The sequence below is a fragment of the Neoarius graeffei genome, chromosome 14, assembly GCF_027579695.1.
Source record: "Neoarius graeffei isolate fNeoGra1 chromosome 14, fNeoGra1.pri, whole genome shotgun sequence".
Lineage (NCBI taxonomy): Eukaryota > Metazoa > Chordata > Actinopteri > Siluriformes > Ariidae > Neoarius > Neoarius graeffei.
In genome coordinates, this window is record NC_083582.1 from 47,209,315 (window position 1) to 47,310,919 (window position 101,605).

The window sequence follows — 101,605 nt, forward strand, 5'->3', positions numbered from 1 at the left end:
AGAACACTGAACAACAATGGTGTGCATGGCAGGGCTACAAGGAGAAAGCCACTGCTCTCCAAAAAGGACATTGCTGCTCATTTGCAGTTTGCTAAAGATCACGTGGAGAAGCCAGAAGGCTATTTGAAAAATGTTTTGTGGACGGATGAGACCAAAATAGAACTTTTTCGTTTAAATGAGAAGCGTTATGTTTGCATACATGTCAACCTTTAGTTACCCATGCCCTTACAAAATCTGTACTTTTCCCTTACATACACCCATGAGCCCTTATACACAAGAAAAAAAATCCAATATCCAAAGCAATGATTGTTTTATTCCACATTATACACTCCTATTGTAATAGGCATATTTATCACACTGCATCAAGTTAAAGGGATCAAATAAGCATGTACTGAATAAAAAGAAATTTTAGAACCCAGAGAAAACTGAATTAAAAGGACTATATGTACAGTCAAGTAAACAATTATCTACTAAAGAGAATGACTGAACGATAAACTTAATTATTTAATATACATTGTATCAGTAATACCAGAATTATTTATGTAAATTTTGCAAATGGGCGGCACGGTGGTGTAGTGGTTAGCGCTGTCGCCTCACAGCAAGAAGGTCCGGGTTTGAGCCCCGTGGCTGGCGAGGGCCTTTCTGTGCGGAGTTTGCATGTTGTCCGCGTGGGTTTCCTCCGGGTGCTCCGGTTTCCCCCACAGTCCAAAGACATGCAGGTCAGGTTAACTGGTGACTCTAAATTGACCGTAGCTGTGAGTGTGAATGGTTGTCTATGTGTCAGCCCTGTGATGACCTGGCGACTTGTCCAGGGTGTACCCCGCCTTTCGCCCGTAGTCAGCTGGGATAGGCTCCAGCTTGCCTGTGACCCTGTAGAACAGGATAAAGCGGCTAGAGATAATGAGATGAAAATGTATTAATATTAAATCAATATTAAGTCAACTAAAGATGACTGAACCACAGCAAGTATATTATCTAAACAAGGATAAGTGAAAATATTAATAAGTAATGAAGTTAAATTGAAAATCTTTCCAGTAATTTATAACAAGAATTTAAATCTTATTCCTTTTTGGAGTGTTCTTTGTTGTACAAAGATGTTGCAGATTTGGCACTAGCTACCGTATAAAATCACTGCTTGGGTAGCTCCTCATCACAGTTCATTTTAATTTGCAGATATGCAGTTAATGTGTCTGCAGCCATATTTTTTCTGTACTCCATATGAATTTTCCTAACCAATGAAAAAGCCCTCTCACTATCTGCAGTGCTATGTGGGAGGCACAGCAAAGCAGTAAAAAGTTGTTTCAGCACTGGAAACCTGGCAACACCCAGAGCAGTTTTTACATCGAAGACCTTTCCTCAATATACATCTATTGGTACTTTTTTGCCATCATTTGCCCTGCATGGCACAACATCATCTGGCATAAGCTGAAAGTTCTCCCACTCCTCCTTCAACTGCTCCAGGTCCAGGTAAAAGCCAAAAGAGGAAGTTAAATTGACAACACCACTATAGTCCAGGTCATCCTTTTTAGATGGATGTAACACTGCAAGATTGACCAACACTTCACTGTCAAATGGAAATTTATCCATCATCTTCCTGACAGCAGCCTCATGAAATCCTCTGACAGAGGAAAAGAAGACCTGGACGTTTTTTGCGTCCAGGTCTTCCTCTAGCTCCACCAGGCGAGATCTGACTGCAGGCCCCACTGCCAGCTTGTCATTGGACTGCTGCAGCTCCTGGTTGCCCACATCAAATTCCCTAAGGTTCCTGCAGGGCTTGACATGCTTCAGCTCCAAGAACTTCACAGCAAACTTCCGTAGAAGCCTGTCCATCTCAGGAAGGAGACTGCCAACCATGCAATCCTCCCCTTGAAAAAGGATGTTAAACTGATTGAGCACTGGCATAATGTCCTGCAGGAACAACAGTCTCAGCTCAGTCAGGGGTCCCTGTAGCCTGTCATTTATCGACTTGACTTTGCCCGGTTTCTCAACATCTTTATGACTGGCAAAGTAGCTTCGCAAGGCCGGCAGTTGGCTCAGCAGGCGGTTGCAGACTTTCTCTAGGGACAGCCAACGGGTAGGACAGTGCTTCAAGATCTGCTGCTCCTCTACCTAGAATTTAATGTAGAACAATTAATTGAAGAACAGCTGGAAGACTACCAGAAGAGAATCTCAAAGACTCCTTATGTTTTAGTGATATGATAGGTCTGTTAGCTAACCTCCGTAAACTGCTGAAATTCTTTGAATCCTGAATGCGCTTTGAGCTGTGGTGGAAAAAGTAGAACACATCCACCAGAAGGTCATCTACTTTAAATGGCAGCGCCTTCACACCGGCCTTCACACAAAGATTTGCCAAGTGGCAAATGCAGCCAATGCTGAAACAGAAATAACAGTAGAATAAGTACAGTACTGGAGTACTATTCTGATAAAATTTTGGTGCATATTATTATATATACATATATATACAACCCTGATTCCAAAAAAGTTGGGACAAAGTACAAATTGTAAATAAAAACGGAATGCAATGATGTGGAAGTTTCAAAATTCCATATTTTATTCAGAATAGAACATAGATGACATATCAAATGTTTAAACTGAGAAAATGTATCATTTAAAGAGAAAAATTAGGTGATTTTAAATTTCATGACAACAACACATCTCAAAAAAGTTGGGACAAGGCCATGTTTACCACTGTGAGATATCCCCTTTTCTCTTTACAACAGTCTGTAAACGTCTGGGGACTGAGGAGACAAGTTGCTCAAGTTTAGGGATAGGAATGTTAACCCATTCTTGTCTAATGTAGGATTCTAATTGCTCAACTGTCTTAGGTCTTTTTTGTCATATCTTCCGTTTTATGATGCGCCAAATGTTTTCTATGGGTGAAAGATCTGGACTGCAGGCTGGCCAGTTCAGTACCCGGACCCTTCTTCTACACAGCCACGATGCTGTAATTGATGCAGTATGTGGTTTGGCATTGTCATGTTGGAAAATGCAAGGTCTTCCCTGAAAGAGATGTCGTCTGGATGGGAGCATATGTTGCTCTAGAACCTGGATATACCTTTCAGCATTGATGGTGTCTTTCCAGATGTGTAAGCTGCCCATGCCACACGCACTAATGCAACCCCATACCATCAGAGATGCAGGCTTCTGAACTGAGCGCCGATAACAACTTGGGTCGTCCTTCTCCTCCTTAGTCCGAATGACAGTTCTTTGATTTCCATAAAGAACTTCAAATTTTGATTCGTCTGACCACAGAACAGTTTTCCACTTTGCCACAGTCCATTTTAAATGAGCCTTGGCCCAGAGAAGATGTCTGCGCTTCTGGATCATGTTTAGATACGGCTTCTTTCAACTATAGAGTTTTAGCTGGCAACGGCGGATGGCACAGTGAATTGTGTTCACAGATAATGTTCTCTGGAAATATTCCTGAGCCCATTTTGTGATTTCCAATACAGAAGCATGCCTGTATGTGATGCAGTGCCATCTAAGGGCCCGAAGATCACGGGCACCCAGTGTGGTTTTCCGGCCTTGACCCTTACGCATAGAGATTCTTCCAGATTCTCTGAATCTTTTGATGATATTATGGACTGTAGATGATGATACCGTATGTTCAAACTCTTTGCAATTTTACACTGTCGAACTCCTTTCTGATATTGCTCCACTATTTGTCGGTGCAGAATTAGGGGGATTGGTGATCCTCTTCCCATCTTTACTTCTGAGAGCCACTGCCACTCCAAGATGCTCTTTTTATACCCAGTCATGTTAATGACCTATTGCCAGTTGACCTAATGAGTTGCACTTTGGTCCTCCAGCTGTTCCTTTTTTGTACCTTTAACTTTTCCAGCCTCTTATTGCCCCTGTCCCAACTTTTTTGAGATGTGTTGCTGTCATGAAATTTCAAATGAGCCAATATTTGGCATGAAATTTCAAAATGTCTCACTTTCGACATTTGATATGTTGTCTATGTTCTGTTGTGAATACAATATCAGTTTTTGAGATTTGTAAATTATTGCATTCCGTTTTTATTTACAATTTGTTCTTTGTCCCAACTTTTTTGGAATCGGGGTTGTATAAAATATATCAACTTATGACACATGAAACATACCTAAAAATCTTGGGACTTTTTGCTTGGAGCCTGGTCAAAACAGAATCTTTCCTTTCCTTTCCTTTCCTTTCCTTTCCTTTCCTTTCATGGTGTTGCAACTGTCACTTGCAAACCCAACCATGTTGGCCCAGCGGATGTCATTTTCACTGAAAATATGGTATGCGTTATGCATTAGTGCTCATTTTGTAATTATAAAAGTTACAAAGGTATTTATAATATTATACATATTACTACACACTTCCAGTCTAGATTGTTAAACAGGTATACAGATTCAGCAAACTGGCACACTGTTTTACAATTTAAAGAATAAATTCTTACCTCATGAAGCTGTCAACAGCTTCAAATATCACTGAAGCTTAAATCCAGCATTCTGGTTTTTACACAGACATCTTCAAAAATGCATGCCAGAATGACCAAGCGCTTGGTGCTGTTTCTGTCCTTGCTCTCGTCTATCATAAGGCTAAACGGCTGCTGGCGCATTTTTTTTTTGAGGACAGGATTTGTATATCCCAGCTGACTACGGGCAAAAGGTGGAGTACACCCTGGACAAGTCGCCAGGTCATCACAGGGCTGACACATAGACACAGACAACCATTCACACCTACGGTCAATTTAGAGTCACCAGTTAACCTAACCTGCATGTCTTTGGACTGTGGGGGAAACCGGAGCACCCGGAGGAAACCCACGCGGACACAGGGAGAACATGCAAACTCCACACAGAAAGGCCCTCGCCGGCCACGGGGCTCGAACCCAGACCTTCTTGCTGTGAGGCGACAACACTAACCACTACACCACCGTGCCGCCCCAACTAGAAAACTATAAATCGAAAATAGTTATGTTTCATTTGGCATGCATGTTTGAAAAAATAAATGGGGGATGCTAAGAAAATTTTCTCGGCGTAACGGAAAAAATCTTGGATGATACAAAACGGAATTTTCCGGTATGAAAATCAGTGTACGCCATATTAGCCAAAAAATTGCATTTTCCCGTACAAAATACGGGGAAACCGTATAAGTTGTCCTGTAGGTGTTTGGAGAAAGGAAAACACTGCATTCCAGCATAAGAACCTTATCCCATCTGTGAAACATAGGTATCACGGTTTGGGTCTGTTTTATTGCATCTGGGCCAGGACAGCTTGCCATCATTGATGGAACAATGAATTCTGAATTATATCAGTGAATTTTAAAGGAAAATGTCAGGACATGAACTGAATCTCAAGAGAAGGTGGATCATGCAGCAAGACGACCTTAAGCACACAAGTCATTCTACCAAAGAATGGTTAAAGAAGAATAAAGTTAATGTTTTGGAATGGCCAAGTCAAAGTCCTGACCTTAATCCAATTGAAATGTTGTGGAAGGATCTGAAGCGAGCAGTTCATGTGAGGAAACCCACCAACATCCCAGAGTTGAAGCTGTTCTGTACGGAGGACTTGGGTAAAATTCTTCCAAGCTGGTGTGCAGGACTGATCAACAGTTACCGGAAATGTTTAGTTGCATTTATTGCTGCACAAGGGGGTCACACCAGATACTGAAAGCAAAGGTTCACATACTTTTGCCCCTCACAGATATGTAATATTGGATCATTTTCCTCAATAAATAAATGGCCAAGTATAATATTTTTGTCTCATTTGTTTAACTGGGTTCTCTTTATTTACTTTTAGGACTTGTGTGAAAATCTGATGTTGTTTTAGGTCAAATTTATGCAGAAATATAGAAAATTCTAAATGGTTCACAAACTTTCAAGCACCACTGTAAATGGATACTTAGCAGATTTCCAGTGCAACAGTAGACAACATCTAGCTAGTAAGGATGTACAAAGCGATAATATCATTTTGTACAGAGTTTAAAGCAACAGAGGTATCAGGAATCCCAAATATAGCAATCAATGGACAAGATTGCAAATTTACACCAAGAACAGTGGACATAATAGTAAAGAAACCAGTCCAAAAATCATACAGATTGGGACAAAGAAAAAACATATGACTGAGGTGACACGAAGAGCCATGGCATTTATCACATTTGTCCTCCCCCTCTGGATACATTTCAGAGAGCCTCGATTTAGAAAAATGAACTCTATGTAAAACTTTGAACTGAAGGAGTCCAAGACGAGCACAAGAAGTGGTAGATCATATCCAATCTGTACCGTGTCCCCAGAGTTCATCACCTAATTGTATTCCCAGTTCATTCTCCCATGTGTTTTTAATTTTGGTACTTAATTGATTGCTCAGTGTCAAAATAGAGTCATATATTTTCGAAATCATACCTCTCTGACTAGGAATATTTGAAAACAAACATTCCCAAGGCTGTTCTGGGGACTTTTGTTTTAAGACACTTTTTTTTTTTTGGTAATTTTAAGGGTATCTCACTGATCCTTGATTTGCGAAGTTTGAAAAGGGTTGTTGCTTTCCTGGATTAAAAAAATATTTACAAAGCTGAATTAAGTGTACTGATGGATCATTTGTGCGCTTTGAGAACAGAATATGCGGCACGGTGGTGTAGTGGTTAGCACTGTCGCCTCACAGCAAGAAGGTTCTGGGTTCGAGCCCAGCAGCTGGCAAGGGTCTTTCTGTGTGGAGTTTGAATGTTCTCCCTGTGTCTGTGTGGGTTTCCTCCGGGTGCTCCGGTTTCCCCCACAGTCCAAAGACATGCAGGTTAGGTTAACTGGTGACTCTAAATTGACCGTAGGTGTGAATGTGAGTGTGAATGGTTGTTTGTCTCTGTGTCAGCCCTGTGATAACCTGGCGACTTGTCCAGGGTGTACCCTGCCTTTCGCCCGTAGTCAGCTGGAATAGGCTCCAGCTTGCCTGCGACCCTGTAGAACAGGATAAAGCGGCTAGAGATAATGGATGGATGGAGAACAGAATATGAGGCATGGTGGTGTAGTGGTTAGCACTGTCGCCTCACAGCAAGAAGGTCCCTGTCCCTGGGTTTGGGCCTAGCGGCGGGCGAGGGCCTTTCTGTGTGGAGTCATTTGCTTAACGTGTGAAGAGTCTTGAAAATAAATACAGATATATCTGTAGATGTGTTTTTAACCGATAAGAAGCAGATTAAAAAAACCTCTCTTTTACGACCAATGATTAGCTTTAACTTACTACAGAAGTTAAAACCACAAACTTTTTCCAAGTACACACGAAAATTTGGGTTTGAAAAATAGCTTCTTGCTTTGAGGTGACAGCGCTAACCACTACACCACCGTGCCGCCCAGTTGTCGATGTTTTTATAAAAAAAAAAAGATCTAACACTGGAACATTTTTAATTGCAGCTACACGCCTGGAGTATTTCTCTTTTTTAAATTTTCTCTTCGCACAACCACTCAATTGATTTCTGTCCATTTTTCATTTCTACCGCGGTTTTAAAAAAATTGATACATTTCACTGTAGGTGGACTGGCTCAACTGACAGGTTGAGGAAAGGGGGGTTAATGGTCACATAGGCCACTCTTGCTCAGAATTATGATTATTGTTGTTCTTATGAAAGTGTTCATAATGAATTATATATGACTATTTAACAATGGGGCGGCACGGTGGTGTAGTGGTTAGCGCTGTTGCCTCACAGCAAGAAGGTCCTGGGTTCGAGCCCCGGGGCCGGCGAGGGCCTTTCTGTGTGGAGTTTGCATGTTCTCCCCGTGTCCGCGTGGGTTTCCTCCGGGTGCTCCGGTTTCCCCCACAGTCCAAAGACATGCAGGTTAGGTTAACTGGTGACTCTAAATTGACCATAGGTGTGAGTGGTTGTCTGTGTCTATGTGTCAGCCCTGTGATGACCTGGCGACTTGTCCAGGGTGTACCCCGCCTTTCGCCCGTAGTCAGCTGGGATAGGCTCCAGCTTGCCTGCGACCCTGTAGAAGGATAAAGCGGCTAGAGATAATGAGATGAGATGAGATATTTAACAATGTCAAGTGTATAACCATTTTAAGTGTACAAACATTCACGAAAAATATTTTTAAAGTTTCTGTCATGTGGTGCCCCCCCACTGGCTGTGAGTGGTTGGTGCCCCTGGGCACTGTGCCGCAGGCCCATATAGTTAATCCGGCCTTGCTTCGCATCGCCGGTCAAACTCTTATGGTTGTCAAGGAATGTCAAGTTAGCTTGCCCACCACGGGCTTGTTGCTATGGGGAAAATTGACACGTGACCAATTCCTGCAAATGGCTCTAAATTGAGCGTAGGTGTGAATGTGAGTGTGAATGGTTGTCTGTGTCTATGTGTCAGCCCTGTGATGACCTGGCGACTTGTCCAGGGTGTACCCCGCCTTTCGCCTGTAGTCAGCTGGGATAGGCTCCAGCTTGCCTGCGACCCTGTAGAACAGGATAAAGCGGCTACAGATAATGAGATGGACGGAGAACAGAATATGTTGCTTAAGAACTTTTATTTTGAAAATGGTTTCTAACCCGGAAGACCTCTCGCAAAATGTACACCAGCTAGAACACGTGACTTTCATGATACTGACGTCAAAACCCTACTGTTTATGTTGGTGTGGGGTTTTGGCGACTTTCATAACAGTTTGAATGTTGAATATTTGATTCGAAGGAATTCTGAGCGAATCTGATTTTGACAGGTCTGTCCATTGGAATGACGAGTCATTAATTTATTGGCCATTGAAAAGGATTTTCCGAAAATCCAATAGATTCACATGACTCTGCATTTTTTTGTGCATCCTGTTTTGATTGGCTGTTGTTGTTGTGTAGGTCGCTATCTACACTTGAACTAAAAGCGGTAGAGAGCAGTTCACACTTGAACAACATGTGACGTTAAAGATGATTATCAGAACTGTGGTAAGACCTTTTTTGTGTTAGCACGAATGAACGGAAATGTTTCCGGAAGTCGTAAAATGTTTCTCAGAACCAAGAAGCTGAGGAACGGGTGGAAAACGAGAGAAGTTTGTGAATGACTTACAGTACTGTATATTAGCCTACAGGTTTCTCCAGTCCACTCCTGGGGGTCCACCGACCTGCACATTTGCGAGTTTTCCTTGTTCACATCACACATAACCCAATTCATGACTAATATGATATGATGATTAACTGATGAGTTGAATCTCGTGTCTTTAGGACTTAAGTAGGGGTAAACTATATAGAGCTGGGGCAGAGAACCCATGAGTTAGACCTCAGATGATATGTGTATGGAAGTGCTACTTCATGAATTTGTAACCAGTGTCTTGCTGCATTTGCAGACGTTTCACCCATAGATCTTGAAGGTCTTCAGCTCACTAGTATAGAACCATAACTACTAAGATAACACACTTCAGATGCAGTGCCTGGAGCATCCTGTGGAGAAACTGCACTCGGTTCTCCTCTCCAGACGTAAGGATCTAGTAGAGGCCTATGAGAAGTACAGCAGAGAGGAAAAGCAGTTTCTTGAGGATGGTCTCCTCCCTGGCAGTTCACTTTTCACTGCCATTACCATTCACTCTGATTCTGACTGGATTCCTGCCCACCCTGAAGCTCCTCAGGACTTCCAGAGCTTCTATAGCAACCCACACCGAAGCTCACCCAACAGTGGCCATAAGACCATTTATATTCAAACTATCGGTTAGTCAAAGACCCCATATGATGCAATGCTGTATCCAGAACAAGTTGCCTTGTAATGTGTTTCAATGGTCCACAGGATCCTTTGGGGATGGAGCTGGGATCACTGAGCAGTATGTGGAGTGGCTAAGGGAATACTGTGAGGCATTTTATTTCGGCCTGGCCGTCAAGCTCTTACCAGCAGTGAGTGTTGCAGCCACCAGCTGCACATTTCGTATCAACAGCAACACAAATAACCTGCAGCTTCATGCTGGTGAGTATTAGTATATGTGCAATACAGTATGTTTATTGTGGCTGCTTGGGAAATGTTGAGATGACCTAAGGCCACTTAATCCCAGTGTCCTGCAGAGGGCACTCAGTGTTCAGAAGAGTGTATAGTGATATTTAACTCCTTGGTGATCACCTATACATATTATTTCACTTTCTATGTCTTTTGTTATTTTCGGTCTTTAGGTTCTAAACATTTTCTTTCCTTTTTCATAGGAGACCTGTTGATGTTTTTGAAAAAGAGGAAGCCAAAAGATGCATTTTGCATTGTTGGGATAACCATGATTGATTTGTACCCAAAAGACTCCTGGAATTTTGTATTTGGTCAAGCATCTCTCACTGAAGGTGATATCGAACTGAGGTGTTATTTGCCTTTCTTCATGCTAACTGAGGTGTTATTTGCCTTTCTTCATGCTAACATTTCTAATGTTTACAGTTCCCCGTTATTGAAACATAACCAAATTAGAGTTTGCACATTCAGCATTTTTTTTTACATAGTGTTAATTTTGTTGAGGAAATTTTGACAACACGTTTTTGTTTTGCTCACCCCACATTAAAAACTGAACAACTAATAAAAAAAACACTCTTCTGCTTAAAATACAACTCCAATTACAAAAAAATGTTAGAATGCTGTGTAAAACGTAAATTAAAAAAAGTATGCAATGATTTGTTAGTCATGGAAACCCTATATTTCATTGAAAATAGTACAAAGGCAATGTTATCAAATGTTGAAACTGAGAAGTCTTATTGTTTTCTGAAAAATATATACTCATTTTGAATTTAGTGCCAGCAGCATGTTTCAAAAAAAGTTGGGACAGGGGCATGTTTACTGTTCTGTTGCATCACCTCTACTTTTAACAACGCTCTGTAAATATTTAGGAACTGAGGAGAAATTTCTCAGTTTCAACTTTTGATCCGTTGTCTTTGTACTATTTTTGAATGAAATTTTGGGTTTTCATTGTTTGCAAATCCTCACATTCTGTTTTTATTTACATTTTACACAGCTTCCCAGCTTTTTTGTTGAATAAATTCAAATTAACTATTAAACTGCACACATTTGAGCTTTTAGTGATTGCATGTGATGAGACAGTAGAGTTTAATCTAACATTAATTTCATTGCTGTATCCTTTTGTGCACAAACTGCTGTGAACAGTTGTTCTAAATACAAAAAATACAAACACATTGTGTTGCAGGAATGGGGGTTTTCAGCTTTGCTAGATATGATGATGACTTCTACAAAAGGAGTTATGCCGGGCGGCTGAAGAAGGCAATAAAATTGAAGCCAGGTGACTACAGTGTATTCCAGGGCTACTACACACCTCCCATTAGCAGCACTCTGCTCCTCCGCTCGTGTAAGGTGTGACAGCCATAACTGGACTCCAAAATAGTAGCCTATTTAGCCCTATTTAAACCATGATTGTGCAACATTTAAGAAGATTGGATTGCTGCAATATTATTATTGCAACCAGAATCACACCACTTTTTTTTTGGCCTTAATTATTACTCACAGTTTATGTTAACGATTTTAGAAGATCAGTGTTTAAAAAGTTGTCCATTTTAGGATGATTCTTTAGTTTCATTTCTGCTACTTTGGCAGACCCTGACTCATGAGATTGGGCACATATTTGGTATCAAGCACTGCCAGTGGCTCCAGTGTGTTATGCAAGGCTCCAACCATTTAGAGGAATCGGATCGTCGTCCACTAGACCTTTGCCCCATCTGCCTCAGAAAACTACAGTGTGCCACTGGCTTTAAGATTGCAGACAGGTACAAGGTATGAGGGATTCTTGGATGTGGTATATGCCAAAATGTTACCGTTCTCAAATCTCAGGAAGGAAATGGCATCTTCAGATATAGATCAAAGCCAGTACACTTAATAAACTGTGTTGTCTGACACATTTCGAGCAGCTACTCTTTGAGTTGTGTGTTAATGCGAAGCGTCTCTTGCAGGCTTTGCTACAGTGGATAGAGAGTGGAACTGGAAGTTCTGACCATCAGTCAGGCAAACCCACACAAGCTTTCCAACACTTCAGAGAGTGGTTATGTAAGTGTTTGAGCGTACTGACAGATGAAACTTTTTAACTCTCTTACATGTTAGTAAGGACGATGAGCAGAAAGGATATTTAATATATGTTGTGTTTAGATCAGACAAGATTCCATTATTTTTCTGTGTAGAAACTTTAATGTAAATAAATGTTGAATTTAAATTTTACTACAGAAATAGGACTTTTAAATGTGTAACAATTTGCTTAGATTTGCCTGAAATATATTACTTTATTACTGTATTCAACAAATTAAAAAAAAGTATCATTGTGTGAAAAACATATTGCTATTCCAGACACACAAAATCATACTTTGTGAATGTACACTATAAGCACTTCCTTTCCAAACATAAAAGATCAATGTTTAGTAACAGTAGTGTAATACTTGTATAAGTTATAGTATTTCAAGTTCAGTTGGAATGATGGGTTTTTTTTTCTTCTTCTTCTTTTAATTAAACTGTATGTGTAGTTTTCACATTTCCTGGCACAGTCATTGTAAAAGCATTGCATTAGATTCACATGAAGTGACACTCACATTCTCATCACACACATATTGAGTGTTACTGTCACACGCCGTCATTCTACACTTGAAGACATTCATAGTTAAATTCATATTACTGACCATGAAAGAACAATCATACACTGTGCTTTAACTGCAGATTATCATGATCACAAATATCTAGCATTTACAGTAATTCAGCAGTAGTGTGTGTTGACCTAAAATTACCTAAAGGTAGACATAAAAGCAGCTAATCATGTCATTGGAAGAAAAAGAAAGCTCATTGGTCCAAAACCATGAGGCTCATGCAGCTGCAGCTGTTCAAGATTCTGTACAAAATCCTTCAGGAATAAAATACAAATGATGCAAGTGTACAGCATGTACTATAAGCTATGTAGTGAGGCATTGTTTAAGGTAAATTGGCATAATACTGCAATAAACACCCAATAAATTACATGCAGTTTGTCTATATTCTAGTGAAGCTGTCCGCTTCTAAAGTTCTCCATCACTTGCATGTTTCTGATTGTAAATCTGTAATTGAACAATTGTTTATTTTTTTCTACTTGTGTTGTAATAATCCGTTTATATTTTAGTGCACTGTAACTCCAGCACGGTCAAAGGTACACAGGTCTGCCAAGTGTCGCATAATATATTTAACTAAAGAAGAGCATGTCACAGTCCGGTCCAATCCAGTCCATCCATGCCTTAGATTGTGGGACTTCCATGCCGGATCCAGGACAGGAATTCAGTCCTGCCTTGCTGAAGGCCATTTCCTGAAGTGGCACTCCCACACCCGCTACCACTCCTCTCCCATCAGCCAGGGCTTTTTAAGAACGGAGTTACTCCATTTGCCAGGCTGTCTCTTGTAGACTTTCCTCGCCTCGCTACAGCTCATTGGTATTGTGTCTTCTTGATTCCCCCTGCCTGAATTTTTCCTTGGTTTTTGTCAAGTTTTTCTGTCCAGTTTTTTGTCCCTGTTTTTGCCTGCCTGTTCTTTTGAATTGTGTCCTTTGCTACCTCTGCCTGGATTTCCCTTGTCCCTGTGTTCATCAATTTTTGTGAAGATTTTTCTGTCCTGTTTTTTGTCCCTGATTGTGTCTACCTGCTCCTGTGTTTTTGGCCTCCTGGCCTGTTTTTTGACTACTGATTTTTGCCTGAGCCCTACTGTACCTTTTGCCTTTCTGCCATCTACTTCATTAAAGTGCATAGTATGGACCAATTTTGTTTTTTTTATATGAAAGTATGTCCCTTTACACACTCATCCAGAAGGGTAATTTTGCACAAGGCCATCTGTCTACAGCAGAAAAAATAAAATAACAAAACGCGTCTGGAAAAATCCCAAGGGAGTCTGGAGCCAGATTCGTGACGTTACCTGCGGAAGCGCCAGCAGGCTGCGCGAGCTTGCACGGTTTCAGTGCACAGCCTGTGTAGACCAAGCGCTCCCATTTCTCTCTCATTGTCCGGTCTTTTGGAAAACGATGAGTACTAATCCCATCATGACTGGTGTTGCTACACCCTTCTACGATACATCTGTTAACCATTTTAATAATTACATGATAATGTTGAAGAAATTTGCAGAAAACCACCAGGTCGTTTTCTCATAAACAAACCAACGCTGATGTAGGATTCAGAGGGAGGGAGTCCTGCACGTGACGTCACGAAAATCAATGTTTCCCGGGAAATCCAAATGCCAAGTTTTTTCAGAGGCGGACCAATTCGCCTCAAATGGCTTGATTTCAACTGAATTTCTCTGGTATTGTGCAAGGTAAAAAAAATTGCACAAAATGCAAAATGTGACAGATATTTGACCAAAGCTTAATATAAAATAGGAGAATTACATTGATCTTGGTCCTGAATTTACCCGTGATATGCACTTTAAAGAAGTTTTCTCTTTACACTGCCTGTTTTCTGAGTCTGCTCTTGGGTTCTCACTTCACCTCAGCTCGCCATTCCTGACAGCGCAGGCCATATTGTCTTTTTAAAAAGTATATCTTCATATCTAATTTAAGTACGGAACTATAGACAGTTAAATAGTTAAGTGACAATTTGTGTGTGTGTGTGTGTGTGTGTGTGTGTGTGTGTGCTTGGAGCTGTATGCGGCCTCACACACTCAAGTGTGAATCTAACACGTTAGTAGAAACGGACATGCGCACACATCATTACTAAAAATATATCAGGTAAATAATATATTGTGTATCATGTATAATTATATAATAATCAATTTCTAACTACATTTAATACTATCATGAGTAATGCAGTAACCAATTACCCAATGTCATAATGCTTTTTGAGCAAATTTATCAACCTCTATATACCAGGACAATGCCTCAAGCTAATATGTGATAATGGTGGCTATACATTAAGGCTAAATTTACCTAGGGCCACTTTATTTTCTTCTTTACTCACTGTAAAAATAAGTGTGAACATTCATACTTTAAAAATGTTTTATGACACAGACAGGGTTATTTTGTACTTTTGAAGGTCGGAATTTCTTTTAAAAATGTATTTACCTCCAATTAGTGATTTTGACCACATGTCAACCTCAGAACATGAAGTCACACAAGTATGTTTTTCATTTGTGAATTAGCACCTTTAGTGTTGTATTGTTATATTAAAAACATATTATTGAACACTGCAAGTTATTAACTAACTGAAAAAAGTGGTGAGTTGGTTTTTAGCATAATTTCCATTATAATGAAGAACTAAATAAAATTGTTCATATGTTAATTTGTTCATGTAAAGAAGGTGTACTAACATGGAAGGTGCAGATTATTTGGGATTTTGTTTTATCACAGTTCAATGTTCCATTAAAAGAAATATTTTTTGAGTAGTACTTAGATTGGGTATATTTTGCATTTAAACTAACAATCTACATCAAGATTTCATTTCCATTGTCTAATTTTAAACCAAATCAATGTCTTAACAGTCTATTATCCAGTGTGCTTTCCCTCACAGGAAAAAAAAAAGTTTTAATTTGTCTTTAGGCTCATTCCATTATAAAGAATTTTTCAGCTGGATTTAACACAAATGATTCAATTCATTGTCAGCTTTATGACCAATTAAAGATCTGGTGTGTGTAGTTTAAAAGAATTGTTCTATATGATGGGACATATAGGGTGGATCTCCTGGCCAATCTGAAATCTGACCTGTAACTGATATGGCTCAATATAGACATGAACGTGATCTGCCTCACACTATCTGGAGAGAAGCAGAGAATAATAGCCTTGTACTTAAGCTACTACTGTCATAAATATTCCAAATTTATGCCTCATTTTTAAGGCACATTATGATTGTGTGATTGGTGTATGGGTAGGTAACCTTGTTTTTTTTTTTTAATCTATTCCTTAATGCTGCTCCATGGTCAGACATCCCTACTTTTGCTGGTTTCTGAAATTTTGCCAACTAAGTTCAAAGAGGAGACTTGGTCCAAGATTGACTTTGTGGGGTAGGTACGGTGTCCACCTCTAGAAATTCCTCAGGCATGACTTTATCCTGGTCCTTGTGCTCGGCAGCAAGGCTGTTTTGGCAAGTGCTGAGAGCTTTCTTTTTGCACAGAAAACCTGTCTTTGCTGGACGTACCAACCCTAGAAAGAGTGCACCTATCCCTGTACCAGCAGCACAGGAATAAAAGGCAGAACTGTAGTTCTGTGTGATGTCCACCAAAATGCCTGCAGCACATTTGAAACAAACAATGAACATGGGGTCAAATATCATAATTCTTGCTCAAAAAGAAATAGATTTAATACTAAAACAGCTGAACTTCAATATGTATACCTCCTAAAGGTGGTCCAGCAAGTCCTGCAAAGCTCTGGATGAAAACGTAGACACCTGCAGCTAGGGGCATTTTGTTGATGCCCACTACATCATCCTCAGCCAGCATGGGGATATGTGTGGCTGCAATATTACCTAATAGGAAGCCATACAAGACACAGCAGACGACCAGGCCCCAGAAGCCATCTGCCACTGTAAAGAGCACCAACACCAAACTTATCAGCGACACACATCCAAGTAGGACAAATATCTTCCTAATGCATCCACAGCTCAGGATCCAGCCAATGGAGAGTCGTCCAAAGATCTCAGCCACTGCCATTATTGACAGCATATAGGCTGCCTTGTCCCTTTCAGTCCCCATACTCACACTGAGCTCCACCACATACAGCTGTGGAGCAAAGAAGCCCAGTGTTGCAAAAAGACCAAATCCAGCATAACATAAGAAGCTTCCTTCCTTTAACAAAGAAAGATCCAGGAGTTTGTTTTTGCATGGGCTTTTTGTATCCTGATGAGTCTGAAAAGCGTCTCCATCTTTTTGCTGTCCCCCCATTTGGAGGCCCTGTTCCAACTCTTTGAATGACTGCACATCCAAGTCTCTGGAGCTCCGTGAACCACCAAGTTCACTATCAGGGAGAGAGTTTTTGATCTTGTGCTTTCTCAATGGTTTGGTAAAACTTTCTGTTGTCTTTGGCTTGATTATCATGGGGCGAAGCAGAAGTCCACAGACAATAATGGTACCCTGTAACAGTCCAAGCACCACCATTGTGTATCTCCAGCCAATATGTGTCTTAAGTGCTGTAAACCCTGCAAAAATTGCAAAAGGCAATAAAACTTAGTTTATATTTGATATTAACTAGAAATGCACTGATTAGTGTTGTTGTCAAGACCACCTAAATTGAAACCAAGTCATGACAAAAACCACAGTGTACCAAGATCAAGACTTTGAGGGGTTGAGACCAAGTCAAAACCAGGACCAGACCAGTCTGTGTGAAGGGGGGCGGAGAGGGGTGACCATAACTGTAAGAAAAATTTCGAATTCACAAAGAGTCATCATATTGGTTGCATTTAAAGCAGGAAGTTTTACATCCAATCACAGTAATGATGTGAACAAATAAGACAATGCACAGGCAGTTTAGTGATATCCCCACAGTTGTGGTCTTGACTGGTCTTGAAATAAATCCCAAGTCTCTGTGTCCGAGACTGAGACAAGACCAAATAAAAATGAGGTCAATTCTGAGACGAGACCGAGATCTTTAAAAAGTGGCCTTGAGACAGAGACTGGTCTCAAGTACTACAACACTAGCACTAATATCAAAATTACAGCCTGGAATTGTTGTATGAATAAATTTTATATATATTTGTGTGCACGCGTAACAATGAAATTCATATTGTTGTCACATGTATATGTAGGTGAAATGACATGCCACTAGTGAAATAGTTGAGTATGACTCTTCTCACCTGGTGCAAAGACAAATATGGCAAAAGGTTCTCCTATGGAGGCCATGGCAGTGACCAGGGACCGACGTCTACTGAAGTATTGGGACAAGATGGTGACAGTCGGGAGAAATGTCAAACAGTAACCAAGTCCTGCAAGGATACACGTTCAGAAAGTAATGACAAATTTGTTAACACTTCGTGCTCTTTGCTTTTACCTTGACCTGTTACCTTTAGCCTAACAGACTAATGCCTATTTCTAACAAGATTATGACCTAATTGGTTTTTATTACTGATCTTTCTATTTCTTGTGGACAATTTGCATAATCTTGTACCATCTTGTACAGTGTATCTGCTTCATTGAGGTGCAGCTCAATTTGTCATAAGGCCATAATCGTTAGGGGTTAGAGATACCACCCAAAGTGGCACCCTAATCTCCATAGGGAACAATGGCTTTGCTGGCACAAAATAGTTTTGCTTCTGATCATCAAAATGGCTCCTATGGCAACTACTTTTACCAGTTTGTTAATCAGACTAGCCAGTGTAAGCCTTCAATTCTGATGTCAACATTAGTTGTTTTGAATAGAGAGAGAAATGTAGTAGCAGTAGATGAGGAATGTTTCCTTTTGTCCAACAGTGTATTTATCTAGGCTGGTTTCCAGTTTATCTAGTTAGCCTAAGGGTACAATAAGATGCAGTATTTTATTCCACAGTAAATAGAAATGCTTATCTTAAGTGTAGTCATTAGCCTGAAAGTAACAATACATAGTGTCAACAGATATGCATGTTCATATTTGTGAATCACCAACTGCAGAGAAAAGTCACAAAGGTTTGCAGAAATTCAGCACAGCATTCACAAATATACAGACAGACTTGAACACAAAAATAGCAATGTAAACTTTTAGGTGTGGTATTTATTTTGCATATTTAGTTTGGGCTTGTAGTCTGTAGATACAGCTTTGTACAGACACACTATATTGCCAAAAGTATTTGCTCACCCATCCAAATTATCGGAATCAGGTGTTCCAATCACTTCCATGGCCACAGGTGTATAAAATCAAGCACCTAGGCATGCAGACTGTTTTTACAGTTTGGAGCTGGCCCCTTCCTCTTCCAACATGACTGTGCACCAGTGCACAAAGCAAGGTCCATAAAGACGTGGATGACAGAGTCTGGTGTGGATGAACTTGACTGGCCTGCACAGAGTCCTGACCTCAACCCGATAGAACACCTTTGGGATGAATTAGAGTGGAGACTGAGAGCCAGGCCTTCTCGTCCAACATCAGTGTGTGACCTCACAAATGCGCTTCTGGAAGAATGGTCAAAAATTCCCATAAACACACTCCTAAACCTTGTGGACAGCCTTCCCAGAAGAGTTGAAGCTGTTCTAGCTGCAAAGGGTGGACCGACGTCATATTGAACCCTATGGATTAGGAATGGGATGTCACTTAAGCTCATATGTGAGTCAAGGCAGGTAAGCGAATACTTTTGGCAATATAGTGTATTTGTGGACAAAAATATTTGTGAATTATGTTAAGTTTGTCAAATGAGTGGACATAAGTAATTTTATGTTGGTTTCATTAATGCGTTTTTAAGTGTTATCCTACAAATACAACTTGCTTTGCATTTATTAGTAGACTATTTAAGACTGTGTATTTATGCATATTGCATTGTATTTATTTGTTGAATGTGTTGTGACTGTGTGTGTGGGTGTGTATACAGTTGTGGTCAGAAGTTTACATACAGTGACATGAATAGCATCTTGGATATGAATGTCATGGCAATATTGGGCTTTCAATGATTTCTCTGAACTGTTTGTTTTCTGTGGCAAAATGACTCGACAACATATTTCTTTAATAGAAAAAAAACATGAATTTGGTGCAGAAGTTTTAATTTATTTTGGGTTTTCTGAAATCAACACAGGGTCAAAATTATACATACAAGGTCAAAAATGTACATACACTCACTTAGATTATTAATTCAGAGGTGCTGAGACTTCCAAAATGTCTCTTATCTTGCCAAGGCCTCTTAATTTCCTGTTAGTGATTGATTATGATTGACTACAGCTGGTAGCTCCTCTGTGCCTTCATAAAAAGGGTTTGTTTCCAGCACTCATTGGATTGACCAACACACAGTAAAATGGGAAAGTCCGAGGAGCTCAGTGCAGATCTGAGAAGAGGATTGCAGATGTACACAACTCAGGAATGTATCTTGGGGCCATTTCTAAACAACTGCAGATCCCAAGAACAGTTCAAACAATTGTATGTAAGTTACTGGGAGGTGTAGTCACTTTGCCAAGCCACTTTGCTTCAAGAAAACCCAAATGGTCATCCTCCACTGAAAGGAAATTGGTTTGGATGGTCAGGAACAACCCAGGAACCACCATGGCACAGCCCTGCCATGAACTGGAGGCTGATGGATCGCTGTCTACAGTTCAGTGAGTTTTATATCACTATGAACCAAGAGACTGCTCTCTAAGAAATAACCCCCTGCTCCAAAATCGACACCTTCAAGCTTAACTAAACTTTGCAACTGACCACATGGACAAAGAAAAAGCCTTCTGGAGGAAAGCTGTATGGTCACATGAGACAAAGATTGAGTTGTTTGGCTACAATGACCATGATGTACAGAAGAACACTACCAGCTGGTGGTGGTGGTAGCAGCATCATGCTCTGGGGCTGTTTTACTGCCAGTGGAACTGAAAGTGGATGGAATAATGAAGAACCTCAGAATTCTTCAGCATAACCTCAAACCATTGGAAACTTGAACATGATTGGGAGTCACAACAGGACAATGAACCCAAACACATATCAGAGCTGGTTGTGGAGGTTAAAGTAGGCTAATATTAAGCTTAAAACAAGCCCTGACTTCAACCCTGTTGGAAAATATATGGACCATGCTAAAAAGTCGAGTCCATACCAAGACAAAAAAACCCAAATTTAATTGAACTCTACCAGCTCTACCATGAAGAGTCATGAAATATCCAACCAGAATTCTGACAGAAGCTTGTTCATGGTAAACAAAAAATGTTTGGTCAAGGTGAATCTTGTGAAGAGACATTTTACCCAAATATTAGGTATGCTGGATGTAAATTTTTGACCCTGAATGTACACTTTTGACCCTGTATTGATTTCAGAAAACCCAAAGAAAAAATTCTAGTAGTTTCTTTTTTTTTAAAGGAGATACACAGAACCATGGCCTCACTTTTTGTTTATAAATGTCTTGAGACCCCAAGAATGACACAGGAATAGTTTTAAGCGTTAACAATAAATCTAATATAGTAATTTTTACAATTAAAATGATTCATATAGGTAACGATCTGAGTGAATGACCTTGACATCTGTGATGTCACAGCAGGAAGGCTATCGGTCTCATCGCCATTTTCACTATACTAAAACACAGAACTAACTGCAACTTCGATCTTCTATTTTGAACTAATTTATCGCCATGCCATGTACAACCCCGATTCCAAAAAAGTTGGGACAAAGTACAAATTGTAAATAAAAACGGAATGCAATGATGTGGAAGTTTCAAAATTCCATATTTTATTCAGAATAGATCATAGATGACATATCAAATGTTTAAACTGAGAAAATGTATCATTTAAAGAGAAAAATTAGGTGATTTTAAATTTCATGACAACAACGCATCTCAAAGTTGGGACAAGGCCATGTTTACCACTGTGAGACATCCCCTTTTCTCTTTACAACAGTCTTTAAACATCTGGGGACTGAGGAGACAAGTTGCTCAAGTTTAGGGATAGGAATGTTAACCCATTCTTGTCTAATGTAGGATTCTAGTTGCTCAACTGTCTTAGGTCTTTTTTGTCGTATCTTCCGTTTTATGATGCGCCAAATGTTTTCTATGGGTGAAAGATCTGGACTGCAGGCTGGCCAGTTCAGTACCCGGACCCTTCTTCTACGCAGCCAAGATGCTGTAATTGATGCAGTATGTGGTTTGGCATTGTCATGTTGGAAAATGCAAGGTCTTCCCTGAAAGAGACGTCGTCTGGATGGGAGCATATGTTGCTCTAGAACCTGGATATACCTTTCAGCATTGATGGTGTCTTTCCAGATGTGTAAGCTGCCCATGCCACACACACTAATGCAACCCCATACCATCAGAGATGCAGGCTTCTGAACTGAGCACTGATGACAACTTGGGTCATCCTTCTCCTCTTTAGTCCAAATGACACGGCGTCCCTGATTTCCAAAAAGAATTTCAAATTTTGATTCGTCTGACCACAGAACAGTTTTCCACTTTGCCACAGTCCATTTTAAATGAGCCTTGGCCCAGAGAAGACGTCTACGCTTCTGGATCATGTTTAGATACGGCTTCTTCTTTGAACTATAGAGTTTTAGCTGGCAACGGCGGATGGCACAGTGAATTATGTTCACAGATAATGTTCTCTGGAAATATTCCTGAGCCCATTTTGTGATTTCCAATACAGAAGCATGCCTGTATGTGATGCAGTGCCGTCTAAGGGCCCGAAGATCACGGGCACCCAGTATGGTCTTCTGGCCTTGACCCTTACGCACAGAGATTCTTCCAGATTCTCTGAATCTTTTGATGATATTATGCACTGTAGATGATGATATGTTCAAACTCTTTTTGCAATTTTACACTGTCAAACTCCTTTCTGATATTGCTCCACTATTTGTCGGCGCAGAATTAGGGGGATTGGTGATCCTCTTCCCATCTTTACTTCTGAGAGCCGCTGCCACTCCAGGATGCTCTTTTTATACCCAGTCATGTTAATGACCTATTGCCAATTGACCTAATGAGTTGCAATTTGGTCCTCCAGCTGTTCCCTTTTTGTACCTTTAATTTTTCCAGCCTCTTATTGCCCCTGTCCCAACTTTTTTGAGATGTGTTGCTGTCATGAAATTTCAAATGAGCCAATATTTGGCATGAAATTTCAAAATGTCTCACTTTCGACATTTGATATGTTGTCTATGTTCTATTGTGAATACAATATCAGTTTTTGAGATTTGTAAATTATTGCATTCCGTTTTTGTTTACAATTTGTACTTTGTCCCAACTTTTTTGGAATCAGGGTTGTAGATGTGTTGCTGGTGGGTGCAGCAACACAACAGAAGGTGGATTTATGTTGTATTCATGGCCCAAGAATGTTCAAACTGCAAAGATTTGGATGTGTTTTGCGAGAAATTCACGGGCACATTTTACTGATGACTCGTACAAAACCTCTGATCTGTTGAGGAGTGTTGGCTATAAGCCCGCATTGAAAGAGGGTACAGTACCAACAATTAAAGGAAAAGAAAACTACAAGAAAAGGAAAGTAATTTCAGTTGCACCAGTTCTCCCAGAATGTGAGCCGAGCAGTAATGGCGGCGTGCTCAGTATGGAGAAAATGGAGAATGAGTGGACCAATCGTCATATTTCTCCTCTGGATATGCTTGCCTCAGCAGCAATATTTCGCCCTTACGTGGAAGAAGCAAATGAATGAAGAACTGAAAGTCAGATTGTTTCAAAAACAATCGGCCACAAAATCGGCCTTCAAGAAGCGAGAACACAGACGGGCAAGATGCGACTCTCATTTGGTTACATAACAACACTCGTTGTTTACCTGCATTTAGATTAATGCATGTAACTTGTATTGTGTATTTAAGTTACCGGTATAAGATTATTTAATTTGCTTCAGAATGTGATTGTCTCAGTTCATCTGATTATTTAATTAGCCTTTTACGTTTTATCAGTGAAAATTAATGCATGTACATGTATGTTGCCTAAGTTATAACGCCTATCCTGTTTTAATGAGAGTCACATAAGACTGTCAGTTCAGTTCCATCCAATTCTCTAGACGGCTTTGTTGTGTGGCTTTATTTCGTAAGGTGGGGGCCTCCATGGCCAACGTGTTACTATCGGATTCACTTTCCAATGGTTTGAATTGATACAGTTCTATGTGTATAGCAGTAGCATGTACACACACACCAATTTCAGGATTATCACAATGTATTCCTATCTGAGGAATCCGAAGAATCTCCAATAAATCCGAACGAAGAGGCCATTGCAACCACTCTCGCCTGCCGAGTCTGGCTTTGGTCTATACAGTGGCATGCAAAAGTTTGGGCACCCTTACGGAAAATGTCTGTTACTGTGAATAGTTAAGTGAGCAGAAGATGAACTGATCACCAAAAGGCATAAAGGTAAAGACGACACATTTCTTCTCAGCGTTTTCTGCAAGATTTGTGTATTATTTTTGTTTTGTACAACTGGAGAGTGAAAAAAGAAAAGGAACATCATGCGAAAGTTTGGGCACCCCAATACATTTGAGTTCTCAGGTACCTTTTACCAAGGTTCCAGACCTTAATTAGCTTATTGAGCTGTGGCTTGTTCAAATTCTTCGTTAGGAAAGGTCAGATGATGCAGATTTCAAAGCTGTATAAATTCTCTGACTCCTCAAACTTGTCCCTAAAATCAACAGCCATGGGCTCCTCTAAGCAACTCCCTCGCATTCTGAATAATAAAATAATTGATGCTCACAAAGCAGGAGAAGGCTACAAGAATGTAGCAAAGTGTTTTCAGGTAGCTGTTTCCTCAGATCATAATGTTATTAAGAAATGGCAGTTAACAGAAACAGTGGCGATCAAGGTGAGGTCTGGAAGATGAAGAAAACTTTCTGAAAGAACTGCTCGTTGGATTGCAAGAAAGGCAAATAAAACCCCCTGTTTGACTGCAAAAGACCTTCAGAAAGATTTAGCAGACCCTGGAGTGGTGGTGCACCGTTCTTCTATGCAGCGACACCTGAACAAATATGACCTTCATGGGAGAGTCATCAGAAGAAAACCTTTCCTGCATCCTAGCCACAAAATTCAGTGTCTGAAGTTTGCAAATGAACATCTAAATAAGCCTGATGCATTTTGAAACAAGTCCTGTGGACTGATGAAATCAAAATAGAACTTTTTGGCCACAATGTGCAAAGGTATGTTTGGAGAAAAAAGGGTGCCAAATTCCAGGAAAAGAACACCTCTCCAACTCTGAAGCATGGGTGTGGATCGATCATGCTTTGGGGTTGTGTTGCAGCCAGTGGCACAGGGCACATTTCATTGGTCAAGGGAAGCATGGATTCGAATAAATACCAGCAAATTCTGGAAGCAAACATCACACCATCTGTAAAAAAGTTGAAGTTAAAAAGAGGATGGGTCCTACAATAAGACAATGATCCAAAACACACCTCAGAATCTACAATGGAATACCTCAAGAGGCACAAGCTGAAGGTTTTGCCCTGGCCCTCACTGTCCCCTGACCTAAACATCATTGAAAATCTGTGGATAGAGCTCAAAAGAGCAGTGCATGCAAGACAGCCCAAGAAACTTGTAGAACTGGAAGCCTTTTGCAAGGACGAATGTGTGAAAATCCCCCAGGTAAGAACTGAAAGATTATTAGCTGGCTACAAAAAGTGTTTACAAGCTGTGATACTTGCCAAAGGGGGTGTTACTAGGTACGAACCATGCAGGGTGCCCAAACTTTTGCTTTGGGCCCTCTTCCTTTTTTGTCATTTTGAAAATGTAAAAGAAGAAAATAAAAAATTGTTTTTGCTTAAAATATAAAGGGAATGAGTCATTTTTAAAGGGCATATCATGGGTAAATTCAGGAGCAAGATCAATGTAATTCTCCTATTTTATATTAAACTTTGGTCAAATATCTGTCACATTCTGCATTCTCTGCAATTTTTTTACCTTGTGCAATACCAGAAAAATTCAGTTGAAATCAAGCCATTTGAGGCGAATTGGTCTGCCTCTGAAAAAACTTGCCATTTGAATTTCCCAGGAAATGTTGATTTTCGTGACGTCATCTGCGGGACGCCTCCCTCTGAATCCTACGTCAGCGTTGGTTTGTTTATGAGAATACGACCTGGTAGTTTTCTGCAAATTTCTTCAACGTTATCACGTAATTATTAAAATGGTTAACAGATGTATCGTAGGAGGGTGTAGCAACACCAATCTTGATGGGATTAGTACTCATCGTTTTCCAAAAGACCGGACAATGAGAGAGAAATGGGAGCGCTTGGTCTACACAGGCTGTGCACTGAAAACGTGCAAAGCTCTCGCTGTCTGCTGGCGCTTCCGCAGACAACGTCATGAATCTGGATCCAGACTCCCTTGGGATTTTTCCAGACGGGTTTTGTTATTCTATTTTTTTTCTGCTGTAGACAGATGGCCTTGTGCAAAATCACCCTTCTGAATGAATGTGTAAAGGGACATACAGTGCTCAGCGTAAATGAGTACACCCTCTTTGAAAAGTAACATTTTAAACAATATCTCAATGAACACAAACAATTTCCAAAATATTGAAAAGACAAAGTTTAATATAACATCTGTTTAACTTATAACGTGAAAGTAAGGTTAATAATATAAACTTAGATTACACATTTTTCAGTTTTACTCAAATTAGGGTGGTGCAAAAATGAGTACACCCCACAACAAAAACTACTACATCTAGTACTTTGTATGGCCTCCATGATTTTTAATGACAGCACCAAGTCTTCTTGGCATGGAATGAACAAGTTGGTGACATTTTGCAACATCACTCTTTTTCCATTCTTCAACAATGGCCTCTTTTAGTGACTGGATGCTGGATGGAGAGTGATGCTCAACTTGTCTCTTCAGAATTCCCCAAAGAAAATAATTTCTTTACAACACAAAGGTGAAGGCTACAAGAAGATCAGCAAAGCTTTACTTATCAGTCAGAATACTGTAGCAAAAGTGGTACAAAAATTTAAGAAAGATGGAACTGCAGCCATCTCACAGAGACGTCCAGGTCATCCATGGAAGTTAACACCTCGACAGGAGCGTCTTCTGATGAGAAGGGTTGAAGAAAATTGGCATACAAGTTCACTGCAGTTATCTAAAGAAGTAGAAAGCCAAACTGGGGCGACTATTTCCCATGACACAATACGGCGTACACTGCAGAGGAATGGCATGCATGGATGCCATCCACGAAAGAAGCCTCTCCTAAAGCCCAGGCACAAAAAAACCCACCTAGAGTTTGCCAGGGCCCATGCTGACAAAGATGAAGACTACTGGGACTCTATACTCTGGAGTGATGAGACCAAGATAAATGTTTTTGGAACTGATGGCTTCAAAACTGTATGGCGTCGCAAAGGTGAGGAATACAAAGAAAAATGCATGGTGCCTACAGTGAAACATGGTGGTGGCAGTGTCCTTATGTGGGGCTGCATGAGTGCTGCTGATGTCGGGGAGCTGCATTTCATTGATGACATCATGAATTCACAGACGTATTGCTCTATACTGAAAGGGAAGATGCTACCATCACTCCGTGCCCTTGGTCGTCGTGCACTTTTCCAACATGACAATGATCCTAAACACACATCTAAGGCCACTGTTGGATTTCTGAAGAAGAACAGGGTGAAAGTGATTCAGTAGCCAAGTATGTCTCCTGATCTGAACCCAATCGAACACCTACAGGGAATTCTGAAGAGACAAGTTGAGCATCACTCTCCATCCAGCATCCAGTCACTAAAAGAGGCCATTGTTGAAGAATGGAAAAAGATTGATGTTGCAAAATGTTGCCAACTTGTTCATTCCATGCCGAGAAGACTTGGTGCTGTCATTAAAAATCATGGAGGCCATACAAAGTACTAGCAGCTCAAATGCCAACTTTGCGGTTAATTTTAAGTCTCAAAAATATATATTTTTCTTCCCATTCATGCAGCATACAAGAGTCAAGGATGGAGATACTATCCACCCAGAAATGTATTTAAAAATAAAGGTTCTGCGTATCTCCTTTAAGATGTAAGCTGTATAATCATTCTGCCACAGAAAAAGAACAGTTCAGAGAAATCATTGAAAGGCCAAATATTGCCATGACATTCATGTCACTGTATGTAAATTTCTGACCACAGATATATAATATATATAAAATACATGCATACATACAAGTATTTATGCAATTTACACATAGGCTTCTAAATTATTTAATCTTCATAGTTTCACTACATGCTTCCAGATAACCACTAATATTGCACCACCATTTCTGCGCTATCTTAGGCTACATCCACACGACAACGGCAACGAGATGTTATTTAAAAATATATCGCGTCCAAATGGGCAACAATCAGTAAAATATCTGGTCCATATGGCAACGCAACGCTTGCTGAAAACGATGCAATACACATGCCACACCTCTAGGGGCGCTGTAAGACGGTCCCTTCGGAGACACCAGAACAATAGAAGTAAGGACGCATGCGCATAATGCGCGAGACTTCATATTAGCTACAAAGTCAGGAAAATCTGTTTGTAAAATTACATTATAATGACCAAATACAATGAAAAGTATTTTTCCAGTCTCACCTGTGAAAGGTAATCCCATGTGATCTCGTTTGGACGGTAAACCTGTTGTAAGGCTTTTTCCTGGTGATATTCGTTACACTTCTACCCGGCGTGAAGCACTCACAGTCATGTGGTTGTGACGTCATCGTAAACAAATCCGTTCTACTCATCCAGACGACTTCACAACGGCAACGTTGCCAGATCTTTCCACTCAGGAACCCGTTCTCAAAAAGATTGCGTTTTGGGCACCCAAAATGCCGGTGCCGTGTGGACGCCAGGCCTAAACGATAAGCAATTGTATCGGACTCACCTGAATCCGTTGCCGTGTGGACAGGGCCTTAGATCCTTACTTACTTCACATCTTTATTAGAGCAAATTATGCTGATTACCTGCAACTATCCCAATTGTGATGTAAATCTGATTCATGCAGCTGGTGAATGCAGTGCATATTGTTCCCAGGCAAATTAGAAATCCTCCAAGTGTCACGACAGGCTGGTAGCCAAATCGGTTGCTCAGCCCAGTCGACAGTGGTGCTGAGCCAACAAGCAATATGTAGATTGATGAGAAAGTTATGTAAATGGATACACAGACATTAAGTATGATTACATTTAAAGATAGATTTGAAAAAGGCCCACACATATCTTACCTGTAAAAGTCATTACAAACACACTTATTGAGATCATCCATGAAACCCGACTGTTGGTTTCATTAAACTCACAAATCAGATCGTTGAGGAATATACCAAAACATTTAATGACTCCATATGTGAAGACTTCAACAATAAAAAAGGCCACAGCCACAATCCAACCCCAGCCACCATCTGGTACCTCAGAATATACTTTAGGTCCCAGGCAACCTCCTGATGTGAAGAGCCACAGTACCATGGTCACTAATGTCAAAGCTGTGTAGAAAAAAAAAAGACTTAAAATTTTACATTGGGTAAATTACATATTTAGCAGTGTCAGTGGTAATCTTTGTTAAAATGTCATTTAAGATGCTGAGTGTATTTAAGGAATGTTTTTAATAATTAAAGGGTTAAAAGTGCTGCGTATCCTAGTTTATGGAACAGTGAGATAAAATGTATCTTTATTTTTATTTTGCTGTTGACCAAAGCTTCAGTACAGTAGATCTCTGGAAATGTGTCCCTATGTCAAGATCTTGTGATCTCCTTGAAGAACTCTTGGATCATGCGACCTGACAACGCACTGAACCTTGGGGTAGTTCTGGACACCAACAGAGGTGGACAGTAACGAAGTACATTTACTTGAGTACTGTACTTAAATACACTTTTTGAGTATCTGTACTTTACTTGAGTATTTTTTTTGGCAACTTATGACTTTAACTTCAGTACATTTGAAAGGCAAATATTGTACTTTTCACTCCACTACATTTCTATCAAGCTCCTCGTTACTTGTTACTATGAAGCAGCTTTGAAAGTGGATGTTTTTTCTTTTTTTTTTTTCTAAAACGTGATTGGTTTTTTTGCAGGTGACACTGAGACAGTCTATCAGTAATCACTAGGGTTACGTCCATAGACTATAAAATCAAGTTCAATGATTTCTCCGCAGTATTATTTGAACATGATCAATTGATGGCAGAATGGAAGGAGGCGGTTCTTCTGGAGAATGCACACACCCATGGCTATACCTCGAACCCATGTTTCAGTTTTCTGAAAGGATTAAAGATTTGTTTCATTTTAAATGTTTGCTTTGTTTGCCGAAAACAAACCACATCAAGGCCTACAAAAACTCGCCTATTGAGGGATCTCATCTCATTATCTCTAGCCACTTTATCCTGTTCTACAGGGTCGCAGGCAAGCTGGAGCCTATCCCAGCTGACTACGGGTGAAAGGCGGGGTATACCCTGGACAAGTCGCCAGGTTATCACAGGATATTGAGGGATATAAATGTTTTATTCCAAGAGAAAGCTTGTAATGAAGTTGTCTGTGCTGTTAGAGCGAGTGATAACATTGCAATAACTATGGAGTCTGGTTAGTTAAATGACTTTCTATGGATTTGCCCGCCAAGTTACCATAGCCTTGTCCACGGGTAACGCTAACGCATAGCTAGTTAACTTGGACACTGTTAGTTAGCATGCAAAAACAGAGTTACACTAATGTGAATAACGTTAACTTAAGTCCTTTCAGAAATATGTTTTAGCATAATCTTGCCAAATAACCAGAATGTAAAACTCTTTTCAAACTCGAAATCATATTGGGTAACGTTAGCTACCCAATATGATTTTGAGTTTGAAAAGAGTTTGCTAGCATGTCAGATGGAGTTTCACTGACTAGCTAGCTTAACGTTAAACCACCATGATGGCACAGCATATTTTCATTTTGTGAATTCACATTTCTGTCTTTGGTAACAGTGTTAGGTTTTGTAAGCGTTGTGGCAATAATACAATGATGTGTTGACAGAAAATGTACTTTTAATACTTAAGTATTTTTAAAAGCAAGTACTTCAGTACTTTAACTTGAGCAAAAAATTGACTGTACAACTTTCACTTGTATCAGAGTAACATTTGACCAGTGGGATCTGTACTTTGACTTAATTAATGAAGTTGGGTACTTTGTCCACCTCTGGACACCAACTATCTTACTTTCTTCACACTTGATGGCTTGACTCAGTCTTTTACAACATCAGGAGGATCCTCCCATTTACATTCAGATTTACATTGTGGCATTTGGCAGATGCTCTTATCCAGCATGACTTACATAAATAAGTGCTTTGAAGCCTCTATCAATAAATACATCTCGATACTGGTTCACTAGAGCACGGACTAAGAACACCATCAGTCTGAAACCTCTGTGGGGGAGGTAATATAGCGAGAAAAGCACAAAGACAACACAAGGGGTTTTTGTGTGTGCGTGAAAGTGCTAATTTAAAGCATATACGCAGAACCATGGCCTCACTTTCGTTTATAAATGCCTTGAGACCTCAAGAATGGCATAGGAATAGTTTTAAGTGTTAACAATAAATCTACTATAGTAATTTTTATGATTAAAGTGATTTCATATAGGTAGTGGTCCGAGTGAATGACCTTGATGTCCGTAACGTCACAGCAGGAAGTCTATTGGTCTCATCGCCATTTCCGCTACACTAAAACACAGAGCTGACGGCAACTCCGATCCTCCACTTTGAGCTAATTTATCGCCATGCCATGTAGATGTGTTTCTGGTGGGTGCAGCAACACAACAGAAGGTGGATTAACGTTGCATTCATGGCCCAAGAATGTTCAAACTGCAAAGATTTGGACGCCTTTTGCGAGAAGTTCACGGGCACATTGGGCGGCTACGAAGTGGTCTCTCCTCTGCTCTGCACATTTTACTGAAGTCTCGTACGAGGCCTCTGATCTGTTGAGGAGCGTTGGCTATAAGCCTGTATTGAAAGAGGGTGCAGTATCAACAATTAAAGAAAAAGAAAACAAGAAAACCCAAGTATTTATTTTATTTTTTTAAAGGAAAGTGAGTTTGGTTGCACCAGTTCTCCTGGAGTGAGCTGAGGGTTGTTGGTAAAACCCGGGACGGGACATATCGCTCGGGCAGTGACCTCCCCGTGGTTGTTGCTAAAACCAGTGACATCTTGTTCTGTCCCGGGTTTTAGTAATTGCCTGAGCCAAGCAGTAATGGCAGAGCACTCAGTAATAGGGCTGTGCGATGTCCCCTTAATTGGCATCGACGATGTTTACAGTGCAAACATCGTGATGGACGATCATATCGTGGGGGGGGGGGGGGATTTTAATACCACATTATTAAATATATTATTATTATTAAAAGTATTAGATACTCATCCGAGGCTTTGTCACGTAAAGAAAAAAAAGCGCTAGGTGATATGGAATATTTGGCCTTGATAACGGATATGTGGTCCAGCTGCAACATGATGCCCTATATGTCAGCTACCGTACATTATGTGGACCGAGAGTGGGCAATGCAGTCCAAATGCCTGCAGACGAGTTTCATGCCAGAGACACATTCAGCGGACAATTTAGAAGACGCATTGCGCGAGACACTTGCCGAATGGAAAATAGAGGAGAAAAAGATCGCCTGTATAACAACGGGGCGAATATTGTCGCAGCCATCAGGCAATTGAAATGGCCGTGGTTAAGTTGTTTTGGGCACAATTTGAACCTGGCCATAACCAACTCGCTTGCGCAACAGAGGGCCAGTACAGACCGAGCGTTTGGAGTTTGCCGAGCAGTCAACACTGCGTTTGCGCACAGCTGGCTCCGGAGAGATGAGCTGCGCAAAGCGCAGGTGGAAACGAACCTCCCCGAGCACTCACTGATCACGGCAAGATATTAATCGGCTCTAACAATGAAAGACTAGTATTCAAACTATGAGAAGAAACTACACTTAAGCTATTACTCATTGTTTATTTACACCATATCAATTGAAGATGCGTTTCGGCCTTTAGTGCGCACTTGAACGCGCTAATTTTTCCAATTTATTAGTGTTTGAATTATTGCACCAGCTTTTAAAATCATGATTTAATATTGTTTTTTTTTTACTGTCTTTACATTTGTCAGAATCACCTTCATTCTTCCATTTGGTTTGACATTATGGCTTAGAGTGGACCATTTTGTGTCTGAAAGTGGGCCTATTTACCAGATTAAAGTTATTTGACTTCTGCCGAAGTCTGCGCTTCACTGCCGTTTGATAAGGTGCAATATTTCCCGACTGAAGTCGTTAATAGTGGCTATTTGTTTGAACAACATGACAAATTTTACATTAAAAGTATAGTGTAGGCTAAAAAATGAAGTCAAAATTTATTATTAGTAGCATACTGTATTTGTGTAACCACATGTTATGTTCACTAGCACGTCCCTGCACCACAGCCTACGTGAACAAGCGGTAATAGGATATTACTTTATAATGATTTATATAATTATGTATTTATATATGTTATATAATATATTTATATATTAAACAAAACTAACTAACTAAACTAACAAAAAACTAACTTTTTAGGTTAAATAGGCCCAGATGATACCGTATATGCATGATTATGACAGGAGGGGGCGTGGTATCACGATGATGGCTCTCCATCGTGATGGATGACTACCATCGTCGATGGACGATGGCATCGTCTATCGGCACAGCCCTACTCAGTAATGGAGAAAATGGAGAATGAGTGGACCAGCCATCTTATTTCTGCGCTGGATATTGCTGCCATCTCACCCTTACGTGGAAGAAGCAAATGAACGGAGAACTGAATGAGCAACTAAAAGTCAGATTGTTTCAAAACAATCGGCCACAAGATCAGCCTTCAAGAAGCGAGAACACAGACGGGTAAGCTCCGACTCTTATTTGGATACAAAACAACAAAAACGACACACGTTGTTTACCTGCATTTAGATTAATCCATGTAACTTGTATTGTGTATTTAAGTTACCGGTATAAGATTATTTAATTTGCTTCAGAATGTGATTGTCTCAGATCATCTGATTATTTAATTAGCCTTTTACGTTTTATCAGTGAAAATGCATGCATGTACATGTATGTTGCATAAGTTATAACACCTATCCTGTTTTAATGATAGTCAACCCACAATCAATGAAGCCAAATCAGTCTTAGTTGAGCAAGTCGGTAACGGGATTTCTTACTTTCACTATACATTTTTATTTATATGACTTTGGTCTATAGCTGTCAAAGGCCTCGGCCTTAAAACCGGTTACCGCTGTGTCGTCACGCACTCAGGGCTGGCTGACTTAGCGGGGCAGCTCAAATGCCAACTTTGCAGTCAATTTTAACTCTCAGAAATATATTTTTTTAAATTCCCATTTATGCAGCATACAAGAGTCAAGAATGGCGATACTATCCACTCAGAAATTTATTAAAAAATAAAGGCTCTGCGTATCTCCTTCAAGTACTTTAGGACGAGGTAGATCTTTAGATGTCGTTTGAAGACAGCCAGGGGAAGTTCATTCCACCACCTTGGAGTCTTGATACATGCCTTCCTTGTACCTTGAGGGAGCATGGGACAGTGCAGGGTGTGATAAATGCTTTGAGGTAAGTGAGTGCTGGTCCATTTTTGGTTTTGTAGGCAAGTATCAGTGTTTTAAGTTTGATGTGGGCAGCTATAAGAAACCAGTGGAGGGAGTGCAGAAATGGGGACGTGTGGGAGGATTTAGGAAGGTTGAAAACGAGTTGTGCAGCTGCATTCTGGATCAGCTGAAGAGGTCAAATGGCACTTAGAGGCAGACCTGTCAGGAGTAAGTTGCCATGGTCAAATCTCAAAATGACAAGGGACTGAACAAGCACCTGAGTGGCCTATATGGATAGAAATGGACAAATCCTTCTGATTTTGTAAAGGAGAAATCAACATGAGCATGACTCATTAGCAGTGCAAGAGGAAAAGGATAGTTGTTTGATTGTCCGTGGTTACCCCAAGGTTTCCTGCACTGACCGAAGTTGAGATCTCTCTACTGAAGCCACTTAAGTGTTTGTTCAGTCACGTCATCTCAAGATTGGATTACTGCAACATGCTCGTGACAGGTCTTCCCCTGAGTGCCCCCTGCTTCTGTAACAGCTTTAACACTTATTTAATCTCCCCAAGTTCTCCCACATCACCCCGTTACTGCATTCCCTTCACTGGCTTCCTGCTTGAAAACATTGTTGCTTGTCTACAAAGCTAAAAATGGGCCAATCCCCACTTACCTGAAGACACTTATCACACGCCACTCTGCATCACGTTCCCTTTGAGATTCCTCCATCAATTAAAATACAAATATGATATTCATCAAGACTCTTCCCTGTACTGGCACTCAGGTGGTGGAATGAACATCCTCTAGCTGTCTGAACAGCCAAGTCACCTGCTGTCTTCAAACAAAGACTAAAAATGTACCTCTTCACTGAGAGGCTTTAATGATCACTAACTTGGAAAAAAAAGTACTTGTACTTTTGTACACTGTGATAACTATTTTCCAACAGGGTTTTATTCATCTTCAGTAAACAGTTGCTATCCTGGCCAGGGTAATGGTGGACCTGGAGCCTATCTTGGGAATACTAAGCACAGGATGAAAGAATTCACCCTCAATAGGACACCAGTTTATCTTTGGCACTCCGTTCACACACACAATGCTGGCATCCACTAAATGCTAGAAATGTAAATGTACTAAGGGGTTAAAGATTGAACTGAAAGTACAGAACATCTGGTTATAGAGATATAGCACTTTTGAAGTAATGTATAAGGAAATGATATCAAACACTTTAAATCTTAAGTTCTATATTTTAAGTTATAGTCAAACTTAATTTTTTGTCTTTGGGGCAAAGTTACGCTTTTAAAGCAAGACGGCCTTTCAATTTCATAAAATCGGTGAAATGTAGTTCGCTCTAAAATTTGGTCATTGTGATATGTTTATTTCTGTAATATCTCACAAAATATCAGGCCTTTCTGTGCCTGGGAAGTTATTTAATTTGAGGGGATTCCCTAGCAAATAATGTGCATGAAATCGCTCGCTTTGCGCAGTCAAGCAGACAGAGGACGTTTGTGTGCGCATGCACAGGTTTACTTTCTTTTTCTTCTTCTTTTGGGTTTTATGGCAGCTGGCAACCAGTGTTGCATTACTGCCATCTACAGGTTTACCTTGACCGTGCACTGACAGTTACATCATTCTGTCGCTAAATGAACAGCTGATCACACCAAGGTGCTCGCTGATCGCCGATATTTATTAGTTTGGTTTCCTTTCCTTCACAACATAACGTCTTTACTTCTCGCTTTCCGTTACTGTCGTCAGTTTTTCATGTTTCATTCGCGTTCTCCAGTTTCCTCTCCCGTTTCAAGTTTGCATCCCACAATGCCTTGCACAAACGGGGAAAGCCCACCATGTGATGCATGACATGGTATCTTGAATTGGGTCATAGTGAAGCAGGAAAAAATAGCAGAGAATTTAGGGCCACGTGGCCCTAAATTCATTAATTGTTCTATTTTTAAAAAATGGAAGTCTGTGATTCAAATTCAGTAGCTTTTGGTCCATTAAACAAAAATAATTGGGTGTCAGGGAAAATTATTTTTATGACCTAAACTTGGAAAATCTGAAAGGCAGTCTACCTTTAAGGAGCATTATGTCCTTCGACATTAAATCTATAACATTTCAAATCTGTGCTACAACACAGGTCTGGCCTTATGTATACCTGATCAAAATGTTCATGTACCTGCCTCTAGAGAGATGTTAGTGACAAATCTTATGGTGGATGTAGTATTGTTTCAATTTGTTTTTGTTTTTCAGTCCAAACTGAATGCTGTTTGTTTTACTGTTGTTGGCTTCCAGAGCCAAAATTCACACCTAAAATGGGAGTTTGGACACACAAAGTGCCGTAAACCTTCGGCGTGAAATACAGTTAGGTCCATATATATTTGGACACTGACACAAATTTTGGTTTTTTACCTGTTTACTGAAACATATTCAAGTTATAGTTATATAATGGACATGGACATAAAGTCCACACTTTCAGCTTTCATTTGAGGGTATCCACATTAAAATTGGATGAAGGGTTTAGGAGTTTCAGCTCCTTAACATGTGCCACCCTGTTTTTAAAGGGACCAAAAGTAATTGGACAATTGACTCAAAGGCTATTTCGTGGGCAGGTGTGGGCAATTCCTTTGTTATGTCATTCTCAATTAAGCAGATAAAAGGCCTGGAGTTGATTTGAGGTGTGGTGCTTGCATTTGGAAGATTTTGCTGTGAAGAAAACATGCGGTCAAAGGAGCTCTCCATGCAGGTGAAACAAGCCATCCTTAAGCTGCGAAAACAGAAAAAACCCATCCGAGAAATTGCTACAATATTAGGAGTGGCAAAATCTACAGTTTGGTACATCCTGAGAAAGAAAGCACTGGTGAAATCAATGCAAAAAGACCTGGATGCCAACAGAAGACAACAGTGGTGGATGATCACAGAATCATTTCCATGGTGAAGCGAAACCCCTTCACAACAGCCAACCAAGTGAACAACACTCTCCGGGAGGTAGGCGTATCAATATCCAAATCTACCATAAAGAGAAGACTGCATGAAAGTAAATACAGAGGGTTCACTGCACGGTGCAAGCCACTCATAAGCCTCAAGAATAAAAAGGCTAGATTGGACTTTGCTAAAAAACATCTAAAAAAGCCAGCACAGTTCTGGAAGAACATTCTTTGGACAGATGAAACCAAGATCAACCTCTACCAAAATGATGGAAAGAAAAAAGTATGGCGAAGGTGTGGTACAGCTCATGATCCAGTGGATACCACATCATCTGTAAAACACGGTGGAGGCAGTGTGATGGCTTGGGCATGCATGGCTGCCAGTGGCACTGGGTCACTAGTGTTTATTGATGATGTGACACAGGACAGAAGCAGCCGGATGAATTCTGAGGTATTCAGAGACATACTGTGTGCTCAAATCCAGCCAAACTGATTGGTCGGCGTTTCATGATACAGATGGACAATGACCCAAAACATAAAGCCAAAGCAACCCAGGAGTTTATTCAAGCAAAGAAGTGGAATATTCTTGAATAGCCAAGTCAGTCACCTGATCACAACCCAACTGAGCATGCGTTTCACTTGTTAAAGACTAAACTTCAGACAGAAAGGCCCACAAACAAACAAACAGCAACTGAAAACCGCTGCAGTAGAGGCCTGGCAGAGCATTAAAAAGGAGGAAACACCGCATCTGGTGATGTCCATGAGTTCAAGACTTCAGGCAGTCATTGCCAACAAAGGGTTTTCAACCAAGTATTAGAAATGAACATTTTATTTACAATTATTTAATTTGTCCAATTACTTTTGAGCCCGGGCGGCACGGTGGTGTAGTGGTTAGCGCTGTCGCCTCACAGCAAGAAGGTCCTGGGTTCAAGCCCCGGGGCCGGCGAGGGCCTTTCTGTGTGGAGTTTGCATGTTCTCCCCGTGTCCGCGTGGGTTTCCTCCGGGTGCTCCGGTTTCCCCCACAGTCCAAAGACATGCAGGTTAGGTTAACTGGTGACTCTAAATTGACCGTAGGTGTGAATGTGAGTGTGAATGGTTGTCTGTGTCTATGTGTCAGCCCTGTGATGACCTGGCGACTTGTCCAGGGTGTACCCCGCCTTTCGCCCGTAGTCAGCTGGGATAGGCTCCAGCTTGCCTGCGACCCTGTAGAAGGATAAAGCGGCTACAGATAATGAGATGAGATGAGACTTTTGAGCCCCTGAAATGAAGGGATTGTGTTTTTAAAAAATGCTTTAGTTCCTCACATTTTTATGCAATCATTTTGTTCAACCCACTGAATTAAAGCTGAAAGTCTGAACTTCAACTGCATCTGAATTGTTTTGTTCAAAATTCATTGTGGTAATGTACAGAACCAAAATTAGAAAAATGTTGCCTCTGTCCAAATATTTATGGACCCAACTGTAAGTCATTTGTTTATGCTGAATATGAAGTTTCCTGTTTGTTGACACGTTATCACGTGACTACTGTGATTCCTTTCCTAAAACGTAAGCTACGTCGATTCAGATGTGGCAGCGGCTTGCAGAAGTAAACAGCTGCGGCGTTCTGCAGGAAAGTGTTTTAATTTTAGGTGAGAAGTATTTCAATCGGTTTTAATGTACATTATCGTCGTATAGTGCTAGGTCAAAGATACAGCTGTTCGTTCTTTCTTTCTTTCTAGTAGGAACTTGCTAAGAAATAGCTGCAGTTCTCCAGACTATAGAAACATGGGATGTCGTTAGTCACCCGGGTTTGCGCATGCGCACTAATTGCTCTGACCCTTTCCTTCGTGTGTAGTGTAGTGCAGCATGTAGACCACATAAACTGCCCAAGTCTGAACTAACTCCAGCATGTGTGCAGGTAATGCTGTAATTAACCGTGAACCCAGAAATGGTCGAATATAGAGTGGACAATAATATTTTTAAAAATGTATTTGGGAAAACAATTTCTTATAAGTCACTGGTTTAGTAAATGTAGCCTTTTTGTAAAACCACAGCAGTGGCCAAGTTGAATTGATTTGGAAAAGTAATTCAAAATTGATTGTTCATCAGCTTATAAGAAAATTATTATATTTTTATCTAGATGCAGTATTCTCAGAAAATAGGAGACTAAATACTTTCGTACCTTTAGTATGTATCTTAATTAGAAAGCTGTATAGTGTACATGACAACAATTTTGAATCTGAAAAGTAATTATGGACTTTAAATCTTTTCTGAAAGTACCCAAAACATATATTTACAAGTGAACGATACATATTAAGGATACAGAAGATAAATATACAGTTTAGCACACTTTTTTTTTTTTTTTGAGAGAGTGTAATTCTCACAGCTGAATAATTCTATAATTTTTGGGTACACTCCATGTCCATTGATAATTATCTTTTTTTCTAACTGCTTTCTTCAAAAATAACATATTTTACCTGTTAATGTTGACTGGTGTCTGACCGTAGAGTATTAAAGTCGTTTATTGATTTATGTTGCACTACATGGAGGTAACAGGTATTTGTCCAATCACAGCTGCTGATTAAATCTTCTGTGTGTATTACCCTTTACCCCTATCAGGGTAAAATAAATTTTGACAAAGTTGTTACAGTTGTTCTAAAACAAAATCATCTTACCTGTTTTCCAGGTTGAGGATAATAAACACTTTGTTGGTGGTCTGCCAATGCTGTGTTCCCTCAGCAAGAGTCTACATCAGTGGCGAGTGTACCACTGTAACCCAATCCTCACAGTCCACACAGCTGTAACCTCCTACCAGGCGAGCAGCGTTTTTTTTAAAATAGCAACTCTCAAACTATTATGTACTCTGTGTATGATATGCCAAGCTGGTAGCAAGGTACTGAATTTAATTCTACTCTTCTGCCTGTTTTGGAGGTTGACTGGTGCAGATGTTTCTTAACCTGTTATATAATAACGATTTTTTTTGCTAGGTTAGGAGGTCGCCTTAGGACTCAAGGAGAGAACAGGCTTCAACTGGCTTCATTACACAGGCTTGAGGTCTTTATTAATGAAATAGAGTAAATTTTACTAGTAGCTGGAGGGTTTCATAAACATCCTCATTTTGCATATTGTTTAAATTAGTAAATATTTGTAAATATAAATATTTTTCCCATTATGCTTTATTCATATAGTTTCAGTGGGAGTAGAGGATTAGAATAAAAAGATAAGATTATAAGCAATTTTATTTTTTTTTCAAAATATTTTCCCCAAATTGAATATATCTATGTACAATTACTGAACCATTTCTCTTTCTGATAGATTTTGCATTCCAAATGGCAGAAGGTGGCGTCTCTGTGCTGCTCTTATTTTGCTCCCTGTTCTCAGGACTGGTGTGTTACAAAAACTTTTTTTTTGAAAATCGAGACAAGATCAAGATGAAAGAAAGGCCAAATTTTATTATTATCCTGGCTGATGATATTGGTTGGGGAGACCTCTGGACAAATGAGTCTGACAATACTACCCCCTGGCTGAATATGTTAAAGCTGGAAGGCAAAAGGTATAGTGCAGTGTGGATAAAATTACTAAGATTATTTTTGCAGTTATATTTTAGAGGTATTTCCAATAATGAAACAAATTGGAAATATTACATGAGGGCTGTTCATTAGTTACTGCATATCTAAGTGGAATCCTGATTGTGTTGCAGGTTTACAGACTTCCACTCTCCTGCTTCCACGTGTTCGCCCTCGCGTGCTGCATTACTGACTGGTAGACACGGCTTACGCAATGGAGTAACTCACAATTTTGCAAAGGGGTCTATTGGAGGATTACCACTTAATGAGACAACATTTCCCCAGCTCCTACGTGATGCTGGCTATTACACTGCCATGATTGGTAAACACAGCACACTTAAGAGAATATCATCTCGTTATCTCTAGCCGCTTTATCCTTCTACAGGGTCGCAGGCAAGCTGGAGCCTATCCCAGCTGACTACGGGCGAAAGGCGGGGTACACCCTGGACAAGTCGCCAGGTCATCACAGGACTACTTAAGAGAATTATTCAGGGAAACTTTGATTAACATTCTGGTGTTTTGCAGTGAGGGAGCTCGGAGAGGCCTGATGATGTGATTAGCTCCTGATTAATGCATGCAACACTGACACTACAGCAATAAGTGTACTGAATAGCAAATTAACAGTCGCTATTAACAGAATACTCTGTATTTTATCGTGGTGATCTACATAATTCAGAAGTTTTTAGAAGGATTGTAATGCTGTCCTTATTTCTGGCTATAGGAAAATGGCATCTTGGACACAGTGGTCCATACCATCCAGTCCACAGAGTTAAGTACATTAAAGTCACATTTGGCATACATACGTGCATACATTGAGGCACACAGATGTTAAGTTCAGAATTTTGTGGCATCAGCATGACCCCATGGACCCAATCTGTCCTGTGTCAACAGTCCAGGGTGGTGGAATGGTGTGGGTAATGTTTTCTTGGCCCGCTTTGGTCTTGTTAATACCAGTCAATCATTGCTTGAATACCACAGCCTCTTTGAGCATTATTGCTGATCATGTACATTCTGTCACGGCCACAATTTATCATCTTCTAATGGCTAGTGTTGTTGTCATGACCAAGACTTTGAGGGTTTGAGATCAAGTCGAGACCAAATCAGGACCAGACCAGTGTGTATGGAGGGGGGCAGAGATGGGTGACGGGGATGACAACCGGATGAAAAATTTCAAATTAGCAATGAATCACATTATTGGTTGCATTTGAAGCAGGAGGTTTTACATCCAATCACAGTAACGATGTTAACAAATAAATCAGACAATGCATAGGCAACTTAGTGATATTCCTGCAGTTGTGGTCTTGACTGGTCTTGAAATAAAATCCCGAGTCCTGTATGTCTGAGACTGAGACAAGACCGAGTAAAAATGCGGTCGATTCCGAGGCGAGACCGAGATCTTCAAAAAGTGGTCTTGAGGCCGGTCTCAAGTACCACAACACTATTAATGGCTACTTCCAGCATGATAATGCACCGTGTCACAAAGCAAAGGTCATCTCAAACTGGTCTTATGAACATGACAATGAGTTCAATGCTCTTCCGTGACCTTCCCAGTCACGGGATCTGAATCCAAAAGTGTACCTGTGGAATGTGGTAGAACGGGAGATTCACAATATGAAAGTGTATATTTAAAATCTGCAGGAATTGCATGATACAATTATATCAGCTTGGATAAGAATCTCAAGTTGTTTCCAACATCTTGTGGAATCCATGCTCTGAAGAATTGAGGCCGTTTTCAGAGCAAAAGGAGGCCGTACCCAGTATAAACAGTGTTCCTAATAAAATGTTCAGTGTGTGCAAAAGATGGTGTAAACTCAGGACATAAAATTATAGGCCATTAAATGTCACTATAAGGGACAGTTCAGTATGATTTGACCTTCAACTGCATTTGCTTGTTTTTATAAACAGGTTTTGAATATTATCTTGGCATTCCATATAGTAACGACATGGGCTGCACTGATGAGCCTGGCTTTGACCTGCCCACCTGTTTCCCATGTGAACAAAGTAAACACAGTAGGTGAGAGGACATGTCACATGTGTTAGCTTGTGCATCTGAGGCATAAAATAAACATAATCCATATTGATAGATAATTTACTTTAAAAGTGTTCAATTTCTACACAGCAGAAAAGGTGGAGGGTGTGACACAAAAATAGCATTACCTCTATTCGAAAATCAGAGCATAGTTGAACAACCACTGGATCTTTGGGATCTCACAGAAAAATATGCTAAAGCAGCAGCCACACAGATTTTGACTGCAAGGTATGTAACTTATGAATATTTTTTTCAGTCTGCCACTGTTTGTCAGCACAGCCCCAGATACGGACATTGTTTGAGTATTTTATGCAGTTTAAGTATTTCTTTATAATATTTTATAATCTTGCATGCTCCACTTGTGAGTAATCAGTGAAGAAAAATAGCCCAGTCTCAAGTCAAGTCAACTTTGTCAAATATGCTATACATGCTCGACATGCAGCACAGATGAAATTTCAGTCCTCTCTGACCCACGGTGCAAACAGGCAATGCAATAATTAAAAATAGAATAACTGAAATAAACAATATAAACAGTCTAGCTAATACATGCAATTTCATAATCTGATCATCTATAAACTAATACCTGAATGTTGGATTCATTAAATGAATTACAGATCTTCACTGGAAGGATAGGGAAGGTTATACATATGTTTAAAGGTTCAATCAAAAATCTAGACACAGCTGGAATTATTCACTGACCAAGAAAAAATTTAAAACAAATCAACACTTTTTTTATATTGTAAATTCCTGATAAAGCATGGCACCCTTCTTGCCAACTAGCTTGGCTGTTTTTAGCTAGCTTTTTTCTAAAAGATCTAAATGAAAGCTACTGTTTCTTAAAATACATTTTGATTCGATATATTCATAAGTGGGCATTAACTTCACTATTTATAATTGTATTAGAAACAGACTTCAACTGTAAGCTGCTTCTTCTCTTGTTGTTGTTATTATTATTATTATTAGTAGTAGTAGTGGCTGTGTAGTGGTTAGCACTATCATCTCACAGCAAAAAAGGTTCTGGGTTCAAGCGCAGTGGCCACCAGAGGCCTTTCTGGTTGGAGTTTGCATGTTCTCCCCGTGTCTGTGTGGGTTTCCTCCGGGTGCTCCGGTTTCCCCCACAGTCCAAAGACATGCAGGTTAGGCTAATTGGTGGCTCTAAATTGACCGTAGGTCTGAATGTGTCGGCCCTGCAATGACCTGGCGACTTGTCCAGGGTGTACCCCGCCTCTCGCCCATAGTCAGCTGGGATAGGCTCCAGCTTGCCTGTGACCCTGCACAGAATAAGCAGTTACTGGATGGATATTATTATTATTATTATTAGTAACAGTAGTAGTCATCATGTTCCCACAGTGGTTTCTGGGAAGGGAAAATGGTAAACGTGCAGTTTCTCTGTTAAAAAAAAAATCAAGGTGTTAATGCAAAATTACCTCCCCCCAAAGTTATCTGGATATTTGACGTAATTTCTGAATGGTATATAAAAGCAGTTGTTGGAGTCCAAAGCAGCCAGGAGACTTTGATCCATCAGTGTGACATGCAGAGTCTGCAAACAGGCTTGTTTAGTTTAACCGACCAAGCACTGAGCTGTGACGTTGACCTTTGAAATGGATAGATCATGAATGGCCAGGATATCTGTGGTCAAACTTCTCCTCTTTCACATTACTGCTACATACTGTAAGCTAAACCTCAAGACAACTTCAGAGCCATTTCACATCTCGTATCATACATGCACAACCATTTGAACTGATATATATAAAATATACATATCTTTTAACAACATAAAACGTTAGTGTTTATCTTGTCATAAGACAAATTAGAAAAAGACACTGAAATAAGGGGCATTATTGATGAAAGCCAGGATAAATAATATTGCATCCTCGTGTGACACAATATTTTCTTTTGAAAATGCTTACTAAGTACTACATTGAAAATGATTGATCTTTTTTAACTTTATCTTTAAAATGCTCACTGTTATGGTGAAAGACTTAACAATGGTTTCTCTGTGCTGTTAATCTTTTTTTTTTTTTAAATCAATACTTATGCAGTCTCACAGTATACTGCTATATAGATAGTATATGTTTTTGTCTTTGTAGGAATAGGGGGCAGCCTTTCCTGCTGTATGTGGCTTTGGCCCATATGCATGTTCCTCTGTTCCATAATCGCTTCCTGAACGTAACCGCAAAGGAAGCTTATTCAGCCAGTCTTCATGATATGGACAGTTTAGTGGGGAGTATAAAAGTTGCAGTTGAGGCCTTTCAGATGAAGAACACACTTATATGGTTTACTGGTAAGTCTCAAATATCATCTGTAACTATAAGGTGTACATTGTCATTCAGTGATAGTGGTGACACTTCTACAGGTTATTCTGACCTGTGAATGTATTTTTTAAAGCTGCTAATAATTTATGGAGTAAAACCATTTCAGGATTTTGAGAGAGCTGTGGATCTTAAGGTCTCCGTGTGAACCTTTTAGGTGATAACGGCCCATGGGAGCAGAAATGCGAGTTTGCAGGGAGTACTGGGCCTTTTCTAGGGAAGTGGCAGACCAGCAGAGGTAATGAACAAAAACCACCAATATACCATGTTCATACACTCTTAGAAAAGGTCCAGAACCATTAAGGGTTCTTTGGTTTATCCTTTGGAGAAACCCTTAAAGGTTCACTCTGAACCTCAGGAATAGTGTGTTTTCTTTTCAGAGGGGATTCCAAATTAAAAAAAAAAAAACCTTGAGGAAGATAAGAACTTTTGAAACAAAGCCTTTAGAACCCTTTTTTCACAGAATGCATGTTGTAAAGTTTTAAAAAAAAATCATGCCTTTATCATGTCATCTGAGCAATATTTTTATAATGCAACCCCAATTCCAAAGAACTTGGGACGCTGTGTAAACTGTAAATAAAACACAATGTGATAATTTGCAAATCATGGAAACCCTATATTTCATTGAAAATAGTACAAAGACAAACATATCAAATGTTGAAACGGAGAACTTTTATTGTGTTTTGAAAAATATATGCCCATTTTGGATTTGATGTCAGCAACACCTTTCAAAAAACGTGGAACGGGTGTGTTGCATCACCTCTACTTTTAACAACGCTCTGTAAATGTTTGGGAACTGAGATCAATTGCTGTAGTTTTAAAAGAGAAATGCTGTCCTATTCTTACCTGATTTACAATTTCAGTTGCTCAACAGTTCGGGGTCTCCGTTGTCATATTTTCTGCTTCATAATGTGCCAAATGTTTTAAATGGGAGACAGGTCTGGACTGCAGACAGGCCAGTTTAGCACCAGGAGACTCTTATTACGGAGCTGTGCAAAAAGCGGTCTGGAATTGTCTTGCTGAAAGAAGGAAGGCCTTCCCTGGAAACTATTTTGTCTGGATAGCAGCATATTGCTCTGAAATGTGTGTGTGTGTGTGTGTGAGATATACATCATTCAGGATTAATGATGCCTTCCTAGATGCACAAGCTACCCATGTCATATGCGCTAATGCAGGGGTTCTCAACCTTGTCTAATTTAAGGCCCACCTGTTCATACTTGTCACGAGTTGGGGTCCCTTAGAAAAGATCCCCAATTATTTTGGCTCATCTTTTCTATTAGAATCTAATAATTTATTGTAAAGTGTATTAATGAGATGCAACATCACTCCCTGTTACAGATGGGAGCCCAGGAATTAAATAAATGCAATAAAAACAAACCGTATTTAATTGTAGGTATTGTATTTAAAACGGTATGGATGTACCAGAAGCCAACATAAAGCCATGCATGCAGGGCATTCTCCCTCAAAAGGGATTAATGATCCAAAAGTGGGTTCTAGTCCATTAATACAAGAACTTGGTGCCATGTTTGTGTACAGCAAATTATTAAAACCAAGAAGTACACTCGAAGTGGATATAGAAACCACTCAATGGGATAGATCCTTACACACTAACAAAAGATTTTTTCCTACGAGTTGGAAAATTATCCATCTGAGTTCCCTGGCATCTCAAACTACCTGGTGCTGTAGACATTCTATGCAGATAAACATGAAAATCTGGAAGATCATGGAGGTGTACAACTTTTTATATGTGGCTGGGTTAAAAATCTGGGGCTTAGGACACAAGATAGACAGCGGTGGACGGATCTAAGTGCAGGAAGAGTGTTTTAGTAGGTGTGATATTTACAAAAATGAAAGCAGAGTATTTAAACAGCATTATAAACGTAAGTGGTCATGATGATACTTAAAGCCTCTGTGAAAACAGCGTCCGTATCTGCACGTGTTGATTGTGCTCAAATCAGTATCAGGTGTTTCCCATAACGACTGGGTCCTGTGAGCGCACAACATGCTCTATGAGTGCGCCCGGCCACTCGAACTGCGCCAGACTTAAGCGTGCAAAGGCATGACAGTCAAGTGTTCACCTGCTGTGTGACCACAACTTTTAGCTCACATGTACATCACCATGCATCGCTGCCAAAATGCCTCATTTTCATCGATAACCCATCGCAAAGCATCATGTGCTGAAGTGTGACTGTAGCTTAATGAGGTGGATGTGATGTTGGATGCAACCCAGCAATTGTACCCTACAGCGAGTAAAAATTAGCTTCAACTTGGGGGAGAGAAAGAAAGAAAAATTCACAGCCCACTAGATGGCACTTTGCGGCCCAGTGGTTGAGAAACACTGCACTAATGCACTCTCATACCATCACAGACGCTGGCTTTTGAACTGTGCACTGATCACAAGCTGGATGGTCCCTCTCCTTTTTAGTCTGGAGGACATGGTGTCCATGATTTCTAAAAAGAATTTTTACTTATTAGTCAGACCTCGGGACAATTTTCCACTTCACCGTAGTCCATTGTAAAAAGAACTCGGGCCCGGAGAAGGTGGCGGTGTTTCTGGATATTGTTTATATCTGGTTTTAACTTGCATTTGTGGATGCAGTAATGAGCCGTTTTCACAGATGATGGTTTTCTGAAGTGTTCCTGAGTCCATACAGTGATTTACACTACAGATGCATGTCTGCTTTTAATGCAGTGTCAGCCGAGGGCCTGAAGATCACAGGCATCCAATGTCAGTTTTCAGCCTTGTCTCTTGCAGACAGAGATTCCTCCAGATTCTCTGAATCTTTTAATTATATGTACCATAGATGATGCGATCCCCAAATTCTTTGTACTTTTACAGCAAGGAACGTTATTCTTAAGTTGTTGCACTGTTTGCTCATGCAGTCTTTCACAGAGCAGTGAACCCATCCCCATCTTTACTTCTGAGAGACTCTGCCTCTCGGGGATGCCCTTTTTATACCCGATCATGTTACTGATATGTTGCCAATTAACCAACTTAGTTTTTTCCTTTAGCATCACACAACTTTTTCAGTCTTTTGTTGCCCCTGTCCCAACTTTTCTGAAACATGTTTCAGAATGAGCCTATATTTTTTAAAACATTTAATTTCAACATTTGATATGTTGTCTGTACTATTTTCAATGAAATATAGGGTCTATTATTTGCAAATCTTCACATTCTGTTTTACAGTGTCCCAACTGTTTTGGAATTGGGGTTGTATTCTTGCCCTAGGCTTTATACTTTTATAGTAATACGTCAGGGTGCATTTCTGTAGAAGCCACAATATGTTAAAACCACTGAGAGTCCCTACGTGTAAAGATGTTTTAATCATAAAGGGTGCTGCTTTCTTACAGTGACATTATTGAATTTCCTGGTGATCAGGTGGAGGCTCAGCCAAGAGGACCACGTGGGAAGGGGGCCATCGAGTTCCATCAGTGGTCGTCTGGCCAGGGAAAATATCACCCAACAGCACTAGTAATGCCCTGCTGAGGTAGAAGAACTTCTAAGTTTCTAAAAGGGGAAAACTTTTTACTGCCTTTGCAAATACTTTTTTCAATTTTTAGTGGTATGGATATCTTTTCCACAATCCTCTCCTTAGCCAGTGTGGATCCTCCTTCAGACCGACATTACGACGGGATTGACGTAACAGACATCCTACTCCATGGGTCGGATACAGGACATAAGGCAGGACCACTTTTAGAAATTATAGAACAGTACGAGTGTATATAAAGGGGAATTTGGGATACAGAAAAGTACAGAGAGTAACGTGCTGTTTTCCATCATCAGAGCCTCATGCATCCGAACAGCGGGGCAGCAGGGCAGTTTGGAGACCTGCAGACTGTCAGACTGGGACATTACAAAGCTTTTTACATTACAGGTCTGGTATAATTCATGACTGACTTTGGATAATCAGTGCCATGTTTTTAATATAAAGCATGACTATTATTGAACACTCGTGGAAGTGAAAGCTCCTCGACTCGTCATGCATAAACTGCATTCAGCAGTCTGCATTCTGTTAAATATTGTGCCATTTGCAAACAAAATCAGAATGCTATTACCTTCAATGCCATATTATTGAGCTTCTTACCTGGATTATATTAGCATGGTTTTAAAAGACACGTTTTATGTACTGCTGTTAAAAGCATGAAGTTCTGTTTCACTTTGCTAGGTGGTGCAGAAGCCTGTGGTGGAGGAACTGGAAAGCAGAAGCTTCATGATCCTCCTTTGATTTTTAATCTGGACAAAGATGAGGGAGAAGGGTCACCTCTAGACCCAGCCAGTAAGGAGTATCAACTCCTCTTCAAGGAAATTGAGCGAGAGCGTGAGGTGCTGTTATGGGATATTGCCACAGACAATGTGTCTACCGCAGATTACACTGTATCTCAGAGCGCAGTTCCCTGCTGTCAACCCCAGAACCCTGCCTGTCGATGCCATAGGCCAAACTAAATGCTGTGACTTCATACACAGCTGTTTGAAACACAAACTATATAGAAGAAAGAGCACAAAGTCATCCATGCTCCAAGAAGGCGGCAAGCATGGCAGTGTAGTGTTAGCATTCTCAGCCTCATAACTCCAGGGTTCCTGGTTCAATCCTGACCTTAGGTTAGTCTGTGCATGTTCTCTCCCCAAGTTCTGTCTTCCCACTGTTCAAAACATGCCGGTAGTAAAATAGGCTACACTAAATTGTTACTAGGTGTGAGGGGCCCTGCAGTGTGCCTCATGTTGACAGGATGTGCTCTTAAATCCACCACAACTCTGACAAGATAAAACCCAAGATTATTTTAGAAGTAATTTTTTTTTTTATGCTGCATTGCAAAATAGTAACCCCTCAGTGACTCTCTGAAATCATCTGTTTGTATATAGCTCTCACATATTTTTGAATAAATAAACCAATGAAAAATATTGACTGATGTTAAATAGGTTTTTACTCACAGAAGAGTTTTATAAACTCCAGATGGGACAAAGCTGTCAAAACACCACTGTCTGTACATAGTTTTATAACTTGTTTGTCCCGTTACACCTGTGGCCCTGTAGGCATGCTGCGTACGACTTTGTTTTCTCAAGTTCTCTGTACAAACAGCAACTGCTCATGATTTGTTAATGGTGCAATTCTATATTTTGTATCACAGGCTGGGAAAATCATTTGTTATGTCTAAATATCAGTCTCCTCTACCCTGGTGTGGTTAGATTGAAAGATCCCCCCAATGGTATATAGATAAAACAGCTATTTAGTTTAAATTAATCTGTGAAGTAGATATGTGAACCAAGTACAGAATGTCAGACTCATTCGTCTAGATGTACTAATGTCACTTTGAGAACCTTGAACAAAGTGTGCAGATAAGTTTTTTTTTTTTTAAAAAGGCAAACACATACACAAGAGGAAAAGGGGTTGTCTCTAGAATAATTTAATTTGCTCTACTCCAGGTGCACAACTTTTATAATTCAGTTAAACAATAACAAATGCAGCATGAAATTAAACAAGGGTAGGTCACAGTTATGCTCAGAAATAATTAGTTCAAAGAAAAAAAAACATTCCCTTTGCCGTTAATCTGTTATCTATTACAGTGTGTTCCCTAGGACAGTGTAAACAGCCTGTTGTAAACTACAACCCACACATTCCCATAACTTTAGTGCAATAATATGGAGAAATAAGGGGGGGGGGGGGGACGGGATTAAGCACTGAATCCTGATGTACATGATCCCTGCACAGCAGTAGTTTAACTATTGCTTTGTCTGTGTTAGACTGGGCATGTAGCATCCCCTGTCTGTGAACATGTCCATGTATTCTCCACCCAATAACTGATGTGGCTCTGCTTTGTGCAACATTCAAATCAGCCACAGATCATCTGTAGTATATTGCTCTTCTGGTCTCAATATTATACAATCTTTAGTATGTTAAAAAAAAAAAAAGTGTACAAGAGAAAAGCTTTTCTATATCCCAAGACAACAGAATCCTATACAAAGGGCTGAGTGTACAAAACACTAGGGGCACATTACTGTACTGCATCCACAAGACAGCTTCAATTAATCCAGATTCACTATTCATTCCAAGTGTCCTTTAATACTGGGATAAAGTATAAAAGGCACCTGGACTTGTGCTTTACTCTACCACACTGAAATCCCAGCAGCAGCAACTGAGATTTATCACAAGAGACAATAGCTCCCCCCCCAAGCCTCTACTTGTCTAATGCTGGTCTTCCTAATGTCTGCCTCCTAGAGCATTTACAGCGTTGTATTTTGCTGAAAGTTGTAGAATTCTAGAAAGGTCTGCCACGCAGAACCTCCAAAATGCAATTAAATAATTTCATACTAGCCTAATAACTAAATTTTGCATTTGTGCAATTCGTTTCCCTTTTTAACCAATGATCGGACAGTCTGTTGGATGGAGGTTTATAAATGGAATGGCAGACCGTTCAACTCAGGACACACTGCTTCGAACAGCATATGAAACACTAGACTTATATGCACTGAAATCATTTTCCCCACTACACCTTAACATATTGCACCATTTTGAACAGTTGCCACTTAAGCCATGTCTAAAAGCACTGAAGAAATATTCAACGCAGTCAAGAAATCCAATAAGTGACATATTGAATACCCATAATGCACTGTGCCAGGAACATGACTTATGTCTAGCCTTTTGCTCTGGTATTCATACCAGGATGAATAAGAGCAAAAGCATGCAGTATACAAAATATTTTACTTCACACATTTTATTCCCTGTAAATGGGCAACATACAGTCAACACAGGAAGTACTGGCACGCTTCAGTTTAAAAAAAAAAAAAAAACCCCACACCCAAACAAAAACCACACTTCTCTTCCCCCCCCTTTGCACTGGCTTACATTGCCACTTACATAGTCTAAAGACTTTCACAACAGTAAAGTCTGTTAGTAAAAAGCAAAGAATTTCATGTCCTAACCTCTAGGGTCTGTACTGCTTTTTATACAACGTACCGTTGGAGTGCACTGCACTTTTTTCACCTGCCTGGAAAACCAAACAGCTTTCCGCAGAAATGAGACTGACCTACACCAAATCAAGTAACAGGTACAAAACCACAAACAGAAGTAACCAATTACAACTGGAACATTTGCACATGTACCTAAAAGGAGAAAGCATGCGCTTATTGCACCCATGCACAGTGTAAAAGAGCAAAGTGACGTAAACAAAGTAGGAACCAAGGATTCCAGTTTAAGGGTTATCAAGTTTCAATGTTAGAGGATAGATCACCATTAAGTTTAGAAAAAGACTGCACAATAGAGCACATGTACTCACTGCAAAAACTGAATAAATCAAAGTCATCATTGGGGTGTCCAGCAATAAGAGGGGACTTTATACAAGAAAACACCCCCACAGGCACTATGAAATGGTTGTACACCAATCATTACTTGCAGCTGTTCTCATGATCATTTTTGAGGGATGTTTTAGCCCAACCAATTTGGTTGCCTCTGCCATGCTGAAACTAGGCTATGAACATTAGAACATTATCTTCACCAAGGTGTCACCAAGCATGAGACAGGAAAACAACCTGGGCACCATGCATGGACATCTGTATAGCTATTCATATCTGGGGGTGATTTATAGGTCACCCTTCCACATACCAACATGTTTGAGAAGAGGGAAGAAGACACTTTGTCAGGGTGCCAACAACTTTGAAATGCAAAACTACAAGGGGTGCCAGTAGTTACTGTGTTGGCTGCACTCCACCCAGATCCCCCATATAGGCAACACTGAGGAGTGTGCTGTTCTTTTAAAAAAAAAAAAAATTGCACAAGTCCTAATCCCTAGAAATCATTCTCTTCCGTCATCTGCGTTAGAGAGCTCAGATATCAGAAACCCTGGTCTCTCAACGATCAACTCCATGCACATTAAGTCTATGTCAAGGAGTCACCCATGCTGTTTTGTACACTCCGTGAGAGAGTGAAGCATCTTAAGACTAGATTCCAAATTCCAGTCTACAGCAGAGCAGGAAAGAGAAAAAAAAAAAAACCTACACCACTTAAGTCTTTGGAAGCCTGGACCCTATGAAACAAGTTTTACCTTTGCCCCTTGATGTTTAATAACGTCATGATTTCCCAGGCAGCATGACCACCTGGTTCTCTCTTTTTACGGTCATTTATTTCAGGGCGTCCAAAGATTGAGCCACTAGAATAGGACGTCAGCTTGAAAATCTCTTCAGAACTTTGATTTACTGATATACATAAACAGGTTCAAACACTGCACCCTTCACTCGAAACTGTGTCTTATTGTATTTTTTTTTTTAGTACATCATGTTCATGTACACTTTCAGCACTGCCAGAAAGCCTTGATGGCCCCTAATCAACATCTCAGCTATACACTTAGGTTGTATTCTACCCTTTTTGTAAAAAGTAACCATCAAATGTGAACATTTACTACTAAAAAAAAAAAAAAAAAAAGACCCAACCGAAAAAAAAAAAAAAAAACCGGGGAAAAGAAAAAAAAAAAAAATCCCCACATTGTGTCTATTCAGCTAAGCAGAATCTTTATCAGACAACTTTAATTCACCACTGGTGTCTCAATGACTTCCAGTGGTCAGGTTATTCATCTCGATTTGATTTTGGCTCTCTTTACTAGATACTAACAGTAGAGTTGAAACTGTTCAGCTTTACCCACAAACAGTTCTCAAAGAGCTCGGGTCTGCAGGTTAACATGGATCCAAAGTGACAATTATAATGTAGTGTCTTCACATAAGCTGCGTTTGGTTTAACTCACTATATACATTCTCTAAACTATAACATGCCTCTCAGAATGGGGAATATGAGGACTAAAAACAGTTGACCAATTTATTACTAGCTACATGGTTCGACTGAGACTTATCTGCTGCAATGGGTGCCTGCAAGACCACACATCCAATTCCATTAGCATTGGTGTCCATGGTGGTGTCGTGTATGTGTGTTTGCTCATCTAGTATACCGAGATCACTTCCTTCTTTAGTGTTTTGGGTGTTCAAAACAGGAACGTGCTGATGGATTTCCACCTCCAGGTGTTCACAATTCTCCCAGTCCTGTGCGCTTCCTTCTCGGCCATCTCGAGGAGCTGCAGTATCTACAGTTGTATTGTCTTCTTGCAATTTTGAGTCAACAGGGTTTAGGTCAGGCTTGTCGACAGCTCCTCCTTCATGTCGTACAGGGGGAACGTTCGGAGAGGGACTATGGATTAGAACAAAGGTCAGTTTAGATATCCTTCATTATTTGACAGTTCCATGAACTCAAAAGTTCATCCGTACCTTTCAACTGATTCATAAGAAATTGGTGTTGGGCATGGCTCCAGTGACCCGTCCACTTCCTCCTGAGCCCAGCCACGATTGGATGAGGCATATGTTAGAATGGCATCAGTCACACTGTAAGGAGTGTGACCATTCACACAGTCTTGAATGTGACCAACAGGAAGCTGAGTCTGCAGAAACAGATGGAGCTGGCTGTCGGACAGGCACACAGTCATGTGAACTACCCTGTGGATACAAAACTTCTCCTTAACACATGCTGAAACTCAGCATATCTGCAGAAGTGACAGATTCTGATGTTTACTTTTAAAATAGCAATTAAGTCATGATTTTCAGGACATGGTTTGTGTTGACGTCAGTTAGTCACATGGTTAAGGCAAGACAACTGACTCATTTGAGGTTAATGCTACGAACAAAGTACAATTTGGCATTATTCATCATTGCTCATGTCCTTTTATAATCTCTAGGAGGAAAAAAAGTCAAATTGATTGACAATTATCCATATTCTCTTAATTCTGTCACATTTTATATTTAAAAAAACAAACAAACAAAACTGACTTGTCCAGGAAGCTCTGTAAGCCCTTTCTCCTCTTTTCAATGAAGTCTATGTTGTTAAAGTGGAAGAAAGACTTTCCAGGCAGGTCAGGAACAGGTCTGTAAGAAAAGTTGAGAATGATAAATTATTGGAAAGAAAGCCAGTCATTCATATTAACATACAAATTATTTTATTCCAGTTGTGTGAAATCTCAAATTTGAGAAGTCAACTGAAATGTATTCGTTGGCATTATTGTAAATCATTAATTTATTTTTTTTTAAACTTACACCAGACCAGCATTCTTCTGCAGTTTCCTTTGCAGCCACACAAACTCACTATATCGCCGACGCACACAGGAGGTTTTAGCTGTGAATGCCTTGCTGTTGGTCTTAGGACCCCCCCCCCAAAAAAAAAAAAAAAAAAGCAGAAAATTATGTCCACTGATATAACTGAGCCTCTTAATTACAGACAATTATGATTTAGGTTTATTCAGCTCACAAATTATTGGCACCTTTAGTAAAGATGGGGGGGGGGGGGATGATTTGACTTATTTGTCATTAACTTAATCTCACATTGAATACATGACAGAAGTTATTCTCAGAAAATGCAAACTTTTTTTTTTTTTTTTTAAAAAACCCACAACTTCTGCATTTAGCACTTTATGCAAGAATACAGAATCCTCGCCACATCCTGCAGGGTCCTCACTTGTGGACTTTCCTCTTTAGCTCACCACACAGGCTTTAAATGAGGCTTAGGTACAAGGCCTGGGGTGGCCAGGTCAAAAATTTCACTGAACCATTTTTTGTCGATTTGGATGTACATTTTGAATTGTAACGGCTGAAAGATCCAACTATGACCCAGCTTTAGCATCTTAGCAGATATTTTCATAGGAGGATTAGATTCTTTTCTACATAACCATCCTTCTTTTTATGCCAAACCCACCTTGAGTATTGTCAAGAAGCTCCATTTTTGTCTGACCATAAAATCCAGTCCCATCTAGTGAACTGTTGGGGCTAACATACATGGAGATTTAGTGACTCAAAAATGCTTCTTCTGCATGTCTCCAATCATGACCACTGGAGAGATTTTTGTCTCCCTCATCATCCTCCTGAGGGTGTGGAGACAAAATACAGTATTCTGTATTTTGTTCTCTTCCAGCCAGATTTATTATAGCTCCAATTCTTCTAAAATGTGATTTACTTGTTTCCCCAGCAGTGGATATGGGCAATCTCAGGCATGTAACTATTTTTATAGCTACTGTACTTCCCGATTTATGAAAAAGTGAGATTTCTGTCTCATTTCTGTGAAATGAAAAGCCACAGACAACCACTCAATTATATGAACTTAACAAGAGTGCTCCGAGAGCAAAATATCCCCTGCTGGCAACTCTGCCATAATGCTGGCAAAATGTGACCGAAGTGAACGAACTTGCAATATGCATATTACCAACATAAAGAATCCGGTCAAGTTTCATGAAATTCCTCCAAAAACTGAGAGAAGTTGATTTCAGAAGGCGAGTACCCTTCCCAGGACAGATATCGCCACGACAATCCCCCTTCGGGCCTTTTGGCCAGTAGGGGATAAAAAGGATAAATATAAACTGGAAGATACTTCAGTCACATTCTGTTCAAAAGAGTTTTAGTCACCTGCCTGTTGGATACAAACAGCACCTCCTACTGCCAATATATTAACACCCTTGCTTCCTGGTTCGACAGCAGCTTTTTGGATCTTAAATTTCCCCAAGACCAAGGAGCTGTGTCTGGGAGGCAGTAGGAGAGAAGGCAGCACAGGCCCCATGCTCACTTTTACACCAATCAGCATGAAGGGCCAGGAAGATGAGCAGGTCACTCACTTTAAATACAAAACAATAGATAATCAGCTCACCTTTCAGGACAAATGTCAATTACATCTTTAAAAAAAAAAACAAAAAAACCTGACAGCACATCACTCTTCTCAGGAAACTGAAGAGCTTCAGTACCAGCCAGCACACCCTGTCCATGGTCTACAAATCACTGACAGCATCCTTACGTACAACATTATGTCATGGTATGGAAAACCCCTCAGTGAAAAAACAAACTGGCACAAATCGTCAACCAGGCCAACAAAATAATTGGACATAACTTCAATTCCAGGACTTACATTCTCAGGCATTAATTAAAAAGGCAATCCAGATCTACCAGGAGCCCACCCATCCTCTCCACTACGCATTTCAGCTGCTACCATCAGGCCACAGACTTCGTCCCAATGGCCAAGAAGAATGGCTACAAATTTTTTTTAAATCCCATCAGCTGTGGCCATTCTTAATAAGGGACTGCTCAAATAAGCCCCACAGGATCTACCCACTCAGCACACACAGTTTTATCCCTTTTATTCCTTATTTGCATTCATTGATTAGCTCGTCTGGCCAACAGGTGAGGAGTTTATGCCGTCATGCATTGCCTGTTGTCCATCTGTTATTGTCCACATTTCACAAAAAAAGTCACTTCTTCCTTTTCTCTCTCTCACACCAATTTTTTTTAAATTCTTTTTGGCAGGTACATATAGCTTCTACCCAGATTTGCATAGCTACAATTAATAATGAAGATATGAAGTAGTTAAGCCCCAACAAGCAGTTTTCACAAAAAAAAAAAAAAAAAAAAAAAAGCTTCTTCGCAGTCAATTCCTCACCATTGTGGATTCTTTCTGGCAAATAGGTAGGTATTCCTAGGGTGTACATAGCTTACAACATTTATTGTGCAAGGTGGCCCACTTCAGATCATTCCTTCTGGAATGGATGGGGCCAGAGTGAGCTACACTGTCACTGACAGTCTCATTATCATCATAGACCAAATTGGAACTGACTATACCATTTACTTTTTACAGTATTTTATTGTGAGCCCCAGGGCCGGCGAGGGCCTTTCTGTGCGGAGTTTGCATGTTCTCCCCGTGTCCGCGTGGGTTTCCTCCGGGTGCTCCGGTTTCCCTCACAGTCCAAAGACATGCAGGTTAGGTTAACTTGTGACTCTAAATTGACTGTAGGTGTGAATGTGAGTGTGAATGGTTGTCTGTGTCTATGTGTCAGCCCTGTGATGACCTGGCGACTTGTCCAGGGTGTACCCCGCCTTTTGCCCGTAGTCAGCTGGGATAGGCTCCAGCTTGCCTGCGACCCTGTAGAAGGATAAAGCGGCTAGAGATAATGAGATGAGAATTTTATTGTAATGTATTGTTCTTAATGTCTATTGTTTTGTATGATGCATTTGTTTTTTGACTTCCATGCCAGTGCCAAAGACAATTTTCCATTTTATGCAAGTTTAATGGACAATAAAGTAGCCTGATTCTAGTGTGCTCATAACTGTTTAAGCTGTTTTTCATAAGGGTTCTTGTTTCTTAAAAAAAAAAGGAAGAAGTTTGACTTCCCTCACATGTGCAATGCAAGGCTGATTTAACTGTTAACCATTACATTTTTAATAACCTTTTAAAAACTTCTCTTTCCCCAAGGGTGCCAATAACTCTGGAGCTAACTATTCTTCTGTGAATCAAACAAGACAACGATAGTAATTACAAGAGATACAGTAGTCTTTACAGATAACTTCACTTACTGCCTTCCATTTTGATGTGCAAAAACAAAAACTAATTACTATACAGGAAGTAGGAAGTATTTAATATTTAGAAAGACCCTTATGAAAAGTACTTACATGAAGAAAAATCTTGTAGTCCACATACGATTTCCATGATCCCTCGTTCATCACGCGAGGATCCTGAACTCTCACAGTAATGAATTCCTGTTAAAAGCAAAACAAGAAGGTTTTCTAACTTGTACCGAGATAGTGCTGTTGCATGCCTGTGACCAGATCTGACAATCTACTGATTGATGATGGAACTAATTTTGGGTTAACTTTCAGAACACAGACACATCTTGATGAGCATGGCACACATCTACTGTTATCATCTACCTTTATTGACAAATCAACTTATCCTGCTATAAGTTACTATAGACCAGATCCTGTTTTCATACAGATGGTATAATGCAACAGTTAATATAAAAACTCAAATCCAATACATCAACAATACACTGACATAGCAGAATAAAAATTAAGCTAACTTAGTTTATTATAAAACTGAAGAATTAAGAGGTTTTGGATAGCAACCTTAAAGAATCAATATAACAACCTACTAAATTCTGAACTCCCTAATCTCTAAAAAAATTAACAAAATATAAAATTTAAAAATAAAAGTTGACATTTTTGGGTTTGAATCTAATCTACAAGGTAAACTCCAGATAATATTAAAACAAACAGACTCTGAAGATGTACTCCACTACTTTAACATTGTACTACATTTCAGAACACATTTGCTTACAGATATTCAAGAGCTGAAATAACTAAAGCAATTTGCTTTTATTTGCAACTTGATTAGTATCATTATAAATCCAGACTCATTCATGTCAGCAACCAATTAACACAAATGTGGAAATCAGGCAAACAATGAGAAACAGAGACAAACCGAAAGAGGTCTTACATCTCCTTGACTTTTGAGCATCCTGCCAATTGTGAGTGAACACATAACATCTGTGGAATGAGAAAAGAACACAGGAAATTAAACATTTGCTGAAAAGCAGTTTAAAGCACAGACATCAGAAATGACATTTGTGTCTAACAGCAATACTGTGTAAACATTTCCTACTCACAAGCAATTATTTTATCCTGTGGTCGCAAAAATAATTTCACATCAAAGACTTTAGCAATAGAGCCAATAAAGTAAACAGCCGCTCTTTAAAGCTCCACCAGAAAACATTATAATCACTGGCTGATTTCTGCGGACTGATATTAAACTCTACAGGATTATTTGCACTTTTGAACCTTTACATCAAACCTCCAGTTTCTCCTCTCCCAAATATGAAGCAGGGAGCCATCAGGGATTTATCTAGTGGCTAGATGATCACATGCTTATTAGGGGTGTCAACATATGACGACAATAACCACGACATTTCAATAGTTCCCTCACCAAATAATTGACTGCTTTCACTACCATATACAGTTCTACCTCACTGAATGTTCTCTACTGTGAAAACCTTGTAAGTAGTTACTGTGATATTGGGCTGTAGGGTTATGATACAGTATTCCACTTACAATAACCAGTCCTGACAAATGTTAATTGATTAAACCTTTCCCCACCCCAAGAGGCACACATTACTTTTTCTACCAAGATGGCAGTATTTCAGACACACTACCACTTCATTCAAACAAAAATGTTCTCACTGTCTCAGCCACGATTAAAGGAAACATTTTTTTAAATTTTAACAAATGTGTCTCCAAGTGACCATTTTGACACCTTCAGTTATTAGCAAATCAAGCAATATCTACTCACATGCAACCTTTTGTGTCATGAGTTTGCCAAAAGTCAAGGCGTTTAACCAATCTCCTACTAAATCCATCAAGGGAAAAAACGCCTCTCTAGGTCTACTTCAGGAAGCATCCCAAATATTTGCTGATGTCTGAACCTGGAGTGAAGATGAGGACTTGCACGAATCCCTAGGCCTGAACTTTACCCTTTATCTCTGAGCATCAGCCCTCCTTTCCTTTCAGCAGGAGACTGCAGACACCAGCATTGGTCAGTAATCAGGTTTGGGAACCGTGATTAGGAACAGCACATGGTTGGTTGAAAAAGGGGGAACTTATCTCCTTGAGCAAAACACACACACTTCAAGCAAAATACACGCTTTTCACATATTGATTAATCGACTTAATGTCGTTTATGGGTCGCGTTAGAAAAGCAGTGTGATACTTAACAAGGAAGAGAGCCAGTTGAATACTTTGTTTTATCTGATGACTACAACACAGGATAAATACATGAAGAGAAAATCATTGGCAAACAGACTCCGAGCTTGTCAATAAACAACTTCCAGCTGATCAACCATAACAACTCTAACTTAAGCTGAATGTCAGAAATCAACACCAAAATATCATTACCTTTAACAAAAATACCGGTAACAACCATATATCTTCACCATCCCACCTCCATAGATCAAGCTGCTGCCATAATTTGAGGATGAATGTACAGGAAATGACTAAAAACAAAGCTTAAATGTGTTCAGACGACTAATTTGTCAGGAAACAATCCACTTCCGCTTTACTCCTTCACCCGCAAAGCAAGCACAAGCCGCAGTGTGGAGTTTTTCGCCACCTACTGGACCGGAGGAGAGCAAGACAACCCGCGCTCCACATCTACACACTGAATTGTTTACTGTAGCCAAGGACGGAGTTTCACTCACCTCATGTTTGGACGTCTTGTCTTTCTTTCTTTTTTTTTTCTTCCAGATTGTGTATCAGACTATTTAAATTAGTCCACACCAGTACCTTTTGCTCTTCTGTGTTAGGCCTACAATATTTAATTGGATAACAGCTGTATTCTTTAAGCTTTTCCAGTACAGGCTTGAAGTAAGTGAATTAAATACTGTTAAAACTATTATATCGAAAGTGACAGCGTGAACATTAACTATAACAACATTAACTGTCACTACAAAGTGTTGATTAAATGAAAGTAATTATAATTGTCTGGACATTTCATGATGAAGTGCCTTGTTTTCTGCTCTCTGCTCCAGCAGATTCACTCTGAACTGTTGAGGTGCTGCTCATACCTGTTTTCTTAATAATGGTCTTTAATTTAACAAAGATAAAGGAATAATAAAGACAGATCATACATGAGAACATGATGCATCCTTAATAAACAAGTAATAAAGTCAGATTACAGTAGAATATACCACAACACTGCTGATGTCTCGACTGTAATCTGTAAAAAAAAAAGAAAAGAAAAGATAATAATAAAGCTTAATATTTGTTAATGTGGCGGCACGGTGGTGTAGTGGTTAGCGCTGTCGCCTCACAGCAAGAAGGTCCTGGGTTCGAGCCCTGGGGCCAGCGAGGGCCTTTCTGTGCGGAGTTTGCATGTTCTGCCCGTGTCCGCGTGGGTTTCCTCCGGGTGCTCCGGTTTCCCCCACAGTCCAAAGACATGCAGGTTAGGTTAACTGGTGACTCTAAATTGACCGTAGGTGTGAACGTGAGTGTGAATGGTTGTCTGTGTCTATGTGTCAGCCCTGTGATGACCTGGCGACTTGTCCAGGGTGTACCCCGCCTTTCGCCTGTAGTCAGCTGGGATAGGCTCCAGCTTGCCTGCGACCCTGTAGAAGGATAAAGCGGCTAGAGATAATGAGATGAGATTTGTTAATGTTTAATTTTCTACAACAGCATGACTTTGACAATAGCATCAGCTGCAATTAAGGATATATATATATATATATATATATTGATGTCTGCAGTCTCCTGCTGAAAGGAAAGAAGGGCTGTTGCTCAGAGATAAAGGGTAAAGTTCAGGCCTAGGGATTCGTGCAAGTCATCATCTTCACTCCAGGTTCAGACATTGGCAAATATTTGGGATGCTTCTTGAAGTAGACCTAGAGAGGCGTTTTTCCCTTGATGGATTTAGTAGGAGATTGGTTAAACACCTTGACTTTTGGCAAACTCATGATACAAAAGGTTGCATGTGAGTAGATATTGCTTGATTTGCTTATAGACATTGCAGCATTGCTTATAACTGAAGGTGTCAAAATGGTCGCTTGGAGTAAAACAAATTGTTAAAATATTTTTACTTTTTTTATTTTTATTTTTTTTAATCGTGGCTGAGACAGTGAGAACATTGTCTTTGAATGAAGTGGTAGTGTGTCTGAAATACTGCCATCTTGGTAGAAAAAGTAATGTTTTCCTCTTGGGGGGGCGTCATGGTTCAGGTGGATAAGGCGCCATACCATAAATCCGGGGACCCGGGTTCAATTCCGACCCAAGGTCATTTCCTGATCCCTCCCCGTCTCTCTCTCTCCTGCTCATTTCCTGTCTCTACACTGTCCTATCCAATAAAGGTGAAAAAAGCCCCCAAAAAATATATTTCCTCTTGGGGTGGGGAAAGGTTTAATCAATTAACATTTGTTAGGACTGGTTATTGTAAGCGGAATACTGTATCATAACCCTACAGCCCAGTATCACAGTAACTACTTACAAGGTTTTCACAGTAGAGAACATTCAGTGAGGTAGAACTGTATATGGCAGTGAAAGCAGTCAATTATTTGGTGAGGGAACTATTGAAATGTCGTGGTATTGTCGTCATATGTTGACACCCCTAATAATAAGCATGTGATCATCTAGCCACTAGATGAATCCCTGATGATGCCCTGCTTCGTATTTGGGAGAGGAGAAGCTGGAGGCTTGACATAGAGGTTCAAAAGTGCAAATAATCCTGTAGAGTTTAATATCAGTCTGCATACAGACTGGTATTAAATATATCCACCATGCCGCCCATATATACAGTGGGGCAAAAAAGTATTTAGTCACCAATTGTGCAAGTTCTCCCACTTAAAAAGATGAGAGATACCTGTAATTTTCATCATAGGTATGGTATACCTCAACTATGAGAGACAAAATGAGAAAAAAAAATCCAGAAAATCACATTGTCTGATTTTTAAAGAATTTATTTGCAAATTATGGTGAAAAATAAGTATTTGGTCAATAACAAAAGTTCATCTCAATACTTTGTTATATACCCTTTGTTGGCAATGACAGAGGTCAAACGTTTTCTGTAAGTCTTCACAAGGTTTTCACATACTGTTGATGGTATTTTGGCCCATTCCTCCATGCAGATCTCCTCTAGAGCAGTGATGTTTTGGGGCTGTCGCTGGGCAGCACGCACTTTCAACTCCCTCCAAAGATTTTCTATGGGGTTGAGATCTGGAGACTGGCTAGGCCATTCCAGAACCTTGAAATGCTTCTTATGAAGCGACTCCTTCATTGCCCGGGCAGTCTGTTTGGGATCATTGTCATGCTGAAAGACCCAGCCATGTTTCATCTTCAATGCCCTTGCTGATGGAAGGAGGTTTTCACTCAAAATCTCACGATACATGGCCCCATTCATTCTTTCCTTTACACGGATCAGTCGTCCTGGTCCCTTTGCAGAAAAACAGCCCCAAAGCATGATGTTTCCACCCCCATGCTTCACAGTAGGTATGGTGTTCTGTGGATGCAACTCAGCATTCTTTCTCCTCCAAACACGACAAGTTGAGTTTTTACCAAAAAGTTCTACTTTGGTTTCATCTGACCATATGACATTCTCCCAATCCTCTTCTGGATCATCCAAATGCTCTCTAGCAAACTTCAGATGGGCCTGGACATGTACTGGCTTAAGCAGGGGGACACGTCTGGCACTGCAGGATTTGAGTCCCTGGCGGCGTAGTGTGTTACTGATGGTAGCCTTTGTTACTTTGGTCCCAGCTCTCTGCAGGTCATTCACTAGGTCCCCCCGTGTGGTTCTGGGATTTTGGCTCACCGTTCTTGTGATCATTTTGACCCCACGGGGTGAGATCTTGCATGGAGCCCCAGATCGAGGGAGATTATCAGTGGTCTTGTATGTCTTCCTTTTTCTAATAATTGCTCCCACAGTTGATTTCTTCACACCAAGCTGCTTACCTATTGCAGATTCAGTCTTCCCAGCCTGGTGCAGGTCTACAATTTTGTTTCTGGTGTCCTTTGACAGCTCTTTGGTCTTGGCCATAGTGGAGTTTGGAGTGTGACTGTTTGAGGTTGTGGACAGGTGTCTTTTATACTGATAACGAGTTCAAACAGGTGCCATTAATACAGGTAACGAGTGGAGGACAGAGGAGCCTCTTAAAGAAGAAGTTACAGGTCTGTGAGAGCCAGAAATCTTGCTTGTTTGTAGGTGACCAAATGCTTATTTTACTGAGGAATTTACCAATTAATTCATTAAAAATCCTACAATGTGATTTCCTGGATTCTTTCCCCCCATTCTGTCTCTCATAGTTGAAGTGTACCTATGATGAAAATTACAGGCCTCTCTCATCTTTTTAAGTGGGAGAACTTGCACAATTGGTGGCTGACTAAATACTTTTTGGCATGGTGGTGTAGTCATTAGCACTATCATCTCACAGCAAGAAGGTCCTGGGTTCGAGCCCAGAGGCTGGCGAGAGCCTTTCTGGGTGGAGTTTGCATGTTCTCCCCGTGTCCATGTGGGTTTCCCCCACAGTCCAAAGACATGCAGGTTAGGTTAATTGGTGGCTCTAAATTGACCGTAGGCATGAATGTGAGTGTGAATGGTTGTCTGTGTCTATGTGTCAGCCCTGCGATAACCTGGCGACTTGTCCAGGGTGTATCCCGCCTCTCACCCATAGTCAGCTGGGATAGGCTCCAGCTTGCCTGCGACCCTGTAGAACAGGATAAGCGGCTACAGATGATGGATGGATGCATGTGTATATAATAAATAAATAAGTTCTTGTACATTATCGTTTCTATAGTAAGAAATCATTCACAGGTACTTCTATAATCGACACTCATGCAATTTAAGCCGAAGAATAAAAGGATTGAAAGACGTGTTTAAAAACAAAAATCATCCAAACATTTCTCTGGAAAAGGTTTGGGTAAGGATTTGTTCATTTTACATTTATGCATGAAGTCTTTAGTCAGTGCTAGCACTTTGAGGTGAAGGTTTCTGCCAGGGTAACAGCCTTCTGCTTTGCGTTGGACCACATCACACCACCCTGTTGTTGATTTATTTTCCTCTATGTGAAACAAGATGAAAAAATCAAATTGTACTACAAGTATGTAAATTTAATGTACATTTGTACCAAGAACAAGATAACAGTTACGCCTTTGGACAAAGTAACTGAAGAGTATGCGAAGTTATTACCTGGAAGTGCACTCTCCGAGCTGTGTGGGATGTAAGAACATTATCTCTCCTAATCTTCTTACCCTTCTGTTCTATACAGGTGGAGGAGTAAGATGGAGCTGGAGGGAGAGAATCAAACATGCGTTGGATTTGATTTGATTTGATGCATGTTGTGTCTCAGGAATGTGTACGAATCTTCCATTGCATGTTTAACCTTGTGGATAAAACGAAACAGCAACTTTTCAACAAATAAAAATGGAGGACCATGAGATGTGGCAACAAAAGCTTGACAAACAGGTAAGTGTGAATTGCACAATTCTCTTGTATTTTGACCTCTTTATTCTAACTTCACTGCAGAAAAATATATTTTTTCTTCTGATCTTAATATCCAATTTGTTGAAATATCAGTATCAAATGAATAACTGACACTAGTTTATATAAACAGCGAACACTTTTGATGAAGAAGCAACAAAAAAGAAGAGCGAATGCTCAGATGATTATGGCAAATCATGAAGCTCGACCAATGAGTCGTAGGCAGAAACCTGCAGCTGAAGACACAGCTCTGTTAATCAGTCAGTCTCAAAGCAACACTTCCTTAAATGGTAAGCACACATACACATATGCATACATACTTTCTCACTTTTTTCTCTTTTTCACATTTATTCACAGTACATTTGGTACATTTTATGTATAGCACAAAAAATATTTTTCATGAGGTGATAAATAACATTAACATTTCGAGCTAGTGTTTAATGAACTCACGTGATGTTTTATTATTTCTGCATTTTACTTTTTAACTCAATTTGATATTCATTTATAAGTCTGACCTTTATACTCCTGTTCATGGCCCTATTGATCTTCTCCAACCTTCTCCTGCCAGACACTCAGCTGGAGCAGGGCTATGACAACATGCTTGAAGAGATTAATCTTGATGAAATGACCATATCATCTCAAGTGATACCAGAGGACACGATGCTACCAGTTCCACCTATGATTAAGACAATTGACCTGGATACAGATAATCAAACAACTCCCAAACACATACCAAACACACCCAATCAATCAGAGGATAAGAAAATGAAGAAAAAAGTTGTGAAGAAGACTCAAGCTAAATGTAAGCCTTTGACATGTAAAGTGATCATACAGTATAATTTTTCACTGCAGTTTTTCGAATTTTGTTCCAACCATTTTATATAATATTTAAGTGCTTGAGCATTATGATGTTGGAGAAGGACATAATCAAGAGAAGAAAACAAAGAAGAAAAAGGAAATGAAGAAGACAGAGGACACACAAAGTACCAACAGCACACTTATTACTTTATTATGCATTTTGTAAAAGATACATTAAAATCCACAGCAAATGTCATCTGTACTTTTTTAGCTGTTGAGACTGATTCAGTGGTGGAGTTTAACACCACAGAGGAAAACAAAACTGAAATAGAGAGTGAAGATGAACAAAAAGGCTGGTCAGAGAGTCCAGTGCCTCCCACACCGAAGAAAAAGCAACTTTTATCTAGCTGTGAGTTCAAATTAAAATTTTAATTTTTACTCTGTGTCCACAACCTACTAGTCCAGAGGCAACTTTTACATTTACAAACATTTTCCTTACTGCTACACTACAGAAGCCAAATTTCCTTTTATATAAAATGTAGAATACTGTATGAAACTGTATTTTTGCAGCACATCTAAATGACTCTGAAGATGAAACAGAAGTCAAGGAGAATAAGAAGGAAAATCCAAAAACACAGAAAAAGTCCCGAAAAACTATGAAAAATGATTATGATCTTGCTTCACTAAACTCTAACTATCGGCCTTTCTCTTCAGAGAGTGATTCTTCAGACATGGGAAAGGTAAGAAAATGTCAAACATTGTACATTAGTGTGATGTTATTTTCTATATTTTTATAATGCCGAAGTATTTTCTTCCCAAAACTTCTGTCGTTGCCAGTCATCACCGGTGTCTTTAGAAGATCTTGATAAGTTTTCTCTTCGCCCTGCACCAAGAGATGTGACTATTCAGTGTAGAATCACCAGAGACAGGAGAGGAATGGAAAGAGGACTCTATCCTACATATTACCTCCACATGGAGAAAGAGGATGGGAAGAAAGTAAGAGAAAAACTTTGTTTTTTGAAAATCAGGTTGTCATTTTACTTTGTGGGTGGCACAATGGAGTAGAGGATAGTGTTGCTGTGTCATGGCTGCGGGGTCTGAAACTGAATGCTGAGCTCAGGATGTTGAAGTCCACTTGATCTCTTAATGTCCACGTAGGTTTCTTCCATTTCACAAAATCATCCCAGTAGTTGAATTGGCAACTCTAAATTGCCCCAAGTGTGTAGGTGTGTGGGATACCCTAGAATGGACTTGTGTCCCATCCATTGTGCATTCCTGCCTTGCCCCTAAAGTTCCTGGGACAGGCTCTGGATCCACCACAAACCAGATAATGCTTTCACTTAACAATTATCCTTTTATTTTCATTCCCTCTATATTGTTCTCTCATCAACTTTCCCTGTTCTTTTGTTTCATTCATAAGGTCTTTCTCATGGCTGGAAGAAAACGTAAGAAGAGTACAACTTCAAATTATCTGATCTCCACTGATCCTACTGATTTATCCCGAGACACCAGCAGTTATATAGGCAAACTAAGGTCATTATTATTAAAAAAAAATCATTTCTCACTTAGCCTACAATATTTTTAAAGTGATTCATTTTCTCTCTTTTTAGGTCAAATGTTTTAGGAACAAAATTTACTGTATACGATAATGGAGAGAATCCAGACAGGAAGCCATTTGTAAAGGAGACTGAATCACTTCGAGAAGAGCTTGCAGCAATATGTTATGTATGTTAAAATTATCATAAGGATCTTGACAAATATCTTTTTAAAAAACATAGAGGTTGAATAATCATGCATTGCATATTATACAGTGGTGCTTGAAAGTTTGTGAACCCTTTAGAATTTTCTATATTTCTGCATAAATATGACCTAAAACATCATCAAATTTTCACACAAGTCATAAAAATAGATAAAGAGAACCCAGTTAAACAAATGAGACAGAAATATTATACTTGGTCATTTATTTATTGAGGAAAATGATCTAATATTACATATCTGTGAGTGGCAAAAGTATGTGAACCTCTAGGATTAGCAGTTAATTTGAAGGTGGAATTAGAGTCAGGTGTTTTCAATCAATGGGATGACAATCAGGTGTGAGTGGGCACCCTGTTTTATTTAAAGAACAGAGATCTATCAAAGTCTGATCTTCACAACACATGTTTGTGGAAGTGTATCATGGCACGAACAAAGGAGATTTCTGAGGACCTCAGAAAAAGCATTGTTGATGCTCATCAGGCTGGAAAAGGTTACAAAACCATCTCTAAAGAGTTTGGACTCCACCAATCCACAGTCAGACAGATTGTGTACAAATGAAGGAAATTCAAGACCATGGTTACCCTCCCCAGGAGTGGTCAACCAACAAAGATCACTCCAAGAGCAAGGCGTGTAATAGTCAATGAGGTTACAAAGAACCCCAGGGTAACTTCTAAGCAACTGAAGGCCTCCCTCACATTGGCTAATGTTCATGAGTCCACCATCAGGAGAGCACTGAACAGCAATGGTGTGCATGGCAGGGTTGCAAGGAGAAAGCCACTGCTCTCCGAAAAGAACATTGCTGCTCGTCTGCAGTTTGCTAAAAATCATGTGGACAAGCCAGAAGGCTACTGGAAAAATGTTTTGTGGACGGATGAGACCAAAATAGAACTTATTGGTTGAAATGAGAAGCGTTATGTTTGGAGAAAGGAAAACACTGCATTCCAGCATAAGAACCTTATCCCATCTGTGAAACATGGTGGTGGTAGTATCATGGTTTGGGCCTGTTTTGCTGCACCTGGGCCAGGACAGCTTGCCATCATTGATGGAACAATGAATTCTGAATTATACCAGCGAATTCTAAAGGAAAACATCAGGACATCTGTCCATGAACTGAATCTCAAGAGAAGGTGGGTCATGCAGCAAGACAACGACCCTAAGCACACAAGTCGTTCTACCAAAGAATGGTTAAAGAAGAATAAAGTTAATGTTTTGGAATGGCCAAGTCAAAGTCCTGACCTTAATCCAATTGAAATGTTGTGGAAGGACCTGAAGCGAACAGTTCATGTGAGGAAACCCACCAATATCCCAGAGTTGAAGCTGTTCTGTACGGAGGAATGGGCTAAAATTCCTCCAAGCCGGTGTGCAGGACTGATCAACAGTTACCGGAAACATTTAGTTGCAGTTACTGCTGCACAAGGGAGTCACACCAGATACTGAAAGCAAAGGTTCACATACTTTTGCCACTCACAGATATGTAATATTGGATCATTTTCCTCAATAAATAAATGACCAAGTATAATATTTTTGTCTCATTTGTTTAACTGGGTTCTCTTTATCTACTTTGAGAACTTGTGTGAAAATCTGATGTTTTAAGTCACATTTCTGCAGAAATATAGAAAATTCTAAAAGGTTCACAAACTGTCAAGCACCACTGTAGCAAAATACTGTTTTGTTTACTGATGCTGCCTTTGCCTCAATTATCATTTCATATTCACTGTCACTCAGGAAAAGAATGTGCTGGGTTTTAAAGGCCCAAGAAAAATGACAGTAATAATTCCTGGCATGCATGAGAATGATGAAAGAGTCTGTATTCGTCCAAAAAGTGTGAGTATAGAAATTATTTCATCTGTTTATAGTGTCAAATATGTTACTGTAGATACACTCTATAGCTAAAAGTTTGTGGACACCTGGCCATCACACCTATATGTTGTTACAAAGTTGGAAGCATACAATTGTAGAGAATGTCTTTGTATGCTGAAGAATTACAGTTTCCTTTCACTATAACGAAGAGGCCCAAATGTGTTCCAGTATGACAATGCCCGTCTGCACAAAGAGAGGTCCATAAAGACATGATTTGCTAAGCTTGGTGTGGAAGAACTTGAGTGACCTGCACAGAGCCCTGACCTCAACCCCACTGAACACCTTTGGGATGTTGCCGACTGCATCAGGCCTCCTCACCTAACATCAGTGCCTGATCTTACTAATGCTCTTGTGACTGAATGGGCAAATCCCCACAGCCATGCACCAAAATTTAGTGGAAAACCTTCCCAGAAGAGTGGAGGCTGTTATAACCTCAAAGGGGGATTAAGTTTGGAATGTTCTGATGTTCAAAAAGTACACTTGGGTGTGATGATTGTGTCCACCAACCTTTGGCCACATAGTGTAATAGTGTAGGCTATGTATAGGATTATATTGCATATACAGATAATCAAATCAATTTTATCATTTATAATATTAAAATATTTATACTGTACCAAAGTGCAGAAGATAGCTGATTTCATATTTTGAATAAATGCAAAAAATCATTTGTACTTCTTTTAACATCACCAATATCAGTCACTTTTTCACCATTAAGTTCAAAAGATTATTTTACACAACCTGCATCCCTGTCCTCAGGAGCTTGAATCTCTTCTCACTCGTTATGAAAACGGTAACAAAGAGAATTTAGTTTGCCTTGTGAACAAATCACCAACCTGGAATGAGCAGACACAGTCTTATGTGCTTAACTTCCATGGACGAGTAACACAGGCATCTGTCAAGAACTTTCAGATTGTTCATCCTGACAATGGTGAGTTGGGTAAAGTACAAATGACATTTCTTTGCAAATGGGAGAAGGATGGAAAGACACTCAGGTTTTTCTGTGCACAGTTAAAGGGACACAAATAAACAATGACTTTTTTTTTAAATCTTTTATGGCATCCAGAGGACTACATTGTTATGCAGTTTGGGAGAGTGGCAGAAGATGTGTTCTCCATGGACTACAGCTTCCCCTTGTGTGCACTACAAGCTTTTGCCATCACTTTGTCCTCATTTGATGGCAAACTTGCTTGTGAATAAATACAGTTTTAAATTAGCAGAGTTCTTTTTTAATTTCTAGTACCTATTCTGTTGACCTATAGTCAAAGATCTTTATTTACTGATGTAAAAGATTAGTTATTTATATATTCTTTGCAATATAATATAATATCTCATCTCATTATCTCTAGCCGCTTTATCCTGTTCTACAGGGTCGCAGGCAAGCTGGAGCCTATCCCAGCTGACTACGGGTGAAAGGCAGGGTACACCCTGGGCAAGTCGCCAGGTCATCACAGGGCATAATATAATATAATATAATATAATATAATATAATATAATATAATATAATATAATATAATATAATATATGCACCTTTTATTCATTTGTATTTTTTATTTTGTGCTGAGTAATTTGCAAATTTGTCATACTGCATTAAAATGAAAAATATTAACCTTTATTTTAAGGTGTGTGTGTGTGTGATTAATGGCTCCCTTGTAAAGATTAGTAATGGCCTCTTCACCTTTTGACTTTCTCATTCATGCAGTTCAAATCATGTGGCAGCAGCACAAAATGCATCAAATGCATAAGTCCATTTCGATAAAGGAGAAGAGTTTCTGTTAATGTTCACATCAAACATCAGCATGATCTTAGTTACTCTGACTATGGCATGGTTGTTCATGCCAGATGGGCTAGTTTGATATCAGGAACTGTTGACCTGGTATTTTCATGTACAATAGAAGAAGAAGAAACCTTTATTTGTCACATGCACACTTCAAGCACAGTGAAATTCATCCTCTTTTAACCCATCTGAAGCAGTGAACACATGCACACACACTCAGAGCAGCCACACCAGAGCGCCCAGGGAGCAGTCAGGGGTCAGGTACCTTGCTCAAGGGCACCTCAGCCCAAGGCCGCCCCACGTCAACCTAACTGCATGTCTTTGGATTGTGGGGGAAACCGGAGCGCCTGGAGGAAACCCACGCAGACACGGGGAGAACATGCAAACTCCACACAGAAAGGCCCTTGCCCACCGCTGGGTTCAAACCCGGAACCTGTACAATAGTCTAGAGTTCACAATAAATAAATAAACAAATTCAATAAAACTATCTATCATCAAGTCCATCCTCACCTCCTCCATCACCGTCTGGTATGCTGCTGCCACTGCCAGGGACAAGGGCAGACTGCAGCACATCATTCGCTCTGTTGAGAGGACAATTGGCTGCAACCTTCCATCTCTTCAGGACCTGTAAGAGTCCAGGACTTTGAGGAGAGCAGAAAGGATTATGGCTGACCCCTCTCCCCCCAGACAAACTTTTTGAATCACTCCCCTCTGACAGGAGGTTGCGGCCCATTAGAACCAAAACCTCATGCCATAAAGCCAGCTTTTTCCTCACTGCAGCTGGCCTCATTAATAAAGTCAGAGACCCCCACTGACTCTAAACTCACACTTTTAATCTGTAACTTTAATGCACGTCATCTCTGAACTGTGATTTTGCACATTTCATGCTCATGTCATACATCTTCATTCTGTGAACTTTTACTGCACATTCCAGCACACACTATACAGCTTGGTTATTTATTGAACCCTTTGCACATATTTTCTTCTCAATATTCATGTCACAACTCTTCATCTTCATCCTGTGACATATTTTTGCATATTCCAGGACATACTGTACAGCTTGGAATTCAAAACAACCCATGCACATACCCCTTAAATGTGTCCACTTTACAAATTTGTATATTTTAGATTCTTCATCTCATCTCATTATCTCTAGCCGCTTTATCCTTCTACAGGGTCGCAGGCAAGCTGGAGCCTATCCCAGCTGACTATGGGCGAAAGGCGGGGTACACCCTGGACAAGTCGCCAGGTCATCACAGGGCTGACACATAGACACAGACAACCATTCACACTCACATTCACACCTACGGTCAATTTAGAGTCACCAGTTAACCTAACCTGCATGTCTTTGGACTGTGGGGGAAACCGGAGCACCCGGAGGAAACCCACGCGGACACGGGGAGAACATGCAAACTCCACACAGAAAGGCCCTCGCCGGCCCCGGGGCTCGAACCCAGGACCTTCTTGCTGTGAGGCGACAGCGCTAACCACTACACCACCGTGCCGCCTATTTTAGATTCTTCTTTTTTTTATTCTATTTATTTATATAACTAGTCTTTTTTAAATTCTTCTATCTTAACTGTTCAAACGCCAATCACCAAAGCAAATTCCTTGTATGTGAGAATGGACTTGGCAAGAAACTTGATTCCGATTCTGTGAGAATGAGAGTGACAGTTCTATGGGTGGAATCATGTTGTTGCTGAGAGAAGTCAGAGGAGAATGGGCAGACTGGCACAAGCTGATAGGAAGGCTAAAAAAACATCTCAGAATGTACAGCACATTAAACCTTGAGATAAACGGGCAACAACAGCAAAAGATTTGCATATATGCACACTATGCTTTAAAAATACAACACACACCTCTCAAACAAACAGTGTGCTATACAAATACAATGTTTTTTGTAAATACAGATATTCCAAAGGTTTGAACTCGCAAAGTTCTTTCATGCAGAATTACAACCACCATGGGCATCCAGTCAAGGATGAAGGAGACAGTAGAAGTTTGTTTGCAAACTTTAATCTCCTTTCCAGTTCTGAACCTTCTTCTGTTGGTGGTTTCCAAATTTTTGTGAATGTGTACTGTGCAGCACTCAATTATAGCTTTCCTCTCTGCTTCTGCTTCCGCTTCTTGTAGCCATTCTTCACTGAATACAGCTCCAAATTATCCCTCTAGGTACTGATCTCTTTGTTAGGGCATTTTCAGCAACAGATGTTACTTACAAAACAAATGCAGGGTAGGTTCCATAAAGGTAAAGAAAGAATGCAAAGAAAATAAACATCATTTTGTATGTCTGTGTCATTAGTTCTACAAATGCAACTAGTCCTGGGTATGACTTTAAACTGCAACCGGTGGTGAGTCTCAGGTCCTGGAGGACTTGAGTATTGAGGAAAGTGGAGTTACCCCTTAATCACCATTGCTCCCAGGTCCGCTCTGACCCGGAGTGGTAGCACCTGCATGGGTTCCAGCTATGGGTTAAACAATACATCACCAATAAGGTGCTGGCAGCAGGGCGCTTTTCGGTGCAATGTGGCAGATGAACCCAACAGGGTCAATGGCGCACCACGTGATAGCATGCGGAAGAGCCACTCAAATGGCTAACGGATGGCATCACTCAGCAAGTCAGTTGTCACTGTGGGGCAACTTCCATACCCGTCAGGTCTGTGGCACTTTTGTGCACCACTTGGCATCAGGTCTGGAGGTCCAGAAAGCAAGGGAGTAACTTTGATTGTGACATTGGTGGGGACACAAAAGTGATCCAAGGCAGAGCTTCCGAAAGGTGTTTTTTTTTCCATTACCAATCATAATTTCATGTCATGCAGATCTTATAGGTTAACTAGGGTAGCCGTGGCCTAATGGTTAGGGAGTTGGTCTTTGGTTCCCAGGGTTGCAGGTTCAAATCCCACCCTTATATCTCCATCCATGGCTGGGTGAGATACAGGGGATTGATGGGTGGGTAGTCATGGCTGCCGTGGGAAGTGTGCTGCTTTTATAGTAGATGGAGTGACAGCTGGGATAGCCAACCATGTAAGTTAGCGAGAAACAGGTAGCTAATCAGAGAATGATATCTACGTTAGAGGGGGGATTATTAGCAGTGTCATACATTTAACCCTTTGTGTGCCATATAATCATTGCTCAGGTTAGGACATCGGTTTTATTGATCGTGATTCCACAGTAGCGGCTGAATATTGGTAGGGACACGTCCCTAGCATCCCTACCCAAAATTACGCCCTAGCCAGAAAGACAACACGATGGGGACACAACATCATTTGTCTTACCTTACTTTGCAAGGTGCTTCATTCGTAGATTAGATTAGATTAGATTGAACTTTATTGATCCCTTTGGGAGGGTTCCCTCAGGGAAATTAAAATTACAGCAGCATCATTACAGGATAAACAGAGAATAGAAAATAGAGAAAACTTCTAGATAAATTAAATTAAGTATTTACATATACAAATATAAAAAAGAATAAGATATGGGAAAAGAAAGGAAAAGAAAAAAGCGCATCCTTATGAAACAGTCATCATCGCTAGCGATGGACAGACGACAAATGCAACACACCTTTTAATGCAACATTTTTTTTCGACACAGCATTTGTAGATCACGTGACGTTTGGCAACTTTATTCCGCTTGTACAGTCGCAAATACAAATTCCATAATTCTCTCACAAACAGGCTGAGCACCAAAACAGCAGGTGGCGCCAAAGGGACTTCACCGGTCAAAGTTTAGCTAATTTCTTGTGATCCAGTAAATGGAGCTTTAGTAGGTTTGAGTTTTAAAAACATTAGGATTTTTTTAAAAGTTAAAGTTAGTTATGGGGAAGAGAACAATACATTATCTGTTTTATTAACGTTGGTAAACATAGTTTTTTTTTAAGTTAAAGTTAGTTATGGGGAAGAGAACCTGTTTTATTAACGTTGCTAAACATAGTCACGGATAATGTAATGTCTAATTTTGAGCTTTGCAGGCAGAAGTACACTGTAGTAGGCAGTACTTTTGAACAATCCTGCTCACACACACACTGCAGCAGGCTGTAGAGGATGTGCCCTCTCTGTAGGGGGGGTTGTGCTCTACATGCTGCTCCCGCAGAAGAAGCACAGAGACTCGGAACTATTTTGAATGGAAATACCCTCCTTCTTCTTTTTTTTTTGTCTCCTGCTACTGTCACACGGTTTGGTAACATAGATGCAGTAACTCGGACTGCAGTGAGCGGTTATAAACGGAACAAAAATGCGCGACCGAACCAAAGAACTGGGAAATGTAAGTGAATTAATGGACAGAGATCTCATTTCACTCACATCGAGGAATTGAACTGGTTAGCAAGCTACATGAAGCTAGTCAGTGAATGTAGCAGCTTAGCTGGGTGTGTTTGTGTAAATACTTGTAAGTAAAAAACAAACGCAATACATTACTCTTATTTCTCTAAAGTAGCTTATGTATCAAGTTAAGTACTTCTGGGTAATTAACCTGGTTTGCAGAATAATTAATTTAGTGTGACAAACAGAGGCTCAGTGTAATCACCGCAAGCTGCCTTGTTTATGTAGCCATTAGCACACAGAGAGCCGCGTGTTAGTTTACAGATGAAACGCACAGTGACTGACCTCCAAGTTTATTTCTGCTCACTTTTTAACAGGTTGTCATTCACCCAAAGAGATTTAACATCTGTCATACCTAAAACAGTGCTTTTAAAATTTAGATAATTGTAAAATTTACAATTATCGACACCTTAACGATCTTTTGGCCGTTGCAAAAGTAGAAAAGGCTTTCAGTAGGTGAATTGCGCGTGAATAATTACTCAAACTTCCACTGGGAAAAATGAGTTGATTCCGGATTACTTAGCATAACAGATCACGTGACACCGTTTCACAAATATTGACATCTTTGTCCACAGTTATCGACATCCAGATGATTGATTATAAATAAATAAATAAAAATCGGTATATGGTATTAAGTTAACAAAACATAGTTTTTATTTTGCATCAGTAGATGTTTCCACAGCGCATATTTAGTACAAAATGTATTTTATATAAATATATAGATGTCTGTGTTTATGTAAATGAAGAAGTAATTCTAATGTTTGTAAACAAATGAGTTGATAATGTTTAACCTGTGTCAGAAAATCTTTTTGTTCCACTTTCTAAAGCCCACCGCACGCCTTCCCGATTCGCTTACGATTTTGTCGGGACGATTAAATCGCTTGCGAATCGTAAATGTGTGCGGGGGCACCTCATAGCCGATTTCATCGGTTCTCGGTTCAGATCAAACTGGTCTTGATATTTTTGGACACGATCTCCTTGTACGCAACACAATCGGTAGTGTGTGCGTCGTTACTACGATCACGTCGGTTACGATCATTTTAAACAGCCAGTTGGAGTGCCAGGATTGATCACACGTGGACTGCAGACCGGAAAGCACAACTTGTGTCACTATTGCCGCTTTTCCACTACAAACGCGGCTGAGTCGGGCTGAGCCGAGTCGAGCTGAGTGAGGCTATTGGAGTTGCATTTCGACTACAACCGCGCTGAACCGTGCTGGCTGGAAGTGGGTGGACACATTGGGTGGAGTTAGCGAAAGTGGGTGGACGTCACGTGATGTCGTTAGGCGGCGCAAACAGTGACATCAGTGATCTTTTAAGCGGTAGTCTCACAACCCGAATAGTAAACAATAAACATGGAGGACATGGAGTCGTTAGTGTTGCTGGTCTTGGTGCTGTGGCTTGTTGTCACCGACAACGCTAACAGATACTGGCAAGAGCGTATAGATGAGGCGAGGCGCATAAGGCTTCAGAAATTCTCGTAATTCTTCTTCTTCCGGGTTTACGGTGTTTACAGATCCCAGCGTGCTCGTGGGGCGTGTGTGGGCATGTGAGGACACTCCTCCTCACCAATCAGTGCACAGGGGAGTGTCTGCTCACGCCCCCAGCCTCACTCGGCTCGCTTTGGCTCGCTTCAGCCCCACTCCAAAACGGTGCGAGTTTTAGGGGCTAAGCAGGGCTGAAGCGAGCCGAGTCGTGCTGGTTTTTGGTAGTCGAAACGCGAGCCGTGTCGGGCTGAAGTGAGCTGAAAAAGGGTAGTGGAAAAGGGCCATTTGGGAAGCGTCCACCTGTCTTTATGACATTAGTTCACCTGATTACAGCAAACGGGAAAAGAGGAACAAGGGTTAAGTATTATAGCATTGTCAGTGGTACAGAAATCGCTTGTCTGGAATCCCTGAACAAGTTGAATTTTAAGAACTACTGAACAAATTAGAATCAATTCTTATTATTGATTTGTCTAGTTGGGATTATTATCCCTTTTCGATTCTAATATTCAAAATTTAATACTTCTCGTATGTATGTATGTATTTTTTTATATATATATTAGTGCTGTCAAGCGATTAAAATATTTAATCGCGATTAATGTCGCGACTGTCATATGGCCCTTTTCCACTACCCTTTTTCAGCTCACTTCAGCTCGCTTCAGCCCGACACGGCTCGCGTTTCGACTACCAAAAAACAGCACGACTCAGCTCGCTTCAGCCCCGCTTAGCCCCTAAAACTCGCACCGTTTTGGAGTGGGGCTGAAGCGAGCCAAAGCGAGCTGAGTGAGGCTGGGGGCGTGAGCAGACACTCCCCTGTGCACTGATTGGTGAGGAGGAGTGTCCTCACACGCCCCGCGAGCACGCTGGGATCTGTAAACAGCGTAAACCCGGAAGAAGAATAATTACGAGAATTTTTGAAGCTTTATGCGCCTCGCCTCATCTATACGCTCTTGCCAGTATCTGTTGGCGTTGTCGGTGACAACAAGCCACAGCACCAATACCAGCAACACTAACGACTCCATGTCCTCCATGTTTATTGTTTACTATTCGGGTCGTGAGACTACCGCTTAAAAGCTCACTGATGTCACTGTTTGCGCTGCTTAACGACATCACGTTACGTCCACCCACTTTCGCTAACTGCACCCAATGTGTCCACCCACTTCCAGCCAGCATGGTTCAGCGCGGTTGTAGTCGAAATGCAACCCCAACAGCCCCGCTCAGCCCGACTCAGCACGGCACGGCTCAGCCGCGTTTGTAGTGGGAAAGCGGCAATAGTTAACTCGTGATTAATCGCAATTTAATCGCACATTTTTGTCACATGAAAAACCATTGTAATTCTCTTATCAGCATAAAAAAGTGAATGGGCTTGCTTTGTACCAATGTTTTTTTTTTTTTTTATTGCAGAGCATAACACGTCACAGCCACTGACATCCATAACTTCCATATTAGATGAGAAAACCAAGGGATGAAAAATAAAGTGCATATCACTGTGAAAATAAAAAAAAATTATTTTACTCTTCACTAGTTTCTTTTGAAGAGAAGTATTTGCCATAAAAGAGGAAAAAAACAGATAACAAAAATAAAAACATTCATCATACGTTCAAAAACGTTCATCATAGTGTGGCACTGTATTATCTAATTCTCACTGCTTATAACTCTACACCTACCCGGTGGAGATGAGCTGGGAAACTGAAGACTGAAGGAACAGTATTGAAAAGTATTTTTCCAGTCTCACCTGTGAAAGGTAATCCCACGTGATCTCGTTTGGACGGTAAACCTGTTGGTACAGTTAAACACAGCGCATGACAAGCTTCAGCAGGAACTATGGGTGACTCGCAGGGCCAAATTAGAATTTGCGTTAACGGCACTATTTTTTTTAATCGTGTTAAATTGAGATCACGTTAACGCGTTATTATCGCGTTAACTTTGACAGCACTAATATATATATATATAAAAAATTTGTATTATCACATGATATCTTGAACACGTGAACATCTATTCGGGCTGAACGTGTACAATGTCTCGCAAATGTGTGCAGAGAATTTTGAACCGATCAAATCGGGGCCCGTATACTCGTAACCAATCGCCCGACACATGAAGCCCCGATGAAATCGGGAAGGTGTGCGCTGGGCTTAAGTGTTTTCGTGGATCACATTTTGTTAATAATTTGTTGTTTTCTGTATTAATTTCTATTTTTGTAGTTTACCAATAAACGTCAACAGGCAATTGACATTGTAACCACATGAAAATCCAGGTCATTCCTCGAACCAAAACTTTTTATATTTTTACATTTAAAAGTATAAAATGTCTACTGATATTGTAATATGTGGTAGATATTTACAGGAGGGTGGCACGGTGGTGTAGTGGTTAGCGCTGTCACCTCACAGCAAGACGGTCCGGGTTCGAGCCCCGTGGCCGGCGAGGGCCTTTCTGTGCGGAGTTTGCATGTTCTCCCCGTGTCTGTGTGGGTTTCCTCCGGGTGCTCCGGTTTCTCCCACAGTCCAAAGACATGCAGGTTAGGTTAACTGGTGACTCTAAATTGACCGTAGGTGTGAATGTGAGTGTGAATGGTTGTCTGTGTCTATGTGTCAGCCCTGTGATGACCTGGCGACTTGTCCAGGGTGTACCCCGCCTTTCGCCTGTAGTCTGCTGGGATAGGCTCCAGCTTGCCTGCGACCCTGTAGAACAGGATAAAGCGGCTAGAGATAATGAGATGAGATGTTTACAGGAAACTGTAAAAAAAAAAAAAACAATAAATCTGAATATTTCAAGCATTTATTTATTTATATATGCTGGGAATTTAATTCTGGTCTAATTCTGTTTCTTGCAACAGGATTCCAAATACTGCATAAGAATTCCATTCTGTTATGAATCAGAAAAAAAATTATAAATCACAGCACTTTTTAATTTTTTTTAAAGTACTTCATCTACTTCAACAATGTTACACAGAGATCGATACACAACAGTTGTAAATGTCACTTAATTCCACAGGGTGTCGATAATGGTGGACACTGGTGAAAGTGATTTACTATTATCGACACCTCACATGACTTCTCAAATGCGCATTTAGATACAAAATGGCGACTGATAAATGAAAAAGTAAGAAACAAAGGAGGGTTCGACGAGGAGATCATGAAATATCAGTGAATTTGATAAGTAAAAACATGTCCATGATCTTTCCACCATGATTACCTGTGATGATAACGTCCAGATTTTCCTCAAATTGCTGATCGTGCTAAAAAAAAAAAATTCCATCTCACGTAACGAGCTGTCATCAGACAACAAGATCAAAGGGTGAGGGGGGTCTTCTGGTTGATTTAATTAACCAATAATAACTGTTGTAACTGAAACTGACTTTTGTAAGATTGTTTTTAATTGGTAAATCTAAAAAGGTGTCGATAATTGTAGCCACCGCTCTAGTATGGTTTTATTTGCTGAAAATTTAAAAATTGTGTTAATTTCCATGAGCACAAAATTGTTACGTTTTACTTGTTGTTCTAACGGTAAACCAGCAGTCTTGCGCTTTTAAGGCAGCCAGAGAACAGTTATTCCTTACTGTTAATGATCCCTGATATTCCTCATACTGAATCTGACTTATGTATGCATATATACATACGTGTGTGTGTGTGTGTGTGTGTATACAAACGAACCCCATTTCCGGAAAAGTTTGGATATTTTCCAAAATGCAATAAAAACAAAAATCTGTGATTTGTTAATTCACGTGAATGTTTATTTAACTGACAAAAGTACAAAGAAAATATTTTCAGTAGTTTTACTGACCAACTTAATAGTATTTTGTAAATAAATTAAGTTAGAATTTGATGCCTGCAACACATTCAGAAGGAGTTGGTACAGATGCAAAATAAGACTGAAAAGATTATAGGATATTCAAGTAACACAATTTTGGAAGATTCCACAATCGGCAGGTTAATTGGTAACATGATGGGGTATAAAAGGAGCAGCACCAAAGTCTCGGTCTTTGCCAACAAGGATGGGTCATGGCTCAGTCCTTTGTGCCAAAATTTGTGAGAGAATTGTTAGTCAATTAAAAAAGAGCATTTCTCAATGCAAGATTTTAGGTCTTTTAAAATCTACAGTACATAATATTGTGAAAAGATTCAGGGAATTGACTCTAAATTGACCGTAGGTGTGAATGTGAGTGTGAATGGTTGTCTGTGTCTATGTGTCAGCCCTGTGATGACCTGGCGACTTGTCCAGGGTGTACCCCGCCTTTCGCCCGTAGTCAGCTGGGATAGGCTCCAGCTTGCCTGCGACCCTGTAGAAGGATAAAGCGGCTAGAGATAATGAGATGAGATGAGATTCAGGGAATTCGGAGACATCTCAGTGTATAAAGGGCAAGGTCGGAAACCACTGTTGAATGTGTGTGACCTTCAAATTACCAGGCAGCGCTGCATGAGAAAATATTATGCTAATATGACAAATATAGCCACATGGGTTCAGGAGTACCGTGGAAAACCATTGTCATTTAACACAGTCTGTCACTGCAACCAGAAATGCATCCTGAAACTGTGTTACGCAAGGAGGAAGCCATTCATCAATTCTCTGATGGGCCCAAACTCATCTCAGATGGACTGAAAGACAGTGGAAACATGTGCTTAGTCAGATGAGTCCACATTTCAGTTTGTTTTTGGGAAAACTGCACGTTGAGTTCTCCATGCCAAAGGTAAACATGACCATCCAGTTTCTTATCAGAGAAAGGTGCAAAATCCAGCATCTGTGATAGTATGGATGTGCATCAGTGCCCACGGCATGGGTGAGCTGCATGTGTGTGAAGGTACCATTGACATGGAGGTGTATATTGGGATTATAGAGAGACGTATGTTGCTATCACAGCAATGGACTTCCCAAGAAGAGACATGTTTTTATTTAAGCAGGACAATGCCGGGCCTGGTAGACACCGTGTGTGTGCTTGAGATGGCCTGCTGCCAGTCCAGATTTGTCTCCTGTTGAGAACGTATGGCACATCATGAGAATCAGACAGTGGTGACTGTGGACCGTTGAGCAGTTGAAGTCTTGTATCAAGCAAGAATGGGCAAAAATTACGATTGAAAAACTGCAACAATTAGTATCCTCAGGTTCCATACAATTAAAGTGTTATCAAAAGGAAAGGTGATATAATACAATGGTAATACTGCCTCTGGACCAACCTTTTTTTGTGTGCGTGTGTTTTTTGCAGGCATCAAATTCTAACTTTTTGTTTATATTTACAAAATACAATTAAGTTGGTCTGTAAACTGATGAAAATCTTTTCTTTGTACTTTTGTCACTTAAATAAACGTTCATGTGAATTAACATTACAGATTTTTCTATCTATCTATCTATCTATCTATCTATCTATCTATCTATCTATCTATCTATCTATCTATCTATCTATCTATCTATCTATTTTGGAAAATATCCCAACTTTTCTGGAAATAGGGTTTGTGTAGTATATATTATGCGCGGGTGTGTGAGAATCTGTACATTTGGATCCCAACTGCTTATGACCAGTCAGCACCTATGAATTGCTAAACTCTCTAAAATTACATGAGGAAGAAACCTCAAGAGGAACCAGACTCGAAAGGGAACCTGTCAATATCACCCAGATGAGAATTGTTTCCATTTTGAGTGTGGTTCCTCTCGAGGTTTCTTCCTCATATTATCTCGAGGAGTTTTCCCATGGCATAGTCACCTCAGGTGTGCTCATTTGGGAAAAATTTAGAAATTCATATTTTTTACAATTTATTTAGAATGTATATATTTATGTAAAGCTTCTTTGTGATGGTGTCCATTGTTAAAAGTGCTATACAAATAAAATTTAATTGAACTGAATAAACTTTGTTTCCTGTGTCCACGCCAGCCTGCAGCTAGCTCGGAGGAAGATGAGGAAGGTACAGCACTCATGATTAAACCAGGCACAGGGACCTCCATGAAGGAGGACCGAGAGAATGAGGCTTTCTTTCGGAAGGTAAAACTGTCATTTTTCGAACAGCTCATTACAGTTTCTAAAATATATGATGACTGCTACAGTCGTGCTCTTGTACTCCTGTGTAGCTCCCGGCCGTTATTTATTTATCACAACAGAAATAACGAAATGATTCAGTTTTTTATAGGCCGTATCAAAATCAGAAAGAAGTTAGAATTGTATTTAATTTAAGGTCGTGTTACATCTAATTATCATTTATTCAGAGGTGTCAGTAGGAAAGTGCTGTTTATGTACAAGAATGTTTTCCTTCTCTTTTTGAAATCAAACTCAGCTTTTCATTTATTTTTCCTGTAGGTCCATGAGATTCGAGAGGGGCTTGAAACACTTAAGAAGAAAGTATCTGAACTGGAGAACAAACAAAAAACCGTTTTAGGTGTAGCGCTGCCAGAGGAAAGTTAGTAGCTTCATCATATATAAACAATAGCATATTTGGCTGCTTTTTGTAGTTTTCTCATTTGTTTTAAACTCTGCCTGCCACATTCAAGTACTGTACTCTGTGCCATGTTTGATTAGTTATAAAATGTGACTTTTTTTTTTTAAAAGGTTATTCTATTTTTCAGGTATGAAAAAGGAACTTCAGACTATAAGAGACGAGATCAAAGTATTAGCTACCCAAATCCAGAAGAAACTGAAGAGTAAGAACAATTAATCAAATCTGATCATTAATGCTGGTTTGCATTAGTGCGATTTTCATGATGAAATTGGTTCATTCGAATTTTCCAAGTACACTGGGGGACATCCAAATAGTTCATTGTACCAAAAAGTTCATAATACTGAAATGGACCCACTTGTCACACCAAACACTCACTCTTATGGAAAACAAGACCAACTGTGTTTTAATTTATATTTACGTTTAACTCACTTATTTCCTTTACTTTGTAAATATGTCACCCCTATGTGTCAAGTAAAGGAGGCAGATGGACGGATGTAATTGCAAAAAGAGTGTTTATTTACAAATGGGCAGGCAAACCGATCCAAAACATGCGAGGCACAAACAGAATAGCTGAGACAAGAACGAAAGGCAGAATCCAAATATCCAAAACAAAGTCAAAACTAGAGGGGCAGTAGAGAGACACAAGGAACAGTGTGTACTGTATACTTCACATCAATGGATCCCCCCCCTCCCTGACGGCACGAGCATGAGGAATCATTTTTACTCATGATTTGACCACCACAGAGTGGTGCTGCCTAACAAGTTAGGCAGCTCACTCTGAGTGATTTCTTTCTCAAACAGCAAACTTTTTATTCAAATGTTTGAACCAAGTGTTTGATTTAACAATTGAATGTCTGTATATTGATTCATCTAAAGCTAATACTTGTTTATTCTATCCACATTCACTGGATATGAGCAGTCGCGCACTGATTGGCTACTCTAATACTGGGCTATCAACTCATATACTGTGAGTAGAGAAAAACAAGATGGCGGAGTGTGTTGCTGAACCAATTGAGGACGAAATAAAAACTCTACTCAAAAACAAACCCCTAAAATATACAAAAAAAAAGCAACAAAATATGGAATAAAAGTATTTGATTGTAAGAACATATCTTTTATTTTTCAAGTGTTATAACATTTTTCACAAATTGCTACTGTCATTTCGCCGGTTTGTTTACATTCTAAGCGGAAATTATTTTGTTGGAAGTTTTGTATAAGTTTTTATTTATCAAATTTGCAAAAAATAAAAATGCTAGGTTTCTCAAAATCCAGTGAATGTGGATATAAGTTATTCCACTCAATCTCGTCATACATGGCTTATAGCCAACTCGGTGCTACGCGCCTCATTGGCCATCAGCTCATGTACGACTTAATTTCGTGGAATAACTTGCAGTGGTGCTTGAAAGTTTGTGAACCCTTTAGAATTTTCTATATTTCTGCATAAATATGACCTAAAACATCATCAGATTTTCACACAAGTCCTAAAAGTAGATAAAGAGAACCCAGTTAAACAAATGAGACAAAAATATTATACTTGGTCATTTATTTATTTAGGAAAAGGATCCAATATTACATATCTATGAGTGGCAAAAGTATGTGAACCTTTGTTTTCAGTATCTGGTGTGACCCCCTTGTGCAGCAATAACTGTAACTAAACGTTTCCAGTAACTGTTGATCAATCCTGCACAATCCTGCTTGGAGGAATTTTAGCTCATTTCTCCGTACAGAACAGCTTCAACTCTGGGATGTTGGTGGGTTTCCTCACATGAACTGCTCGCTTCAGGTCCTTCCACAACATTTCGATTGGATTAAGGTCAGGACTTTGACTTGGCCATTCCAAAACATTAACTTTATTCTTCTTTAACCATTCTTTGGTAGAACGACTTGTGTGCTTAGGGTTGTTGTCTTGCTGCATGACCCACCTTCTCTTGAGATTCAGTTCATGGACAGATGTCCTGACATTTTCCTTTAGAATTTGCTGGTATAATTCAGAATTCATTGTTCCATCAATGATGGCAAGCCGTCCTGGCTCAGGTGCAACAAAACAGTCCCAGACCATGATACTACCGCCACCATGTTTCACAGATGGGATAAGGTTCTTATGCTGGAATGCAGTGTTTTCCTTTCTCCAAACATAACGCTTCTCATTTCAACCAGAAAGTTTTATTTTGGTCTCATCCGTCCACAAAACATTTTTCCAATAGCCTTCTGGCTTGTCCACGTGATCTTTAGCAAACTGCAGACGAGCAGCAGTGTTCTTTTTGGAGAGCAGTAGCTTTCTCCTTGCAACCCTGCCATGCACACCATTGTTGTTCAGTGTTCTCCTGATGGTGGACTCATGAACATTAACATTAGCCAATGTGAGAGAGGCCTTCAGTTGCTTAGAAGTTACCCTGGGGTCCTTTGTGACCTCGCCGACTATCACACACCTTGCTCTTGGAGTGATCTTTGTTGGTCGACCACTCCTGGGGAGGGTAACAATGGTCTTCAATTTCCTCCATTTGTACACAATCTGTCTGACTGTGGATTGGTGGAGTCCAAACTCTTTAGAGATGGATTTGTAACCTTTTCCAGCCTGATGAGCATCAACAACACTTTTTCTGAGGTTCTCAGAAATCTCCTTTGTTCGTGCCATGATACACTTCCACAAACATGTGTTGTGAAGATCAGACTTTGATAGATCCCTGTTCTTTAAATAAAACAGGGTGCCCACTCACACCTGATTGTCATCCCATTGATTGAAAACACCTGACTCTAATTTCACCTTCAAATTAACTGCTAATCCTAGAGGTTCACATACTTTTGCCACTCACAGCTATGTAATATTGGATCATTTTCCTCAATAAATAAATGACCAAGTATAATATTTTTGTCTCATTTGTTTAACTGGGTTCTCTTTATCTACTTTTAGGACTTGTGAAAATCTGATGATGTTTTAGGTCATATTTATGCAGAAATATAGAAAATTCTAAAGGGTTCACAAACTTTCAAGCACCACTGTAGACACGCAGTGTAACTCATTTTAAAGGTAAGATGTTTTACTTTATTTCTGATTCTGTGCACAGTTATGCTGATTTGACATCACTCAGTAAATATGGGGAAGGAATTTGGATTTGAAAAGTTGATATCTCATTCGGAGTGTCATTTCATGCCACGAAAGACACGGTCCCCATTTACTCTTTCGTGAAAGAAAGATTCACCAAGTAGTGCAAAAATAATAATGGCACCATCTATAGCAAATAGTGCAAAGTGTTTTTTTTTTTTTAATATATATAGCCTTTCTTTAAATATTCTTTACTTAAACATTGTTTGCACTATTTGCTGTCGATGATGCTGTTACAATTTTTGCACATCTACATTTACCAACGTCCATTCTAATGAACAAAAGGCTGAAAAATTACACATTTTATTTGTAATTGCTTTATGCAAGAACAAAAAAGTGAAACCATAATTGAGAATAGTTCTTAAAGTTGAATAAATTGAGGGGTTTTCTGTGTTTGTTTTTTGCAATATTGCTCAGCCCTGCTGATCATAGAAGACAGTGTGCAAGTATAAATTCCAACTAAACAATTAAATTATCTGACTCTACTAAAGGTATTGAACCCAAGAAAACTGATGAAGATGGGAAATATGTTCCAATAAACTTACGAATGCAAAGAACACAGGTTGGTTATATTATGAATATGTTGTGCTTAAATTTTGCCACTGCAGCCTTTTTCACAGCTTTTGTTGAACTGATTTTTGATTTTCTTTTTCCTCTCAGCATGCTGTTCTGTCCCGAGACTTCCTTGAGTCAATGAGTCACTGTAACACAATTCAGGCCCAGTACAGAGATAGAAATGTGGAGAGGATACAAAGGCAACTCAAAATAAGTGAGTATCCTCTTCTTGCATCTCATTAAGAAAATGCTTGAATAATAATGGAAAGAAAACGGTGGTTTGTGTACGGGTATATTTGGGTTTTACATTGGAAGATGTTCAGATGTTTTCCACTGTCTTTGTGTCAGAGTATCAGAATCAGAAAGCTTAGCTCTTGGTACTTTGCAGTAGGACTGGAGAGACTTGGATCCTGACATGGTCCTTTAGGGATGAGGATTTTCACAGCAGTTTGTGGGCTTAGAACACTGGACCTCAGCTTGAGCTGAGGAGGTGGCTGAAGAGTTGTCCTTTGGTTGGAGAATTTGAATTTTTTTGTCCATAATAAATCTTAGGCGCAATGAGTAAAATATCAATCAGTCCATTTCCTGTCTAAATTTAGGCAAAATAAATAAATTACACATCCTAAGTTTTGGGGAAGATGTGTCAAAAATGTTGCAGCTCAGAACACTGTCTCAGACAGAAAGGGAGTTATGTTGATCCCATTACTTTAGTAAACAGTAGTTGTTGAAACGGAGGATTTACCAAATAGGAAAATATCCTAAACCAAATAATAGGCAGATTTGAGTGTTATGACATAAGTTTGGTTCCCTTTTTTGGAAAACAAAATATCGTGAATTGGTATCAGTTAAATAACGACCAGGAGTTTGATGTGCTTCCACTTTCCATTATAGCTGGCAATAATGTGACTGAAGAACAGCTGGAGTCAATGCTTGAGAGTGGACAGACAGATGTGTTCACACAAAATGTGAGTTATATTTTATTATTTCTATTTAAATTAGCTGAGCACTGTGATATTGATTTTATTTTGACCTTTAGTTTCTTACATACTAGAGTTGTTGTAAAGTTGATATTGCTTAGTGTGCATGAACTGTATTGGAATTGTAAAGGGAAACTGGTGGGGCTTCAGGAATACCAATTTAAGTGATCAATTCTTTCCAGGTCTATCATATTACATGTTTCATGTCACATGTTTCTATTCAAGTACCTCTTTCTTGCTTTCTGAGGAGTCAGAGTGGATTTGGTAAGATAATTTGTGTAGTGAAAGACACTTCTGCTTTTGAAGCATCTCATATTCTAGAACTTAATTCATTAGTTACAGTAGATGCAGTTGTTCTTTTCATATGCAACCATGACGTTTAGTGAATGTAGTTTTGTTGTTTTTCTGTTGTGTCGCATGTCAAAAAGCATGATCCATAATGTCTAGCATCCTCCCCCTGCAAAATGGACATGATACTTGATCATGTAGTGAAGGAACTGGCCATATGCCTTTGTGCTTAAATATGTGTTCTGACTTTTTATACAGATCTTAATAGATGCCCAAGCCACCAAGCAGGCACTAAATGAGATTGAGTCACGGCATGATGAGATTCTTAAACTGGAGAAAAGCATCAAAGACCTTCATGACATGTTTCAGTATCTTGCCATGGAAGTGGAGGCACAGGTGAGTTTAAGGAAGAGGAAAATGAGGGGGGAAAAAATGTATAGCTTCAGGTGATTGACCGGTCCAAGCACCAAGAGTGCAGTAATGCCTGTTTGATGAGCCATTATTGAACATACACGTGAACTTTGATGTGCAGTGGAATTGTGCCACGCTTTCCCTTTAAGCTTCATAACATTAATTTATCACGTTGCAATGGCAATACCGTTGGAAATACCAACATTTTATTCTCAGACTAGCGTCAGGGAAATCATTACAGTATATCCTGACTAAATTTGGCTTAAATCTGTTGAACGCTCTGGGCGAAGTATGAAAAGATGGTTTATATAAGCCTTACTTTGTTGCCAGTTAGTGGTGCTATGACAGTGCATCACTTCTGGCATGTGCATATGGTTATGTCCCATACATGTGAAGTTTGAATCACATAGCATTGTCTATCAAAGAACGAGGTCACACTTCCTATTTGTACTATATGGCCTGTCAGTTCATCGCCTTGTCATGGCAACAACATTTGAGATATTGAAAATTCCTTTGCAATTTAGTATCACTGACTAATATCTTGACTTTATGCTGAATAAATTTGATTTTGAATCAGCTTGAATCCATGAGGAAGAATATTTAAAGGTTTGGTACTTCTGAAAATGTCCAAATTGGCTGACTTCCTGTTGGCAGTGTTAATGGGTGTGATAGTAAAATATGTCTGTCTCTTTAAGAGACCTATATGCCTTCCAAGTTGCATGCTGGTGAAACTGGATGCTCCTGAATAAGAAAAATGTCAAAGGGGACATTGTTGATCCCCCAGTCCAGATAAGTGTTTGGTGTATTACTATTCTGTTAATAAAATGTTTTTTCTCTCAGGGGGAAATGGTTAATCGTATAGAAGACAACATAATTAACTCTTCTAACTATGTAGAGAAGGCTGTTGATAACACAACAGCAGCGCTTGTCTCTCAAAAGAAGGCCACAAAGGTTTGTAATCTAAACCAACATTGATGTCTAAGTGCATTTTAAAATGATCTCAAATTCTAAAATCATTTTGGTGATTTGATTCTGTTTTTGTTCTTTTCTTCAGAAAAAACTCTGGATTGCAGTGTGCATTGCAATTTTAATTTTGATACTAGCCATTGTCCTGGCTGTTGTTTTTAGCTGAGTCCAGTACAATTAAAGCAGGTTTGTACATTTCACTAGATGGAGCAGGCTATCATTAAACGACACTTTAATTTGCGTTCTCTCAAAAAATGTATACAATAGCTCACATATCTCCTAATTCCGTCTTTACTGACATCTCAGCTTGATTGGCTTATATGGAAAATGATTTCATCTGCTGCATTTCATGGAGCATTTTTGTTTTCAGCATTTAAAAATCTTATAGATTAACTTTTTTTCTTGGTCCCACACCTTTCTTTGCAATGTTGTGAAATGAATCATCGAAATGAGGTGATCCTTTCTGTATTTATACAGCGGCTCAAAAAAAAAATTGAAAATCCTTGATTTCTGCAGTCATTTTTACAGTTTGAGCAGAGATTGGTGAATCCAACTCTGGATCCAAATTCCAGAATTTAGTAGAAAGCCTTCTTTGAAGAGTAAAGCATGTTATAGCAGCAAAATGGGAACAACTCCATATTAATGCAATGGGTTTGGAATGAGATGTTCATATTACGGGTGTGATGGTCAAGTGTCCATGTACTTTTGGCCTTATTGTGTACATACAGGTGACAGTTTAAAGTGTCTTAATAAAATTTTGATCCACCACAAGCCAAAGGAATGAAAGAGCACTGTTTCAAAACATTCCTGTAGATGATGATGGTGGTGGAGAGCACTGTTTAGCACATCAGTCTAAAATTTTCCTTTGTATTAGTCAGACTTGAGCAGCTTTGATTTGAAAAGTCTGATGTGTTACTTGTACAATTAATTATGAAATAATATTAAATAAAAAAATTAACAACAGTATTTATTTTCCCCCTCTTCCCTCAGTGTACTCTTTCTGCTGGTGGTCTCTGCTTTGCATTTTAACCAAATTATGTTGCTAACACAAACCCTTTATCACTAACCTCCTGATATAAACACAGTCTCTTCAGTTCTTCCAAGTTAATGATTAATGGCCTTTTCACCCAGAGATGAACATTGATTTTGAAGCTGTGCTGCAATACGATGCATAAGAATCACATAAACAGTTTCTTTTTCAATGTCATTTTGAAATAACACTGACCTAAAAATTAACTGTTCTCAGGAAACCCCGAATGATAACAGATTTTTAATATATAAAGCATACAAAAGAACCTCAAAAACACTGTGTAAGATATTTGAGCTTTGTTATTATCTTTCTGTTGAGAATATTATTTGTTGGTATTGTGTACATTTTTGATGCTATGTCAAGAGAAGAAAATTCTCAAGCTCATGTTATAACTGTATATACACAAACCTAATCTTTTACATCTTGGCTTTTATTTTGCAGTATCTGCTCCTGAATTATTGTTGTTTCATGTCATAAAATTTCTTCTCTTTACCTAATCACAACTCTGCGTGTAGTTCTATAGCGTGAGCTGCACCTTACACAGGAAGGTAGACAGTAGTAACGGTTCATTAATAGAGTAAGTGATACACTAAGAAATGTGTCGCTAGTTATTTATTTGGACCTTGTCTCAAATAGAATGTGTCAGTCTGCTTATGAAGCATCTGATATGTACAGTCAGTAACTTTCTAGTGCCTTTGCCTTGGTGCTTTAGCGTAATTAACTTCTATCTGTATGAATTTAGTAGCAGGTAATATCAGACAGGGCTGCAGTATTTTGGTGAATGATGTGTCATTTTGTACTGAACTACCTGTAATTTTAATACAGAATTGTTTTAAAATAAAATTTATCTTGTACTAGATTGTTCTCGTTGTGTTTAATGAACACAAGTTCAAGTTTAATGAACACAAGTTCAAGTTGAAACCGCCCAAGTTGGGCGGTTTCGAGTGCATTTTGGTGGGTTTTGAACATATATTTTGGGCTGGAAAACATCAGCAGTATCTGGCAACACTGATTAGGTCTGAGGTGAAGATGGCGATGCTAATAGCTAAGAAAAACATTAGCCTCTCTTTCTTTGATGATTTCAACAAGTGCGTGGCTAGAATGTTCCCAGACTCTTCCATCGCAAAGAAATTTTCCATGGGGAAAACGAAAGCCTCCCAAATAATCAAAGGTAAGCTACACATGTTTACATTAAGTATGTCCTGGCTAAGACCTCATAAATAGCCTAGTGTAAACTAATTGGTGTATTAACTGTTTTATCCACTCATTGTCTATTTTATTTTCTATCTGAAACTTACCCATTTTAAATCACTCTTGGTTTAATATTTTATATTACTATTTATTACTCCTATCTATCTATCTATCTATCTATCTATCTATCTATCTATCTATCTATCTATCTATCTAGTGTTCCGAGGCCATGATTATGGTAAAACCATAATAAATTGCAATGGAATTGAATTTATTGACTGGTTATATAATGACCTTTCTTATTTTAACATAAGATACGTATTTTAGCCCTTAATTTGGGAAATAACTGGTACCACTGAAGGCAAATAAAAATAAATGTATAGTTTATTCACAAATGCACTCTATAAACCATAAGCATATTGAGTTTGGGTCTTGGCTATCACCAACATGCACCAGAGTACAGGAAATCACAAATACTAGATAGAAAATTGCCCCCCATTCAACTACACACCCACTTTTGGTGAAGGGCATGACTTTCCGAAATTTTCCCTTATTTTGAGTTAAAAATCTGGGAAATATCCCTTTTTTTCAAGCCTCAAAGTTGACAGGTATGGTGTGTGTGTGTGAGAGAGAGAGATAATAGTACTCTATTTCCCATAATGCATAGCTGCCTCTGGGGGGACACACACACAGAGTAATCCGGAAACCCGGAAGCCCAGAGCTGCGTCACCTCAGGGATCAGGTAACATGGTTTATTTCTGGAAGTTTACTTTTCTGATTTTGTCAACAAAAGACTTTTTAAAAGGAAAAAAGAAATTACTCACCACTAATCGTGGTGCTACTCTCTTTAGAGATGTGACTTATTTTAACTGATTATGGGCCAAAGTCGTGTTTATATACTCAAAGTTTCAACAAAATCCTGTTAGTTATTTAAACTGGCCCACTTTAAGATGATGATGAGTTATTAGTGAAGTCTTCAGTGCCGCTGTGTATAAACTCAGACTTCATTTTTACTATTTTCTGTGGCGTCAGAAGTGAAAGTGAAATCTTGTTGAGGCTGTATATACTTTCGTTTTCGGCTTAAAGGATTTTTTTTTTTTTTTAATAATAAAAATCGCAGTTCATGTCCGTGTTGAACAGGTGTGCTGTTTTGCTGTGCACAGGTCCGACAGGTTTGTGTTTGTTCCTGAGCTGAAAATGAGCGCGAGCGCGGTGGAGGACGCGGTGGGAGTGGCCGAGTCCTCCATGTATTCTCAGGTGGTGTTTATTGATGTGCCTCCTTCTTATCCACTCCAAACGGATGTGACCTGCTTTTACAAGCTGACAGGAGGCCTGATACAACGCTCAAGCGACTGGATAGCCATATATAAGGTGGACGCAGTTTTGTCGTTTCTGAATGCTTTCTTGATCGAAAGATATGCTTATCTTTTTCTACAGCCCAAACTTTCACTACTTTCCGGAAGAGGTGGAGAAAAAAAAAAACAACCACCACCACCCCAGAACAGCTACAGTGGTGCTTGAAAGTTTGTGAACCCGTTAGAATTTTCTATATTTCTGCATAAATGACCTAAAACAACAGACTTTTCACCCAAGTCCTAAAAGTAGATAAAGAGAAAATGAGAAAAATATTATACTCGGTCATTTATTTATCGAGGAAAATGGTCCAATATTACATATCTATGAGTGGCAAAAAGTATGTGAACCTTTGCTTTCAGTATCTGGTGTGACCCCCTTGTGCAGCAATAACTGCAACTAAACGTTTCCGGTAACTGTTGATCAGTCCTGCACACCGGCTTGGAGGAATTTTAGCCCATTCCTCCGTACAGAACAGCTTCAACTCTGGGATGTTGGTGGGTTTCCTCACATGAACTGCTCGCTTCAGGTCCTTCCACAACATTTCGATTGGATTAAGGTCAGGACTTTGACTTGGCCATTCCAAAACATTAACTTTATTCTTCTTTAACCATTCTTTGGTAGAACGACTTGTGTGCTTAGGGTCGTTGTCTTGCTGCATGACCCACCTTCTCTTGAGATTCAGTTCATGGACAGATGTCCTGACATTTTCCTTTAGAATTCGCTGGTATAATTCGGAATTCATTGTTCCATCAATGATGGCAAGCCATCCTGGCCCAGATGCAGCTAAACAGGTCCAAACCATGATACTACCACCACCATGTTTCACAGATGGGATGAAGTTCTTATGCTGGAATGCAGCATTTTCCTTTCTCCAAACATAACGCTTCTCATTTAAACCAAAAAGTAATATTTTGGTTTCATCCGTCCACAAAATATTTTTCCAATAGCCTTCTGGCTTCTCCACGTGATCTTTAGTAAACTGCAGATGAGCACCTAGTTCTTTTTGGAGAGCAGTGACTTTCTCCTTACAACCCTGCCATGCACACCATTGTTGTTCAGTGTTCTCCTGATGGTGGACTCATGAACATTAACATTAGCCAATGTGAGAGAGGCCTTCAGTTGCTTAGAAGTTACCCTGGGGTCCTTTGTGACCTCACCGACTATTAAACGCCTTGCTCTTGGAGTGATCTTTGTTGGTTGACCACTCCTGGGGAGGGTAACCATGGTCTTGAATTTCCTTCATTTGTACACAATCTGTCTGACTGTTGATTGGTGGAGTCCAAACTCTTTAGGTTTTGTAACCTTTTCCAGCCTGATGAGCATCAACAACACTTTTTCTGAGGTCCTCAGAAATCTCCTTTGTTCGTGCCATGATAGACTTCCACAAACATGTGTTGTGAAGATCAGACTTTGATAGATCCCTGTTCTTTAAATAAAACAGGGTGCCCACTCACACCTGATTGTCATCCCATTGATTGAAAACACCTGACTCTAATTTCACCTTCAAATGAACTGCTAATCCTAGAGGTTCACATACTTTTGCCACTCACAGATATGTAATACTAGATCATTTTCCTCAGTAAATAAATGACCAAGTATAATATTTTTGTCTCATTTGTTTAACTGGGTTCTCTTTATCTACTTTTAGGACTTGTGTGAAAATCTGGTGTTGTTTTCGGTCATATTTATGCAGAAATGTAGAAAATTCTAAAGGGTTCACAAACTTTCAAGCACCACTGTATACTTAAGCAGAGGTGGACAAAGTACCCAACTTCATTACTTAAGTCAAAGTACAGATCCCACTGGTCAAAAGTTACTGCGATACAAATGAAAGTTGTACAATCAAATTTTCACTTAAGTACTGAAGTACTTGCTTTTAAAAATACTTAAGTATTAAAAGTACATTTTCTGTCAACACATCGTTGTATTATTGCCACAACGCTTACAAAACCCAACACTGTTACCAAAGACAGAAATGTGAATTCACAAAATGAATGCATGCTGTGCCATCATGGTGGTTTAACGTTAAGCTAGCTAGTCAGTGAAACTCCACCTGACATGCTAGCAAACTCTTTTCAAACTCGAAATCATATTGGGTAGCTAACACTACGAGAAAAGAAAGATTTCTACATTGTTTATTTGGCAAGATTACACTAAAACATATTTCTGTAAGGACTTCAGATAAGTTGACGTTATTCATGTTCGCGTAACTCCGTTTTTACATGCTAACTAAGAGTGTCCAAGTTAACTAGCTATGTGTTAACGTTAGTCGTGGACAAGGCGATGGCAACTTGGTGGCCAAATCCATAGAAAGTCATTTGACTAGCCAGACTGCATAGCTATTGCAATGTTATCGCTAGCTCTGAAAGCACAGACAACTTTGTTGCAAGCTTTCTCTTGGAATAAAACATTGACACCTCAATATGCTCCCGCAGGTTGGATGGACAGTTTTTGTAGGCCGTGATGTGGTTCGTTTTAGGTAAACAAAGCAAATATTTTAAAACAAAATGAATCTTTAATCCTTTCAGAAAACTGAAACATGGGTTCATGGGCCATGGGTGTGTGCATTCCCCAGAAGAACCGCCTCCTTCCATTCTGCCATCAACTGATCGTGTTAAATAATGCTGCTGAGAAGTAATTGAACTTGATTTTATACAGTCTATGGCCCTAGTGATTACTGAAAGACTGTCTCAGTGTCACCTGCAAAAAATCTATCACATTTTAGAAAAAAAAAACTGTATATAATATCCATGTTCAAAGCTGCTTCATAGTAACGAGGACCTTGATAGAAATGTAGTGGAGTAAAAAGTACAATATTTAACTTCACTACATTTGAAAGGCAAAGTCATAAGTTTCCAAAGAAAATAATACTCAAGTAAAGTACAGATACTCAAAAAGTGTACTTAAGTACAATACTCAAGTAAATGTACTTCATTCATGGGCGTCACCACCATTGAATGTGAAGGGGACGTGTCCCCTTCACATTTCATAATTCTTTGTTTGGACCCCACACACACACACATTTAACATAAAATATTAGTTCACCCAGCGCCGTTTCTATTGCTTTGTGAAAGAATCCATTCCACTTGATTGAGAAGAGAATATACGTACCACTGAAAATCCACTCTGGGTTTTCCGGGCGTTACCTACAGCAACTCACCGCACACAAGTGAAGTGAATCTCAGTGCAAGTAGAGAAATTTTGGTGCAAGATGCAGGCTGCTCGAAAGTGGAGGAGGCAACGTCAGCCCCATTGCCACCTCACAATGTCTAGCTTTTGCTAAAACCTTATTCTTTTTGTTATATGCCCTCAAAATTAACCCTAGGCCACGTTAAATTAATGTTCAACGAAACAATGAAATAAGCTTAGCCTAATGGGGTATTCCATTATGCTGAATGTTATTCCAGGTGGATTATGAAGGAAAGGAGGATAAAAGTTATGAAGTGGTAGACATTGTGGTGGCACCAATGTAAGGAGTTATATCTATAAATCTATTTGTTATGCTAATCTGTAAATGTTACTGTAGTACCACCATTGCATGTAGGTTGACAAAACTGCACTTGTTCATTGTGTGAAGTTCTCTTTTATGTGTCATTGCTTGACACAGTGTAATTTTGTGTTATGAAGACTGCATGATGGCATATCATTTTTGTTATGAGTATCACTAAATCAGAAAAAAGTAAAATGCACCCACTAAAGTCACTGTTGGTGGTGAACAAAATTGCGCCTGTTCATTGTGTGAAGTTATTTTTTGTGTGTCACCATTGCTTGACACAGTGCGATTTTGTGTTATGAAGTTTGCATGATGCCATGTCATGCCTGTTCATTGTGTGAAATTATGAATATTCTTATTTTTAAACATGCAGTTGAGTGTCACTATTGCTTGGCACAGTAGCATGTTGTGTTACATCGAAAACTAAATAAAAAAGGAAACACAAAATAAAAAGTAAAATGCACCCATAAAGTCATTGTTGGTGATAAATTGTGTCACATTCATCTCATTATCTTAGGCGTAGCAGTGGGTTTAAAAACAGGCTGATGAATACATGGACTAGTTGAATGAGGACTTATTGTTGAGTCTCTAAAATAGTCATTGAATTAAGTGACTTTTGTAGGTAAAATTAGGTGTTTAACAACCTGTTAAAAATACACCAGAATGCAGGAAATGGCATCTAATTAATTAAACATTTTCTGGGGGAGGACCCAGAAATGTGTCCTTCCCCACATTAAAAATGCTTCTAACGGGCTTCTAAACCTCTGAAGTTTTTTTTTTTTCCCCCATTATTCATTTTTTTTCAATAAAGGGATCCTTATGTAGATTTATTCTAAAGCTTATTTTAAGTAATAATTTTAATGTGTCCCCCCACATTAAAAATGCTTCTGATGCCCCTGACTTCATTACTGTCCACCTCTGTACTTAAGTGGAGGTATAGTCATTTAATGACACACAATGTCATTAAAATAGGCTTTTACATATAATATATTCGACTTAGATGGAGGTAATACTTTCGAGGGAGGTAAAGGAGACACATCAATTGATAAGTCTTTGTTTCCAGCAATATGGAAACCAGTGTGCTCATCCTCAAGTTCCACATATCTTGTGGCTTATCCATCTTGAGACACACGGATAGCGATTACATTTGTGTAGCATGAGAAGGACACTCCAGATGATGAATTGGTGTGATGAACTTGAGTGAATGCTATAAACTGAAATATAAATACAGTAAAACGGTAGGTCCTTTTGATGGCTAGATAGTATAGTCACTGGCTAGATAAGAGAAGAGGAGACCTTTGAGATTTTTAACGAGTATTTTTAAGGTCTAAATAAAAATATAATGAGTAGAAAGTGTTTTTTTTTAAATATAGATGAGTAAGTGTACAGGTATTCTATTTCAGTAAGACTCATGTGAAGTACAAATACCCTAAAATAATACTTGCGTATAGTAACAAGGTACCATTACTCAATTATTTTCCACTCCTGCCAGTGTTGATGGACAACATACTGGCTAATATCGATATTGTCTTCACACTCTGTCTAGGTTGGCTGGGATAAAGCAAGCAAATATCATTGTTATGAATGGGTAAAGCCTTGTTTGGACTATAAAGGACTTGATCCTCCTCAACAGCAAATTGCCTTCAAGGGTAAGTAGGCAGAAGTTTGATGCTGAGATTTATCTGTGATGAACATTAGTAAAGGCAGTTAAACTTTGACCTTTACACATGTTCATGTACACAAACTCGGGCTTTGTGATGTTTTTGGTATCTCAACAGCAGCTTAGTAACCTGAGATCAGCTATGGAATTAGCATTTAGTGTTTTGGAGTCAGTGGCAGGGTGTGGCACAATAAAATAGTTACATGATTATGTAAACATTTGAAATCTTTAGATCCAATCAGTTATTCTTAAAGCGCTCACAACTGAGGTAATTTTTTGTTGATTATTGTATTTTGCTTTAGAATGCTACCTCCCTAAAGATGATGGTGAGTTTTATCAGTTCTGCTATGTGGATGGCATTGGTCAAGTGCGAGGAGCGAGCACACCATTCTGCTTCCAAAATCCAGCAGAAACAAGCTTGGACTGCAGCCTTTTAGTGATCTCAACACAGGTTCATAAACTACACCTAATTTTTACATGTCTCTATTGTTACTGAAATGTATCATTGCACATTTTTGCTGGTCCTACTGCTGCCTTTTTTCAAATGAAATTCACATTCTTATTGTGGTGTGAAAGTAAAGCACTTGGCAGTCATTAAGAATAGTATGTGATTGTGGGTACAGGAGCAAGTGGAGCAGATGGAGAAGGAAAAAGAGGCCTTACTAACTGAGATGAAACAATTAAAAGAAAATCATGACATCATAAAAAATGAGCTGAATGAAAGACTGCAAGAGATCTGCCATCTCAGGGTTGGTTCTACACTCTCTGTTCGTACCAGTGTATGTTGCAGCTGAACCCAAATCTGTCACTAAAAGTTTCATATCTTCTAGAGGACCAATGAGAAACTGAAGTCTAATAGTACAAGTGAAGCCTTTCCACTAAAAGAGCAGCCTGAAAGTCCAGCGCAGGATATCTTGGAGCAGCCTTTTCTCTCTGAGACTATGACAGAAACCAAACCAGAAAAAGAGGTGCCAGCAAATACACTTAGTCATGAGCAATATTGATTTTTAATGAAGACATCTTTCAAGATCATGCCATCTTCTTCAACAGTCACTGACCCTTCTGCATGAGAAGTATGAGAAAGCAGTCCAGAAGATTCACTTTTTGAAGCATGAGAAAGTCCAGCTTGAACAACAGACCAAGGAGAATGATGCAGAGATTTCAGAGTGAGTCTTTACCATGGCATCACAAGCCACACAGAACCACGTAAAGACTATAAACACTTAAATACAACCCCGATTCCAAAAAAAGTTGGGACAGAGTACAAATTGTAAATAAAAACGGAATGCAGTGATGTGGAAGTTTCAAAATTCCATATTTTATTCAGAATAGAACATAGATGACATATCAAATGTTTAAACTGAAAAAATGTATCATTTAAAGAGAAAAATTAGGTGATTTTTAAATTTCATGACAACACCACATCTCAAAGTTGGGACAAGGCCATGTTTACCACTGTGAGACATCCCCTTTTCTCTTTATAACAGTCTGTAAACATCTGGGGACTGAGGAGACAAGTTGCTCAAGTTTAGGGATAGGAATGTTAACCCATTCTTGTCTAATGTAGGATTCTAGTTGCTCAACTGTCTTAGGTCTTTTTTGTTGTATCTTCCGTTTTATGATGCGCCAAATGTTTTCTATGGGTGAAAGATCTGGACTGCAGGCTGGCCAGTTCAGTACCTGGACCCTTCTTCTACGCAGCCATGATGTTGTAATTGATGCAGTATGTGGTTTGGCATTGTCATGTTGGAAAATGCAAGGTCTTCCCTGAAAGAGACGTCGTCTGGATGGGAGCATATGTTGCTCTAGAACCTGGATATACCTTTCAGCATTGATGGTGTCTTTCCAGATGTGTAAGCTGCCCATGTCACACGCACTAATGCAACCCCATACCATCAGAGATGCAGGCTTCTAACTGAGCGCTGATAACAACTTGGGTCGTCCTGCTCCTCTTTAGTCCGAATGACACGGCATCCCTGATTTCCATAAAGAACTTCAAATTTTGATTCGTCTGACCACAGAACAGTTTTCCACTTTGCCACAGTCCATTTTAAATGAGCCTTGGCCCAGAGAAGACGTCTGCGCTTCTGGATCATGTTTAGATACAGCTTCTTCTTTGAACTATAGAATTTTAGCTGGCAACGGCGGATGGCACGGTGAATTGTGTTCACAGATAATGTTCTCTGGAAATATTCCTGAGCCCATTTTGTGATTTCCAATACAGAAGCATGCCTGTATGTGATGCAGTGCCGTCTAAGGGCCCGAAGATCACGGGCACCCAGTATGGTTTTCCGGCCTTGACCCTTACGCACAGAGATTCTTCCAGATTCTCTGAATCTTTTGATGATATTATGCACTGTAGATGATGATATGTTCAAACTCTTTGCAATTTTACACTGTCGAACTCCTTTCTGATATTGCTCCACTATTTGTCGGCGCAGAATTAGGGGGATTGGTGATCCTCTTCCCATCTTTACTTCTGAGAGCCACTGCCACTCCAAGATGCTCTTTTTATACCCAGTCATGTTAATGACCTATTGCCAATTGACCTAATGAGTTGCAATTTGGTCCTCCAGCTGTTCCTTTTTTGTACCTTTAACTTTTCCAGCCTCTTATTGCCCCTGTCCCAACTTTTTTGAGATGTGTTG

The 101,605-nt window shown here is 39.7% G+C and overlaps 7 protein-coding genes across 19 annotated transcripts in view; 5 read left to right on the forward strand and 2 right to left on the reverse strand.

Moving 5' to 3' along the window:
- Positions 1-8,547: 8,547 nt before the first annotated feature.
- Positions 8,548-12,884, forward strand: LOC132898321 (archaemetzincin-2). Of its 2 annotated transcripts, XM_060939837.1 has the most exons (8): positions 8,548-8,652; positions 8,783-8,869; positions 9,268-9,625; positions 9,702-9,875; positions 10,106-10,234; positions 11,083-11,246; positions 11,487-11,663; positions 11,840-12,884. In XM_060939837.1, exons 3-8 carry the CDS (start codon positions 9,343-9,345, stop codon positions 11,969-11,971), a joined length of 1,059 nt encoding a protein of 352 aa, XP_060795820.1. In that variant the 5' UTR covers positions 8,548-8,652; positions 8,783-8,869; positions 9,268-9,342; the 3' UTR covers positions 11,972-12,884. The 2 variants fall into 2 exon arrangements, with proteins under 2 accessions (XP_060795820.1, XP_060795819.1); XM_060939836.1 differs by having other exon boundaries at positions 8,548-8,869.
- Positions 12,885-15,363: 2,479 nt separating this feature from the next.
- On the reverse strand, positions 15,364-39,776 carry LOC132898326 (monocarboxylate transporter 7). Its single transcript, XM_060939850.1, has 6 exons — positions 39,505-39,776; positions 28,595-28,849; positions 28,338-28,481; positions 17,660-17,788; positions 16,205-17,005; positions 15,364-16,098 (listed from the first exon to the last, which is right to left on the reverse strand). Exons 2-6 carry the CDS (start codon positions 28,830-28,832, stop codon positions 15,839-15,841), a joined length of 1,572 nt encoding a protein of 523 aa, XP_060795833.1. The 5' UTR covers positions 28,833-28,849; positions 39,505-39,776; the 3' UTR covers positions 15,364-15,838.
- On the forward strand, positions 32,894-49,636 carry arsg (arylsulfatase G). Of its 8 annotated transcripts, none has more exons than XM_060939847.1 (15): positions 38,430-38,478; positions 38,569-38,747; positions 39,516-39,722; positions 39,817-39,883; positions 40,018-40,382; positions 40,530-40,717; positions 41,117-41,162; positions 42,299-42,409; positions 42,515-42,652; positions 44,515-44,708; positions 44,894-44,974; positions 48,116-48,224; positions 48,298-48,418; positions 48,521-48,611; positions 48,903-49,636. In XM_060939847.1, the coding sequence occupies exons 5-15, from the start codon at positions 40,159-40,161 to the stop codon at positions 49,178-49,180; spliced, it is 1,581 nt and encodes a 526-aa protein (XP_060795830.1). In that variant the 5' UTR covers positions 38,430-38,478; positions 38,569-38,747; positions 39,516-39,722; positions 39,817-39,883; positions 40,018-40,158; the 3' UTR covers positions 49,181-49,636. The 8 variants fall into 8 exon arrangements, with proteins under 8 accessions (XP_060795826.1, XP_060795825.1, XP_060795832.1 ...); XM_060939846.1 differs by having other exon boundaries at positions 40,145-40,382; XM_060939848.1 differs by having other exon boundaries at positions 38,428-38,478; positions 39,516-39,883; positions 40,145-40,382; positions 42,518-42,652.
- A 497-nt stretch (positions 49,637-50,133) lies between these two features.
- Positions 50,134-60,622, reverse strand: snx11 (sorting nexin 11). Of its 2 annotated transcripts, none has more exons than XM_060939839.1 (7): positions 60,461-60,622; positions 59,010-59,059; positions 58,187-58,273; positions 54,800-54,900; positions 54,536-54,631; positions 53,981-54,205; positions 50,134-53,903 (listed from the first exon to the last, which is right to left on the reverse strand). In XM_060939839.1, exons 1-7 carry the CDS (start codon positions 60,486-60,488, stop codon positions 53,519-53,521), a joined length of 972 nt encoding a protein of 323 aa, XP_060795822.1. In that variant the 5' UTR covers positions 60,489-60,622; the 3' UTR covers positions 50,134-53,518. The 2 variants fall into 2 exon arrangements, with proteins under 2 accessions (XP_060795822.1, XP_060795821.1); XM_060939838.1 differs by having other exon boundaries at positions 58,995-59,059.
- Positions 60,623-60,753: 131 nt separating this feature from the next.
- Positions 60,754-71,383, forward strand: si:dkey-220f10.4 (tubby protein homolog). Of its 2 annotated transcripts, XM_060939840.1 has the most exons (13): positions 60,754-60,928; positions 65,314-65,510; positions 65,659-65,815; positions 66,094-66,327; positions 66,419-66,508; positions 66,595-66,732; positions 66,894-67,063; positions 67,161-67,319; positions 67,744-67,856; positions 67,934-68,048; positions 69,804-69,902; positions 70,695-70,866; positions 71,002-71,383. In XM_060939840.1, exons 2-13 carry the CDS (start codon positions 65,469-65,471, stop codon positions 71,133-71,135), a joined length of 1,623 nt encoding a protein of 540 aa, XP_060795823.1. In that variant the 5' UTR covers positions 60,754-60,928; positions 65,314-65,468; the 3' UTR covers positions 71,136-71,383. The 2 variants fall into 2 exon arrangements, with proteins under 2 accessions (XP_060795823.1, XP_060795824.1); XM_060939841.1 differs by lacking the exon at positions 70,695-70,866.
- Positions 71,384-75,709: 4,326 nt separating this feature from the next.
- On the forward strand, positions 75,710-92,114 carry stx4 (syntaxin 4). 2 transcript variants are annotated; one of them, XM_060939852.1, is made up of 11 exons: positions 75,710-75,969; positions 83,369-83,476; positions 83,789-83,888; positions 84,055-84,129; positions 87,522-87,592; positions 87,691-87,799; positions 88,477-88,550; positions 89,109-89,246; positions 90,102-90,212; positions 90,316-90,413; positions 91,699-92,114. In XM_060939852.1, the coding sequence occupies exons 1-10, from the start codon at positions 75,940-75,942 to the stop codon at positions 90,391-90,393; spliced, it is 894 nt and encodes a 297-aa protein (XP_060795835.1). In that variant the 5' UTR covers positions 75,710-75,939; the 3' UTR covers positions 90,394-90,413; positions 91,699-92,114. The 2 variants fall into 2 exon arrangements, with proteins under 2 accessions (XP_060795835.1, XP_060795834.1); XM_060939851.1 differs by having other exon boundaries at positions 75,713-75,969; positions 90,316-92,114.
- A 1,009-nt stretch (positions 92,115-93,123) lies between these two features.
- The window catches only part of calcoco2 (calcium binding and coiled-coil domain 2), a 12,923-nt gene continuing 4,441 nt past the window's right edge, over positions 93,124-101,605 (forward strand). For both annotated transcript variants that reach the window (XM_060939853.1, XM_060939854.1), the window contains exons 1-7: positions 93,124-93,190; positions 93,612-93,819; positions 98,844-98,946; positions 99,260-99,408; positions 99,581-99,706; positions 99,788-99,925; positions 100,008-100,123. In XM_060939853.1, coding sequence (XP_060795836.1) covers positions 93,646-93,819; positions 98,844-98,946; positions 99,260-99,408; positions 99,581-99,706; positions 99,788-99,925; positions 100,008-100,123 — 806 coding nt within the window. In that variant the 5' untranslated portion in view covers positions 93,124-93,190; positions 93,612-93,645. The remainder of the gene's footprint in view (positions 93,191-93,611; positions 93,820-98,843; positions 98,947-99,259; positions 99,409-99,580; positions 99,707-99,787; positions 99,926-100,007; positions 100,124-101,605) is intronic.

Bases quoted from the DNA above. Each gene is read 5' to 3' on its own strand.
- LOC132898326 (XM_060939850.1), bottom strand. From the start codon at position 28,832: ATGGTACTGTGGCTCTTCACATCAGGAGGTTGCCTGGGACCTAAAGTA. The intron at 28,482-28,594 runs GTAAGATATGTG...TTGTTGGCTCAG, and splicing joins GTTTGTAATGACTTTTACAG to CACCACTGTCGACTGGGCTG. The intron at 17,789-28,337 runs GTAATCAGCATA...GTATCCTTGCAG, and splicing joins CACAATTGGGATAGTTGCAG to GACTTGGTTACTGTTTGACA.
- stx4 (XM_060939852.1), top strand. From the start codon at position 75,940: ATGCGCGACCGAACCAAAGAACTGGGAAAT. The intron at 83,889-84,054 runs GTTAGTAGCTTC...TCTATTTTTCAG, and splicing joins TGTAGCGCTGCCAGAGGAAA to GTATGAAAAAGGAACTTCAG. The intron at 89,247-90,101 runs GTGAGTTTAAGG...TTTTTCTCTCAG, and splicing joins CCATGGAAGTGGAGGCACAG to GGGGAAATGGTTAATCGTAT.
- LOC132898321 (XM_060939836.1), top strand. From the start codon at position 9,343: ATGCAGTGCCTGGAGCATCCTGTGGAGAAACTGCACTCGGTTCTCCTC. The intron at 9,876-10,105 runs GTGAGTATTAGT...CCTTTTTCATAG, and splicing joins TAACCTGCAGCTTCATGCTG to GAGACCTGTTGATGTTTTTG. The intron at 11,247-11,486 runs GTGTGACAGCCA...CTACTTTGGCAG, and splicing joins TGCTCCTCCGCTCGTGTAAG to ACCCTGACTCATGAGATTGG.
- si:dkey-220f10.4 (XM_060939840.1), top strand. From the start codon at position 65,469: ATGGAGGACCATGAGATGTGGCAACAAAAGCTTGACAAACAG. The intron at 66,509-66,594 runs GTACCAACAGCA...GTACTTTTTTAG, and splicing joins GAAGACAGAGGACACACAAA to CTGTTGAGACTGATTCAGTG. The intron at 68,049-69,803 runs GTATGTTAAAAT...ACTGTCACTCAG, and splicing joins AGCTTGCAGCAATATGTTAT to GAAAAGAATGTGCTGGGTTT.
- snx11 (XM_060939838.1), bottom strand. From the start codon at position 60,488: ATGGTTGTTACCGGTATTTTTGTTAAAG. The intron at 58,274-58,994 runs GTTTGTCTCTGT...TGCTTTTAACAG, and splicing joins GAGATGTAAGACCTCTTTCG to GAATTCATTACTGTGAGAGT. The intron at 54,206-54,535 runs GTCAGTTTTGTT...TTGTATCCACAG, and splicing joins TTACAGAGCTTCCTGGACAA to GGTAGTTCACATGACTGTGT.
- arsg (XM_060939849.1), top strand. From the start codon at position 38,415: ATGTGGCAGCGGCTTGCAGAAGTAAACAGCTGCGGCGTTCTGCAGGAA. The intron at 44,709-44,893 runs GTAAGTCTCAAA...TGAACCTTTTAG, and splicing joins CACACTTATATGGTTTACTG to GTGATAACGGCCCATGGGAG. The intron at 48,612-48,902 runs GTCTGGTATAAT...TCACTTTGCTAG, and splicing joins CAAAGCTTTTTACATTACAG to GTGGTGCAGAAGCCTGTGGT.